The 144179-nt window shown below is 45.0% G+C and overlaps 1 protein-coding gene across 2 annotated transcripts; it reads right to left on the bottom strand.

Annotated features, from left to right (window-relative positions):
* Positions 1–41933: 41933 nt before the first annotated feature.
* On the bottom strand, positions 41934–139891 carry LOC144134811 (cystatin-2-like). Of its 2 annotated transcripts, none has more exons than XM_077667645.1 (4): positions 139820–139891; positions 107290–107538; positions 104153–104260; positions 41934–42074 (listed from the first exon to the last, which is right to left on the bottom strand). In XM_077667645.1, exons 2-4 carry the CDS (start codon positions 107530–107532, stop codon positions 41976–41978), a joined length of 450 nt encoding a protein of 149 aa, XP_077523771.1. In that variant the 5' UTR covers positions 107533–107538; positions 139820–139891; the 3' UTR covers positions 41934–41975. The 2 variants fall into 2 exon arrangements, with proteins under 2 accessions (XP_077523771.1, XP_077523769.1); XM_077667643.1 differs by lacking the exon at positions 41934–42074 and adding an exon at positions 102543–102661.
* Positions 139892–144179: the final 4288 nt, after the last annotated feature.

Genomic DNA, 144179 nt, shown 5'->3' with positions numbered 1-144179 from the left:
CTGGTGCAGCTGAATACGGGGCATTTTAAAGCCCTTATTAGGATACTATGAGTAAAATGTTTTAGTGGTTTCTTCTATTTGCACCTAGCTTATTGGTTAAAGTGATTACTGTACTTATTCTTACACGATCAATAACAGAAATGAAAAAATACAGTTTTTTTATGCATTGCTTGCTTTCAGCAGCACTGGGCTTCCTTCATGTGTTTGTCGTAACAAGGTACTTGCCCGTCGTTGTTCCAAGACTAGTGAGGGCCTAATTTCGGCACTCTTGATGAGTGGGCTCCCACAGAACTCCCACGCTCATCCTTCGATCACGTTATATTCCACACTCGCTCTTGTACAGGGCATTCAGTCACCGCAGACGCATTCGAGGGTGTCGCTGATGAAAACTTAGGATACGGGCGAACAAAAATACATCGGGAACTAAATGAACGCTCAACCGTCACCATACGCGAAATACTAGAGCACCCTTTACGACATTGACAGGTAATCTGCTCGGGTTCCGTCGGCGGATTTTTTGGTTTTCTCTGCAGTGCGGTTCTAACCCCGCGCCCACACACACACGTATATATTCCAGATGAGGCTCGCAACTAATTTTAAAAAATTGAGTTTTTGAGCTATAGAGAAGGTTTTTCGGCATAGTCCTAAGAGTATTGGCGGACGTCAGTAAGCAGGCAATTCATGCTACCTAGATGAGTCCTGGGAATTACCCTAAATTATGAGACGTCGATGGCCGCACCATGTACCATGGTCAGCACGCTTAACACGAACGCTCGATTGTGCGTCCGGCGCTGATATTACAGCCCCTGAGAGCTGGACGCTGAGTCTAATACCATGCTGCATGATTTGTTTGCGGCGGTTGGGGCAAGCTCGTGCCCTGCTTCCACCCTAGTATTGTCTCAGATCCAGCGGCTGACGCCCAGTAGCGCTAATGTCTGTGGAAGCCACGCGCTCGAGCGTTCATGTTAGGCGCGTTGATTCTGGTACACGATGAAACTCGAGGCCATGAATCAGGTACCTGGTGACTGAGGCAATATGACTAAGCAGTCATGAAAGGTTACACTACGAATCTCCTCTTTCCTAGCGCTGCAGACACGGATCAGCGCCACCACATGGCCTCCAGCTATCCGTATTGGCGTTCCGGGTTAAGGTGTCAGAACATTTCTGAGGGGAGTTGCAAGAGCACGAGGATGTTGTTGCGGGCTAGTTGGTTAACATTGCTTAAAATCAGTTGCAAGACCACGGCTCATAGAGAAAGCGGCGCCGGTATCAACGAAAGCAGTCACACAGTGGTTGATAACGACGACTGGCATTTCAACGGAAACCAGTTTATTTCGCCGAAGTGCTACGTCGAGAGGGCAGCTCTGGTCGTCTGAAGGGGGTTGGATTAGGGCTGGCAATCGGGTGGAGGTATCGGCGTGTGGGGGTGGCCTGAGCGGGCTGATTAAAGCATACCTCCTTCCATTTTAAAGCCAGTAAATGTCCCCCCCACACACGGAGAACTCGGTACCGAGTTTTCCCAGCCCGGAGTAGAGAGCTGCCTGATGAAGGACGGACGACGTGGAGAAAAAAACCGCTGTGGGGACGGCATGTGTTAATACGAAGCTCGTCAACTGTTATATTTTTCAAAAAACGTACTGAAATCGTTTTACGAAATTTGCAATAATTTTCAGAATTCATCTAAGGAAAACTAATATATTAGTAATACCTTTCCTGCGACAGAATTGACTTTGAGGACACGGAAACGAAACCACGTGCCACCGATGGGATCCAAACTGACGACCTCCGCATTTCGCGTGCGGTGCACTAGCAACTAAAATACTATGGTGGCTGTCCAGCCTTCCATTTTCGGGGTATTTTTGTTACGTGTAACCTTGTCGTTATAGAGCGCACAGTGCCATCATCAACCATAGCCGCGGACGAGGAACGTTCTGGAATTCCACAAGCGCTGCGTGGAACGCGATAAAACTGTGCGAGGCATCCGATCTTAGACCTTCACCAGTGCTGAGGCCAGAACATCTGAATGATGGAAGGAAGCGAAGGGGAAGCACAAGCGCCCTCATCAGGTCTTATATGTAGTGCACGGCTCATGAAATAAATTATTAATCGGAGGTATAAATTGAAGAAAGGAAAATGTATGTGGTTGCTTTGAAAGCGGATAACTCGGCTTGCCTTTTCCTGTGCCTGGCTAGAAATGTGACATCTTTATTAGAAGCTTGATTATGGGAGAGCTAACAAGGCCGTATGTTTCGCAGCACGCGGTAAATATATTGCACGTGATTTTCAATCTCCTTTGCAGTACAACTGTCCTTGCAAGCAGGTCTCGGATCTGCAAGGACTACAGCAGACAGCGCATTTATTTTCCAGTTTAACTTAATGTATCGAGGTTTAACGTCCCAAAGCGACTCACGCTCTGAGAAACGTCGTAGTAAAGGGCCACGGAAATTTAGACCACCAAGCACTGACATCATGCACTGACATCCAACAGCACACGGGCCTCTAGAATTTCGCCTCCATCGAAATTCGACCGCCGTGGGCAGGATTGAACCCGCGTCTTTCGGGTCAGCAGCAAAGCGCCATAATCACTGAACCACCGCGGCAGCTACCAATCACTTTCCAGGAGTGTTGTTAAGGCCCATGCATTTTATGGAAGCGTACCTTTAAGTAAGAGTTCTATCCGCAATAGTATTCTTTGTGATTTTTATATTTGTGAGAGTGCGACTGCGCCTGTCGCTGTCGCTGACAAACGAAGCTAGACTCATAAAAGAGCCAGAGAGAATAATATCATGCCCAGAAATTCTGCACAAACGCATTTTTGAACGGGAAACCATTTATAATACAATTTTTGAATGATGTAAGATTTCACTATAGCTATCAGTATATCCGCAGATCACCCGCCGGCGGCCTTGTATTATTTTTCTATTCACGTTTTTTGCTATCGTCAATAGCGTTCCCACTTAGTTTTCTATGGCAGTCTTAACTCTTCCATGCGATCTATAGAAACTTTTTTAAAAGATCGATTTTGCTCCATATGAGAAAAATGAACCATTACCTAAAATATTTCCATAACAGTGTCTTTAAATTTTTGAATTTATAAAATTTTTGAACGCAAAAGCTGGAGAAGTACCTCTCTGGCACAAGGAAATATATGCTTCTCACCAGAGGCTGTTGCTAAGACGGGAATTTTTCAATAAGCTATTCTGTCGTCACGTATTTATGTGAGGAGTCAGGAATAAAGTTTTATTTCTCGAAATTTGGAGGAGTAAATCTCATGCTGCTTCGATCATCTTCAGCTTACAGCAGCAATCCTGCAGATCTGTTGGTGCTAGTTAAAAACGTAATGTAAGTATTAGAACGCCACCACGGCGAAACCAGGTGGACAGAGCACCTAGACGTAAGGTCTGTCATAACGCGCAGTATAAACTAGTTTCTTTCAGCATACATGAACTCTGCGCCGTAAGTTGAAGAGGGATCTTCTTTTTTATAATGCAGGGGTGCTGTAGACGAGATGCTGGGCGCACGTTTCCTAAGCGTACTCTGTTTCTTCAACACACAGGGATCCTGAATGGAGTCAACTTTTTGTTTTTATATGCTGCTAAATGCGTAGATCTTGAGAACCTCTTCGCTAGTGTGGTTTATTTAAAGATAGTTTTTTATCAACAGTGTGTGACTAAAGGCGCTCTCAACGCAAGTGCACCTAGTCAGACCGCACCCCTCCACTTTCATTCAGAAGCACAAATTTTAGAGCCGGATTGAAATAGATAACTGGAGCCTAACAACAAATCAAGGTTCCCGTTATGAAATGAAAGTGTGTATTGAAAAATTGAGAATTGGTTTTTGAGGAAAGGAAAGGCGCATAATCTGTCTCACATCCATGTGGACACCTGAACCGTGCCATAAGGAAAGCAATAAATGAGCGGATTTTTCCCCAGCTTTTTTTTTAGTAACACCTGTTTTTTAGTAACACCATCGTCCAAAACAGTGCGCTTTTTTGACTTAAGCTTTGAATGGCGGCCTGATGTGTAGTAGTTTAGATTGCCATCTCTAAGTCACTTGCTACTGTGGTCAAGAAAGACGAAGAGAAAGGTTACACCATACTATGTTATTTCGCCAACTTTGGGGTTTGGATCTGCACCAAACCCTGGGCAATCCCCCACCGTGGGTATGTGGCATTATATTTTAGGCAACAACAACAACTCCTGCCACGAACAGACTAACGCTTACCTGATGATCTGCAGTTGAAAGCTCGTTCCAAAGCAGATGCAACGGTTTGCCTACATACTGTTGTTAACAAAGATTTTATAGATAATAATGGACGCGCTGCAACGGCTAACTGTATTTCGCATTCGCTTCTAGGTTGAATGTGACGTAATTGTCGTCGACTGGAGGAATGCGGCTGCATTTCCGTACTACGGAGCAGCGGCCTGCAACAGCCCAATGGCTGGCGCAGAGCTCTCGGTGTTACTTGGATCAATGTACAGCGAATCATACCTGATGCCGGAACATGTACACGTCATTGGCTTCAGTCTCGGCGCACACGCAGCAGGGTTTTGCGGCCGTCACTTTCAGAATATAACTGGGAAAAAATTCGGACGAACCACAGGTATTGCCCTAACTGTGCTGTAATTTAGTGTTTGAGTTTTACTGTAGAAGCACTATGTGTGCCATTAAAGAGAATTCCTGGCATGTGTTCCCCTTTGAAAAGAGAGTAAAGCCTTCGGTCCCTGCGGCGAGCTGAGTGAGAAAACCACACTCCGACGAGAGGCAGGAACCAAATCTGCTTCTGCATAGACAGAGGCGTAAAGCGCCTTCGTAATTTATCAGTGGTTGTAAGGAATCTCGCGGCAGCGATACCTCGAAGCGAGCGGTGATATCAAAGAGAGGGAAAGGGTCGCCGAAAGAGATTACGTGTCATCGTCTGAGCCAACGCTCTGCGCAAAGTAACACGAAATGTGAGGGATGCAACAAATATAACAGCATAAAAATTGTTAGCAAGGAGTAAATGCAAGTCAATGTAAGGAGAAATAACTGGCAGAAATTTGAGACAGTGTAACCCGGCGGAACATGAAACTAATAACTGGGAAATAATAATCGTGAAAACAGATTTTACCGCACGAGACTATTAGCGTCTGCCAATTCTTGAAGGTTTCATATTGCAAAAGTTATAAAGAGGAATGATTTCCGCTGATAAAGATGATGGTATCGCCTCCAGGGTTATAGCCTGCAGCAGTTCATGAGCCCCATAACATAGAGGGTGACAGTTATTGAATGACGGTTATTAAGGAACAGAATACGAAGGATTTAAGTGTCTACGCAACTACATCCAATCATGAGGATGACATTGTTTAAAGGGTTCATGAAAAGCGGTGTTAAAAAAACAAACATGTGTTAAAATTTATTCGCGCCGAAGTGAATATTAAGAAATGAGTGGCAAGATTGCGGTTGTGCACTTTTGGTTGAAATAACCAATATCATGTGTTTTTTTCTGTATTTACTATTGAACACGTCGCCGTGGTGGCTGACTGGTTATGGCGCTCGGCTGCTGGCCCGAAAGACGCGGCTTCGATCCCGGCCACGGTGGTTGAATTTCGATGGAGGCGAAATTCTAGAGGCCCGTGTGCTGTGCGATGTCAGTGCACGTTAAAGAACCCCAGGTGGTCGAAATTCCCGGAGCCGTTCAGTACGGCGGCTCTCATAGCCTGAGTCGCTTTGGGACGTTAAACCCCCATTAACCAACACACTATTGAGCACGCAGCACGTATGTATAGTTTGAATAGTTCCACGTTGCATATGTCCGAACACTAACTTGGAGCGCAGTGTGTGGGCTTCTCTACTGAGACGACAAACCTCTAGTGATTCTAATATCCAGCCAGAGCCAGAATAAAACTAGCTGCTTCATAGGACGCACTAGCCAGGACTCTTCTATTGCGTCCCATCATTGCCACATCGGTCCAGCTCTCAGTGATCGCTTGTCACAAATGTCTCGCTGGTTCATTGCCTACTCCTCACTCATAGATCCGTTGCTGCTAATGGTGCAGTTATCAAAACTATATGTCAGGTTGTTTTAAATTGCTTAGGTACCCCCCCCCCCCCAACTATTGTTGATAAAGCCAACCCCATATAGGGCGCTTGGCACTATACGATTGATGTTGGTTCGAAGCCACTTCGTAATATCGAAGCGAATGGGCGCAGTAAATGTAAAGGCTTTACTTTTCTCCTTTTCAGCTTAACTGGCACGATTGTATTTGTCTTGCCTTGACTTACGCCTCCGGAACAATCCAATGGCGAATATGTCTTCTTCCAGTGACATTGCCCCAACCGCCTAGACGGGACCAGTCTCCTCAGTGCAATGATCGGTTTAAGCCTGCTCTGGTCTCGTCAGCAACGGGAGCAGTACACGCGAAGTTGCGAGATGTTTCTTGGTTTGTTTTACCGCATCACAGGCACGTAACCTGTCTTAAATAGTTATGGCGACGACATCCACCGTATGGATCTGATAACACGTGAAGCTAAAAGAGGTTTTGCTGGAGTTTAATGCATAATAATATTTTATAGCGAATGACTAGGGTCGCGCATGTTTGATCAACGTTCCTGACAATGTGATAGACAACGCTGCGAGTCAACCTAGAGTGAATGTGAGTGCCAGGCATTCCGCTTGAACCTGGTAGCGGTGCATGGCCCAGCCAAATGTACCAGTTAATTCTATCTCTTAAGAGCTGATACTGCAGAAGCTTGGACAAGTTGGTGTGACATTGTTTTTCAGCAGCGCAGGGGACAAGGGACGAGAGAAAGTGCACAGACACGGCACTGAGCTCAATACTGTTTCTTATTGAGGCGATTTCCACTACTTAAATACAGTGGCAACCAATCTAAAATGAAAAGACAGACACACAAAACAAATTGGCGACAATGACAATTCCTGAGCACAGGCCTAGAGTGGCACAAGACCAGCTGCACGCCGCCGCGGTGGCTGAGTGGTAATGGCGCTCGGCTCCTGGCCCGAAAGACGCGGGTTCGATCCCGGCCGCGGCGGTCGAATTTCGATGGAGATGAAATTCTAGAGGCCCGAGTACTGTGCGATGTAAGTGCACGTTAAAAATCCCACGTGGTCGAAATTCTCGGAGCCCTTCACTACGGCGTCTCTCATAGCCTGAGTCGCTTTGGCACGTTAAACCCCCAAAACTTAACCAAACAAGGCCAGCTGAGCACGTTTTTCTTTTCTCATGAAGGAAACGTAGTTCTTTATCATACAGAGCTATTGAGGCAACGCTTACGCATTCATATTTGAATCTATGGAGTTCATGGGCTTCAAAGATATCACGAGTGATTTTTGTTCTATTATCTGCAGCACTCGGCACTGACTGAAAACAGGGTAACACGGCGCTTTGTTGTTCTTTATTCTTTCCTCTGTGCAGTCTCTGCAATGAATGCCAATGTGACGGGATGCGGTGCCGCTCGCGTTGTTGTGTTCCCGCAGCCGGTAGTTGAGGCAACGACCAGTATGTCCCGTGTAGAGCTTGCCACACGAAAGCGGGAACCTGTACACAACATTGCAGCTACATGGTACACAACCTTTTCGGTGTTTCTTATCGCAGCCTACCATCCTTTCATTGCTGCTGTTTACAATATGGCACAGTTTGTAGAGCTTATCGGGTGCGGAAAAAACAACGTTTACATCATCACATGCGCCCACCCTTTTCAGATTATGAGAAATGCGGTGTAGATAAGGAATAACCACACACTTTCTTTTTCCTTCATTGAGCCTTTCAGTGGAATCTCTGCGTCCTGAATTAATGATTTCTCTTAACAGGTTCCCTGATACAGCAATCAGAAGGTCGGAAGGGTATTCTGCTGCTTGTAAGCGTACCAACTGATTTTGATAGCTGTCTTGCATCACATGATGGCATGATTTTTCTAGGGCATTCCTTAACCACAACTTCGCGATGCCGCGCTTTACAAGCTCTGAATGTGCAGAAGCGAAAGGCGTGAGGTGCTTCTGGCATCGTGGCTTGTAACGCCAGCACGCATGGCTATTGTTGATGAACATTGCAATATCTAAAAAAACGTAACTTTACTTCAGAATGCGTTTCATGCGTCAAAACAGGTGGGTCCAGACAGGTGTGAAAATTTGATAAAACTTTCGAGACCGTGTCCTCTGCGTCAGTATCTGCTCATGTCATCAAAACTAAAAAATCATCTGCAAACCTCAAAACACGAGCAACCCTTTCGTCTAGTTGACTGTCGAGAAGCAGGACCCCTTGCTTTTATCTGTACACTTGGCTAGGGTTTTTAAATTATTTGTGCACACATTTTCCGTGCTCCGGCCTTCACTTTTCATAGTGCGACACCGCTTCTCTTCCGGAAAGTTGAACTGATAGCATTTTCTCCTTTTAATAAGTAGAACTCTTTTGGCATCACTTCAAAACTTCCTTCTTTATGTCTTTGAGACGGAGTGGACCTTTCGAGAAAGTTTAAACCTACCATGTGTAGAATTCCGATCAAATTCACCGTTTCCTTTTTAAAGAACGACTCGCTGACCATTTTACAGGATGATAAAAAGGAAGGAATTGCAGTGATGCCAAAAGAGCTCTACTTATCGAAAGCAGAAAATGCAATCAGTTCAACTTTCCGGAAGAGAAGCGGTGTCGCACTAAGAAATGTGAAGCATTTCTCATAATCTGAAAAGAGTGGGCGCGCCTGGCGATGTAAACGTTGTTTTTTCTGCTCCCGATAAGCTCTCCAAACTCTTCCATATTGTAAACAGCAGAAATGCAAGGATGGTAGGCTGTGATAAGAAGCACCAAAAACGTTTTGTACCATGCAGCAACAATGTTGTGTACAGGTTTCCGCTTTCATGTGGTAAGCAGTACACGGGACAAACTGGTCGTTGCCTCAACAAACGGCTGCGGGAACACAACAACGTGAGTGGCACCGCATGCCGTCACCTTGGCATTCATTGCAGAGACTGGACAGAGGAAAGAAAAAAGAACAAGAAAGCGGTGTGCTATCGTGTTTTCAGTCAGTGCCGAGTGCTGTCAGATAATAGAACAAAAATCCCTTGTAAAATTATTGAAGTCCATGAAATCTATAGATTCAAAGATGAATGCGTAAGCGTTTACTCAATAGCTCTCTCTTATAATGAACTACGTTTCCTTGATGAGATTAGAAAAAGTGCGCAGCTGGTCGTGTGCCACTGTAGACCTGTGCTCAGGAATTGTCATTATCGCCAATCTGTTTTGTGTATCTGCCTTTTCATTTGATATCGGTTGCCACTGTAATTAAGTAGTGAAAATCGCCTCAATAAAAAACAGTTTTAAATTCAGCGCCGTGTCTGTGCACCTGTCTCGTCTTTTTTCCCCTGCGCTGCTGAAAAACTAGCTTAAGAGCTGTTCCGCTCTTTTTTGTTTGTATACTTTAGCCAAATTGCCTCCTGCTTTCGCAACTTTTTATTATTTTCCTCAAACCTGCGTCTGTTATAGCCATTGCTGATACTGCTAGGCATCGCTCTTTTTATTGTAATAGGAATATGATGGCTCAGCGTTTATGGCGCTCGGCAGCTGACACGAAAGACCCGTGTACGATCCCGGCCGCGGCGGTCGATTTTCGATGGAGGCGGAATACTTGATGCCCGTGTACAGTGCAATGTCAGTGCACGTTAAATAACCCTAGTTTGTCGATATTATCCGCGGCTCTTCACTAGGGTGTCCCTCATAGGTGTAGTGGCTTCGGGACAATAAACCCTATAAACCAAACCAAACCAAATAAAACCATAGAACGGTTGAAAGTTGGAGCCTCAGGAAGTAGATCTCTTCCATTACCGCTCTTTTGTCTCGGGTAACACTATACAAAGTTTCTCAGAGAAGTTCCCATTATTTTTTACCGACGTTTTATTGATCAAGAGGTGCTTTTTGGGGCATAGTAATAACCGGATTCGCAAACGTCAAAAAACAGGAAAATCGTGCTAACTCGTACAGGGATTAACAAAATTCTAGTAGCCAACTTTTAACTGGTAGATTCAGGTGCCTGACTGGAAATAGACTTTTGTAGGTGACCGTTACTTATACCCATGTGAGTTTTTAGAATTCTGTAAACACGTTTATCGTCTCCGCCGTGGCTGAAGAGATCTCGGTCGTTCCTGGCGCAATTCAAAACACGTGTCCATCGTGGAATGCAAAGCGATGTCCGTTAAATGACGTCATACCGTGCCGCAAGCCTGCCCTGCCCACGATAAAGCAGTGAAGTGAAGAGGAGTGGGTATCATCACAGCGTAGTAGGGGCAGCGAACGTAGCGTGGCACATGCGGCACGGAGTCATGCAATTTGATGGACGTCGCTTTGTGCTCCCCGCAGATGCGCGGTTTCCGAAATGGTGCGAGAAATTCTAACTGGTATGGCTACCTCTATCTGTAGGGGTACAAACCTTTATTGGAATTAAGGACCAATTGACACTATTTAATTTCCTGCTTTCTGTCATTTCCAAACACTGGCATTATTCTGCTGCCAACAATCATCTCTTGTTCTGAAAAAAAAACTAACTTAAAAAAAATTAGTTGCCGGCATCTCTTAAACACTTTGTATGGCGAAAAACAAGGCACAGTTAAGAATGATCCAGTAGGCACATGACGGGAATAAAGAGCAACATTGACATCCTGGGGTAGTTCTTCGAAAACGGTAACATTAGCGTTAAAGAAAAAGTTCGTTCAGCCGTTGTGAATAAAAATAAGAGACACGCTTAACACAACACGCTTACCACAACAGAAGGCGAGTGATGAACGCTAGCTATTTCGTGGTATGATGAAAGAAATAACGACACAGTGCACGACGAGTTTCGCGATAGCGTCGGTGGTGCATGGTTCATGGTCCACCATTAAATGACGCAAGTGCGCAATATTTCTCTTTTTTTCTGTGTTTAGAAACGATCTGTGGTGTTCATTTCTTGAACCCAAATTTTCCGCTTTCTTCCTGGTCAGAAGAACGCGCGCACATCGGCGTAGTAGCTTTTACGTTCTGTCCTTCTGGACGCTATTAGCCGTGTTGTGGTTGTTTGGAGCATGAAGACTGCGTATGCAAGCCTGTCTCTGAATGATGCCTACTGCGTTCGTTTGGTTTTGAGAGTTTAGTCCCATCCGAAGACGTCGACAACGCATTGCTTGTACTTCATGACGTCGGATTCAAATCAATAACCGTGCAGAAAAAACACGGTTAATGATGTGAAATCGATGTCCTGAAGAGTTAACTTGTTAATATCAGGGCGTTTTCCTTAAAAGGGTTGTGAGCGGTTTTGCGGCGTGAGGTTGCAATCGAGGGCTCCGCCTGACGCAAAGATGGCAGCCCGGTATGCGAGGCGCGCACTTCAGGCATGTTCTGGTCACGCCACACCAGAAAGATTTGGAAAATACGGGGAGGATAAATAGCGCAAGGTCAGCAGGATGGCAGAGACCACTACACAAAACCAGCGAAAGATGCTACACACTTAAGAATGTGAGGGCTGTAAAATGCATAATCGGCGCTGACAACTTGCGCGCTCGTCAAGCTTTTGTTAGAATTCAGTCTAGGAAGTTCTAGCGTAATTTTCTACCAGCTCAGAGCTTCCAAAAATGACATCAATTAAATGTATTCCTCAAGGTACACGACTGCTATTGAAAGCGACAGTAGGAATTAGCATGCTGTTTTGACTGTGAACAAACAATGAGGAAAAAAATGAAACCTGTCAACATTTCCTTTGGCTAAGATTAGTCTCTACGCATACGCCAGCTTTCAGGAAATGGCTCTGTTATAGTTGCTTCTGGCAACTTTGTCTATTGCCTCGGTCCTTTTGTCACATAAAATATGCGAAACAATTACTTATTTTATAACGAAGTGATGAATACTGTGGAATAAAGACACTGATGACCACAGTGAAAAAATACTTTTCGCAGCCGATGCTCGCAGTGAGAAATAAAGTGGCCGCAGTGGCAGTAACAGTGAGAGCGCACACTTCAATTGTGCAAATAAGAAAGAATGGCTAGCCGTGGGTGAATCGAATTAAGGGTAGCAAGGTTAGTACGCGTGTTTCATTAAGGCTGGTCATATCAGCTTTCGCAGCGGTCATGCGCAGCGCATGAGCAATCTTTAAGATACAGCTTAGTTTTGTCCAAAATACTCATTGGAAAGAATGTAAACAAAAATAAACGAACTATCAGTTAAACTTGTCATTTTTTCAGTCAGTAGTACCAATCCTGTCTTAAAGAAGTGGTGCGTCCGTATGCTGGGGTAATTAATACCCGTAGGAAAGTAAAAGTAGAAGAATGAAAGATTATGTCGACAGTTCAGTCACTAACAAAAGAAAACAAAAATGCTCCAACTATACGCCTCCTTTTCCAGGTCTTTAACCCGCAGGACTTCTTTTTGAGAACACAAATGTGTCATTATCAAAGGAAGATGCTAATTTTATGGATGTCATCCACACCAATGGAGGCGATATCACTGACTTAAAACTTGGGATGTTGAATGCAACTGGGCATGCTGACTTTTACCCCAATGGCGGTGAACATCAACCGGGATGCCCTGGGGGTAAATATTTTTCTTCATTTTTCTGCCGTTTCCGATCGCGTTTCGACAATAGTTGGTATCCAGACCCATTTCACATTGAGGCATTCGCTGTTTTTCTATGAAGGGTACTCTGTATATCGAAACATTTGAATGCACTTAATGATTGCAATCACTGTTTGCAGTGCAGCTATGATTTCATGGTTACCACTCTTTCTCGCTTATAATAACAGGGTGGAAGGATGAGCTGGTACAATGAAAGGAGGATATGTGACAAAGACCGAAAGGAATGTTGCAAACACCGTCAGCGGCAGTGACACTGCGCGCTTGGAGTAATGGAGTGGAGAACACTATAGGGCTATCGCCCGTTCATTAGGCTGAGCGTCGATGTTTCTGTTGGCGTAGGCAGTCGGCGTAACCGGGAGAGCTATGACAACAGGAGAGTAGCAAGAACACTGACGGCAAAGAAGTGTGCACGCTCTCTATTATCTTGCTTAGGCAGTTCGGGTCAGGCAGTACTATCAGGGTAATAAGCGGTGCAGTTGCCTCAAGTTTGTTTGCCGCGGTTGCTAAATTCTACGGTCTAAAATAGGCTCAGCTTCACCGGCGCCGGCATCAAGTGGAGCGCACCGTCGGCGCCAAAACGAAGTGACGTAGATTGGAGGATGCAGAAGTACTCATTATCGCAGCAGAAGCGCAGCGCCACCGCCGGGCGTACCAAGGAGTGCGCGCCGCAGAATCGGAAGCTCAGTGCCGCCGTTGCCGCTAGAACACATGCTTCCGCACCGCGGGAGCATAATATGATCGCAGCCATCGAAGAGAGCCAGCCTTTCGGGCGGCCAATAAAGGGGGTGAATGCCACCACTGATAACTCCCAGCTTGTCGTGCAGCTGAGGGCACAACCAACAAAAATGCAAGGCTTGGAAAGAGCGCCGCTGGAACAAAGAGTTTACAGCTGTAGTTAAGAGACAATCCGTTTGTGCGTGTGTGTCTCTCTCAAAATATTTACTTCAATCAATCGCGATATTAAGAAGCTCGAGAACTGCGTGGACGATTCAGATTACGAGCATCGTAACCGCATCAGGAGTTCTTTCGATCCTTTCACATCTCTTCCTCTCACGTCCCTTCTGGCTGCAGATCACAAGGAAAGTGCTTGATGGCGGCCGATCAAGTGTATTAACTGCCGCATAGTAAAGAACTCCTCAGAGCATCTATATCTTTTTTTTTTTGCTGGTACTAAAAACACCACTGGAAACCTTCAGCATAGTCGTATGAACAACATGGAGACCTACCTGTCCCAAATAACTTTGACTGGAATAAGCAGTGTCAAACTATTAGCTTAGCCGTTAGCGAATAAATTTGCTTTTCCGCAGCCTAACCCATCAAATTTCCTAAACTATCTGAAGTGTTAATTTATTACTATCTTTAATTGGTCCCATCCAAAGCAAAGTTTATTAAAAACTGGTGCTGTGCGTGTTTTCAGAGAAAATAGCTTCAAGAGCACGCTATGCGGGGGCAGAACTCTGTAGGGTGGAGTTCTATGCTGCGTAAGATATTAATAAAGAGTGTACTGTTCGCTCCAAAACTCCGCCTTTGCTTATTTCGTTCTGCAATTTCCACAAGGTACACATGGAAAAGATTTAATGCGCACTGGAGTAAGCAGAACCTGAATTAGGTTCTGGCGAGCATCAAACGCTGCCAGCGTCGCTAAGGAAAGTGAAAGGCCAGAAATGCGCTTAATCTTTGCAATGTATGCAGCAAACTGCTTCCGGCGCGCAAGAGCGGCTACTTGCACTGGCATTTCCGACGAGGAACAAGCAATCTTCGATCTGACCTACAATGATGCCTGAAAAGACATGCTCACTTGGTGAAAATCTTGCCTTTAGGATCTCCTATCAACAGAGACGAAACAACAGAGCAAGCATAATGAAAGTGAACAAAAAATGATTTCCTAAGAGGGCAGGGAATGTACAAGGAATATACCGAGAAGCTACATGCGATGTCTGACTGTAGAACGGTCGAGTCTGCGGCGGGCCAGGGAACAAAACAGCGCCCCATTCAGTCTCGATACTGTCTCAGCCGAATCGGCTGCCAAATATCGCGTGGGGTCCATGAGCCAACTGCACGTGATATTAGTAAAAGATTTTGTAGTGTGAGAATTCTGAAGCCGTGTCTCATTTTGCGAGCGGAATGGTGCTAAGTAGGACACTGTAAACTTTGCAATATCATAAAATTATACTGCGTCCCTTTTAGGCTGGCCTCTTCAGATTTGATTGCCACGTTTCTTTGACGACAGCCAATTATTTTCATAAAATTGTTTTATTATGTTTTTGAATAAAAATGATGAATATCTAAAATATGTGTTTGGTTTTTCAGTAGTGCCCACTTAATATACAATTAGGGTGCCTTTAACATCGATGCAATTTGAAGCGATTTCAATATTTTTTTTCCTTCCTGATAAATGTCGCCTTGTTTTTTAGGTGTTAGGTGTGCGGCAATGCATTCCAGCACAAATATGTTTTAAAGTATGGCTTTTGCGTGGCTGCAGGTCTTGGGCTTTCTCCTTGAAAAACTCGTTTCGCATGCCATAAACAGTAATCACCCGTTCTTGCGGGCTTCCCGCGTGAAGAAATTTTCAATCTTGTATTAGGCCGCCCAAAGCATTTTGTCAACTAATTCGCCAAGTTGAGTTGGTATTTCTTCAATTCATGGCCGTACAGAGTGTTTCTTTCTTAGTAATCTAGATGCCGTAATCGCTGTGTCAACCAGAGCGTCGCCCCTGGCGACAAACCGAATGTCGGTTTCTTTCTCTAGTTTTTGTTGTTTCAAAACGTTTTGCATGATATTTTGAAAAACAATTGACTGTGCCGGAAAGAGGAGCTCCCAGAAACACGATGCAATTAAGAGCTCATAAAATTTTAAAACTCGCGGAGGTTACCTTTCGATAGCTCCGCTGTAGAGCTAAAGCATATATGCCAAAGGAAAACGTTAACGCAGAATTGAGATTACCCCAAGGAGATATGAAACTATAACATTAGGAGGGAGGAAGAAAGCATCATGGAATGAAAAATGTACAGATTTACTAAAATCCGACCTGGAATTGAGTGGCTGAGAACTTCGACGGGAAGTGAAATTTGGAGTTCTGCTAAGTGGTTGTTAAGCAACGGAACACATTAAGCACAAAGGGAAGTTGCTACGAGCTTGAAAAACTTGACAACCCAATTTTTACATGCACAGGCATTGTTTTCCCAAAATTAATGTTTGCTCCTAAAACATCTCATTTGTTCTTTGTCACTGATCTTCGGAAGCACAAAAATGCACTGAAATATTGCTATCTGTGCTCATATTAGCATTCGAACTGCTATCTTGGGGCTAAAAACAAATTGCTGAGAGAAACCCGAGGATTCTGCTCATTATTGGAGGCCTCCCTCGTTGACTGCATTACATATTGTGACGAAGACGACCAGGCTGGCAGTGGTGCGGTACGGAGCGTTCGCGCTAGGCCAACGGCCATTAAATCATATCCTTGCCATCGTTCATAGCACCTCATTCTTCGGCTCGTTGCCACGTGACATTTGGTATGAGGTGGGGAGTATCATCCCCATCCTGGTCCTGGAGCTTCGGCGTCCTCCATCAGCCGTGGTCGTCGGCCCTTAGTTCTTGGCCTGCGTCGCCAAGCCGAGCCCTAGCCTTTCAGGCCTGAACCGACCTCACCGCTCCCGTCGCCCCGTTCCACGCCCCGATCACCTGACACGACGAACTGGGCGGCGGCAATGGCCGCAACATCCGACTCCAACGACCCGAGACGCCGCACAGCTGCGAGGACCCAGCCTCATTCTTCAGCTCATTCTTTGGCTGGTCGCTACTTAACACTATTACTCATGCGTCTGTCGTGCGATCGGCTACCAAAGCTATACCTGGTTGGAAGGTTTTCGATCAAATCATTGGTCCTAAGGGTATTTTGAGGACTAGGTCTCGCAACACGAAGGCCGACTGCAGTTTAGGCTTGCCTGGTATTATCCATATGTGATGGCTCTAAGGAAGAAGGACCAAGGGCGAGTTTGGCTTGTCAGAAACCTATGGTGGTGTGGTTTTAGAAAATACCACTCAGAACCGCTACAAGGGCGAACACAAAAGTGCTCCTGAAAGAGACCACAGAAAGAGCCACTCGATGCTCTAGGTCTAGGTAGTTGTACCAAGATTTTCACTCCCATGAGTGAAAGAAAATTAGGTATCTGTGTGAACAGTGAGAAGAGCTCATCATTTTTTGCAACATTTAACTATATTTGCGACGTCCTTCTAAAGAGGTGGATAATCAGAATCTTATCATTGAAAGGAGAGTTATCATAACGATCGCCAGATTGTCAGCGATTATAGACACCGCATTTAAGTGAGTCAATAACGTCTATGAAAAAGAGAGGTTTCGGAAGAGTGCTTTGCAGATTGAGCAGAAACAAAGGAGGTCAAAAGTTCTCGCTTGCGTGAAAAATACTCAGCGGGTTAGTTTAAAAATATTTTATGCAGTGCAGTTTAGTTGCATTATGTTTTTTAAGAACACAGAAGCCCCTTTTATATGTAAATATTCGGCTTCAATACTTTTTTTTGTGTGTGCGACCGCAAAATTTTTTCGCATGTAAGGACATACCCTATTATGCCATGTACTAAAGGTTTCTTGCGCAAGATATTGACGTATGAGCGCTAACTAGGCGCTAAATATGCATGACAGTATACGATGTGCACGCTAAATACACAGACAAAATGCTTTTTCTCAAATTTTCAGGTTTTTCTCAGATATCTTGCAGCCACAACAGAGCTTGGTGGCTCTTCACTTCATCTTTGGAAAACCGAAATTGTTCGTTCAAATCAATACCGTGCAGCGCTGGGTGGTACTCCTTCAAGGAGTGTTTAAAGAGCCCCAGCTTAATATCTGTGGAATGGGCTTCTACAGTTACCGTGATAAACCAAATGGAACCCATTACCTCGAAACCAGTTCCAGTTCGCCATACTGTATTTTTTACGGTGAGTGATGTCAGCATCTTTACCCATTGTGATGGCACGGCACTTAAGGTGTTCGTCTTTTGTGGCATCGGCCAAGGCTCGCATTCTGTTACTGCGATTGTATTAGTGCGAAGGCATTATTCTGCCCGTTCTCAGTCCGGTAAAACTGTCTAATGCCGATGTAGGTTCACATAGATAAAAGAGAGAAAAGGAAACACATCAATATCCACGATGGGAGGCCGCTGTGCAAGACCACTAGGCTATCACTGCGGCCGGACACACCTCGTATTAAATTGCACGAATCTCTCGCGATGGTCATTGCAGAGCGTCGTCTTCATCAACTTCCATCTGCTCCGTCCGGTGGCACTCCCCACGCATTGCCAACTTCTAAGCAGCACAAATCTTTGCTTTAGGACTGATTTGAATCTAGTAAATATTCTCTGTAGTATTTTTTATATCGACGAAAACCAATATTTCATTGTATTGGATCTTTTCATGAACTATTGGTAGTATTAGTGAAGAAAGAAAGTATTGCTCTGCTGCCCCAGGTGTTGAGAACGTTCCCAGGTAACGGAAGAGTGCTAAGAGAGTAGTGGGAGGTATATTTAGTGCAAAAGCTTGACTATAGCTCGCTTCACTGCAATTGTGGATTGGCTTATAGACACACTTGTCAAAAAAACTGATCAGCCATGCGTGTCACATCGCCTAAGGTCCACGAATTCACTGTGCTGACAAGGACCGTACCCTGGAAGGTTTGGTGACATATAGAACGTAGATATTATACAGCGCACACGCGAGAAGGATCTGTGACAGACGTCTTACAGGTTCCGAAACTAGATATACTGTAATCAGCTCGGCAATCGCGGAGCCAGACCTCCCTGCCCTTGTTATTGACCTCTGTAGACACTGAACTCTGCAGACCTCTGTAGGGATTAGCCACAGTAGATGCTACGTGTCATGAAACATCACGCCGGCAGTCGTGAGGAAAAGATGGACATTAAGCGTTAATGTGGAATAGGAAGTTGTTAGAAAAAAGCAACAGAATAATTGAAGAATAAAAAACGAATTTCTGACGAACGACGAAAGAACCTTAACAAAATTTTTAGGCGTGCAATAATTTTGGAAGCCTTTCTGTTGCAATAATGTAGCCGTAGAGGAAGCCACAAACCCTAATTAACGGGGATTACTTGGCGCTGGTAGCGAACGAAAGCAGTGGGAGAGACAAAAGGGCCCTAACCTCTAAACAGGGCCTCCAGGTAAGGCGTTGAGGGAAGTACAAACTGCCGGCAAGAGAGTGGAAAATGTTGCATTTATTCAACTTCCCCGCAAAGGCACCAAAATGTTGTCGTTTTGAACCCGCATGTGCACAAATACAAATTTCTGAAGGGGTATTCAGCGCCCCAAAAGCGTCATCGGCTACTCAAGCAGCCTCTTTGGACATGACTGTACATACGAGGGACACGTTCTGTGCTGAAAATGTACAGTATTGAGCAAGTAATCACACAAGCTGGCTGAGATACGTTGGAACTGCAGGAAGCAGGACATATCGAACACAATGAAATGAGAGGCGGGATTTAGAAAAGGGGCAGGAACCGCCCACAATGTGAAGAATCAGCCACCTCATATGAACAGGTACCAAAATGGCCAGGTAGCCAGGCAAAACTGATTTCACTCACAGTGCCTGGAACAATGCAAGGGTTTCAGTGAAGTTTCGGGAGGTAATGAAACAAAGAACCTGAAAGGATGGTAAACGTTTAATATAATGCTTAGAATTGCGTATAGAGCCTAACCCAGAGCCAAACTCTTCAAACAATATAACCATATAAGAAGGAACACGAAAGAAATAGCTCCAAGCCATATCCCACCATAGGTACATCCCAATTGCCGATTTCTTGCTTTTCCCGGAGGCAGAAGTAGACAGAACAGTGTGATAGAGAAAGTCCTTCTGGGAATCACAAAAAAGATGGCTTAGAATATTAGTGGACATACGTTTCGCACTGGAGTTGAAAATATGGTTGTGTTCGCAATCCCCGGCAATGTACGTGTCGCCAAAACATTACCAGGAGCTCAGATTGACTTGAAGCTCGGCTAACACGTTCTCCGTGAACTTAATTTGCAGGAGCTGTTATCATTGCCATTGATTAGAGAAAAGAAAAAGGGGGGCTGTGGAAACCACTATGTGAACATTGGCGCCAGGGGCCGGTTTAGAGGACCCGAGAAACTTCTGTCATGAGAAGTTGCAGAACTTGAGAAGAGCGATACGTGCTTCCAGGTAAAGCATAGCATTTGAAATTGGTATTGAGGGACCGAGGCAGAGACATGGGACACGTCTTTTCAATAAACCGAACAGTTCAAACTTGTGGTTATGTAGTGCTAAAAACCATGAGAACCCAACCAAACTCAAGTGTTGACTTCACATAGATCTTACCGAGGAACAGTAACGTCTCGGTACCCATGGCGAACTTTTATTGCGAAAGCGTTATATGTCCCATTAATAAAAAATACGGCGCACATCGTCATACATGGCACGACGACTTGACCATGCTCTCGCATGACGTCAGCAATGAACCATAAGGACGTGAATCCTAGAGCAATAAAGAAAAAATTAAAATTTATACCCAATTTTCTGTGAATGGAACCAAGCACCTTGAAAGAGTGAGGCGGGCATGTAACCAACAGACAGCGAAACTGCTTATTTTTCTTCTAACATAACATTTTTTGCAGTGAAGTTATGTTCTTTTGACAAGAACTATTTAAAACCTTTGAAGAAACGCCACGAAAAACATCTCAAAAAGGAAGAAAACTACGTTACTCTTGGGGAATAAAGGTGAAGCTAGTGTGTGCGTTTCCTGACCCTTTGTGCTAATAAGTTGACGTGTCGTTATGAAAGAAAAAATCTGTAATGAACCTCGCTCACGATGACCCGATGCTTTAACATTTAAGATTCCTAAGAAATCTGAAGTGCCTTTCGTATTTTGTTCACTGCGTACTCGTGTCAACTGTCCCACAGCGCGTTCTCTTTTAAACACATTAAGCACTCAAGCGCTAGTCCAAACGCGGGTGATATGTAATGTCTAGATAATTCAGCGTCTCCACCTGCGCAATTTGGCCGGAATATTAGGCTTGGTAGCTGTACAAAGGGCTGTCCCGTGGATTTACAAGCACACCGCATTTGCTCAACTTCAGGGGTAGATTATTCTAATCGAATCGGTCTTCGACGGCATTCAAGAGCAGCGGTGAAAGAACAGATCATTGGAGCACACCTCTGGATTGAACACAGGCAATACTTAAAAAAGTTTCACGTGTTCAGAGGATAAATCTGCCCTTTAAAACTTCACAAACGGAGGCGTAAACCTTGTACATCGGATGTAGCTGGTCAAGTTTGTTAAGAATGACCTTATGGTCAACGTTGTTGCATGCCTTAGGGACATAAAGTGTCAGCAAGGCTAAAACTTACCTCTTGCGCATTGAGAGTCGGATTCGGCGCTCTACATGTAGAAGCGTGGCGCAGCTTATTTGGTGCAACCGCGAGGACAGTCGGCGTGACGGGTCTTGTCAAACGGCTCGAATATTTCCGTCATCTTCCTCCTTGGGTATAGCGGGACCGCGCCAATATTGCGCCAGTAGCAAAAATGTTCCGATTCTGCAAGTCATCCCCCCTCCCCCTTATACTAGGAGGTAGCGTGACGAGCTACATGCTAATTTCCAGCAGTTTCGAAAATTTTATAGCTGCAGAACAAATGCGCTATGGTACCAACAAGCCCCAGTTGTCGCCATGTTAACGAAGATTTTAACTGAGGCTTAATGTCAGGACCTACAGTGTCGCGTTTAAAAGGCTCCTCCCATTGCTCAGTGCATCGAGTTACTATGCGTTGCAATGGAAACCTGCCTACGTCGCTAAGACCAACCACGTAGGCAACTGTACTAGTAGGTAAACTTGGATAATATATGAGGCGCTCAGAATTGCAGGTGCTCAGTTTGCGCCAGCTGTTGTGTAATGGCTTTATAAAAGCGTTTAGACATAGTCGCCATGCTTAGAACATGCACCAAAAACAGCCGCGCATAAGCGACTACGGTGGATGCAGTATCACGCAGATACTGAAGAAACGGCTTGGGCTTGACGCTGGTCTACTGAGCAGGAGGACCTGGCTTCGAACCCGACCGTGGCGGCCGCGTTTCGATTGAGGAGAAACGCAAAAGGCGCCCCTGTGCTGTGAGATGTCAGTGCAGGTTAAAGATCCCCAGATGCTCGAAATTATACCGGAGACCTCCATTATGACACCCCTTTCTTCCTTTATTCTTTCATTCCTTCTTTTTATCCCTTCCCGTACGGCGTGGTTGGGGTGTGCACCGAGATAAGTGCGACACCTTTCCTCAAAAAACAAATTTTCAATTTTCAACTTCAAGCTAAGACATCGGAGAGCCTATTAAACGCGACACTGCATTTGCCAAGTGCTGTCATTCCTTGCGCTAGGATAATGGGCCTTTTGCGTACGATCCATTACAGAACTACAATGCTCTCTACGTAATCTTGGGCGCATAAAATAAGTGCTCTTGAACTATTGGATATGAGCTGCATAGCGTCCCGGAAAAGGCATATTGAGAGGTTTAAGTTCATCATATTTTTCTTCGTATAGATCCTGCAAAACAAGCGTCCATGGTGACACTGCTATGAACTGAAAGCTCTCCGCTTTCTATTATGGAAGCTGTACTCGTGCTTCAACGCTGCAGAAACCTGAAATACAGTTAAGTAGTGTGCACCAGAGGTAACAACAGGATTAAAAATTCTGGCTTGTACTGTCTACAGTAGTGTTCTGGCAATGGTGACACCACGGCCAGTGCAGTGCGCCGGGTATTTGCCATTAATACTATGGACACTTATATTTTTTCCTGACTGACTTTTGTTGTGCTCGACGTAGGGCTACCACTTCTACTCTCTAGGTATGCGCTCATTTTACTCCGTTCGCCTGCGTAGGTGAACCTCTGCGCCTCCGCGGAAGAGCGCCGTCCTCTATCACTATGAATCCCTGAAGCAGTTAGCAAAGTAGTCGTGGTCGTCAGGTCGTCAATGGAGTGACCAGGGTGAATTATTCAGGCGAAATTATCAATGTTTTATTATTTACTATCGGTAGGAAAGCTTGGAACTTCGCTGTGGTCTCAGTATAAGGCGAGTTTCTTTTCGTGTTGTATTATACGTTGGACAAGCGAAAAGGCGTCATTTAAGAGATATCCACTGCCAATAAGTGGGATATTTTCAAGAAATTGTGTCATAATTTTCTTCATTCACTAGAGCCTTCATATAATAAAATGTTTCTAACACAGTAGAAGACAGACACGGAGAAAAGTTTCACATCTATTTTAAGAAGAAAGTACTGCCCTATCTAAGCTTAGCACTTGCAACTGGTTCTAAAAGTAAAAACTTCGGTGTTGTCGCACATTGGTTGACTAATTGTATTCTCAGCTGCCATTTGCGTTGAACACAGTAGATTGTTATTTCGGTAAAAACAGTGTCGGTAAAAACAGTGTGTACGTGCCTGCGCCGCCATATTGTTTTACACAGAAATTACGCGTCATGACACGTGTAGAGGGAGGAAGTAAACTCCGGCATCAATCATGAGCCAAGTGTTTTTGAAGTCTATCGACTTCAAACACACTTGGAACGGCTGTAATAAGTCAGCAATACAAACTTTAGACAGAAATATTGGCCATGAAGTTCTAATTGTAGTTTCTATATGTAAACGCATCCACTCTCCGCATTCAATGTCTACTCAGTTTAAAGTTATTGTTACAGCCGCACATTTTAGCTGTTTGTGTTAGACACTCTGTTACGTTGACTCTTCTAAGGAAGCACACTAATTCAACGTCTCTTTTTTTCCTGAACTGCAGAGTCACCAAGTGACACAACAACGAATGTCAACCACGAGGTTACGACCAGACCCCAACGCTGAGATTATCTTCACAGACTCGCATATGGTTTTCCGTTCTCTGTCACATGTTTACCATGTATAATAAAAGTCCTAAAACATCTCGACAGGAAAACGATGCGAAAGAATATATTTGTTTTTCAATTTTTTTTTCAGTGCAAATGCAACATGTGAAAGTGAACTTTAAATCAATAAAGGAAGATGCAGTACGTACAGGCTAAGAAATGATATTTTGATCGGGCACCTTCTTCAAACTTGTTTACTGGCGCACGAAAACTTTTTCCATATGTGGTAAGAGCTAAATTCTAGGTGGCACCAAATAAGCCCTTTCAAGGCAGTCTGAAATCATGAATAGAGAAAATAACTTCTCACAGCTGCAGGCCATTTTGCTAAATCATTTGTCGGCTTCTTTAGTGTTACCATATGAAAAGTCAATGCCGAATTTTGACTTTGAATACCTTAACTTCCAATAGGAGCCCAATATAGGATTTAAAAATTCGGCGAACGCTTAAGCTCTACCGTAAGGGCATGACGCAACAAATTCTATAGGTTCCTTAAGCGGGCTGGGTTCCTCTTTGCGCATATTTTCGCAGACCTTGGCATTTTTGCTTAGTTTCTTTTACGTAGTATTTTTACTTTAATTTTTGATTCTTTGTTACCACAAGACACAAAAGTCTCCATTTGAGCGAGTCGAATGAACATCCTTCAGTGGTAGAGGGGTAGCGTGCTGGGCCCGCGAACAGAGGAAAGTTGTCCTAGCAGCGGCTTCTACGATCTTCTTTTCCGCGCATGTGATTTTCTTTCTTCACAGGCACTACGTAATGAAGATGGAATGACGTCATGACCTTGTGCACTGATGGGGAAACCTGTGGCTAGGTCGCACTTATAATGTTTGATTTTTGTGGGTGCTCGAATCACTCTCGCGAGGATTAGGTTGTGAAACCATGACTTTATCGGCGAACTGTGATTACTCGATACATTGCCAACACTAATAGACCTGCTATCACGCCGGATTTTCCGCTGGACGGGACTTTAACTCTATCCGATTAAAAGAGCTTGACAACTGTATATTTGGCTAGTATGTGCACAAATCTTTAGCACGGGCAACATGCTCTACTCTCTTTCTTGAGGGGACCACTATCGCTATATAATGTTGACCACCTAACACGGCACATAAAGTTTTCTCGCTAGCACAAAGATGCTGATTACGTTGTAAGATTTTGTCCTCAGCCCCGACACTTTTTAAAGTTCATCTCTACAAATCGCTCTACAAATCAATTTTCTTTGTTTGTTCTAGCGTTACTTGGTATATGTATCTGTTTGAACGCATTTAATGTTCCGGGCTTTGAATTATGTATAGTATTATGTATTATGTATGCGTCATGTATTTTGTATTATGTATTATGTATGAGTTGCCTCGTTTTGCAACAAATGTATTTAAATGTGTGTACCACTCCCCTGAATGCTGCCCTGTAGGCCATGAGGGTATTTGAAATAAATAAATAAATACACACATTGAAACAATAACTTGTTGCAATTGTTCCAAATTATTGGTCTTGGGAACTACAACGTTTTATTTCAACTGCAGTGCCTTACGTTGAAAGACAATATTGCATTTGTGCATAAATAGCAACTGCCGTGATGACCTAACAACCTGTGCTGCGAGTGCTGCTTTTACATAACACCCAGAGTGCACACCAATTTCAGTAGACTTTCCTTCTTGGAGAATGAATACCACAGCTTTTGAAGACCAACACCTTTCATTCCGGTGCGCCATCAAAAGCAGACGCTGACGCGTTGCGCCATATCCAGAGGAACTCGTTCCTAAAATTTTTATCACCATACCCTTCCAAAGAGCGCCAAGACGTGTCGCCAGCTCCAGACGAAATCCTTCCCAAACCTTCACCAGAAGCCTGTCTTGCCTTCACATGCCCTTTGCACTACATGGCATACAATAGCGGTCAACCGATTCTAAGCCATCCCAGGTGGGAGCGCCTCCCACCCAAACAACCGCCAATATTCTAGCTCACCATCTCTTGCACCATCTCTTACACCATCTCCACCTCTTATCTGTGCGTTTTGCAACGGCTTAACGCCTTTCTAGCTTTTATGTATTATAACCACCGGAGTTTCTTATATTAGCTGGCTGGATAAACGACGTTGGTTTCCCTAGGCAAAGCCATTAGAGGCATTTTAGTTTCTCTGCCTTATACAAAAAACCCCCCTAAAGTTGTCTACAGGCTGACGCCTTTTTGTAAAGTTCAAAATCAGCTGTTGTATGCATTTTCCAGACCAAACATGAGACACCCACCATTAGGAAGAAAAAACCTTGCTGATTGTCACTTCTAATGAGTCTTGTTATTTTAACTTAAGCATAAAAGAATATGCCAACACGTCGATAGGAAATATGTTATTCAGACACCCTGTAGCTTTTATGTTTCCTGCTACGCTCAAGGGACAGGTCGCAAACCCTACTTTGGTTAGCTGTTCTGGTACGGCTAAGGCATCCACAATGTGCTTCGTGGATCGCTGCTTCGGTGATCTGATGCGTCACTAGAGAAATAATCTTTGCATTCCTTCAAAGTGAAATGTAGCACACAATGCGAAGGAAATTTTCATCAGGATTTCCTCCCCGGCATTCTTCAACATCAATCTCAAAAAATATATCTCAATTATTAGTAAACCTGTGTATTCTAAGGAAAAAGGCCAAAAATAAGCACACTGAATATTCGGAATCACAATATTTACACAATTACTCTAAGCACCTTCTTTTACAACAGTCCATAATTTTTTTCTCATAGGTACGAAACACCCTATTTACGGAATCAAAATGAAAGACGATTATGATCTACACAGAAATAAAATTTTTTATATAAAATAGAGCGCTTTAACTGTTCTCAAGCCAAGTAATATCGGCATGCTTTCTCTATCTTGCTAATTCTTAGTGGACTCACTGGATCAACTCCACATGTGGGGATGCTTTCTTATATACTTTAACACTTACTGTGCAAGAGATGAATGCGCACGCACACACGCACGAAAACATACACAAACACACACACAGACACACACACACACGCATATATATATATATATATATATATATATATATATATATATATATATATATATATATATATATATATATATATATATATATATATATATATATATATATATATATATATATATATATATATATATATATATATATATATATATATATATATATATACTTATGAAGGGAGCTAACAGTCACCGAAACCAAGGTGCATAGGGGAATGTTTTTCTTTTTTTTATGTGTTGTGGTTATCAGTGGGATTTTATAGTACTTAGATTAATAAATCGCTTAAAGAAAATTACTTATAAAGCAGCAGAAAAAACAACCATGCCGCTGGTGGGATCCGAACCACGACCGGTTGTTATATATATATATATATACTTATGAAGGAAGCCAACAGTCACCGAAACCAAGGGGCATAGGGGAATCTTTTTAATCTTTTTTTATTTGTAGTGCCGGTGGACGCGATATTCGGAGGTCGTGGGTTCGGATCCCACCGGCGGCATGGTTGTTTTTTCTGCTGCTTTAAAAGTAATTTTCTTTACACCGTTTGATTGGCACTACAAATAAAAAAAAAGATTAAAACATTCCCCTATGCCCCTTGGTTTCGGTGACTTGGCTTCCTTCATAAGTTTGTCTAACGGGCCCCTCATTTACTTTACCTTGTCTGCTATATATATATATATATATATATATATTGCAACGAAGGCTCGCGACAGTTGACAGTTGCATTGGTACAACATGAGAAGCACAGAAGAGAAGAATACACAAGATGCCTGACTCGCCCACAGGCACACTTTGCCCTCGACGTGTGCTATCCCATGGGCACGTGGCGATATATATATATATATATATATATATATATATATATATATATATATATATATATATATATATATATATATATATATATGTGTGTGCGTGTGTGTGTGTGTGTGTGTGTGTGTGTGTGTGTGTGCGTGCGTGCGCGCGTGCGTGCATGCGTGCGTGTGCGCGCGTGCGTGCATGCGCGCGTGTGTGCGTGCGTGCGCGTGCGTGTGTGTGTGTGTGTGCGCGTGCGTGTGCGTGCGTGCGTGCGTGTGTGTGTGTGTGTGTGTGTGTGTGTGTGTGTGTGTGTGTGTGTGTGTGTGTGTGTGTGTGTGTGTGTGTGTGTGTGTGTGTGTGTGTGTGTGTGTGTGTGTGTGTGTGTGTGTGTGTGTGTGTGTGTGTGTGTGTGTGTGTGTGTGTGTGTGTGTGTGTGTGTGTGTGTGTGTGTAATCTGTGATTGTTGATGCGAATTCTGAGCGGTTTAACTGTTTGACCCACATATTCAGCTTTGCAGGTGCCACATTCTAGGCGGTAGACAATATTAGCGCTGTCGCATGAGAAGTTACCTTTGATCTGAAATGAGAAGGATGACGCTGTGTTTTAACAATAGTAGTTGTCACCATCGGACAGAGTTTGCACGTAGGTTTATTGCATGGCGCGAATCCTCTGGAGCTACAGTGTCCGACTGTAGTCGATGTTATCTTATCACGGATGTTTCTTGGACGCCTATACACAACACGTGGGCGGAGCAGTGATAACTTCTTTCATCCTTTCACTCTGTAGAAGGATGTTGTGATGTTTCTTAAGAACAGCGTTAGCATTGGACACTGATGCCGAACGTGTAAGAACCAGATTGACTTGATTGGCCGGCCGCGGCTGCTTTTTGCTTTTTATGAGTCCGCGCCGGTCATGCTCTGAAGCTTTCTTGAGTGAATCGTCTATGAGTGACAATGGGTGCCTCTGCCGGGCTAAGTCCATGCGGAGTTGCTCGCATTTAGATTCAGTCACCTTCCTTAGAGAAACTCCTACGGAAACTTAGGGACTGACTGTAAGCGATAGAGGTTTTAGAATTGCGAGTATGACTAGTATGGCGGTGTAAGTACTGGTGTCGGCCAGTGGGTTTTCTGTAGACTGTTGGCTCAACTTTGTTTTCCGTGATGGTCTACTGGGAATCAAGAAAATTCACTGTCGAGGCTGAATGCGATCAGCAAAATAAAATGTTCGGATGAGCGCTGTTAAAGTCGGAAAAAAACTGAGTGAATTTTTCCTCACCATGTGTCGACGTCATAAATATGTCATCGATAAATCTTCTGTAAAATATTGGTTTTTATGTAGGAATTAAGTCTCAAGTACAGCCATCAATATATTAGCGTACTTTGGTTCAATTTTTGTTCTCATTGACGTTCTGCTCATTTGCACGTAGTGCTGGCCATTAAACTCAAAGTTGTTTAGCTCAGGTATCAGCTTTAACAGCTCTGCAAGTGTGCTGCCGTCGACGTGTTTGAATTATAAGCGCTCACAAGCATAGACGACTGATTTGATGTCATCAGCATGCGGTATGTTGGTGTACAGTGAAGCGACGTCCTGGGCCACTAGTAGGGGATCATCTCGAATGAATAGGTCGAGAATTTTGCTAAAAAATTAGGTGGTGTCCTTACACAGAAAGGATATAAGGAAGCGATATCTCTGATGAGGCTGCCGACAAAGCTCGAGATGTTTTCAGTAACGGTTTCGATTCCAGAGACAGTTGGCCTCAGTTGACAAAAGGAGCTAAATGCAAGCTCAAGATAAGCGGCTCATAGCCCATACGTGCATATCAGGCGCCGAAATTCCACGAGTATAAGTATTCACGCTGGGCTCTGTACATACCCCCACTTACATTCAATAAATTTTCACAGTGCGCGTATAAGTATTCACGCTGGGCTCTGTACATACCCCCACTTACATTCAATAAATTTTCACAGTGCGCCTGCAACTGTCCTTTTCAGAAAAATTTATCATACTCCTTATATTAAAGAGAGGTTGTTAAAAAGACCATCGTATATTTCAGCACGCATTGATCACCGCCACAAAGCTTGGATCCCTCCTTGTCGCACAAGATGTTTTCACGATTCATTCATACCCAGAACTTGTGTCAGCTGGAATCACCTTCCCCAAGATATTGCTGAAGTTACTGATACTGTTGCCTTTCTTACCGCTGTTACTAATTTCATGTCTCTGTCTATATCTATGTTTTATTTTATTAGCTGCTGTTTTCTTTTGTGGTTTGTTTTGTGTAATGCTGCCTTTTGCTAGTGCTGTTATTGATAATAAACCAGTGTGTGCTGTAACTATATTCAAATTTTTTTAGCTGCTGTTTTGTTTTTTGTACTTGTATGTTATTCCCACTCCCCTCTGTAACGCCTAACGGCCCTGAGCGTAAATAAATGAAATAAAAGAAATGAAACTGAAACATCAAATGATGAGGTTTTAGAAATCCCAGAAGCCGAGTAAATCAAATGTGTGAACCTTGGAGGTAGAGGACGCGGAGCTGTTTATGCATTTCTACTGGATTTACAATTGCCCAATAAATATACGACTGCGCTCTGGTTATACCTCACCGCGAAGAGTAGAGAAGTGCTCCACACGATGGGAGTTACCTATCACGGTTGCTGAATTCCGACCCACAATCTCCTGTTTTAACGAAGAAAGCCAGCCGAGCTTCTCCGAACTTCTGTGGCACTGTGTCATGAACCCTGAGCATAATTGCTGGTTCCATCCGGGGTTGCGCCATCGATTTTACTGACAGAAAAAAACAATGGCTGTGATTTACCTGTCAGCTTCAAACACTCGCATCCTTCCAGCCTGTAGAATTCAGAGAACTAAGGCTCATCTTTTACTGAGCAACCGGTGCTGCAAGCCCCCCCCCCCCTCCTCTTTCTCCCTGCATATGGCTTGACTTTTGTGTCTCAAGCATAGGCGCGAGGAGAACCGCCAAAGCGCAGGGGAGGGTATTGCGAAAGCGAGGGCTTGTTGAAGACAAAAGAGCAATATGACTAGTACGCGTGTGCATGTAATTACGAGGATTGAGGGCGAATGAAGACAATTTGGATTTAATGCGATTTTTAAGCAATTATCTCGAGGTGCAAAAATCTGATGAAATCAAATTTTGCCCGAAAACAAAACAACCTATATACATTTTGTTCAACCAGAGCCCTGGTCTGGTCATCCCGATGTCTATTATTCGCATTCGATTCAAACCTTATTCTTTGCATGCCATAGGTGCAGCAGTCGGGTGGCGCAAGATAAAAGGAATGATGCTAATGTTTACTTCTGGCTTATTTTCTTACCGCAAGCATTAAAATATATACTTTCCTGAACCAGGAAAATGAAGGACACTAGAGGGAAACATGCACACAGAGCACATCACACTAAGGTTTTGAATAGATCATTGAAAAAATGCCTTCAGGCCACAATATCTCTTTTTTAGCCGCACAATGGAGCCCTCACGGCTACCGCACTGAAAAAAAAACGTGAAGATGAGGATTGTCAGCATCTTACAGGTATTGATAGCTTGTCGATAGCTCTTTTTCATCAATGCTGAAAACAAAATATAAATGCAACCTCAGGATATATCACCAGGGATATACATTTAGCATAGTGGCTTACACTTGTAAAAAGTGCAAGCCACAGTGGAGGTCGGGGTTACACTTTCTGCTTTGGGTCTAGGCAATTATGTGACGATAGGCGTACTGATCCACGCTGTGTCCTTGAAAGATTTCCAGTAGCGCGCTTCATTACGTCTGTGGATGTGGCGCTCTATTCAGGACGCTGTGAAAGGTTGGCTGCCACGCTTACATTCGCTGAGAACTTTGTCACAGAGGACTCTTTATCGGAGAGGTTTTATCCTACCTACTTGGAATCACGGGCAGTTGTGCAGATCACATGCACAGGAACGCCTAGTATCTTTTAGGTGTTTGCACACGTAAATTTTTGAAAAATACCCTCTAAGCACGGGCTCGGGCTCGGGATGCGCCAGTTGCCACAGCATCTAGTCAACAATTTTGATGTGTTTTGTGTTTGTTGCCGGCCAAGATATCTATTTTCAGTTGGAAAAAGGCGTTTGTAAGGCGAGAGATAATATGGCGTATTGTAATAAAACCCGAGATAGGTTAACACTAACTTCTTAGAGTTTGCATGTTTTATTACATCTATCGCGATCGATTTACAAAACAGCGTATAAAAATCAAAGCTGCTTTTTCTTCCCGCAATTAATTATTCAGACGCTTATTACTTCCCTTTTGTGAAATAATTTTTCTGTAGCTGCAAAAGATGGGGCCATAAGCATAAAAGGATGTTCGTAAGGGCTTACGGTGCGCAGTTCAACGGTAAACATTTGCCCTGTGCAGGGGAATAAAAAAGGTGGAGGTCTTGTCTACATTTTAGGCGCCGCCCTAAAAGGGTGGGTTCCAGACATTTTGCTTTTATATAGCTCTTACAGCCGTCTCACATCTATTTAGACACATAAATGTCACCAGGTGTCACCAGGCGGCGCCTTGAGGACAAAGAAGTGAGACGCGCGTGCTCATTGCAGCTGGGACACTGCTTGATTTCTTGTGGCCTGTGCCTCGCGTTTTCATTCTGCAACCCATGTGAAGTGCGCTGGGTAAATCGCTCTGGAAAATGTCGCACACCTCTCCGAACACCGAGGGCCCCAGACCTCTCCCTTGTCGACACGCCAGTGCACCGGGTCAGCAGGCAATATTTTGGACTGCGGAGCAACAGACTGCTTTCACAGAGCTGCGGCAACGGCTGCACACTACCCCTGTGCTTGCTCACTTCGACGAGGAGGCTGCTACCGAGATACACACCGACGCTAGCAACAATGGGCTTGGTGCCGTCTTCGTTCAACATCAAGAAGGCGTGGAACGCGTGATCGCGTATGCGAGTCGCACACTCTCGCGCACCGAAATCAACTGCTCCACCTCGGAAAAGGAGTGCCTCGCTGTCGTCGGGGCCGCGATGAAATTTCGGCCTTATATCTATGGTCGTCATTTTAAAGTGGTAACCGACCACCAATCCTTGTGCTGGCTTGCAGATCTCCGGGACCCATCAGGCCGCCGAGCACGATGGAGCCTTCGCCTTCAAGAATTTGATTACACAATTGCCTATACGTCCGGACGTAAACACGAGGACGCCTACACGCTCTCACGCGCACCCGTCGAGCAAGCTGATGATAGCGCAGAGGATGACAGTCGTTTCTTAGGTGTGATAGCAGTTCGGACTTAGTGGCAAAGCAGCGTGCTGACGCTGACCTGCGGTCTGTCATGGATCACCTGGAGGGCCACGCTTCCAACGTACCTCGACACTTTTCCCGCCACTTGTCCACTTTTTGCATTCGCAATGGCGTACTGTTCAAGAAAAACTCCAGCAACGGTGACCGGCCCTACCTTCTGGTCGTGCCGTCAGACCTCCGCGACGACATCCTTTCGGCGTGTCATGATGAGCCTACCCCTGGCCACTTGAGAGTTGCACGCGCGCACGCTCGAGTGCGCCAGGGGTATTATTGGCCTAAACTTCCAAAGGCTATCCACCGCTACATCAGAGGTTGCCGTCAGTGCCAGCGTCGTAAGTCACCACCGCTCAAGCTCACAGGTTTGCTCCAACCAATTGCGCCACTTCGCACACGTTTTGACCAAGTCGGCATTGGTCATCTGGGCTCATTCCCTGTGTCGTCTTCTGGCAATACGTGGATTATAGTTGCGACTGATTATTTGACGTGCTATGCGGAAAGCCAGGCGGTGCCGCGTAGTACAACCTCTGAAACCGCGCGCTTCTTCATACGCCGCATTGTTTTACGACATGGCGCCCCGTCCTCCATCATCACCGATAGGGGCACCGCGTTTACAGCGTAGCTCATGCACGATGTGTTCCAGCTGAGTCACGCGAACCACCACAAGACTACTGCATACCACCCGCAGTCAAATGGGCTCATGGAGCGCCTCAACAAAACCTTAGCGGATATGCTCGCAATGTACGTCGACGTACAGCACAAGACTTGGGACGAGATCCTCTCATATGTGACGTTTTCCTACAACACGGCGATTCAGGAAACGACTCGATCTACGCCGTTTCACCTCGTCTACGGGCGTAATGTCCAAACGATGCTCGACGCCATGCTTCCGTGCCCCCCTGACGACCAGGCGCTCACGCCAGACGCCGAGGAATTTGCCCGGCACGCAGAGGAAGCCCGCCAACTGGCCCGTATGCACATCCGCCGGCAGCAGGCAACGGATGCAGAACGCAACAACCAACGACATCGCCACGTCGAGTACCACCCCGACGACAAAGTGTGGGTATGGACCCCGGTACGTCGCCTCAGCCTGTCGGAGAAGCTCCTGAGCCGCTACTTTGAACCCTACACAGTGCTGCGCCGCACCACAGATGTAATGTATGAAGTCCTCCCCGATGGCACTCGGCCCAGTTCGAGCCGTCGACCGCAGCCTGAGGTCGTGCACTTACTGCGTTTGAAGCCGTACTTTATGCAGTAAGGGGCACCTCGTTCGCTCCAAGTGCGCCCATGTTTTTACTTCCTTTTTTTGGATGGGGAGGGGGAATAATGCCGCCAGGTGTCCCCGGACGGCGCCTCGATGACAAAGAAGTGAGACGCGCGTGCTCTTTGCAGCTGTGATACTGCTTGATTCCTTGCGGCCTGTGCCTCGCCTTTTGATTCTGCAACCCATTTGTGATAATATATAAAAAGGCATAATCTTCGATGCATTGGGTAAAATTTCGGAATTAACTTTATTTTGAATACAACTTTATCGGCTAGAAGCAATTTTTCAATTACAGTGAATTTTTAGAAATATCAGTCATTGCTCATATTTCGGGCGTTGCCTCCTCTTCGAGTGTTTTTATAGCAGACCATTGCTGATAGCGAAACATGTAGATGGTACAGAAACAGGGCGGCAAGCCGATGAATACAGGGCGACATCATGACATGGAAAATTTTGTTATGGCAGCTAGCCCGGTGCGAGCACTCCTTCCCGCGCCGCTTCCAGCTTCGTTGTGCACTGTTACATAACTACTCTGAGCAACAGGGTGACCGTCCGGGTGAATGGCTGAAAACCTGAGTGATGAGTTGACAGTGGGTATGACCAGGAAAGGGAAAGAAGGCAATACACGCTTGCCACAGCGAATAATTAGGAGGTCAGATGAAATCGGGTCCACAGAGCTTGATAGCAAGCATTCGCCACGTGCCGAAGGCCAAGGCCCATCGATTCGCAGGATAGCATCTGCAGAAAGTAGCGTCTGGTGTGCTGCCCCGTGGCTTCAGAGCGGCAGTGATTTGCCAAGAGTAACGACGAAACTTGAGAATGCTGGTTGATATGCCGTACTACATTCCAAGAGAAGGCAAGCGTAAGAGGGGGTGGCAGAAAATTAGGTGGGTGTATGATATTAAAGAGTTTGCGAGGATATGGTGGCTGTAGCTGGCACAGGATCAGGGTAACTGGAGAGTCATAGAAGAAGCCGTTGCCCTGCAGACAGCGTAGCCAGGCTGATGATAATGTTGATGATTGTCCTGTTGTAGGGCATCAAAAGACAAGGACAGTGAGCAAGGACACACGCAGCGCGAACGCTACCGCTGTGTGTGTTCTCATTGTCCGTCTCTAGCTGTCTAATGAGCATGAACATGCAAATTGAAGCGAGGTATTCTGGTCTTCTCGTTGTGGTGGTGCTGGTGGGGCTGGTGACGGTAGGGAGTGGTGTGAAAGAGGGGGAATGGCTGGTCAGGTCGGATAAGATCAGGCTAGGGTGAGCCAGGAAGCGAGACTCAGGGGCACTCAGCCGATGACCAAGGTGAGCAGTAGGCGGCGATGGTCCGCGGCTGGGTTGAATAGACAGTTCGCACCGCCGCTGAATTGTGCCGTGGTGGGTAGATGACGCAAAGTTACGATGAAATACGGCTTAATGGCAGTGGGCCTAACCCGAGCGCCCTATCTCTCGCCGATGTAAGACGAAAAGGGCAAAAAAAACACACGGACGCAACAAACACACGAATGTGCTTTTCGTCTTACAATGCATTACCAACTAGCCCGCACCCACACCTTGCCTCGCCCACGCCCGCGTCGTCATCGTTTCGTCCGTAACTCTCTTACTGAGCCAGTGAACAGTAAGACTAATTTGCATGTTGTCGAGACCGGGAGCTTACATGCGAAAAAACTGAAGCCGGACAAATTTGTTAAGAACTAGCAATTATTTGCGCCTTAGAATTCCGATCGCCCGGTAGGCTGCCCTAAGTATCCCCACTTCCAATTCCTAAAATTGTTTACGTAGGTATAGTGACTTGATTTCAGAGTTTAGGCTCCAAAGAATATACCCGAGCTATCGCAGAATCTGTTGGCGGCGAAACAATTAGAGGCGATTCACTTCAACATGGTGTTCTTTTATTGCATTGTGACACAAGTATCATCTGGTACAGTGCCGTTTCAGAAAGAAATTGCACAGGAATCATTTATAGTATGAGGAGCGAAGTTAATTTTTATCTTCATTGTCCGCTGCGAGCCATCCTATAAATACAGTGATGCATTACAACTAATGCAGCGAGAGCATAATTATTTCTGGAGCATTACGCACACACCAATTAGCCTAGAACAAAAAAATGCTTTGCTTCGGAAACATTGCCTTCATGAGCAACGTTTTCCATGTAGCTTTTAGAAGGTCATTGAACTCAGTGAATGCGACATTGTTTCTGCTGGTGCAAATATATTATATCCACGCAATCCTATGTAAATTTAAAGACAAATAAGTCAAGGGAATTAAAACATTGAAATAAATCATTTAGGAATTTTTAGCGATACTTAAAATAAAAAAATTTAGAGGAGCACTTATATTCCGCCTTAAGAACCTAACGTGACAGTGCCGTACCGTTAAGGCGGTATTCACCATTTCCTACTTTACATTAACAGATCATTTGGAAGCGCCGTACCACAGCAAGCACAGCGCTGCAGCTATTAAGCGTTGCGCCAATGCCCTGCAATGGCAAGTGCTGTGTCCGGTGGGGTTTGTGAGACTCATGTTGCTGTTCCCATCCAGCCTGTCGCGATGAAACAATCATAAAACTGCAACTTGCTGCGGTGGGTCATTTGCTCGCACTCCGCTGGGCAGGTTTTTAAAACGTCATATGGTCATGTGACAAATATGACGCACTTAGGATCTTTGTTTGGTGATTTTTTGAGGATTTATTGCTGGCGGCGAACGATGTCCACGAAGACGCCGGCTTTTCTGCGACACGGGGCCCTTAACGCTATTGTGTCAAAGTTTAGTTAAAAGAGGACTGACTGAAAGCGTGCAGCGATATCAACCTTATGCTTAGATTCCTATAAACAAAGACGGTAGCAATATAATGACGATACTTTCCGAGTGCGCAAAGTATGCCCTAAATTTGTTTGTAAAACGCTCAAAAAAGTGAGTGAGATGAGCTGCAGAAAACAAAAAGGTAAACAATCTGCCACACCTGAAGATGAACTCAAGCAAGACCACTAGCGCTGGATGGTCGGAATGGATAATCATGTCTCTTTGGCTCTCGGTACAAACAAGCTATAAAAGCGATTAACATAAAGCCTGAGGAAACGAATCAGTGCCAATGAATACCAGCTTTCGGTAGCAAGCAACATGTTGCATGCGCCAGCCTTGCTAATATTTAGAGTCCATATGAGACAGAGATCTGAGCGTAGGGCTGAGCCGTAAATATTCTCTCTTCCAATACCTTGCAGTATGCTTGTTCGCTTAAAAGGACTTCGTTGTAGGCCAGATGGTGGGACATCGGGAGGAGTAAAACCGCAAAACAGGGCTGGACTGAGGCATGCGACAAGACCGCCCTGTGTTGTCACCTGCCTCAGTCCCGTCCTGTATTGCGGTTTTGCTGCTCGTGGTGCTTGTTCGCGCCTACTGGGACGGCAGGCTGCCGGAACGGGACACATTTTCATGCCTCACCTAAATGCTGAGGTAAATTGACCTCCGCAATACAGGCCACAGGCCGCGACTATTTGAACGATTCATCTCAGCTTCATCAAAGGTGGGGTTACCCGCTAAGAAAATTACTAATTTATCTTCATATGAAAGTACACTGAACTCGTTATATATATATAAACTCTCGAGAGGGCACTGCAAAGCAGACTGGTACCATAGATCGCATGTAAGTAAAATAGAAACAGCTGTTGCGATAATGGACGCCCTTCTTTATTAAAACAAAAGATTGAGACATTTAATGAAAGGCTATAATTAACAGTCAAGACTGTAGAGCAGTTATTGTAGAAAACGAGCATCACTTTGAAGACAGCGGAGACAACACTGACACGCTCTGGATAAGGCGAAGATCAATTACAAGTATCCCTACTTGTTCCTAATCTAAGGAAGGCGACGGGCTACGCGCGAGCCGCGTGGCCATCGCCTCGTGCACGCTCCTGGCTGGACTAGCTAACCTCGGACTGCTGCTGGCCCTGCTCCCGTTAAGAAGCTTCTTGGAATAAACCCCACCTTACGCTAAGTATTTCTGCAAGACTGTAAGATGTCACGGCAATGCGTCGATCTCTTTGACACTAACCGTAGTGAAGCCACTTGCCTGTTGAGGTCCAATGAGCGTCGCAATTCGAACTGTCGCCGGTTTGCCAACACTTTTGCAAACATTTTATAGCCTGCATCCAATATCGTAATCGGTCTACAGTCTTCTACGTACTTATACTTTTCATTCACAGTAATTAATGACATCGATAAAACGTTACTTGTGTAAACTAGTGAGCCCGAACTGCGGCCCAAGAAGGGTGAAACGCCATCTGAAAGCCTCTTGAAAAGATGCCACGCAAAGGTCTCCATAAAAATGCAGATGTTGATGGAATTCCTGAAACAGACTCTCAGCACAAGCAGATGTTGGCCTCTATGGTGTGCTGCATTCTGAGAAAAAAAAACACTGTCACCGAAAAGAACTTTTGAAGCTCTAAATGGCAAGAAACACTCAATACAGATGTGGCCAAGAGCAGCTGCATTCGAACGTAAATTATTTGCGTCGACTCGGACATTCCACTTATATTCTGAAGGCTATGCTACAACACTTTTCACCTTAATATGGTCGTAGCCCGCCTTTCTGCGCAAGGACGCAATGAGTTTGAATCGACTGCTGGCAACAGTTTTCGAGATTTATCGCCTATAAAAGCATCTCTTGCTGGCGCACAACCGCCACCTTACTAGACAGAGGCAGAGAGTTATTTGTTACTGAGAGAACTAGTTGGATGGGGTAATCCCCAATTGTCTCTCTAATTCTGTAAAGATGAAGGGCACTATATTGTCGAGCATATTTTCGAAAATTACCTTCAGACGGGAGACAAAATACTCTGTATCTACAGTTTCTGTTGCGAGGGACGTAGCGGTGAAGAAAAGCGCACTTAATTTCTCTTATTCTGACAAGATTAAATTTATGCTTGTAATCAAACCCCCATTGTAATAAAGTGTATTTAATTGTGAACCAAATGACAGCGCTCGTCATACTAGGCCTGGTGAGCCCGTTTCTAAGAGTGGAAAGAGAAATTATTGCTCCACGAAGCATGAGCAGCCCTGTACTGTTCTGTGCCAAGCTTTTGAAGCTGGAACTTTGAGCCACGGATTTCCATACAGTACGAACCAGAAGCCTTGTTTCATGGTAATGATGGTTATAAAAGCTCTTCAGTAACTGCTACTCTTCTGCCTTTATGAAAAAGGGTCATATAGAATTTTTTTTCCAGCGACAATACTTCAGACTTGTGGCTTGAACACCTGCTTCAACGAGGAAGGCAGCGTTGAGACAGCACGCAGAAATGGCGAGGACAGGAAGGGTGCCAGAAGCGGCCATCCTCGCTTCTTCTACGTGCTGTCTCCACTCTACTTTCTTCGTTTAAAGCGCTCGTCTTACCAACGCTTGTGAACTTGACTATCTCCAAAGTTACTTCGAAAGGCATGCTGCTACAAGAAACAAGAAGCAACATTAAGGATGGTTTAAAATCCTGATCGTCAATGTGCGCAGCACGGAGCTCCCATTAATCCAGGTTGAACTTAAGACAAATGCTTCCACGAATAAACGCAAGACCTAAGCTGTGATCAGTGAAACGAACTGGCTTCATTCTACTCGTAAACGGGAAAGAAGCGCCAAAGAATAGTATATTCAGCCACGGCGGACACGTTAATTTTCAGCGGTACCTTATCCAGGACGAGTATGTCGGTCCAAAGGGCCCTGAGTCTACTATACCTGCCTTGGCAGTCTCGCGCGATAGCACTGCACAGCCTTTAGCAGCAGTTTAATTCGGATCAGTACGATCAGTTGGATTACGAACGGAGTTAAAGCCCTCTATCAAACAAAATGACCTTAAGGGTAAACAGGAGCAGACAGGTGTTCAAAGTCAACTTCTAGCTTTGCCCGATCACTGAAAGCATAAATTTTCATGCACTCTACAAGCCACAAGGTAAGGAAAGGGGCCATGGCGATTGAATCATGTTGCATATGCATACATAAAAAGCTATAACAAACGCGAGGCCGTGTGTTAGGTTATATATCAAAGTGATTATTTTGAGCTTAAGTCCCGGAAAATATTTTCCAACAATGTGGCAAGTGTGTAAGGAAAGGCGGAAGGAAACGCTCGTCTGTAAGTTTCGTGAGCAGTGTTAGAAGCACCAAACATCCAGATTTGTGAAACACACTCACTGTTTGTTATCAGTTCAAAAAATAATAAAAAGTGGACAGGAGAGAAAGCGGACTCGAAAAGGCATGCTTCACGAAGAAAAGGCTGCTCTAATGCCCTTCTGAAAAACGGTGAAAGCAAGGCACAATTTTTGAATATATTATTGCAGCCAGTCTTAATATGGCTGCGAGCCGCTCGAGGGTACCGCTGCTATCACCGGCTGTACCGACAGCATCGGACAAATAAGCAGCACACGACAGTGATGGACAATATGATCCACATTGCAGCACCCAAGACACAGGGTTGGCTTTCATAGAACAAACGCGATATTAAAATCTATAGACGGGTAAAAGACGACGAGCATCACCAGCAATAATATTGTCACCCAGCATCAACATAATAACCCGTTTTGCCCGCATCTCCACTATTTCAGTGGCCCTCCATTTGGAAACGACAATTGCAACCACCTTTCCACATTATGGTGGGGCGCCAACTTTCAGACGTCCTCCAGACATCCAGTAAGCCAGACGAGGTTCATCCTGTCTATGTTCACATGTTGGGCAGTTGCGATGCAATAGCAGTTTTTGTTAATTTGATTTAATGCCGACTTGCTTGTTAGAATCCAAACTTATGAAATCTAAAGCTGTCTGGCGTAACTAAAGGTACGCCGGTCAGTGATTGAGTGCAGAACGTCTCAAAAATCCTGAATACATTAGAGACGTCTTATGTAAGAAATGAATCTTTGTTTGTAAAAAACGCAGATTTCAAGACTAGCTTCCCCGATGGCCGACCGGTAAGGAGGGTGAAGTATTCCTGCTCGCTGACGCCGTAGGAGTACATTGACCCCAGCCCCAGTGAGCGCTTGCGAAGAGCATCAAAAAAGCAATTGTTCGGAACGCCGTCGTCATCCATCGCCGCAACCTCACTCCTCGTGTTTATTTTGCAGACCATGAAACAGTGTTTTGGATTCCCCCCCCCCCTCTCCCCGTCTTCATCGTCTTTGATCTGTTTATTCTGTGCCGCGCATGCTCGTGAAGACCGTGCAGGCGTCGTCTACAACCGTTATAGTTGCGGGCAGCATCAAGCCTGTGTGCTTGCGGGGCGCTCGTAAATGCACCAGTGAACCATATGGTCTCAGGGATGAACGCGGGAGCGCCAGGTACGCGGCGCCGTGAAAAACGTGGAACAGTACAACAAAGATTTGTGGCGTAGAAGCGACCTGTGTATTAGTCTAGAGTGTGTTGAGTTGCATAATCGCATACAAATACTTCATTATTTCTAGGAACGGAGCCGCTCGGAACAAATTTGATATGCGTGAAGGAGCAGGGGTAAGCTATTCTGATGGCACGTCGGTAGTACTGCATTCGCCGGTTATAGTGCATGGTATATTTAGAGAATAATGCACGAGAACGGAAGCAGGCGTTTTCGAAAAGACGAGTTACATGCTCCTGAGAGCTATGTAGGCCGCTGCGTATGCTGATTTCATCGCAGGGCCAAAAAAGTGATGTTCATTTGTTTTGAGTGTTTTTTTATGGTGATCTCCACGTCTGTGCTGCAGACCACTACTCAATAAATTAGATAAACGTTCGGTAAAGTGCGCTTTTGTGTTCTAGGTGCTTGCAAATAGTATAAAATGATAGTTTTCATTGTGACCATCATATCGTCGCTGCGTTGCAAGTTTATTTACATGCCTTAGTTTAATATACACCGACAAAGACTATAATCTGTCCGCTTTGTTGTATCTTTCGCACTTTAGGCTGCAACTATGCGTTTAAAAAACGACCACTCCTATTATGGAGGATACGCGTCTCTCGGTCCAACTTTCTTCTTCCACTGAGAAACAGGTTTATTACTTTTGTGAGAAGCGAACGCTGTTCAACATTTGGAATTCTTTTCATAGCAATTTGTAAGGAGCTTTATTCACCATTCTGGTATATAAAAACAATTCTTGCCATCAATTGTAGTCATCATCTTATGCTACACTGCCTTGGGGCATGCACTTGCGTAAAATTAAACGCTTTTGAGCATAATTGCGAGTGGTGAAGATAACGACTATGCAATCCTCAGTGCCCTGAAAAAAAAAAGAATGGTTCAGTAGGATAAGCGCAAAGTTTTGTTTGGGTAACAAAGCATCTTTCTGCTTATATTTCAAAACAAATACGTAAGATGAATTTACAGCTAAGTGGTGGCGAGAATTTATATCACCAACTGTTTCTTTTGCTCCAAGATTAAACCGTCTGCAAAACAACGTTGCCATGAAAGGTGTGAGCCAGGAAAGATTCTCCAGAGTATCGATGTCTTGCGTGATTTTTACGCTTGCTTCTAGATAGACAGTTTATTTTCCTTAGTGGTTTGATAATGTTGTGCAATAGTTAAAAGGGAATGAAGTAATTCGCAGACTGCCATGAAACAGCAATCATGTTTATCTAGTTGGTTGTTGGTGTTTTGCTCTCGTCACACTCCTGGAGATAGTGTAGGTTCAGACATTCTCCTTAATGAGACAAACGCCCTTGTGGGTGTGATACCGCGAAAAATTATTGCACATCTTAGGTGTTGTTTTGGAAAGCGATTGTTGCGTTTTCAATTACGGAACACCTTAGCCTTGCTATGCTTCTTTCTCTGGCATCACGGTCTTGTCATTTTGTGCGCCATTACCGCATTACTGGCATATATGTTTTTGATTCATGGTATAGATGATTTGGTTCCGCTTTTTCCCCACAGTTATAAATGAACGGTGAATTTAAATGTGAGTAATTTCCTCACCTTTTATGCATTGTTTAGCTGCTGTAGTTGGGCGCTGTTCATTTATGCACATATTTAATAAATAGTTGTTGTTGTTGTTGTTGTTTATTGTGTTTAAGACAGTACAGAAGTAGTGCCAAGGGGCAGAGGCAAAAGGCGATAGCAATGAACGCCTGACTGGGCCAATGTCCCTACAAAAACTTGCAGCACAAACAGCACACACATAGAAATGAAAATAAGGCAAACTTGCACATGAACAGAGGCAATCTGTCGATTACAGAGGAAATTAGTAAAAAACAAGATTGAAGCCATTACTAAGTAGTCAAATTATACAGTTGTGTAGCCTAAGCACAAAATAAATTGACAGAATGCATCTTTAGTAAAACAGCGCGAACAACGTAGGACAAGATGAAGGAGGACACAGGACGGGCGCTGACTCTCAACTAAAGTTTATTAGGCAACACCTGGTGTTTATAAAGAAAAAACACATAGACAACGTACATGACATGTCACACTAAAAGCGATAAAACAAGAGGCAGAGATGCATACGACGCTCAAATGCCACCAAGAAAGGCTATCTCTTTGTCACAAAGAATGTCTGATGTTTTGCTGACACAACTGGCCTCTTGACTGATATAAAAGGCTTCCATTAATTCCCGCGTGGTCTGTTCACTGTGCGTATAAAGCACTTCGTGCTACGCCAGATGGCCGTGCATTTTTTCTTTTTCTTTTTCATTACCTCACACTTTTTGCAGTGCCTGACCAAGTAAGAAAGTTCCTTGACATTTTCCAGATTATTTTTGTGCTCCTGTAACCTTTTATTTAGGCATCGTCCTGTCTGCCCAATGTACTGGGCTCCGCAGGAGAGTGGAATTTTGTACACAACTCCTTTGCGACAAGCGACGAGCTTGTTCCTGTGCTCGGTGCCACAACCGTTCCTTTTTCTCGACCGTTCCTTCTCCCTTTGGATCGCCGGACACAACTGTTTTAGTTTGTTGGGAGCTTATATTGCTAGATTAACCTTATATCTATTTGCCACATTTTTTAGCCCATGGGTGATACGATGTAGATAAGGAAGAATAGCAACTTTTTTCTTTTTTTTCTTGTTGGTTGTTACGTGTATGCTGAGTGTCCTGCTGTTTCACCCACTTGAGCAAACGAGAGCAGGCGTCGCTTACCGTAAAACTTGGGTACCCGGCAAGCCTAATTCTGGATAGCTGAGATTGGAAACTGTCGCTGAGAGAATGGTGACAGGATTTTGTCAAGGAATTACGGAGGCAGGAACTAATGATACCATTTTTTACAATTTTGGAATGACCTGAGTGGGAACTAAGGAGCGGTTTAGTAGATCTGGGGTTATACTTCCAGCAGACATGATCGGGACTGAATCGCAGGCTCACACACACACACGAATTTCACGTGCGTGTACCCACCGCGATGCGAGTGCCAGCCAGTGTGTGTGTGTGTGGACGTCACCCATAAAACTCATTGTATTATGCGATCATCAACCTTCATTCGCTCTTTCTCTTTCTTCTCTTTCCCCTTTCCCGAGTGTGGAGCAGCAGGCTAGGGTCATGCCAACACCGGCAGACCTCTGCTCCTTTGCTCTCATTAAAAAATTTTATTTCTCTCTTTTTCATTATATTAACTACCCTGCTGCTGCCTATCCAGTATGCGGAACGCACTCTACGTTACGGACGCCAAGCCACGCCTAGTTGCCCAATGCGCAACAGCTTTTTCTCTCTAACCAGGTTCATCAGTTTTTAAACCACAGCAAATTTTTTTCTTAGGCAGTTATTGTGACTCCATATACAGGTGTTATTTCACTGGCTTTGCACGCCTACGCGTGTCAAATGCAGTACACAAAACTTAAACACAAAACGGCTTTCTTGTGGTGCATATTTTGTAGCTGAACAGACAGCGTAGTTTTCGCAAAATTAAGTCGACAGCTCCGCAAAGATTCAATGTTCATTATCAGCTCAGACACGTGCGTTATAAGTTGAAACACGCAGTTCAACCGTTCGGATAGATCGTACCCACAGGGTGTCAATGCAAGTTTTATTCAACATTCTACTGATCGACATGGCAAATGCTAATCAAGGGTGCGCATTTAGCATTATTGTGTGTGTTAATCTGATCTGTTATGCCATTCATACACCTTTTCGTTGAAGGGTAATTCCAAAAGTCTTAAGAAAATTATGAGTTCGTGGCCACATTTTTCTTGAAGCCTCTTCGTTACACTTAAAAAGATCTCTTTCGAAATCGCAGGCGGTAAAATTTCAAAGCACGAAACTGAAAACCAAACTTTGAAAGCTGGGTGACGGTGGTGCCTCCTGTTACAAAACGACGACATGGCCAAAACAATTGAAATTCCTGTTTCAAGCGCGCTCAATGGAGATTGGATCTGTGAATTTTTGCACCAATATTTTGATATTGTAGAGTAAACGCTTGGAAAGCTTGCTATAAAATTTGGAAAGGAGCAATTTTGAAACGCCGCTAATTCAATTACATCTACGCATTACCAAAGAGACCGAAAGAATTAGTTTAGGAAGTCTAAGCACGCTATAATGAAAGAATGGGCGAATTGATGATTCGAGTAAAAGAGATAAACCTATGGCGCTACGACGGAACCAATGGTGAGAGAGGGCAACGGCTTTAACGAAGGGTTCCAAATTTTCAAGAAGGACCTCCTAGATATTATCTCCATAGTTACTCTGACTGTAACTACACGCATACATATCCTCGTTACAAATAAAGGTCAGCAAAAAAAATTAATAAAATTAATTATCCGGTAAACATTCATAAATTCAATCTCCTTTGCATTCAAATTCTCTCGTTCATCAACTGTTGCTTAAGTACATGACTCACAATTGAATATTGCAAAACGCTGACAGGATGTATAGTGGAAATAATAATAATAATAATTGGTTTTGGGGGGGAAAGGAAATGGCGCAGTATCTGTCTCATATATCGTTGGACACCTGAACCACGCCGTAAGGGAAGGGTAAAGGAGGGAGTGAAAGAAGAAAGGAAGAGAGAGGTGCCGTAGTGGAGGGCTCCGGAATAATTTCGACCACCCGGGGGTCTTTAACGTGCACTGACATCGCACAGCACACGGGCGCCTTAGCGTTTTTCCTCCATAAAAACGCAGCCGCCGCGGTCGGGTTCGAATCCGGGAACTCCGGATCAGTAGTCGAGCGCCCTAACCACTGAGCCACCGCGGCGGGGATGTATAGTGGAAGGAACGCATTTTTAGTGAGTAAACGAATAAGTGGACAGCTAGGTACCTAAACAAAAAAATAATACAGTGCCAATTATCCGCCTCCTCTCTTCAGGTCTTGATCCCGCAGGGCTTCTTTTTGAAAACCCAAATGTATCATTATCATCTGACGACGCTGAATTTGTGGACGTCATTCACACGAATGAAGGGCTAATGGCTGAGCTGAGATTTGGGGGAAAAAATCCAATGGGACACGTTGACTTCTACCCCAACGGCGGTATACATCAGCCCGGATGCACTGAAGGTAACTACATTTTTTCTCTTTTTTAAGTTCCCATCCGCGTTTTTGTGCTATTTCAAGACAAAATTTATTGCATGCAAGGGTATTTTCTCTTTTTCCTTCACTGACGTCTCTTTAGTTTCGCATGTATTGAACACTGGGTATTGAGTAGAAGCCTTTAAAGCAAGGCTGTTGAGGATTTTGCTCAAATTCAAAGGAATCCAGGCAATTTAAAAATGTTTAGGTGCAGCCAGGTTGAAGCGCGTAATCAGCACTGTAGGCTCTACAGAAGACACGCAACAGTGAACCCTCGTTTCTAGGCGAAGGATAAAGTGTAGTACGCACTGCCTGAGTGCTCATATACGGGAAAATATTATCTTCACATAACTCTGCTGAAATGGAAGTTCTCCACGGCTAGTCTATAACCATGTATGTGTATGGAGCAGTTTATTCAGGCTGGAACTCAGCTGTACAACTGAAACATGCGGGCCAGTGCGCAAAGGTACATGGTCCATCGGAGCCCGTTCATGACCTATGAAAGACATATCAAAAGGCAGTAGCAAGAGGCAGAAAGAAAACAATATTTAAATCACGCGATGTTGCTAAAAACCTAACTGAAACGAAGGAGAGCAGATGAGTTCCGGTGAACGCATCAGCGAACACCTACCAATGCATCTTAATATTTCCCAGAGCAACGCCGACGTAACCCTGGCCATCTATGAAGGAGGTTATCAAATGAAGATAGGATTTGTTTTCGTTTGCAATTCTGCTGTAGCATGGTACTGAAGCTTAAAATGTGAAGGCCTTGATCGCCCAGTGAGCCTGAGCTCTCTGATAATAATAGTACGCACAGTTCGACTCAAGTGAGTAATTGATGTAGAGGTTTGAGAATACAATGATCGTATTGATACCGGCGAATGGCTACTGTATGTAAACGAGCCGGAGGGCCTATAATTAGCACATCAAGCATTGTATTTATTTTAATATAAAATATCCCGTTCTTAAATCGGTAGTTTTATTCTGCACTCGTCAGTGAATGTAGTGGGGCGAGTTTGCATCTCAAAATGGAATATCCTGTTTTTTTTAATAATACCCAAGATTACTTGTGCTAATAGCGCATCTGTTTCTTAAATACTTCACTATTTTCTGAAACATTCATCCGCGCTGTGACACTAGTCTGCCTGTCGGGAGCTTTGCGTTGTCTTGCATCTGTCAGTGCAGTGAAGGTCACTGGTGACAAGCGCCATTCCGTTACAAAGGCTTTTGACACACACGCAGAATTGAAAGTCGATGCATGGAAAGCAGTTTTTAGCGAATAGTTTTTCTGTAAGCGCGGCCTTCAGATGTGGCAGTGAACCGCATAACTGCACGCTAATAACACTCCATGCTTGACTGAAGCACCTGTGGGATAGAACCGAACAACCATGTCAGTGCAACGGCGGATTTATTCCAGCCCACTACTTACATGCGAATTTCATTTGAGAACTGTATTTCTGAAAGACGCTTTTTCGTTAGTGCTTATTCTCCACGCCATGCTCGCAGTACAGTTATCAAGGGGAGCTTCCCGTAGTTAGCAGACCACACGGACGCCTTCCACACCTCTCTTCTCAGTCTGAAGAAGGGAGTCGCACTGTATTAAAAAAACACGTAAAATAATGCTCACCGTGTTTGTTTTTGCTTCCATTGACGCGTGCTTAATCACTAACAAATTAGGAGCTTTTACGCCAAACAGTGAAACAACGATAAGTGGTGTTTCCGCAGAGGTGGAGATACGGGTTAATTCATTCAATTTGTAGACCCAGAGCAACAGGTCAAAAGTACGCTATTAAAAAAAGTGTCTGAAAGGTTTGCTCTAGTAAGTTGTGATTACAGGGACTTTTTGAGGATAAGGCGAACACGCTGATGCGGCGGCCACCGTCGCGTAGAGACACTTACTATAGGGACACTAAGTGTGCCTTCCGCGTTGTTTGCTGCATAATGGCGCCTGAAAAGGTAGTAAACATTGATCGTCCCGTGGAAGTCGTCTGCTCTTGAGTAAGATTTTACCGCTGAATCTGTTTGCGCGTACTTTTGTTTTCAGTTTCAACTGAACTTTTGTTACAACTCGAATTTAGATTTGAGGTTACTTTAAGCATGCAAGAGGGCGTACACAATTTATTGCAATGAATACTCACTGTCACGCTTTTGTAGATATGATTTAATTAATGCAATGTTAACAAGCGAGTGAAGTGCGAAGTCAGCGGGAAGGCCGTTGTACTCGATGCCTGTTCTTAGAAAAAAGTTGTGGTCCGGTAACTACCCGTGATTATTCGACTTTCCGTGGCAAGGCATAATGAGTTACTTGAAATAGGCAGTCTACGCAACTGACTCCGCGATTCTGAGCTGGCTTGTTAGGATTTAGCATTCAAATTTTAGACCCTTTTGCCGCTTAAGCAATTCTAGAGCTAAATTTGACTTCTCTGGTTTCCATCCAATAAAACGCCCTATTTGAGTTTAAAAAATACGCGTAACGTTGTGGGTAGGTGTATTCTATTTTAAACTTCGGCGCTATCACAAATTGTAAGCCATTACAGAACAAGTTTTGGAGTATACTGCATCGATGGCAGCCTAGGTAGGGTATGGCGTTGCTAATGATTGTTTATTATTGAAGGAGATCATTTAGGTCACTTTCTAAATGAACAGCTAAATGTTTCAAACAATGGGCGGAAGAGAGAGTTGCACCGCATAGTAGGTAGTTGTGTGAAGAGTGGCACAGCAGCCATTGCAATATAATCATGCGTGGTTGGCTATTATTTCTGGTAGGAACACACATTTAGCGCCATTCCTATTTTTTGTGTCGTTTTTTAAAAGTAGCTTGTCAGTAGCCTTTATAATAAACTGTCGTGTAGAAGACAAATCGCCAGAATGTCGATTTATTGATGCTCGCGTGTGTAAGTATTTGTTTCTCAGAAACGTTTATTAGAGAGGGCGCGTTATTACGCGGGGTAAATTTTTCAGAACCTTCAAGCCATAAAGAATGTGCAGAAAATAGGGAATTAAAATAAACACCTCAACCGGCATTACCCGCATTTAAGTAAACCGAATGCTCTGCCAAGGGTGGTTATCGTGGTCGAATTTTGCCTTCAAGCCGCTCACATAACTCGTGTAATCGACCAAGCAGCCGCACGAAGAGATCATAACTATAGTTCGCTCTAACGCTATTCGAAGCTGGAAGCTCGAGCCCAACCGCATTAAGCCTCTGCAATCCCTAATATTGCGGATCTCAAAACGAAAATGTATGTGACGAGCGCGGATTCTACTAGTTTTTGGATTCCTCGCTAAACATGCTTATTCGTGTTGGCCCCGTAGGGTTTGGTGAGGTGACATTCGATGGATGGCATTTTATAGTTATTTGTTGTTCTTTTGGCGTTGCAGAAAGGTGCCTCCTAGCATTTATTATCTACAACAGCGGGCAGCTCGCCAAGAGAATGGGGTGCGTTCTTTACCGGGGGAACGACTGCAGTTTTTGGCAGCCAAACTATGGGATGCACTCATTATGCGAGAGCTACAATTTACGGGTAAATGCGGTATATGAGAAATGAAGATGTGCAAAAACTGCGCCTACTGGTGCAGCTAAAAGAACTCTTGGAAAAATTTAAGAGCTCTTCCACGTGCATATACTGCAGATGATGAGATTAAAAAAATTTTATTGTTTGATGTGTAACATCTGAACATTTAGTAGTGACGAGAGATTAATCTCGGCAAAGTATTCTTTTAGCTTTAAACTTTAGAAACAATACAGGAACGGGAATTGTGATCTTTAAGACATAATTAATATCCTTGAAGCAAACTTCACATGGTCATCTCAAGACTGGCTTTTCCTAAAATCAACCCTGTTAGGAAGGAATACGTGGCAGACGCTAAGAGGTTGATAGGCAACGTTTTATTCCATGATCCTGGAACGCACACCTTTAAAGAGATTTGATGAAACGTTTTTCTGGAAGCTTTGTTGTGGAGTGGAGCCAGGGGAACGTAAAAGGCCGAGCTAGATAACCGAGACCGGTGGACACGGGTACCTAATTTTTTATATAATTAGCGCTTTTCAGAGCAGCTCCACTAGTACCATAAATTCGTGATTATTATGCGAATTTCAATCAATCAGTTATCGCTGTGGTTATTTGGGGTGTTAGCGTTACATCAGCTTTGTAAGTCTGAAGTCATATGGCCAAGAAAAGAGATTAGTATCAGTATAATGGGTGACCACTGATATGAAGTCAACGTTTTGGGCAATAGTTTGCATCATTGCTACATTTCACCACAACAATTATATCATATATCTTCAGAATTACAAATATCATTGTTGCAACAATAACTATATCAGAGGCTTTTGCGTGCATCGTGGAATCTCAACAGTTGGTGTTAGGTGCGCCGAAAGTATAATTGTTGAAATCTTAGGAATGTTTAAACCAAAACTGAAATACAGCTGAGCGTAAAACTTAATTCTGATTTTATTCTGGACGGAAGTCCATTTCACGCTGCTTTCCGTGTTTAATACTGCTCTTTCGTACCTTCTCAGAAAAGGTGTCCATAGTGCACTTGGCTTGAGCATAAAATTACACGGTAATGCATAGTGAGACGCCACAGGTTTCATACGAACTCCCCTGCATTTGTGAACAAGGTACGAAAACGGTGCTTGGGCACAATCCACTACGGTAGGTAATGCAAAGCAGGATGTTTCATAAGAAATAAAACTTTTTTTCGAAAAGAATAGCACATACTGACGAGGAACGTGGACGTGAAATGACACTTATTCTGGGCGCACTGTTTCTTAAGATGCAACAAATGTTCTATATGTAGTTGTGTTGAAATCTGGGTCAGTTGGTACATGTTCAGGAGGAAAACCAGTCAGAAGACGGGACACAGCGTCGTGTGTGTGCCTCGTCTCTTCGCTGTGTCCCGTCTTTTGACTGGTTTTACTCCTGAAATTCTATATGTACACGGTCGTCTAATTCCACCTTAAATGCGGCGCTTTTCCGCCGGTGCTCCGCGCAGCGCCTCTCGCGGTCGCCTAGGGAACTATTGCAGAGGCTTAGTGAGAGCTATAGGCGGGTGCTCCGGGTTATAGCTGCGCCGATTACAGCTGTTACAGGCCGAGGCAAGCACAGGGACGCGCTGTAGAAGACAATGCCGGAACACACTTCTGCGGCTCTCACCTCGCCGGCGCATTATTTGTCCAGGCAACCGCGAGAAGTGCTCTCCTGAGGGCCGAGGGCACTTAACCATGTTCCAGCTCCAAGTGAACGATCGTATAAGTATAATAACGCTTTCTTCCGCGCGTGGCTAAATTTGTGGAAAGGCGGCGGAGAGTTCGGATGAAGAAAACAAAAAACGTACGTAACCATAGAAACTTCACGAAAATCTCGATAAAGGGGAAGGAGGGGGTGATAAAGTGGGAAGTAAAGTCAAAAGGCTTATATCACGCCCATACCCACCTCCTCCTTCATATAGCAGTAGACGGCATGATTCCAACGTTGGAAAACGAAATATAGATACTGAAAAAAGCATTTACTGCGGCTCGTGGGTCCGTTGAGAATTAAGTATTGCATTGCCAACTCTACTTTTTAGACTTAGGATTCTTGAAATGTGAACGCTTTTACTTTTCTGGCATGTCGACATGTAATTAGCACTAAACCACGGAGAACAAATAGGAGAAGCTTCATTTCATTCGTTTTTTCCTAATGTTGACGCTTTGTGTTACCAGTTGACCTTTTACTGCTGAAAATGACGGTCGCATTCTGTCATTTCACGCAGGATGCACGCCATTTTCAATAACATCTTTTATTTTTGCGGATCTCAGGATTCCGTGGCCACAATAAAAAAAAATATTAGTTTTGCTTATCTCGAATAAACTAATCAAATAAATTTTATTGTGTTAGATATGTACCCATGAGAGCTATATAGCCACCGATCAAAACTCTAGAAAGCACCTTTCTAGAGAACGACGTGCATGGGAGATCGCATATTAAGGTACTTTCCACAAACGTTTCAGCTCTTTCAGACCTATCCTGCAGTCACAACAGAGCTTGGTCGTACTTCATTGAGTCTGTGAAAAACAAAACTTGTCCATTCAAGTCAATAGCCTGTCATGGTGGGTGGAACTGGTACGATGAGTGTTTAAGAAATGCTAGCTCTATATCTGCGAAGATGGCATTCTACAGTGACAGTGCTGACGCAAAAGGAACCTATTACCTGAGGACGCATTCCGAATCACCATTGTGCATATTTCACGGTGAGTGATGCCAACATTGTTAGCCGATGTGGTAGCAGAGTATTTACAGCCTTCGGCTTCTCGGCGCTCGTTCATGGACCAAACCCATGCTACTGCTTCTGTGCTACACCGTGAAAGAACAGCCTATCAATTATTTTGTACTCGATATGAATCATTTGACCACGCCTTATAACAAAGTGCTCATTCTGACACGTACAGTTCTATCTACCAATTTCTGCAAGAGTAAAATTTGGTGTCTTCCTACGTTTGGCAGGCTTGAATGCAGCCGCCCTGTTTTATATGTAGGCCTTCATACTTAAATGGCAGAACAGTAACAAAGCACGAGAAAAAGTTCACCGCCTTTATCACTTTCTAATGCTCAATTTGAGCGTACATCTTTGTTTTCATTTTTCGCGCTTCTTCAAAGGTGAAAGTGCAGCACCTGCTGACAGACGGCATTAAAAGTCCTTCATTATTTGAGGCACGAAGCTTGCAAAACACGTTAAAATGGGTAAGCGTTTAACACGCTGCACTTTTGAGATAACCAGACTTTATACGTGCCTGGACATATCTGATTTCTTTGGTCCAGCAGCTGCCTATTACGTGCAGAGCGCTGCATTTATACTGAACTTCATGTTAAAACGTACGGGAAGATCAGGTGCCTGATGCCACCATTATGCGAAAGAAGTTTGATTTGCCCTCGATGATTAGATAATGGACTCTAATAACGGGCTTCATACACAAGAAACACATGAAATGTGCTGGCTCCGCTGTCTCTACGAACCAATATAGGACGGTCCCCTATTTGCCCAAACACCACCGGCATTGCTGCTTTCGACTTCGGTGTTCCATTCACCACCTCATTTTCCAGCGGTGTTTGCTATCCTCTTAGCTGTGCAACTTCAGGTGGTGTGACAAGTTACACCCGAGAGTCGACAACGCATGCAGCTCGGTCCTGCGTTCTGTATCGGCACTCGTCCACAGTATGTCCTCTCCTCTTACAACCATGACAGGCAACCTGTGTCTTTTGGGCAACGCTACTAGTCCAACAGTCAACTGCACGGTGTCTCACCTTGCCACAGAGGAAACAAACCTTACTGGCGTCTTAGATGCACCGCCATAGGTTCTTGGTTTTGTCGCACCTGCCTCTAGGACCTTTTGAGTTTCCTGCTTTGCCTTACTCATATTTCTCAACCCTTGAGCCTCGAGGAATTGGTCTCCAGTGTCCGCAAACTCTTTCAATTATCACAGCTTTCTTTCAGGAATAGCGCTAGCTTTGGACTGCGACATGCTAACAACTGCTCTGTCACCAGCTTGTCACTCACCCCTTCACCACTCTTTTCTGTGTTTGACTTACCAAGCCACCTGTCGAAATAGTTGGTCAGCCTGCAAGAAAACTGCTTAGCGGTTTCAGAATCCTCAGGTTTTACGGTGCGAACAAAACTTTTTTTGCGAATAAAACTAACACAAACGCAAAGGCTACCAATACACACCACCCGGGAACACCCATTCTACTAGCGTTCGGCGTTCGTGCTCGCGGTTCGGTGCTGATGAAGCGTTGCGTGGGCCCCCGTCAATGGCATCCAGGTAGCCGGAGTCGAGGTGGAGTTCGAAGTGCTCAGGCTGGCGTAGCTGGCGGCGTCCTTGGCAGCGTTGTACGAGCTCCTTGTCAAAGTGCCCGTGGTGCCAGCGGCGTCCTTGGCAGCGTCGTACGAGCTCCCTGTCAAAGTGCCCGAGGTGATGCTGCTGGGGATGTTGGCGTTGTGGACACCACCCGGATGGGTGGAAACAGCGCTGGAGGCACCCTTGACCGTAGCAGGTGGTTTCGTCAGCCGTTGACGCCCCGGAATGGGCTCGGGAACGGCAGGAAGTCCACGTTGCGATGCCGTAGAACTGGAGATCACAGGAGCAGTAGCCGGCGTTGCTCTATTCCATCCGAGGTGTTCCTGACCCGCTGGAACCGCCGCTTCTGCGCACCCCCCCCCCCCCCCCTTGCCACGCTATCCCTCATGCTTTTATAACCTTGGCATTGGTACACGTCATCCTTGACGTCGTTGTCTTCGTATTCTCATCTCCGCCAACCAGCTCTTCCCATCTCACCGAATACTTCATCTTTATTCTGGGTTAGTGCACGTCACGCTTATCGTGTTCCTCATCGTCTTCTCCAAACTTCTTTAGTTCATACTTCTACTTCGAACTTCCTATCACATGTGACAGGCGAATACCTATATAATCTGCGATTCGCTGATGACGTTGCCTTGCTGAGTCACTCAGGCGATGAACTGCAAATCATGATCAATGAGCAAAAAAGGCAGAGCAATACCGTGGGTCTTAAAGTTAACATGCAGAAAACCAAAGTAATGCTCAACAGTCTAGCAAGAGAACAGCAGTTCACAACTGGCAGTGACTGCTGGAAGTGGTAAAGGAATACGTCTACATAGGGCAGGTAGTAACAGCTGATCCGGATAATCGAGGGAAAAAACTAGAAGAATAAGAATGGGGAGGAATGCATACGGCAGGTTCTCTCAGATTATGAATAGCAGCTTACCAATATACCTAAAGAGAAAAGTGTAAAAGAACTGTATTTTACCGGCACTCACCTACTGGACAAAAACGTGGAGGCTAACAAAAATGGTTCATCTAAGTTAAGAACAACGCAGCGAGCCACGGAAAGAAAAATGATATATGTAACATTAAGAGGCCTGAAGCGGCCTCACAGAGTGGATGTGGGAGCAAACGTGTGTTAATGACATCCTATTCGAAATCAAGAGGAAGAAATGGGCTTGGGTGGGGCATGTACTGCGAAGGCAATATAACCGCTGGTCCTTAAGGGTAATGGAGCGCATTCGATGAGAAGCATGCGTAGCAGGAGGCGGCGGATGGTTAGGAGGTGCGATGAGATTAGGAAGTTTGCAGGCATAGGGTGGGCGCAGCTGGCAAAGGAGAGCGTTAATTGGACAGACATGAGCGAGGCCTTTGCCCTAGAGTTGGTGTAGTCAGGCTGAAGAAGATGATGATGAATAAAGTTTTGTTCGTCGTTTCGAATGAATCTGTTTGGAGTGGAAGGGGACGGGAGGCTTATATCTGCAGTTCAACCTAGGCGGACTGAAAATGCGTTTCTTTAAGCGCATTGAGAAATGTACTACCAAGAAGATTAACCGGTTTTGACGACGACGGTATTAGAGGACACAGGCGCAGGTTTCTCAAATAGGTCATGCATTTCCCGTATATATCTATTTACAGATAAAAGTTTGCCAGCACTGCGTGTTTAAGTGGGAGATCTCTCTGAAGTGGATAAGCGGGTGTACTGTCGTCAGCAAATGGGGTATGGACCTGCATCCGGGGGCAGAGCTCGGGAAGGCTGCATCAAAACATCATCTAGCGACAGCCAAAGGAGTCAAGGCAGCTCAAGTGGACCCATCTTATCTGCAGGCATGTCAGTTGGCTCCTTGCAGTGTTAGGCGCTACTGTTCGGTGAAATGCAGAGAACCACACAAATGGAAACCACAGACGTGGCGTTTTGTTCAGCGACTTATCATGACATGAACGACTATTACGCTAGCGACATCGCAGCGCAGGTAGTGCCGGTCATGCGTTGGTTACTTTTCCATACCTTGACCATGAAGAAAAAACAAAATATAAAAAGCGCCACCTCATGTCTTTTATCGCGCCGGAGCATCATGGCGAGAAGGAGTGCGACCCATCGAGCCGATCTAGCTGACATGCTTGTCGATAAAATGGGGCACCGCAACGATTGTCTCAATCCCAGAGAGCTGCTGCTGAATGGCATTGCTATGCAGTTTTCTCAAGAACCGCCACCGGCTGCGTGTTGTACACCAATTTCGCACGACTGTACATATTTTTAGGCGTAGCTGGCGATGGGACACGCAGTTCAAGATGCGTAGTGCGAACTTCGGCCTTAAACTTACCAGCATGTTCACCACGAGAAGTGTGAAAATAATGCATATTTCCACGCGGAAGCTGGAAGTCGTTAGACATCCCAGAGGTCCCGGCCAAGGAAGAATTTTCTTTGACTGCAAAGTTTCTGAGAAAGCTGTGTAGCTTTCCTTTGTACCAGCATGGCTGCGCGTGGGTGGATGCTTATGAATAATGACTCGCTTATTAAAAATCTGCTTCAGTTGGGTGGATTCCCAAAAAACATTCTCTAAAAGTTAGCGGCACTGATCATTTCGATATCTAAAATTACTGCATGCGCAAAAGCCCCAGAGACCATAGCAGAGGCACGACCTCATGGCATCCATGCGGTAACGGTTTGCCTTTTAGAATACTATGTGTCAGTAAAAATATATTCTATTTTATACTCCCCCTTCACATTTTGGAGACCGAAGAGAGAGATGAAGTGGGAGAAGAAAAGGAATAAGGCCGCCTTAAAGTGCACAGAGAAATCCCCCTATCCTCTTTTAACGGAAACGAGAAAGAGGCAATGGGAGAGAAGAGTGAGAGGGTAAAAGGTGAGAGCGGTGGTTGGCTGGAGAGTTTCCAGAACATAACCAGGCTTTAAAAAATCACAAATAATGAGAGTGTCGCAAACTTCGGCGCACATTCGTACCCGCGCTGCCCGGAAGTAATCCTGCCAGTGTGCGCAGTAGAGAATTCTAGAACAGTTGAGAAACCTCGGAGAGCGTCTAACCTTGTCTGTTACTCTCCTCTCCACTTCACTCGGTGGCGCGGCGGCCAACGAAATATATGCGCGCCGTCCAGCAATCCAGAAGTTAAGAGTTAATGCTACTCACTGCCGAAGAAGAGGGCGTAGCCTTGAGAGTGCTGAGTGATCCCCTCTCCACTTCGCACGCGCGCCGGAGGCGGATCGGTAGAAATAACTCTATATTAAACAACGCGGAAAAGACCAGGAGAGAACAAACACAACACGGATGCTCATGCTGTTTTACTTGTTCCGTCCTCGTCTTTTTCACTCTGTTTAATACAGATAACAACCAACTCGCCCAGCTTTTTTAATTCTAAAGAAGTTGAAAGAGAGAATAAACATTTTTTTTAAAAAAAAAGAGACCGTAGCGGACTGTGGGTGGGGTGCTCAGTACAAGACTACAATGGCTTCCGCCGGCGCTTTGGCGATGGCGACTAGCGCCTTGTGGTCTTCCACGGTGCCGCTCGCCAGCATCACCTCGTACTGCTCCGAAGTCGCATTGTACGGCTTTAAGTGTTTCGGTTCACCTGAGCATGTCCATGTAATATGCGTGAATGTGAGACTTTTGCCGCACTAAGGACATGTATCTGCGTATAATGTTGGGTGAATGCGGTCAAGGTGGTGGGTCTAGAGTGGGGAAAGTAAGTGTTTGGAAGCGTTGTAGGTGGTAGGCTTCCTCCAGGGAAAGTTCCCTATGTGGCGAGGGGTAGAGACGCCTATTTTTGCGGAGGGTCTCTAGGCGGGTTGAAAAATGAGTTAAAGGGGGGATAGAGAGTAGAATCAATGTGCCCCGCTCGGTTGGTGAAATCTCGAGCTAAGGCATCTGCCCTAATATTGCCGTCAAGACCTGCATGTCCTGTGACCCAGGTGTTGACGAGATCATAGTGGAAATGGCCGCCAAGTACGCGGAGCCGTGCGCGGGACACGTCAACTCGTATAGGCTCACAGGTGGCTTGGGAGGCTGTAAAAAGGTGGGTGTCGTGGTGCTGGGTGTCGCTCATTTTGATGGTTATGGCTATGGCAATGGCTTCTGCGGCCGCCGAATCTTGTGGCGTTAAGGACACTCCAAGATAAGCGGTATTGGCGCGGTTGACGGCAGCGCAAGAATATCTGTGCAGCCGTGCATAGCAAGCCACATCCACATACATCGCAGAGGTGTCTAGGCCGTAGTGCCTACGGAGACTGCGAAGACGGGCCTGGCGACGCGTGGCCTGTGACTCGTGGTTCATAGGGCGAGGGATAGGGTCCATGTAAAGGCGTGAGCGGACAGCATTTGGAAGAACTCTGCTCAGGGCCATGATCCTGGTGGCTTGCGGGTTGCCTTACCTTGAAAGGATGGCCCTATCCGCCAAAGTGGGGAGGACACGAGTCTGTTGGGAGTTCAGAACAGGCTCCTGGATTTTTGCAAACATGTTGTCAGTCCCGAGAACATGCAGTCTAGTGGTAAATGTACACATGGGAAGGCCCAGGGATGTTTTAAAAAGGGTACGGATATGGATATCGATCCTACTCTCGGTGGTGCGATCAATATTGTGGTATGGGAGACCATAGTAGATTCGACTCATGCCCAGGGGCGTGACGGCCGGCGCATGCCCTTGCGATGTCCAGCGATACATCGTACCATACGTGCGATATTGAGCACAGACGTGCGTAGAGTGGCAGTGGTGTGGGTGGGCTTGCCGTCAGGCTGTACCCAGAGGCCAAGCACTCGGAGGAGTGATTTTTCTTCTATATGTGGTTGTCTATTTCGAGCATTATTGGTGGGGGGAACGATAGCGGGGACCATGAATACGGATAATTTCCGATTTGTCCGCTGCACATTGCATACCACTGGTCTGAATAAAATGCTCGCCCACACTGATGGCTGTTTGTAGGGCTTGCTCTTTGGCGGCGAGGGATCTTCGCGTTGACCTGATGGTGATGTCATCCGCATAGATGGTATATCCGATGTCGGAGGGTGCAGAGAGCTTGTGGACCAGAGAGGCCAGGGCTATATTGAATAGCAGTGGTGATAGGACAGCATCTTGTAGAGTGCCCGTGCCAGATGTTTGGAAGGGAGACGATCTTGTATACCCGATGCCTATCGTGGATGTGCGGGCAGTGAGGAAGGTGGAGATAAAGTGGAACATGCGAGATTCACGGTGTATGTGATTTAGACCTCCTTGTATTGCAGAATGGGAAATGTTGTCAAAGGCGCCCATAATTTACGTGTTAGAACAAGGTGCTCTCCGCCTGGCGGTATCTCCATGAGGAGTTCGCGTTTGAAAAGAAAGGCGCCTTGTGTACAAAGACTGTCGAAAGCCGAGCATAAGTGGGAGAAAGAAGTTATGGTCTTCAATATAGTTTTGCAGGTGTGTTTGGATGATTCGTTCGTATAGCTTGCCAAGCAGTAGGTGAGCGATATGGGCCAGAGAGCCGAAATGGAGGGTGGCTTTTTGGTTTTGGGGATGAGTATATCATCTGCGTGTTTCCACTCAGGGGGTATTTCGCCTTGTGTTCACAGTTCATCATTGATGTACTGGGTAAGCGCTTAAAGGGAATTATTGGAGATGTTGCGTAGCATTGGGTTAGTGGTTTTGTCAGCACCTGGGATACTAGAGCGGCTACAAGCGCGGGCAGCTGTGAAGACCTCTTCAGAAGTTACTGGCGAGTCGAGTTCCGGGTTGGTGTGGCCGGTGTAAGGGTCGATGACGTAAGTGGCTGCCGAGCGCCAAAATATTTGGAGTGGAGGATGTCCAGAAGCTCTCGGCCAGTGCCGGTGAATTGATCGCCTACTGCTTGCAAGGTTCTATTGGTAGACGCCTTCGTTGTTTCAGGATGTAGAGGGCTGCGCAGTATGATGCATGTTTTTGAAGTACTCAGGGTTCCACGGAGGGAGCCTCAAAATTGATGACAGTTTTGGCTGGAGAGTTGCGTTTCGTAGTCCGGAGCTTGTAAAATAAGCCGCTATGCGCTTTTTGAGGGTGCGATCATGTCGTTGTCGGCGCATCTCTTCAGAAGGCCATGACGGGCCTCTCAGAGGTGGAGGAGATGGTGGTCGGCTGCGGGAATATCAATGGTCTTTTGAAGGATTTGGGTGTGCGATTGATAGGCATCACAGAGAGACTGGGTCCATGCCGCGATCTCAGTAATAGAGCTGGAACACAGAGCCGCGGCTCTGAGGCTTCCCAATTGGTGATCTTGATGATACCCAGGGGCATCCGGTGCTGTGGGGACAGTATGCGCATTGAGAGTATGTAATGGGCGCTTCCTAGGGTTTCCCCTAGGTAGGGCGGGGGAGTAGGTAGGGCAGAAGACATTCTTAGTGAAAGTGAGATCCGGAGAGGTGTCATGGGAGACACTATTACCTAGCCTTGTCGGGACTGCGAGGCGGGTTTTTATGGTAAGTTGTGCGGCGTCTGCGGCATCCAGGAGAGCGGTTTCCTTGGCTGTATCGACTCGCTAAGCCCAGGTGGTGCGGAGAGCATTAAAGTCGCCAAGTACCACGAGACGATTACGTTAGGCTATGCGGTGGCGTGCCGAAAGCAGTGGGCCAAATGGAGCTTGTTTTTGTTGAGGGGGTCTGTACACATTGAGGATAAACGTACTTGGCTTGCGGGCTTTTCGGAGAATAATTTTGATGATTTGATGACCGATGACGGAGGAGTTGAGGGCATGGGCGGTAGCAGCTATGTTTTTCGAAACCAGGATGGCTACGCACAATGCGAGGTGAGTCTGAAGCGTGTAATAGCCTCGTATGCGGATGGGCCCTTTTCCCACTGCTTGAAAGCAAATGACGACTTGGGGGGCTGAGGCGGAGTGTATATAATGGAGAAAAGATGCTGCTTTAGGACGAAAAGAACGGGAGTTCCACTGCCAGATTTCAAGGTGGTGAGGTGGCGGTGTCGATGCGTTTTTGGGCACCATGATGGTTGTCTAGTACCGGGAAGCTGTCCCGATTCTTCGAATCACACAGACTTCCGACGGCAGACAAATGCGGAATTGTTGGGCCCCACTAGGGGAGGTCGGCAGATGGGATTCGTTTACGCGGTAGGTGACCTATGCAAGTGGCGAGAGAGGTGTACATCTCCTGCATCTTTTGCTGGATTTGTTGATGCATAGTAACAAGCTCTTGCTGGATCTGTTGCTGGAAGGCGGGCATTTGCTGCTGCATTTGTTGTTTGTATTGTGCGAGCTGCAGTGGCACGGTCTGCAAGATATCGTCCTTCATGCGTTCCAAGTATTATAAGAGGGCAGGAGTGAAGGCGTGGATGTTTAGGCGGGTTGCGTTGGTGTCAAAATGTTTGGCTGGAGCATTACTGAAGTCGGCGCGGATGGGTTATGCGACTGGTCTCCCGGAGCTTTTGTTGTGGGCTTGGTGGTTTTTTATATAGCTGTTTGTTAAGGCGTGATATTTCTGCCTTGGTGTAGAAATTTGTGTAGATAGAGTTTTTGGTGCGGAGGAGGCAACAACTGACCAGCTCACCTGCGGTATTAAGGCCACAGAAAGCTGTCTCTCAGCCCATGCCACCTTTAAATTTCGGAGAAGCGCGCTCGGACTACTCTGGGTGGACACCACTGGCCCAGCCGCGGATCAATGAGGCAGCGTGCTCCAACCTGCGGGGAGGCTCCTGCTTGATGCTCCGGTCGTCGGACTGCCACAGTGCACGGTCAACAAATTTTGATTTTTTTTGTTGATCTCTCCTTTGCTAGTGCACTGTGGGTGCAAGGCTTTTTGTTGTATTGTATACACTCTCGAGTGTTTCTTTGCACGAGTTCCACTGTATTGCAAACCGCTTTGCATGTGTTCGGTACAAGTGATTAGAAAATTCACTTTATCGTCTCTTTGCTGTGTAAAATTGAGTTTGTTTGTTAACCTTTGGTCCGACCCATTCTCTGGCTTGCGACCGAGCATAAGCGGGCAACAAACTACCCCCTCTTTTGAAACTTGGCAGCTCGTTTCTAGATGAGCTTGCCCCGCTGAATCGAAGGCATCTCTTTTGAGACCGAGACCGCTACCCCCCTTCCCCCCACAATCTGAGAGAGTCTGGAAGTGCACGCACAAAAGGGGGAAAAAGTGCCAAAGACTAAAAGCTGAACGCAAGGTATTCTAGGGAAAAACGATACAAATCGCTGTTATCTGGAATCATGTGAATTGCTAGTTCGCCCGCGTCGTATACCTCAGCTCCATTTGTCTTTCCAGTGCGCTTGAGTCCACAGTGCTGTTTTCGTGCCGGTAAGTTATGTTGTTTATGACACTACAGCCAAAATCAAGAGGAAGAAATGGGATCGGGCTGGGAACGTATTGCGAAGACAAGAGAATTGCTGGTCCTTGAAAGTAACAGAGTAGACTCTAAGAGAAGGAAAGAGTAGCTGGGCGCGGCAAATTGTTTGCTGCGCGGACGAGGTTAGGAAGTTTGTGAGGATACAGCGGGCACAGATCGCAAAGGGCAGGGTCAGTTGGAAAGGCATGAGTAGTGTTATTTCTTCTGAACGTTAGAAACTGGGACCGTTGACACCCCGGCAAGTAACGACTGAACCGCACTAATTAAAGCCAAACTGCGCGTAAGACTCGTTCGGGCGGCGGGGCCGCGCGCGCGGGAGCCTCACAAAAACGACGCTCTCTCGGTTGCTTTCACTTTCACACTGACTTTATTTACACGGGTTGAAGTTTGACACAAAACACATGGATACAAAAGGGAACAGTGGGAAGGGGAGAAAAGAAGGCATCTCGAGCGGTTGGCCTCGGGCAGTCGGGAGAAAGAGAGATAGAGAGCCACTTGTGACCTTGGTCAGACCCGGCGCGAGGGCGGGTGTCGCGTTGCCCCACGTTGCGCGTCTTCCCGTTCCGTCCGTTCGGGGCCGTCTCCTATTTTCCACATCCTCCCCCGCAATGAGCTATTTCGGCTCATTGTGCACTGCGTGACACGTCCCAACCTTGAAGTTCGAGAGGGAATAGGGCTTGCACTGGCCGACGGATCTCCCCTCTGTTTGGGAGCACAATCTTGCAAGCGCGCACATTACCGTCCCTTCCTGGGAAGGTCTCCTTGACTGTCGCCATCGGCCACATCTGGCGGGGCGTCCGTTCGTCGCCGAGCAGCACAATAGCGCCTTCCTGTATGCTTCGCTGCTGTGTAGGCCGGGTGAAATGAGCGGACCTCAGTTCTAAGAGATACTCCCGCCTGCACCGTTTCCAAAACAAATCCACAAGTGCGACGCGGTACTTCCATTTTCTTTGCAGCGTTCCACGCGTCGACTTCGCAGAAGTGGCCGCAGTCGTGGACGGCAAAGCTGTTAGCCGTCGTCCAACAAGGAAATGAGCGGGTGTTAGAGGAGCTGGCTCCCCCGCATCCGAGTGGACAAATGTGAGGGGACGGGAATTTACGACCGCCTCGACCTCTGTGAGAACTGTGTGGAGGCTGTCGAAATCCAGGCTGCTTCTGCCGAGTGTTTTGCGAAGGCACGTTTTCACGGTCCGAACCATTCTTTCCCAGAAGCCGCCCCACCAGGCCTCTCTTTCCACAATGAATCTCCAGGACATTCGGTGTTCGCTGAGATATGCCAGGACCTCTGTTCCCCTCGATGCCCGAAACATCGCTGCAATGTCTTTTGACGCTCTTTTAAAGGTCAGAGCGTTATCAGAATATATTATTTTGCACATCCCGCGTCTGGAAACAAACCTTCTGAGAGCTTCAGGAAAGAGTTGGATGTGAGGTCTCTCACGAGCTCGAGATGGACTGCTCTGGTTGTCGCGCATGTAAAGAGAGCGATGTACGCCTTGCGAGTCACTCCATTTTCACTGCAGAATAGCGGCCCCGCAAAGTCGACACCTGCGATCTGGAAGGGGTCAGCCTTGGTGACGCGTTCAGGTGGAAGAGGGGCTACGGGTTCAGCTGCGGGACGGCAACTTTGTCTCCGGCATGGAACGCAGCGCCTAATCACCGACTTTATTGCTTGTCTTCCTCTCAGCACCCAGTAGCGCTCACGGAGGTGGCATAGGGTGTCTCGCACTCCAGCATGCAGCAAGCGCATGTGCTCGCGAGCGATGAGCAATAATGCGAACCGGTGTGCGCAAGCGATTACTACAGGATGTTTTGTTTCTTCCTCTTCGGCGCTATATTGGAGTCTACCGCCAACCCTGAGTAAACCATCAGCATCGAGGTAGGGGTTGAGAGCTAGGATGGGCGATCTCTTGTCGAGTGGAGTTGACGACTGAAGTGCGCCTATTTCCTTCGAGAAGCTTGTCATTTGTGACAGTCGAAGCCAGTAGTTCTCGGCCTCCGCCAGTTCTGATGCTGTTAACTCTCCTTCTCGTTTCAGTGAGGGGTTCCGAGAGTTATGCAGAAAGCGCTGAATCCAGGCTGTTACGCGAAGGACTCTGGTCAAGGAGCTGCTGTTTTCAATATCTAGCAAAGGCTCCGATGCACTGCAGCTCACTGTATTGAGCACTTGCACGACTCTTTCCTCCTCTGCGCAAATCTTGTTATCGATCTGTGGCAGAACAGTGGGGTACACTGTTGAAGTCTTCAGCCAATCAGGTCCGGTCCACTAGGTTTTACTGTCAATCAAGCTGGATGGCATTATGCCCCTTGTCAACAAGTCCGCGGGGTTTTCCTTTCCAGGGCAATGCCTCCAGACTAAAGGGTCCGTCAGAGATTGAATCTCTTGCACTCGGTTGGCAATGAAAGGTTTCCACTTCAGAGCAGAGCTCTTTATCCAGTTCAGAGCAACAGTCGAGTCACTCCAGCAATGGACTGAAAGAGCTGTCACATTCATCTGCTGAATAAGCGTTTTGGCCAACCGAGCTCCAATTAGAGCCCCCATTAGCTCCAACCGCGGCAATGACAAGCGCTTTAACGGAGCCACCCTTGACTTCGCCATCAAAAGGGATACAGTGAAGCTCCCGTCTTCATTTTTTGTCTTCACGTAAGCTACGGCGCCGTAAGCTTTGGGGCTGGCATCACAGAAAACATGTAGCTCCGGCTCGGCATGTTCTCCCTTCAAGGCGATTTTGCGAGGCACTGAAATGCAGCGAAGCTTAGTAAGCTGCTGGCACCAACTGTTCCATTTCTCTAATACGTCTGTTGGCAGCTTCTCATCCCAGTCTGTACCGCGCTCCCAAAGGGTTTGAAACAAAATCTTCGCTGTAGTGGAGATCGGGGCGAGGAAACCGAAAGGGTCGAAAATACGCGCTGACGCTTGTAGCAAAGACCTCTTCGTATCCTGCCGCGTTCTCAAGAAATCTATTAGGGTGTTCATCTCAAACACGAAGTCGTCAGCGTGAGGCCTCCATTCGACACCGAGGATCTTTGTCGTCGTGAGCTCCGGCAAGCTGCCTCGTGCGTTATCACTTTCGAATATCATCGTTGTAAGCTCTGCCGCATTCGATCGCCACTTGCGCAGATGCATGCCGGCCTTGTTCATAATGCACTGCGATTCTTCACAGATCCGCTCCGCCTCCTCTATGGTGTCAGCGCCCGTCACTAGATCGTCCACATACAGGTCATTTTTGAGTACATTCGCAGTGCTGGGATAAATGTCTTGCATGGACCCTATATGGTGTTTGAGAGTTGCCGCAAGCAAAAAGGGACTCGATGTTGCTCCGAACGGCACTCTCGTCATACGATACGCTTTGACAGATGGCAGAGGTTCCGACTGCTTGGGCGCTCGTTCATACCACAGAAAACGCAGGGCGTCGCGGTCACTTTCGGCGAGCTGCACCTGGAGGAATGCCTTTTCTATGTCTGCCATGATAGCGATGCTGTGGGTTCGGAACCTGATTAGGATGTCTGAGAGATTTGGATTCAAATTTGGTCCCGCAAACAGAACATCATTGAGCGAGAGCTGACCTTGTGCGCTCGAGGACGCGTCGAAAACAACTCTCAGCCTGGTTGTCTCACTTGTCGGTCTGACAACGCCTCGATGCGGGAGGTAATAAATAGGTCCCTTTGGGGACTCACCATTTTCGTTGACCTCCTCGGCGTGTCCGGAAACCAGGTATTCTCGCAGCGCTTGGTCGTAAGCTTGCATGATGTCGTCACTTCTCAGCAGCTTGGCCGTTAATGACCGAAGCCTCTGCGCAGCTACCCCTTTATTGTCAGCTAAATCTGAAGCATTGTGTTTCCAGGGCAGGGCCACCTGATAACGACCATCTCTGTAAGTGACGGTTTCTTGGAAGTCTTTAAGAACTTCGTCGTCCTTGTTTGTGGCTTCTCTGTCGACTATCCCAAGGTGTTCCAGCTCCCAAAATGATTTCAGCTGTCTGGATAGGACGTCTTTGTCCTGTTGGGTGGTCACCAAGATGCGCATGACTCCGGTGGTTGTCGTCAAACACGTCGTCGCCGTTGTTTTAGAAACTATACCTTGTAATGTCCACCCAAAGATGGTCTCCACGGCAACGAGCTTGTCGCTGACACGCTTGACTTTTCCAGTGGTGACGTCCCAGTATCGGTCAGCGCCAATCAAGACACAGACGCCGGTGTTCTGTCGATGGTCGCCAGGAGCCAGATCAGCGAGCTGGAGCCCTTGGTCTGCAGCCAGGCTGGTAGCGGAGGCGTCCGGTGGTTGTAGAAAGTCCCCGGAAATCTCAGGAACCTCGAGGGCCTCGACTCGAATTATGTTGTCGTTATGCCGGCTTCGTAGCCATAACTCGACTCTGTTGCACGTTTTGATGCTTGGCTTCGTGGTCCCAAAGGTGTGAATGGCGAGACGTTCTTTGCCCACCACTCGAAGCTTAAGACGCCGGGAAACTTCTTCTTTTACGAAAGTTCGTTGGCTGCCACCGTCGAGCAGTATTCTAACCAAGGCGCGATTCTGTTTCGCTTCTGCCCAGGCTTGTGCTGTCTGCAGGAGCACGCTCGGAGTGGAGTTCGTCTGTGCCATCTGTAAAGATGACTGCACGGTAGTCTCAAGAGGTGCAGGGAAGTTTCTTGCATGAGATGGTGTCGGCCTGTTTAACTCGCAGACGCCTGTAGCGTGCCGGGCGGAGCATTTCGCGCACTTAAGCCACTTGGCTGATCGGCATTCGGTTGCCCGATGGTTCCTTTTCGCGCATTTGAAGCACCTTCTCTCTTTGGCCATGATTTCCTTCTTCATTTCTAGCGGAACGCTGACCACACAGTCCTGCGGAAGGTGATCTTCAGCACCACAAAATGAGCACTGCGACTCTCTGCCTTTTACAGCGAAGACTGCTGCGGAAGGTGTCTTTCCCTTTAGACTTGAATCCCTCGGTTTGAGAACAGTGCTCTGCGACTGGCGGCTGCTGTACTGTGCTCGTTCTCTGCTCTCCACTTCCATTCTTAAGAAATCTAGGAAATCTTGGAGTTCGTCTTGGGGACTGGCTTTAGCGGTAGCTTTCTTCCGGCAGTATTCAAGGCACAGCTGATCAGGAATGCTTTTCCTTAAGACAGTCAGCAGCAGCACGCCGTACGTACTCGATGTCACTCCCAGTGCCTCGAGGCTTCGGACTCCCGACTGGATTTCATCATAAAGGGTCCTAAGCCTTTCCGTGTCGTGGAGGTTGTGTACCGGGCGAACACCGAGCAACCGTGACATGTGTTCTTCGATTACGACGTCTTCTTTCCCGAATCTTTCCGTCAGGGTCTTGATCGCTACTGCGTAGTTTTCATTGCTTAGGGATAGCCCTTCGATAGCCGCGGCCGCCTTTCCTGTGAGGTAACTCGTCAAGTACTGGAATTTAGCGATTGCTGAAAGAACTTCATTCTTGTGAATTGTTGATTCGAACTGATTCCAAAATCTCTGCCATGATCGCAAGTCTCCGCTGAACTTGGCGATTTCCAGCTTCGGAAGTTTGGTAGTTGCTGACGGTAGCTGGCTCGTGGGGATGCCGGTGTTCACTGAAGACTGCGAATTAGGCTCGGGAAGAGCCCCCGTTACTGACGGAGTTGTCGATCTATCTTCGCTCGAGGTTTGGTTACGTAGGGCTCTTTTGATGCGTGTTTTCGTGACGCTTATTTTCTCACTGAAGACAGATACGGCTGCCAATTCGGCGTCGAGTTCTTGCAGGTCTACCCTCTTCTCGATGCTCTCATTAACTGCTTTAAGCTCTTCTGATTGCTCGACAAGGAGGTCAAATTGTTCTTCCAGCTCACCGCTCTGGACTGCAGGCTCTTGTAGGAGTGTGGTGGCTGCTGTGATGATCCTGTCGATCGCTTGTCGTAGTGCGGCTTGCTTTTTCTGGAGTCGTTCCATGGCGTTCTCGATCACTGTTAACTAAGTTTCCCGGGTTTCGGCACCAAAAATGTTATTTCTTCTGAACGTTAGAAACTGTGACCGTTGACACCCCGGCAAGTAACGACTGAACCGCACTAATTAAAGCCAAACTGCGCGTAAGACTCGTTCGGGCGGCGGGGCCGCGCGCGCGGGAGCCTCACAAAAACGACGCTCTCTCGGTTGCTTTCACTTTCACACTGACTTTATTTACATGGGTCGAAGTTTGACACAAAACACATGGATACAAAAGGGAACAGTGGGAAGGGGGGAAAAGAAGGCATCTCGAGCGGTTGGCCTCGGGCAGTCGGGAGAAAGAGAGATAGAGAGCCACTTGTGACCTTGGTCAGACCCGGCGCGAGGGCGGGTGTCGCGTTGCCCCACGTTGCGCGTCTTCCCGTTCCGTCCGTTCGGGGCCGTCTCCTATTTTCCACAAGTAGGCCTTTGCCCTGCATTGGAAAAATCAGGCTGATGATGATGAAAGTGTGCTGTTACACGGGACATTTATATTTACCACCCCTCAGTGATGCCTAACTGCTCGCCACCGTCACCGTTTTTTGTAAAAGCATAACCTGCTGGGGTGATGAAGTATTCACGTTCGCTGTTCTGGGACAACAGGGCAACGATTCTCATGCTCGTTGCACTTCACGCAGGGCTGCTCATTCAGCTGGGCGTACGCCACTTCCTATCGCACTTTGCGATTGCGGTTCAGAGTGGAGGCTGCGCATCCACAATTGCCGTATTGCGGGGATAAGAGAAGGTGGCAGGCGAGAGGACACGATCTCGCCAATCTATTCACCTCCTCCATACGTGTGGTATTTGAAGGCCTGGACTGGGAACAGTTGGGTATAAGAGTTATTGTAGAATACTCTAGTAATCCCCGGTTCACTGATGACATTGCCATGCTGTCACTCGGGATTAATTGAAGAGCATTGATCATCGACTTTGACAGGCAGAGCAGAACTGTTTTTAAGAATGATATACAGAAAATAAAAAGATTTTCCGCAATCTCGGTCGAGAGAAGCAGTTCTTGATTGGTCGCGAGGCGCTTGATATTGTAAGAGAATACGCCTACTCAGTACAGGAAGTGACTGCAGATGCGGATCTAGGAAGTCAAATAACTAGAAGAGTAAAAATCGGGTGGTTCGCATTTGGCAAGTTCTCTCAGATCATCGGTGGTAGTTTAACAATACAGACAGGTATCTAACAGCTTTGACTTACTCTATCTAAACAATGGGTCAGAAACACGGAGGCTAACGGAAAGGGTTTCGCTCAAATTGAGGACAAAACAGCGAGCTATGAATAAGAAAATCATTGGTCTAATTATAGGTTCGAATGATATGCAACGACGCAGTTGGATACTCCTGAAATGAATACACTCGCGAATATTTTTGATTTTGATCATGTACTCCATTTTCAAAATCTCGCGCATAGCTGTTGAAGGTTAAATGAAGAAAAAAATGAGCAAGAAAATTAGTTCTTAAAACTGAGAAACAAAAACAAACATAAATTTTCGCCTTGACTGTCGCACCGCCACAGCGAAGGTTGAGCTATATAGAACTCGTGGTCAATTTTCCAGTAGTTCACTGTCAGAAAGATTGTTCACAGTTTCACTCTGGTCCCCGTTTTAGGTCAGGATGTTTATAAGTTGCATTGTACCTTGATGAAGCGGAAACACGCGATACATTAGAAATAACGCATAAAGACACGGAAGATATTTATAATAATTATATGGCATTTTCCAGCAAGCCCTAGCCAATGGCCTAACATCAAACCATTGCAAACACAGTCCAAAACAGGCAAAGAAAACATTTTCCGCTTGCATTCAAGGAAAATCAATGGTTCAGGTATTTAGCAGCTGAACCAAGCCGAAACATCAGAAAAATGATTTGTAGTTGTCATTTTGTTTATGTCATTCTTCATTGCCCTTTTGTATTGAACCCTGTACATTTAGCCTGTTTGGTTAAAACACTGCCAACGTGATCAGAACGCTTTTTTGTTTCCTCAAACTGTGCGGGCTAAACAGGTGCATAGTGAGAAATTGGGTTCAAATTTGAATTTTTAGTCCATTGTCCAGATTTATTTTTAATTGTCACGCAATCGTAATAAGAATTAGTGATGATTTTAAAACAACTATTTAAGTCAGTGTAGTGCTTCAGATCTGCATTGTTTAATTAGATTCAGTTCTTACCCTAAACTGCGAATGTAATTTTACAACTCAGTTCATTCGATGTAAACAGATGATGTCTACTGAAAGTTCAGTTTTTTAAGGCTGGACCATAAGTTCAAGTTTGTTTGCGTCACTTGTAGATAAGCTGGCTCTTTTACGGAAATACGTCCCGTTTATACTGCCTCTTGCTTAATTACAGAAGAACCACGCCCAGGAATCGAGGTGGTCAACGATCAGCCTACACAGAACGGCCCACGTTGAGATGACCGTCAAAGGCCCCCCTAAAACGTCGACAGTTATCGTCAGATTTCACTCCATAATAAGCCTTGTAAACACGTGCTCGGCAAACAGGTTCTGCCAATCCCGAGACTGTTTCTCGCTTGGACCTTTAGCGTGCCTTTGTCGAATAGAAGAAACTGTCCAGTTGAGAAGACAGCGAGACCTCTCGGTTAAATGAATTAAATATTGATCTGTCGGCGTTCTGAAGTTGTTGTGCATGTACTTAATACAATATTCCGTATGTGGAATTTGATCAGCTCTAAATGGCATGAGAGAAGCCCGTCATTGGCCAGCCTAGAAGCCCGAAGAGGTGAAATACGTTGTGCTTTTTGTAAGGCGTTCTGCTGGGCCATATTTTTAGGTAATCGTTTAATGAGTGGTTTGAATTCAAGGCGTATATTTATGTGTAAATTTGCAGCTTCCCAGATGTACACTAATTCGAATTCTAATGCGACAGAGTTGAGGGTCCCGTTCAGCGGCAACGTCGACGTCGGTGGCGTGTTGAAAAAGCAGATGGCCAACTGTCACCTATTTCACTTTACGTTGTGAAGTCATCAAAACCTCCTCACCGTGGTAGGTGGCAATCTGACCTACAAATTGAGAACAAACTACCCGCTGTGGATAGTGAAATGTGAACCAATGATTGATGGAGCTTGCTCGGGAAGAGAAAACAGGGTCTGACAAGTCCCATTGTTGGATGTGCTTAAAGCATCCCCCTGCCGGGCAGTGGCGCGTCGCTTAATCGCTGCACCACGGCGCCAGGAGTGATACGAGGACTCCACGCGATCTACGAATGCAGTATATAGAAGGACAAATTCCGCAGATATGGTGTTATGAGCAGAATCTAGGCGACTGAGAAGATGTGCATGCGCTGGACGAACCTCTAAACTTGTTGCATTGTACTCTTAAGGGCGAGTTAAGAGTTATGTCACGGTTAAAGAAAGAAGTGTCCGTGTCTGCGAACTGATACGCAAGGGGGACCCGAAACCACTGAAGTGACCTATTAAGGGTCTTAAGCTTAAACCGGTCATAAGCTTAATTGCCCCCTTAAGATTAATTTTCTTACCCACTTTAAACATCTTTGGTCTATGAGAAGTTCTTTCACCTGGACAACATTATTTAGAATTATCTTCATGAATCTCTTTCTGATTCCAAATTCCAAAACTGAAAGTTTTGGAAATTGCTTCTAACATTCGTGCTACAGCTCGCAATTCGCTTTCTGCACGTCATGTTTGACTGAACTTGATTATATCCGCTAGCATGTTTGTTGCACCTAAGAGACATTGTTAGCCTTCAGAGTTACTCTAGTGTATTGACTCCTTCCGAGTGCAAGCAACAGCTACACGGCGGGCGACAACATAAGAGCTCCGGTCGGCTTTCATCATGCTTCTATAACATACCTACGACTTTCTGAATTGATTATAAAAAGAAATAAAGGACGCTGTAAGAGCTGTTAGCAGTTCGCTTTTTACGTTTTTAGAATGTGCTTAGAAAGAGCTTAGCTTTAGAATGAGCTTAGAATGAGAATTTTAGACTGAGCTTACATTGCCGACAAGTGCTTGCTCAGTGTGCATGCGGTCATGTACATGACCCACCAGTATCAAAGGGAACAGCCAGTATGCGCTAAAATATAAAATAAATTTTCTGGTTATTTTTCTACTTAGTTGAAAATTTTAAATGGATAGTATACGACCAGAGGAAAATTATAGGCAGCAAAACGTGTGCTTGTTGCACATGATTAAGAAGTAATCATTAATTTATTGCTGAAACTTTGTTCTCTTTCATATTGAAAGAGCCTATACAGTTCCTGCAAGTTGCTACTAAGCAAGCAAACACGCACGTGGCCACGCACAGCCCCTGTGAGCTTGTTCAGCACGCACATAAGTACGCACAGTCTCGGCAAGCCCTCGTTCAGCCCGCCTATGTCACACAGAGTCTCTGCGTATAGAGATGTCCACCCAGAGTCTAGTCTTGCGTCACGAATATGTCCACGCAGATGAGCCGCGCATGTCTACGAAGGCTGCGTTCAGCACTTTCATGTCTGCGCTCAACTTCTGTGAGTTCTTGTACAAAATGTATGTGATCGCACACTAATATCTGTTGTACAGATTCATACACACTTTTTCAGTAGGAAGGCTGAGGCATTAACTGAAAGATTCTGTCAAGAATTACCTACTCGAACCATATGTAGGCGACTTCCTTTGAAACCTCTTATACTGTGGGCCGCAAGGGTGCGGCGAAAATGGTGTGCGGCTTGTGTCTAGGCCACATTCCCGCAATTGCACATTTATTAAATACAGTTGGTTTATACTTTGTGCACTAATCTGTAATGCGCATTGCTTTGTAATCTTGCCACAGACTAGAGGGCTAAGTGAGACACTGCTATCAAAATCAGTTGTCTGCACTTCATAAGTATACTCGGCGCCTTACAAGGGGAATATAGAAAAAAACTCCAAAGCCTTGAACTACCGCTGCAACTGATCAGGAACCATTAAATAATGCTACAACGATAAACATATCTGCCGCTTAGTCACCTACTCGCATTGTTGAAATGCGGTTTCTTGTACAAGTTTAGGTCAGTAAACAGAGTTATGCGGCGTGCTTGGTGGAGTGATTAGTTTATTATCACAGCTAAAGAAACTACAGAGAATGTTTACTACTTTCTAATCAGTGCGCGAGCATGGGTTTTAGCTACGTGGAACAATACGAATAGCAGGCAGTGCCGCGGGACGAAGCGCTAGCGCTGGCCGAGCAGACAACGGAACAATCCCCGCCGACGGTTCCCGCCGTGCGTATGTGCCATTAAGCCCGAGGAGATCATCATCATGAATTGAGCAAACAACAGATGATTTTGCTAGGGGTTGGTAGCCATCGCATTAGTGCTCACGCATTAAAACATCCCTTGTTGACAACTTGCATTAGTTATCAGTCACATTATGAATAGTCATGCCTCGTAGTCATAGTCGTGACTCATGTCTCAGTCATTATGCAACGTAGCACGACTGCTCCTTACAAGTAACGTAAGGTTTAGAGTATGTACAAATTATACAGTCCTTACTCGTGGTCAGAGTCATCATTCATAGCGATTCTGCAGCATACCATGACTAAGCACTTTAGTGCTTGCACATTCGCACATAAGTAGTCTTAACTGCCTCTGACAAATTTTTTGGTTTCAGTGCGGGGAAGGTGGTTCAACGTGAGATCGTCTGGTTTAATCATCGAGGTCGAGTCTTGGTTTCGTCGCCGTGTCAAGTGGTCGGGGCTGGGGATAAATTGTGGGAGAGCGGCTGGGTCTGATCGGTCAAGGTCGAACTGCAGGGCGCAGTCGGTTAGCGGGAATCAGGAACTATTGTTCCACGACGCCTGCAGTTGTCATGCTTCGACGCTACACGGGCGGAATGAGGAGAACGGCCGCACATTTACAAAGATGTGACGTGGTAGCAAGCCACTCAATAGAGGGCGGCATGATGGTCAGTTGAAATATGGTTTAGTGGCTGCGCGCATAGCGCAAGTGCCCTCTCCAACTCCGCCGCCTGCTTCCTGGTGTTCTTTCCGTAAAAATATATCTTTACATATTGTTTCGGTTTTATGATCTTTAATGTACCGAAACCACGCAGGCTGTTAGAAACGTCGTAATGGCGTAATGGAGGACTACAAATAAATTCGACTACCTGGTTTTCATAAATGAAGATTGATGTTACACAGTACACGGATTTCCAGCATTTCTCCTCCACCAAATTTGAACGGCCGCGGCCGGGATCACACCCATGTCTATTCCGGTCAGCAGCCGTAGAGCTATAGCACTGAGGCACCGCCACCACCACTACTGCTATTACCACTGAGCCTTATACCTATATAGATGTATATAGTGTTAGTGCATGTATGCTGTGCAGAAGTTGGTCGGGTATTACTGAATAAAAATGGCCACACATAACAGCATTACACATAGCGCCTACCACTTTTTAGCTGGACGGTGAAAGCATACACTTACTACCTGCAATAGCAGTTTAAAAAAAGCCTTCTTAAAAAAAGGCAATTTTATATTTGTTTTAATTGTTTCCTTTTTAGACAGCGCTGTATTTACTTGACTCATCTGATCGCAAGCCTTCATCGTGGACTTGTTCGACCCAATACTTGAATCTCAATGGTTTACTTTTGTTGCTTAATCAATAGTATAATTAGCTTCCGGAAAGGTACTAATGACGTGTCTTGTGGCACCAGAGTGTTCGAAATTCCGAAACTTCATAAACTGCTGGCGTTATAAGGCGTTTATCCGGAAGTCAAATGTCTTGTTGCCTCATTTCATATGAGTAGATTGAGACGGAATGAGACAGAGTGCGGAGCGGACGTTTTCACACAAATCCTGCTCTCAAGTGACGTTTATTTGCCTTTCCATCCCCCCGAAAGAAAACTACATCAAAATAAAAATTTTCTTTGGCATGGAGTGGTATTATCCATTTTTTTATTGTTAAACTTATGTTTTTCTCAATATTACGCCATAAGCGCGCGATACAGCGGCATTCTTAATTGTATGCAGCCTCTCTTCCCCTCCACTTATAATGAGACATCCAGAATCGCTTCAGGAAACATTAGGGAATATAACCTTTCGATTTTTTCGGGGCCTGTCGTATTCGTAAAGACCTAATTTATGATTCCAACTTCACCCAGACATAAAATTGCGAAAATATCATGCTGTTCTAATGCGATCTCATATGAATGCACAGCATTGGTGGGACATGACTGCTTACAAAAGTTAAGAAATGTAAGCTCATGCTTTTAAGAAGAAAAAGTAAAACTGCGGATTATTATTCTCTCAGCACCTATTTAATTGTAATGAACATAGAGGGATCGCTGCAGAGCATCCTGATTGTCAGTTCACTTACTCCGCCCAGAAATATTGTACTTGTGTAAGAGCTGTTTCCATCGACTAATACAATATGCAACCGTGGTGAACAAGAAAGGATTAGGGTAAGCAGATTTGGATTTAGCAACCCTGCACAGTCGAATACAAGAGAACGCTTCACAATGTAAAAAACCTCCCAAAGCGATAACGAGTAATAAAGATATTGATATTGGCTACTCTAGGTGCCAAAGATAGCGGCTGTAGCGTGAACATTCTAGTGGGAACAAAATAAACACTTGTAAATGTAAAGCACCCCAGCTAGTTAGGGTAAATGTGTCGCTTTTTGAGACTAGTGGGGCGGGTAGACTTCTACTCGGGATTTGTATATCACAGGTACACTACAGAAAACTGCAAACAGCAATTACGGCATTAACTTAAAATAACATATATTTAATATGAGCTGCATGCTGCAAAATATAAACTCAGCTTACTTACAAGCACTACGGCACTGCTTACTATGAAAGGCGTCGTGATAAGAAACCGTAAAGCTGGCTTCAGTGCGGGTAATAAAAGCAAGGATGTCGCTTCAACCGGTGAGGTAGTCGGTTTTATTCTGACTTGCGTTCGCGACTTTACTTACATCATCTGTTATGCAGAAAGTGATGAATGACTTTTCTACCTTCAACAAAAACTTTGAAGGTTTTAATACAGAAACCACAATTTAAGAAATACTTCATATGTGATAACGCCCTAACAGTTGCTGATGAAATTACTGTTCTAATTTGATCTTTCTCCGCGAGGTGGTGCTACGCTAGACCGGGAAATTGACTGACTTCCACGTGTGTGGGCCATACGCAGTTACACCCACGTAAGAGCTATTTCGCAAGAGCGGAAAAATCATAGATGATTTTTGGTGGCCTTGTTCTGCATAGCTTTCCTTCTGTACAGTCACAGCTTATGACAAATTGCGGCTTCTTTCTTGTGTCCTGAGCTGTTCCTCAAGTAACAAACCCCTAGGTTTTAAACTGCCTTCAAGATGCCAAGGCGCTCTTATTATGCACATAATCAGCCTTAACTAGGCCCCAAAGCCGTATAACACCATCATATATACACATGGTAAATAGAGAACCAGGTTTCTTATATGTGATTTGGAATGATTGTCGGGTCTTTTCTCCCGATGTGTATACAACTGGCTGCAAGATAGATGTAAGAAGGCATTTACCAGCTACATTTTCGCTCCTTTGTTCGCAACGAGCCGGAGTATCCGGGTACCAACCACACCGCTACGCCGCGTTCCGATGGAGGCCACACGCAAAAGGCGCCCGCGCACTGTACAATGTCAGTGAACGTTAAATCTCCGCAGATGGTCGTTATTATTCTTGCGAGAGCATTATATCTCATATTAGAACAAAAACTGATGTCCGCCATGTATTGCACGAAATCGGAGCTTGTCAGAACGCCGGTGTACTGTCATAGCGCATATAAGCAAACATGTGTAGTCATGAATGACTAAACGTAATGCACTATGACCAATGAATGTTACGACACCTAGCCATGCACATGACACACGGCTAATAGTCATTCTGACGCACGTCATGGCTCAAGACTTTACAAGCCACGTAATGTAAGGCGTGTAGATTTCATAAAAAGTATGCAGAGTCATGACTCAACAGTCTGCGATGTACAAGACTGAGACTTTATTTCTCCAGCGTGGCACGAGCAGCCCTTTAGAGGTAGCGTAGCCATGACCTGTAGTCATCGCCGTGACGCATAACTCCGCACTTTACATCTGCAGCGGAGCATGACTCCGCTGTTTACGACTAACGATTGTAAGGCGTATACAGTTTGTCAAATTATGCATTGTCATGCCTCGTTGTCATAATCATGACTCGTGACTTATTGTCATTCTGCAATGTAGCATTAGTGACCACTTTAATGCTTTCGCATGCTCACGCGTAAGAAGTCTATGCTCACGCGTAAGAAGTCTCAAGTGTCTGGCGAATTTTTCCTGAGCCATCCACCAAGGATGGCTCTGCCCCAGAGTCTCAATGCTTATAGTGCTCGGCATCTTACCCATAAGACACGGGTTCAACTCTGGCCGCGGCAGTCGAATTTAGATGGCGGTGAAATGCTAGATGCATGCTGTGCGCTTAAACTGGCATTGTTAAGGATGTGGACGTCCTCGGAAAGGCGCGCTGCAGCGACCACAGAATGGTAAGATCACGAATTAGTTTAGAATTGAAGAATAAATGGAAGAAGCAGGTGATGAAGAAGTCCATTAACGATTTAGCGATAAGAGGGAAAATATAGGAATTCAGGATATTGCGCATGAACAGATATTCAACTTTAACTGAGGAAGACGATATTAATATGCATAAAATGAACGATAATATCACAGCTATCATTACGGAGTGCGCAGTAGACATAGGCTGTAGGACGGTTCGGCAGGATACTGGCAAGCTATCGCAGGGGACGAAAGTTCTGACTGAGAAACGCCAAAGCATGAGGGCATCTAGACCTACCGACAGAATAAAACTAGCAGAGCTATCGAAGTTGATAAATCAGTGCAAGGTAGCCGACATCAGGAGATTTAACCTGGAGAGAATCGGGCATGCTCTAAAGATTGGAGGTAGCCTAAAAGCGGTGAAGAGGCATAGGATATTACACAACAGAACTTGTTCACACAATGCATCAGGTGATAGAGAAATGCGCAGAATATAACCAGCCACTATATATAGTCATCATTAATGAGTAGAAAATATTCGTCTCAGATGTATGCGTTAAAAGACAAGGAGGACATTGTCCGTTAGGAGTATTTACTTTATTTATTTTTTATTTCAAAATACTGTCACTTCTATCTTGGGAATTTTATAGGAGAGGTCAAAACACACAAACACAGGCTCAGTGATAATATTTTTAAGAGTGAAAAGTAAAAGCAAAACATGCAATACACATGGAAATAATAAATAAAGCAATCGTGGGACAAAAGTGATGATGGCACTTGAATACAATAAATACACTGAGAGGAGCACTGTATTAAAAGATTATGAACAAGGTTATGGTCAGAGAAATGTACGCACGGAGCCCTCAGCGAGGGTTATAAATATGTTTATGGTCCGCTGGGATGTGACAGATGGATGCAAGCGGTTACAAGCTAGGACAACTTGTGGAAAAAAAACAATATTAGAAAGTACTGCTGCGACAGAAATATTCTCCAAGGGTGACTGCATGATTGTGACGTATTCCTCTTGTAGTAATTATACGAACAAAGTCTGTGGGAGAAATATTTATTGCATTATTACGCAGTAAATACAAAAACTTTATACGGTGTTTGGCACGGCTGGACAGCGTGTGAAGACCAGCCGTGTGTAAAAGATCCGTGGCTGAATGCATGCTTCAACAGCAGTTGAAGATAAAGCGCACGACTTTCCTTTCAGCAATTTCGAGTGCTTTAACGTCGTTTTTAGTGTGCGGGAACCAAGCTATGGAAGCGTATTCCAAGACCGGACGGATAAAAGTGACGTAAGCAAGAAGTTTTGTATAAGATGTAGGATGGTGAAGGGCCCTTTTAAGACAAAATATCTTGTACATTGCTTTTCTAGCTATGTTTAGAACATGCTTAGTCCGGTTTAAGTCAGAAGTGATGACTTCACCCAAGTATCGATATTCTGTTACATTACGGGTATTCATGCTATTCCGAGAGTATACATAATCAAGTTTACACTTTTTCCTTGTAATGGACATAGAGGCCGTTTATTTCGAAATTAATTGCCATCTGCCATTTATTACATTGGTCTACAATTTTTTCTAGAGCATTGTTAAATTTTTCCCGGTCATTAGAGTCTTTATTTGAATAAGAAAGTCAAAGCTTATGAATAAGATATGGATAAGATAGTTAAAACAGCTGAAGAGTTCTACACAAATCTATACAGCAGCCAATGTAATCAGGACGTTAATATAAGAGACAGAAGCGCATAGCAATGCGTTATCCCGGCACTAACGAAACAGGAAGTAAGAAAGCCTTAGGAGTAATGCAAAGAAAAAAGCAGCTGGTGAGGATAAGGTAACAGAAGATCTTTCGAAGGATGGAACGGAGATTTTGTTACAAAAATTTGCCACCCTTTATACGCAATGCCTCATGAACTTGAGCGTACCAGAAGCTTGCAAGAAGGAAAACGTTGCCTTAATTCATTCGAAAGGAGACGCCAAGGACTAGAAAAATTACAGACCGATAAGCTTACTTTCCGTTGCCTACAAGGTATTTATAAAGGCAATCGCTAATACAGTCAGGCAAACCTTAGCCTTTAAACAACCAAATGATCTGGCAGGCTTTCGTAAAGGATATTCCCAGTAGGATATTCAAAGGATATTCACAGTGGTTTCTCAGTAGATGTCAAGGATTTATACTAATCCCTGCCACATGGTGGCATTCTAAATGTAGTTAACGAAGGGATCAGTGAATACGGCACCGTTAGTTTCCAAAATGCGTGTGGCGCTAACGTGGAAACATTCCTGGACCTCCTAAAATGTTACCTGCTGTCACCCTTGGTCGCTTTTGATCGTGACATTTACGCTCAGAGAAAAGGACTGTGCATTCGTTCCTGCTTAGCCCCCGCGCTCAGCAACCTCGTTTTAGCATACCACGACAGGAACCTAGAAAGACAGCTTAGCGCTTTATGGAACACCTGGATCTCCAGGTATGCTGACGATTATCTCATCCTGTTCGACTGTCAGCCAGGGGACCATACCACTGAGCATGAGTACCTTATCTCAGACTGCTTTGAAGAAACCGTCTCTGGCTTGCCCGTGACATAACCTCCCACAGACAACTAGTTGAGATTCGTGTACCTAGTTTTGACTTTTGACCCACATCATCTATGCTGGAAGTACGCATCACGCTCTAAAAATGTACTCTACATTTCGAGTCTGCGCACTAAAAAGCAATTAAACACAGTATCGCCATCGCAGCGACAAGGGATGCGCCCAAAAACTCATGCCCTCGTCAAGTTGGTGCCAGCTTTACATCCCAAATGAAGGGGCTGGAATCGGCAGGTCTTCCCATGACCTTCCTCATGGATCTGGCAGAGGTGCTCCTGGCAGAATTCCGGAAAGGAAAATTGAAGCGCGACCATGCACAGGATCACAAAAAGAAGACTGTCACAATTCCATACGTGCATTCAGTATCGCATCGGCTAAAGAAGGGTGAAAACCGTACTGGCATCCGAGTTTTGTCTTCAGCACCAAACAAGCTGGGCAAGCTTTGCCGAAAAGTGAACCAGAAAGAAAAGAAAAAAGATGTCATGCGTCAAAAACATGAAACCCGCCTTGTTCACTGCAGGAAAGAAGTCGTTTATGAGATTCCGCTAACCTGTGGCCGCACGTACGTCGGTCAGACAGGCCGCTGCCTCAATGACCGTCAGCGTGAACACGCAAATTCCATAAGAGCTGGAACAGGTAGCAATTTGCCATTGTACTGCAAGAAATGCAAAAGCTATAAACGAAAGCTGCACGAAACGCTCGTTTTACGTAGGTTAAAAGAGAAAAGTATTAGAGAAATTTTTGAGGCATTCGTCATCGACAAAAAGGGGAGAGACCTGCGTCTGCACGCCATCGATCGCCCTTCTCCAGAAGGAACTGTCTTAACTGAAATCTTGAGTTCGCTTACCCAGATTAGTGTCCGACCTTTTCTGGTTTCTTTTTTGTTTTGCATCCAGCTAAATCACTTAGTGTTTTATCTTTACTTCCTCGAACGCAATTTATTGCATGTGCAAATAAACCGTTTTCAGTTGGTAATGCCAGAGCTTGTGTTTGTCTTTCTTTTGTCGTCCATGCGTTTTTCTGCGCTGCATATTTTTCTCTTCTTTGATGAACCAACAGGCCCAAATTACCACTCTTCATCAGTTAGTTTCTCAGCTCAGTACCATCCGCAGTCATATTGCTCCTCCTGGCCCCATCGTCAGGTGCGAACTTGGCATCCGATGCTTTCATCCGCTGTGACTCTTGTGGAAGACGGCGCGAACTCTTGCTCGAGGGGACAGAACACGTCTCGCTGAAAGTCAAAAGGCATTCTGGGTGTATTCCCGCTGTTTTGTGTTCCTCAGCTGCTGGCGCAGCCCTGCTGGCAGCCGTGTTCAGCGTCTGCTCCTGGGGCTGGGTCTACGGCATCCCACGTCTGACAGCAACAGCAACAACAAAATCAAGAGCGGATTAGCATTGCTAAACATGAAGCATTGTGCGAAAGCAGGTTTTGACACGAGGAGACTAAAGCCACGTACCTGAAAGTACGATCGAAACGCGTTTCTTTCCCGTGGGCTGGAACCCCAGTCGAGGCAATATTTATTTTAGTTCTCCAGGTTGGTACAAGGTGATTCTAATTCGAAGTTTCGTTCATTTCCCTTATTGCCCGCATCATACGACTAATATAGACTTAATACAGACTTAGAGAAAGCGCAAGAAATCTGTTATCAAAGCTCCTTTGTCGCCATCATATCAACGCAAAAAAAGGGAAACAGTAAACAAACTCACAAGCAGAAAGAGTGTAACGACACACCTAGAAGAGTTTGAGCTAAATGGAAATCTGATAGCAGGACACTGCTTGGCTAACATGATGAATGAGTATTTCATACAATCAGGGAGGGCAGATAACTCAACAGCAAGCGGCAGACAATCGACATGACACATTAGTCCCATACCGAATTCGCTTGTTTTCCACCATGTTTCACCGGAAGGCACTGAACATTCGCTTACTAAAATAAAAAGTGATGTGGCCGCTGGATATGATGAAATCAAGACCGAACCTATTAAGTATGTGCCTCAGTTGCTAAAAAATGTTCTGGCAAATATTATTAACTTAGTGTTCGACGCTGGTATCTTTCCCGACCAATTAAAAATAGCAAGGTTGTGCCAATGTACAAGGAGACAGAAACGCCCTTACAAATTGCCGACCAATATAAGTATTACCTGTTTTAACGAATGTTTTTGAGTGGGCTATTAATGACTGTGTAAAAAATTTCTAAGAAAAATATAGTATTATATCCTGCTCCCAGTTCGGATTTCAAAAATATAAATCCACTGAACAAGCACTACTTCACATAAAGGAGGAAATCATACATGGTATTGAAAATAAGGTTTATACATTAGGATTTTTTCTTGACCGGCGAAAAGCATTTGACTCGGTTAGTCACAGCATACTATTTTATATGCTGGAATGCTATGGAATACGTGCCACCTCACTGAAATTAATAAAAGATTATCTTGACACACGCTTCCAATATACGAGTGTGAATAATTACTCCTCTACTTGGTTGAGCGTAACAACTGGAGTACCGCAAGGATCACTGTTAGGGCCTACGCTCTGTTTGTTATACATCAACGACATTACTGCAATTGCCAACACTCCCGATATTGTTGTGTTTGCGGATCACACCAACGTATTTTTTTTTCTGCACTGAAGAAACGCGAAATTGATGAAATGGCTAATCGCTATCTACACTATCTTTCTGAAAGGCTCAAAAGAAAATTGTCTGCAATTAATTGCCACTAAAAATAATTTTATAATATTTTGTCATCCAAATAAATGTGACTAACATGTAATGTTAATTATGTGCAAAACAACGAACACTAAGCAAACGTCCGAGCAGAAATTTCTAGGAGCTTGGTTCCAGGAAACTCTTACATGGACATGCCATGTAGAGCACTTGGACACCGATATAGCCCGATCGATCGAATGCATTAGAAAAATCTCGACAACGATACCTTTCTGCTTAAAAAAAAATCTCTTTATTACACTTCAATTTATTCAAAGCTTTCCTACTGTTCGCTAGTTTGGGGCACCACTACCCAAGATAACTATGATAAGTTTATGGTATGACAAAACGAATGCTACGTATTTTTGAAAATTATGTAGGATACATCTGCGATTGAACACTAGGCACCTATTTGCAAAGCATGCATGACCATGGCCAACCAAACATACTTGTATAAAATAATTCAACACATACACGCCACACATATATACAAAGATCTCGGCGTGACAGTTGATCACCAGTAAGGTATCAGACATCACACAAGAAGGCTTCCGAAGGTTAGAACCAATTACGGTAAACAGTCATTGACCTACCAAGCAATCAATATTCTAGAAAAACATGAAGGCATTATAAACTGGACAAATATCCCTGCTAAATTAAAAAAAAGAATGTATAGAATTTTTCTTGTGACCACCGCATGCGTTCTGTAGACTGTTTTCATTATAATTTGAGCATTTTCTTTCTGATTTACTGTTTTTGTTTCTATGCGCAGTGTGTACTGCTGCATCAGTGGTCACTGAATGCCTCTACCGCGTCATAATTCGTATGAAGTTTGTCTGGGGAAGTTTGTCAACTGTGTATATTAGTAGAATTGCTTGTTTTTATTTCAGGTATATGCTGTTATTTTTGCTGGATGTCGAATGGAAAGCCTGAATTTCTATGCCGAGTGCACCTTTTTGCTACGCTGTACGAAAAAAACGGGGGCAGAAACCTCGTCAGGCTGTATCCGCCATTAGTCTGTCTCCGCAGGACACGCGCTGAAAATGAAATGTTTTTTATTTTTCATTTGATTTCACTTTAGAGGCTTCACCATACACCGATTTGCCAGGTTAGGAGGTCAATTGTGATTTCGCTCTAAAATTTAAAGGGGGCGAACTGCTTCCAACCGGTCTTTAAGAGCGCTACCGAGCGCTGTTGGTTATACTTTCTCAATTTCCATCGGTTCGTCTTCGTCGTCGCAATAAATACATTCTAACGTCGTAACTGTGCGGAGCATATATTTGACTGAAGGAAAGTAGAGGCGATATTCAGTGCTGAGATATTCCGAAGAATTGTCCGTCTCGGACACAACAGCACTATAGTGGTCCCTGCCCATGCCATGTCAGTGGCCAGTTCATTGAGTGGAGTCATGGGCTTCAGCCGGGTTCTATGGTGGCTTCCTTTGCAGGAAGCCGATTTTAGTTCTTTGCTGATAGCTCGTTTAGGAGAAAATTGTGTCGTGATATAAGACTGGTCAAATTCCTCTTGCGAAGAGTTCCTTCTCTTCATTTGTAAATCAATGTATTATATCTTACCACGTCTAAACGTCTCATACGTCGAAAGTATAAAAAATTATAATGCCTACCATTTTAGTGATATTTACTTTTAAACCTTGAATTCCTGTCGTCGATTGGATTCCTGGTCCGTTTCTTCTTTCATCTAACGCTTTACCTCAAGCACGTATCTATTCTATTGCTACTTCTTTTCCTAGGCAAACAATATCCTGGCTTGCAGTGACTATGTAGCTCAACATATTCTGTAACAGTGTGTACCATATTAGCAATGCGCATTAGATGTTAGCCACTGCCTTCAAAGATTCGAAAAGCACCCTCACGCAATTCGGTTATGACGGGGATGTTATTATACCTCTCTGTGTAACCTGACTCATTGTGACAATATTGCCCTTAGCAGAGCCCTGCGAGAAGCCATCCTATTTCCTGCTTTGTTTGAACTTACCCTTATTCTAGCACTGTTAGAATTGCCTTTGTAAATAGCTTATATGCGCATGACTGGAACTGGTTCGCAATTTTGAAATGTTCTACAACTCCTCTATTGTGTATTAGAAAAAATTTTGGGATTTTGCAAATTCTCTGCACGTTAGGGGCACCGAAGCTTTTGGTACAAGGTGACATTTTACCAGCCGAAAATCTCTTGAGCACTTTGAAAGACTCTTACTGCACGTCCTGCAGCTTTTCCAATCTGCATGTAAAAACGTTCCCTACTTCACCAACCGCGGTACTTTAATCTCTATGGCACGCTGCTGATTCGAATTCCGCGGGATCGAACCTGGGTTATGATAGCTGCATTCGTCGAATGCTTAATGCAAAACGGACCATGTTCTTGGAATTTTAAATGCATATAACCAGTCTTACCTGCTCGGAATCAGGTTGAAGCCCTACAGAGTTTCACGCAGCACCCGTTTACAACACGGGGATGCTAAACAAACAGAAAAGATTCTTGCATGCCATTCACTACTTCCTCGTTCATTTCCCGCGCGGAACCTATTTCCTTGATTCAGTGGCTTGGTTCATTGGCCATGTCATTTTTCTGGCTGTCACGAAAACCTTATTACTCCACAATTCAGTATGCGAGCCATCTTCATATTGTAGCACGACGAAATACATACTACTAGGAACGAAAGACATCAGCGCCAAAATAAAAGAAAATCTTTTTGAGAACACATGTTATAAAGCAGCTGAAAAAAGCGCCTGAAATCAGCAACAACAAAAGCCATGTTGCACCAAAGAATAACTTATTTTGCTATTTACTTTCTCTTCTTTGTCTCTTTCAGCGCAATTCAGAGCTCAGCCGGGTGATATCGTGGCTTTCTTTACAGAAAACTGATTTTAGTTCTTTGAAAATAGCTCGTTCTGGATTTTGTCGTTAAGACAGGACAAATTCCTCTTGCGAAGAGTCCCTTCTCTAGATTTGTAAATCAATGTATTCTTATATCTTACCTCGTCGAAACGTCTTATACGTCGAAAGTATAAAAACTATAATGCCTACATTTTAGTGATATTTCAAGAGGCGACATGTGGAGTCATGACTCATCCGGCTCACAAAGGCGGCGATGAATAGGACTCCAAGAACGCGCCCCTCCGCATACGTTGGTGGACTGCGCCTCATGGTAACAAAGGGGGAGCGAAGGCAGCAACCCGCTGGTGCTGCTGGCACACTTAACTCACCCCTGAAGAAGGGACCGAGTTAGTCCCGAAACGTGGGTAAAGTTAAAAATATTGATTGGCGTCAGTTTTCTCTCAACTGTCTCAAGAACCCAACCAGACGGACTTCCGTCGAAGATGTTTTTGGTCTAATCAGAGTTAGCTGCATGCGGTTCATTTTTTACTGCGTACAATTGATTTAAATTTTAGATTTGGTGTGGTACTTGTATCTGGCGTGCAATTTACTGTGATTAGTAAATAATTATAAGACGACCTGCGATATTCTTGAGGTAACACAGCGTACAATGTAAAATTAAACTTTGTGATTGAAAAGAAATGCTTCTTCCGTGGATGCCTATTTGAGCGATAGATAGCATGAACGGTGTCTCTTCGTTTATATCTACGCCTCTTTCAAACGCTTTCTGAACCCCTTACTTCAGAGTACAGTCCAGTTGTCCAATGTGTTAAGTAATCCAACTGCGCCTTCCATTCCGTATGACCACATATTACAGTGCGCCGTCGCACACTGTCAGTGAGATCGGGCGAACGCGGACGCCGTTTTGCTGAGCTATGCTATGAATCATGTGTTAGGAGTCAAATGTGCCCGCACAGACTTGGTCATGCTTTCGGGCAGCGGGATTGCGGAGAGTGTTCCGAAACATGCTGCATGTATCAACCACTGCATCTGAACAGGCTCTCGCGTTATGCCCATGTGCGGCATCCTACAAGCGTGTAGAAGTGTTTGGTTGCGTCTTCCGGTGGAGCGTCTCACCCGATCGCGATAAATGTTTGAGGGCCACGCGCAGGCTGCGTGCTAGGTTGGTCATGGGATCGCGGCCCACCTGAAGACGTCAAAAGTAGCACTAGCTCTGAGTATTTTTATCATTTATGGTTTATGGGGGGTTTAACGTCCCAAAGCGACTGAGGCTATGACGGGACGCCGTAGTGTGAGGCTTGGAGTATGTGGCAGCTCACTTTTGGTCTACTTTCTTAATAAAGGCCATACTGAAAATGCGCCCAACTGCCACCCGATATTAGTGCATTGTAAAGATACTTTGTTGGTCGAAATAATTTCGAACTTTTCTACGGCTGCGCTGCTTTTTTGTTGATTATTTCACTCACTTCCACATTCCTTGTGAATGACCTGCCAACAGCGCCGAAAGACAGTATCTCTGCCGTGCACTGGAGCATTTAGACCTGCGCCCACTGAAGGAAACGAAGATTCTCGGCAACGGGCCGCGGCGGTCGTCGGCAGTGAATACCTCCAAGGCACTGCTCCGCGTTTTGAGGACTTCTGGCCTGCACGATAAGCTGTAACTTTACTGAACGCTGTGACTGCATAGTGACTTTAATTTCCTGCAACTGACTTTTCTCCTTCATCTTTTTCTCCCCTCACCCGTTTCCCCGCGTGCAGGGCAGCAAACCGGCTATTCTTCCGGTTAACCTCCCTGCCTTTCCTCCTCCTCCTTCACTCACTTCAGCTTTTCCTCAAGGCGCGGGGATGCTGTGCACCTAGATGCGAGGAGATGGAGGATACAACTTCATTGACTCCGAAAACTGGGCCAGGGCGGCGCGGGGCGGGGGGGGGGGGGGGGGGTGTCGGGCTGGGGAAGAAGAAGACGGTGAGCCCTCAGGCCGGTCTAGTTGGCCGAAATACCTTGGGCTTCGGAGACCCTCAGGGTCCAGCGGACGATCTTGGTTGGATCTTCTGGCCGTGAGCAGAGCAGAGCATCCTCCAATCGCTCCTGTCATTCAGCCCCCTGAAAAGGGGGAGTATGGTTGCTGGGGCAGTTACAATATATGATTAAAATCTGCTAGCGGGCTCGAGCAAAGGCGACAATGGGGTGAAGCCTCACCTGGAAGAATTAGAGAATTAAGTTAACGGGACTGCATATTGCTCATTCGTAATCGATGCCAAACAACTTGCTCGGCCTGGGAAGGCGATTTATGAGGAGGAGAGTAGCTGAGACAGGAATTGCGGTAGTGTAAAGTAATTTTGCGGTAGGTGAGTAGGCATTTACGCGCGCTGCGAAAGGGAGGTAGACCATTCACTTCCCGGTTGTCGAGTGTTCGGGCGTGTGCGTGGGCGGCTGTATACCCGTGGTGTCCACAGTGCGCTGGAAGCCATAGGATTATGATTAAGCGTTCTGGATCGAGGTGGGATGAAGTGGAGGATTCGGTAAGCGGGTGCGTGGATTCGGCGCATACTGGGCCGGTGCAGTTACACTGGGGAACTCTAACTGCGCCCCTTTGATTCTGAAAACCATTTTTTAAATTTTCCGTGGCCGTTGCGTGATGAGGGCACACATAGCTTTTCCAACGTCTTATAGAGTTTTATTCAGCAGTTTATTCAAGTCTCTTACCCACTCATTCGGTTGTAGACTTTTTTACACCTTTTGGTGTTAAAATGCGATGATTGGGTTCTTTTAATTAATATCGCATCGCTTTTGGATGCGATAGTTAAGTTGCCATTTTTTCAGACAGTGTAGCTTTTTGTGTGCCAGCTGCTAAATGGCGTCGAAATGAGACACCGTAAATGGAAAAGCGCCACCAAACACAACAGGCCGACTATTTTTAGGGGCACTGACGATGTCAGTGATAATAAAGAAGTAAAAATTGAATGCGTCAGGATTTAAAAAACCTGCTCTCAACACAATTTAAAAACGAGTAACTGTACATGCCGTTGTGTTTACCTGGTTGTGAATGTGATTAATTATTATAGAAGCTAGATAACCGGGAGATAGCAAGGCTCCATATCTGAAAGTGAATGCTAAATACTTCTATCATTGGATGTAGGCCTGAGAACTGCAATGATCACATTCTGCGTGTTACCGTTTGCGCTTTTTACACCAATGCACTTCAAATTGCCCAACATTCTTTCTCATAAGTGTAGTCTGTGAACAATAACGCCTCTCAGTGTCTCAAAAGGAACCAAAGTAATCAGGCTGAACCTTTCCTTAGTTTACATATTAAGGGCGTGCCACCCCTGTAGCCTGCTCTTCTTTGCCAGGAAAAACTCCGCTGTGTATAGTTTCCTGCTATGCACTAATTTTTGTCTGCCAATCAACACACTGCGTGGCTTTCACAGAAGTGGAACATACTTAACGGTACAACTCCCCTGATGCAGTTATTGCTGTAATATCGTGATCTTATCAGCTCATAACATCAAAATAATTATAAGTTGATGTATGCTCAATACAGAAGATCTTATGTATTTTCCACCTAAAATAATATAATCGTAACCGTAAATATAATCGTAATATAATCGTAACCAATTACATTTTATAAAGATGTAATCACCTTCCACGGTGCCAGCTTATACAGAAGTTGTGGAAAACTGCACTTGTCCTGTCATTAAATGAACATCCCTGCTGATACGCTCTCCTCTGCTCAATGTAATAATGATGAAAAATTTAGGAAAAATAAATTCTTCTGGGAAGTTTCTTGAATGCTGCTAAGTATTAAAAAGAGCCATATTCATTTCGGTCTTAACTCCATGATTCAATTCCTCTATTTATCGACCAAAGGTTATAAATTTCCAATATTTTGTAGCTTAGTGAGAATTGCCCCGTGATTACAGTGTTACCACACGTTCTTTACAAGTTGCAATATACTTTCGCCAAGTGACACAAATGATATGAAAGTCGTACACGGGAAGGCTACAGAGGCTTTCAGCTTATGTCTTAATTTCCATCATCACGTGCAAACGCTAAACTTCGCAAGCGCATGAGAAAACACACGAGGAGTTGTTTTGCGCTTGTTTTAATAAAAAACAACGCCCCGCAGATACTTATGACTTGGAATGAGCCTAAAGAACATTTGAATGCTCCCAGAAAAATATCCCCCTCCACTTATACAAAGCACCCTTCATGGCGATGGCCAAATGGTTGAGCATCCGCCTCGCATGCGGGAGGTGCGGGGTTCGATCACCAGGGCCGCCGGGTACCCACTGGTTATACAATGTGCACAAGCTTCCCCTGGCCTGGTGCTCAGCTTATTCAGGGCGAAATGCTTGGGAAATGGGTCTTTGACCCCACCTTGAGAAGTCAAAAAATACTTTGTGCCATGGCACTCTTTGACCATAGATGCCCATGCGCCATAAAAATCCATAATCATCTAAAACGTGTCTGCAGCGCAATGGCTATTCATCCACACTTTAAATGTGTCAACTTGCGCAATATAAAAAATTGGGATGCAAACAAATTGGAGATACTGTGTGCCAAATTTATTTTCTTTCTTCCGTTATTAGTAAAATAATGTGCCATTTACATAAGATGCATCACTCAGGAGGATGGAAATGCCTCAGTGCTACATGCTTTAGGTATAATCACAGCTTACCCTGAATTATAATTACAGTTTTATAAAGTGAACGATTTCGACCTGATCATTTGTCACACGTTTCCTCTTCAAGTTTTGTTACTAGAGTAAAGTTTCCTATTTGTACTCGCCGCATGCTGCTACATTAATTCTTCACGGGGAACACATGGCTTGTTTGTCTCCTCTTCAATTACTGAGAGGTCGCATCCAAAAAGACAGCACATCAGCGTTAAGGTGTAACCCAGAGCACCCTGAGCGCCATGTTGAGGTGACCGTTATGAAGTGTATAAAATTTAATGAATATTTCTTACGTGCTGCTATCTTTAATAAAATATGGCGAACATAGTTTCACCAGATGATGTGCAAAGAGAAATTGCTCCTTGAGTGCAATTGCATCGTGTATATGTCAAGTTTAAAAGAGGAAACAAATCAGTCCTGTGAGGAAAACTGGTGCCTTCCCATTGTAAGGGACTTATGTTCTTGGTTGAGACATTGAGAGTTGTGCACCGGAGGTAAAAGAAACATTTCATTTATCCAAACCAATCCTCTGCAAACGGCATGAAAGAAGCGCACCATAATGCGAGTTCGAATGAAGTAAATACCGAACGGTTGTTATTGGCAATGGTCAGAATTTTTATCAGGGAACATAAGGTTCATCATTAGATGGGCTGTCATCACGGCTGTGATCATAGCTGAATTTATCATTCTTGATATAAACGCTTATGAAATTTCAGAATGTTCTTGGATGCCGTAAACAGTTAGTGTAAGAGAAACTCCTGTACAAGGGCGCCTCCAATGAAATTTGAGAGCCACGGCGAGGATCGAACCGGCGTCTTTCGGGTCAGCAGTCGAGCGCTAACCACTGAACCAATGCGGCGGCAGGTCGGCTATTTGTTTATTTCTCTTAAATCACGAGCATTTAAAATTCAAAGCAAACACCACACGACTTACCTGTTGTGCAGGTGTCGCCGTTTCTGGCAAGAAGTCGCTGCTCCTCACTGGTTTCGCGCATGTGCGCTATCGGCTTCTCAGGTTCACGACGAAATGCTCGACTGGGTAGCGCAGCGTAGCTCTCGCTACAATAATCCAATGGAACCGGAAGATTAAAAGTTATTGGTAACGTGCAGTATACTGTTCTAAAGAATGCGACTTTAATACAGGGGTGCCAAATTTCTTTGTAGGTGTACCTTAAACGTTTTGTAATGAAGTAAGCGAAGAAAAGAAACCAGTGTTTCAAAATTAAGTTGATGGTTCTATATTTACTGATCACTGTGCCAATTGGCGGTATTTCAATAAAAACTTTTACACCGCTTTTTTCTAACTCTGGTATTGATCCACCCATTGACACAGTATTTTACCCATTCGATGTGAATTTACTTCATTCTCTGGCGTAGTCATATTTTAGTAAATTTAAAAACTAATTCATAGTGGGACCTTGACAACCTTTATAACGTGTTTCTGAAGCAATGTACGGAACTCATTAAAAAATATTTTGGTATTACTTGTCTTACCTCATTACATCAAAGAAATTTACCGAATTACTGCAGAACACGTTGAATTTTGCCAGAACACAAGAAAGGCGGCCCAGCTTTATCATAAAATTGCCGTTCAGTATCTCTTAGAACATCTTGTCTTAAGCTAATCGAGCGCATTATTGCAAATAAAGTCATGAATTTTCGCATTAGCACTCAGTCCTCTCTAATTTTCAGCACGGGTTCTATTCATAGAAGGCTAGGCAACATTGGCGCCATTATTAAAAGTAATTTGTTCACTCTTTTCATGGCTTGATAAAAATGGTCTGATTGATGTAATATATCTAGATTTCAGCAAAACTTCTGATACCGTTTGACATGACAAACTAATTTTAAAATTCAGATGCAATGATCTTAAACTTCTGAAACTATGAATAGCCAACTATTGAGCCAATCTTTGTCAATTTGTAGCAGTTAATGAGCGAAAATCAGGCTGTCTTCCTGTCGGCTGTTGGTTTGAAGCTTAGAAAAGTGTAAGACACTGTTGTGAAAATATGCAAGGCAATGGGCTACTTATCTGAAATATTGCAAAATGTTTATTTTGAAGTGTTTCCATCGGTCGCATCGAACAGTTCAGACTGCCATAGAAAACCATTTGGTGACGCTTTTGACGATATCAAAAACACGAGTAGAAAATGAAGCACAAGACTGCCGTCAGGTCAGGTGATGTGCAGATATATTGGTTGTTATATTGAAATTTTACATTGTATGAAAACATTACGATCGTAAGCGCCTTCCCTCTCAAAAATGCTTTTGTCCAGATTTGCTATTGCTATGTATGGTGTTGATCATCTTTCAAATGTCACACTTTGACATACTTACTTTGTGCCATCGCAAACACCAAACTTGGCGACACTATTCCTCCTAGAATACTAGGACGGAACACCAGGTATCGATCAGGCCCTTTTCTGAAAATACGCACCCGCAATGCATGCAGAAAGATGGAACTTTAAAACATTTTCATCTCAAATACTTGTAAAGGGCACATGAATATGGCCAAATTCCTCGATGAGGCTGATCTAACCGATTTGATTGTGGAATTCGAAGAGTGCAGAAGTGAGTAGGGATCAAAAATTACACTGAGATTCTGCCATGTTTAGTTCATGGCAACAAACATGCAGGAGCATCACCGCTTTTATCAACCATTAAAAATCCACATCATGAAGGGGCGCAAAGGCAGAAAGCGCAAAATTGCTAAGAACCTAGATAATGCAAATATGCCTGTGAAAGCACGAGCACTGCCATCCTACCCGAGTACTGATTTGATAGGAAGCATTTGCGGAGAAGCACATTTTCTCCTTTGTTGCGCAATTTATAGATCACCTAAAACCCTGCAGTATTTTATCTGCACATCAATCAGCGTTACACGTGCCACTAACGCACCAAAAGATGCATAGTTCTCTGCAGAGTCGACACCAAGATTTCCAAGTGCGCAATCAGCTACATTTCAACTGACTTTAGTAACTTATGAGCTTTCACAGCATATTTTGAATTGTGACCTAAAAAGCAACATCCATAACACTCCCTCGAAAGAGACATTAAAATGCAAAAACAACTACCACTGTATTTTCTCCTCCAAATGTGGCTACAAGGCTGCCTTCCCTATATTCGTTTCTCGCAAGGTACTGATACTAGGTATAGAAGAATTGTTATCGTTGGCAGATTACCATATTTCGCTAGTTGATTCGTGCAATATTTTCCAGCGAAATTCATGCACCGCGTTAATGCAATTATAGTTCGAATTTTCTTTCATCCTGGAAGCGATCGGAGTCCTGGTATTGTACTGCGTAAATGAAGCACGTTGTTCCTGTCATCCTACAATCAAAGACCTCGCCCAACTTCTATATATATGTAGGTTATAATCAAGCGGGTAGAGCAGTTATTCACGAAAACACTTATCTCCTTGAAGACAACAGAAGCAACGTTCGCGCGTTCAAAATCTGACGATGGTCAGTGAGAAACATTGTCAGTTGCTCCCAAAAATACCTGTAAGATTACAAGCTGCTCAGGCATTGTGTTGGTTTCTTCTAATGTAACGGCTCCTGAGGCCACTGTCTGGTGGGGCTCAATGAGAGTCGGCAGTGCAAAGTGCAGCTGATTTGGCAAAAGTTTTCCCAAAAGTATATAGTCTGCATTCGATGGCATTCGATGGATATAGACCTCCACGTACTGAAATTTTTCATTGTTAGCACTTCTTGATATCGATAAAACGTCAGGTTTGAGAACGGGTGAGGGCAACCTCCGACATGCAGCCTGATTTAAGATGAAAGCTCAAGAGGGGCTTAAATGTCTTTATAAATCCCCTGAAAGGCTCTCACGGACAGGCGTCCTTAAAAGTATACCTTGTCAATGGCATACAGAGCACAACATAGATCTGCGGGTTCCCGCGTATTGCTTACGAAGAGAATACTATGACAGAAAAGAGAGCGGTCATGCTCTCTGAAAGCTCTAAAAGGTTATCAGGATTTTGGTCTTGGCTAGTTAGTTCACTAAAGTAATAGGTTAATCCAGCTCGAAGGAAAGAGGACCAGAGAAAACACACAATGCACGACCGGCGTTGACTACCAACTCTTTATTGTTTTATAAGCCAGCATGATACATAGTAGTGATACTGGAACACGTGATACGGTAGGCCAATCAACAGCTGCAAAGCCCGCCTTTAATCGCTCGACGATATTTAGTTTAGTTTAGTTTATGGAGTTTTGACGTCCCAAAGCAACTCAGGCTATGAGGGACGCCATAGTGAAGGGCTGAGGAATAATTTCGACCACCTGCGGTTCTTTAACGTGCACTGACATCGCACAGTACACGGGCCTCTAGAATTTCGCCTCAATCGAAACTCGACCGCCGCGGCCGGGATCGAATGCGCGTCTTTCGGGTCAGCAGCCGAGCACCATAGCCACTGAGCCACCGGGGCAGCGACAATATTTATAAAGCTATCAGCCAATAGTAGACGGAAAATAACTGTGACCCACGTGCCCATAGACCATACAGCAGAGCTGAGTTGAAAACTACCAAAGCACGTGAGCTCAACTTGAAACTGTTGAGAAGAAGTTGCAACAACAATGAAAAAAAAACGATGAGTAAACGGTGACGGCATGGAAAATTTGACGAAAAAAAATGTCTTAGAGCTGGATAAGAAACTCTGACGAAAAAGAAACCACGATAAAGTTCAAACCTTGCATGTGCATCTACCTTTAACATCAACGACGCTAAGCGCGATGACCGAATAGGAACCTAAAAGAACCAAACGTGAAGGTAACAATTATGATACGCTGCAAAAAGGGTGCGAAAGTAGAGTTAGCTGGAGACAAGTAAAATTATTAAGTAATTAAAAAACTTTAGCCGCGAAAAGAAGTGTCAATAAAAAAAAATTGTTCTCCCAACATCCATGAAAGACCACCGCAAAAACAATGAAAACGATTAAAGTTCAAAAGGTGCAGACGGTTGAAATGCAAAAGTCGAGCGACGCCGAAGAAAGACTTCGCTTTCTCTTGTAGAAAGATTGACGGGATGCTTGTGCATGCATTCTTTGAGTGTTAAAGGAAAGAACTTAGAATGACATACTTTTTATCATCGGATCTTCGCTGTCTCCAAAATTTTTTTTATCTCAGATCAGAGACCGTCATTCTGTTAGCATTGATTGCAATGGTCGGGTGCAATGGTCGTCATCATCCCCCATCGCGACCAATTTTTTCCTTCTCTTCCTCTTCCCCAGCGCAGAGTAGTAGCAGGCCAGATATTTATTTTTCCGGCCAACTTCTCTTTCTTTCACATCAACAAACGCTCCGTCTCTCCATCGTTGTATTTTAAATGTTATGAATTCTGTTTGTATTTTATTTGTTAGCTCTTAGGCGATAGATTCTCTTTAGCGTATTATGATGCCTTTGGGGTCCCAGGTTGTAGGTATGTACGGCTTTTTTCCTGTGGTAATTGTTGGCCGGCGGTCGACCATTTTTCTTTTAGCGTACTGACGACACCTTTGCCATCTACCATGTTCGTTACTTTCACTCTTTACTGCTTTTAGGCTTCATTTTGGTCGCAACCCTTGGCATTGCTGAGGTTTAATGCACATGATTAACCATCGTGCGGTTTCGTGTGCCCTAAGGGTTGCCTACCAACCTCTAAAACTGCAATTATTTTGTAATCTTTAACATGGGGCCTTAATTTGCTTTCTCCTTTTAGATTGCTGTTGCAGTTTTGCTGTTATCATTCATGACTTTTTTTTCTCAGTTCGAAGTCGAGCTCACAAGCTTTGGTTCTATTTTACTTCGGCTATCCTTTGTGATCAATGAGCAGATCCATCACAGTTATTTTTCTTTTTCTTCTCGAGATTGCTTGATAACGATCGTCTAACTTTTGACCAACCATGTCACGCGGTGAAAAGTAACTGGTGCGTTTTCTGCTGTTTTAAGAAATATGAAGTGTCGGTAGTCAACGCCCGTCCTGTGTTGAGTGCTCTATTATTCAGTTGAAGGTAAAGCGGCAAGGAACAAAACGCAGATATCGTTGTTGCAAGCCAATTTCGAACGAAAAAATTCGTGCGTAAAAAACGATTCTTTGCGGCGACCATGATGTGTACGCTATATAGCCATTCCTTTCACAAAGGCGCGAGTCCGCCCTCCTGGATAAGGACGTCATTAGCATCAAATGACTGGCGGAAAGGTTTTTTAAGGCAATATTCTCGCCAATAAATGCAACTATGCCTACCGTACAAGTGTCACCATAGCCAAAAAGAGCAACGCAGTCAATTATAACAGTTAGCAATAATTAAATACGTTGCCTTCAGTGGCTTATTTATTCTCACAAGGCATAGGACGCCTTCGGGAGGGGGCCTCACATGGTAGTCGAAACGCTCTACATCATCAGTTACCATCGCGTGGGACGCAGCGGCAAACAGAAACGTAAACTATTTCTCGAATTATTACATGTTGAAATTCCTGCTGTGACCAAGCCGCTACCCAACAAAGTGGTGGTATTTGCTTGGGATCCACATGAAGGCGCCCGTTAGACAAGGCTTGGAGAGTCCGTTGCTCATAGTGGAAGAAGCAATTGTTGCGTGTCCAAACACGGGCACCCGTCTAGTGTTCCGCGTCGAACGTTTGAAGCCAGAACTTGACTCCAAAGATTTCCTTCGAGAACGAGCCAGGAGCTTTATATTATGGTAATGAAGGCTGGAAATGCTCTTCTGCAACTGGTTCTATTCGGCGCGTATAAAGCAGGTTGTTATGTGATTGATTTCAGTGGCAATACTCTGTGCCTCGGCGTTGAAATTTCTCAAGCTACATAGAAAGGCATGTTCCTGCGAGAAGCAAGACTCGAAAGCTATATTAATGATTGCTTTAAAAGACATATCGTCAATTAGTGGAGTATTAGGCTTCGGATGATTCCATCCGGACTGAACTTAAGCTCCATACCTCCACCAATATATGCAATAGCCAAGCAGTCATCGGAGAAAGGAACTGCTCGATGTAGTGGACGTCGGTTTAGGAGAGCCCAAGTAGATCCGCTCAGCAAGGACATGAAAATTTTTATGAATACCTTATGTAGAAACCGTAGGTCGGGACTAACTGGTCACTGCCTAGTAGCACTGCATTTTCAATCATACATAACAGAAATGTAGAGCCTCTATCACTGCCTCGGTTTGGTTCAGTACGTTCAATTGGATTACGAACGCAATAAATCGTCAAAAAGGAGACTTCAAGAAGGAGACATCAAAAAGCGGACTACCCAATTGTTTAAAGAACTACCAGCTTAGCACGATCATTGAAAGCGTAAAGTTTGATATAGTGCCACGTTTTGCCAGTTCAGGAAATTCGATATTTTATTCAAAAATACAAGACAAATCACCCAAAGACCCACTGAATGAGAGAAATCAAACTTTTTATTCTCCAGAAAAGGCTACAGAGCGACTTCCGTCATCCAAGGTCAAGCGCAGAGCCCCAAAGCAGCCGGTGCTTTAGCACCTGATTTCTTTTTGCATGGAGTTCACATGCATTCAGGGCTGAGAAGTTTATTTTCTCTTCCTGCGCCTTGATGTACCAATAACGATCAGACCATTCATCAGAATCGTTAGACAAAGAGCTATCGGGAAGACTTCCTTAGAGGCACCGCCCTTCCTTGTTGAGCTCGAGCGTCGTAATGTTGTCGTTTTGGATATTTTACGGCGAGCTTTATGCCCGGCCGGGACATCATCTTTAGAACATTAAGAAAACCCAATTTTTTGTGACGCACTCCATTCACACCATACTCGCGGAAAACGGGCCACGTTTTGGGTACTCGCCAAGCTGTTAAACGCAGCGCTGAATTTCGGGCTCTTCAACGGTCAACCCGCTCACGCATTTGGCTTCCACTGAAGGATGAAGGAAATAGATCATATTCACACTATCAAACAGGCTGGAGAGAAATGCACACAATATAACGAACCCTACATGTAGCCTTCATTGATTACGAGAAATCGTTTGACTTAGCGCAAATCTGAGAAGTCATGTTGGCATTGCGGAATGATGATGTCGAAGAGCCTTATGTGAAAATTCTGGAAGATATATAACGACAACACAGCTACCATAGTCCTTCATAAGGTTATAAAATTAAAACAAGGAAGGATGTCTGGCAGGGACACATGATCTCGCGAGTGCTATTCACTGACTGTTGACAGGAGATGTTGAGAGGCATAGATAGCGAATAGCTGGGGATAAAAGTTATCGAGAACACCAAGCTAATATGCGATTGGCTGGTGATATTGTCTTGCTATGTCACTCAGGAAATGAACTGCAAAACATTATCAATGAGCTAGACAGAGCACAACGGTGGGTCTCAAGATTATCATACGGAAAACCAATGTGATGTTCAACAGCCTCGCAAGAGAACGGTTGTCCACAATTGGTTGCGAGGGGCTGGAAGTAGTAAGGGAACAGGCTTACTGAGGGTTGGTAGTGGCCGCTGATCCAGATCATGAGAGGGAAATAACTAAAAGAATAAGAATTCGATGGAGCGGATATTACAGGTTCTCTCAGATCATGAATAGCAGTTTACCAATATCCCTCAAAAGAAAATTATGCAACAGCTGTGTCTTACCGCAGCTCACCTATGGAGCAAAAACGTGGCGACTTATGTAAAGGGTTCAGCTCAAGTTAAGGACAACGCAGCGAGCTATGGAAAGAAAAATCTTAAGTGCCACATGTGCAGACCGGGAGCGGGCAGAATGGGTGTAAGATCAAAAGAGGGTCAAAGACACCCTAGTAGAAATAAAGAGGAGAAAATGGACGTGGGTGAGCATGTAACGCAAAAAGAAGATAACCGCTGGTCCGTAAGGGCAAGGGAGTGAATTCCAAGTGAAGAGAAAAGTTGCAGGGGGCGGCACAAAGTTGGGTGGGTGGATAAGATTAAGAAGTTAGCGGGGATATGGTGTCCGCGGTTGGCAAACGATAGGGTTAATTGGAGTGACGTGGGAGAGGCCTTTGCCCTGCTGTGGGCGTATAGTCAGGCTGTGGTGAAAATGAGGATAATGTACGATGCTGTGTAACTATTTCGGAGTCACCCCAACCCGCTACTCTAGAGTTCCAGTGTATTTTCAGCAATAATGCGAGGGACAGACGTTTTCTCTGCGGACGTGTCCACAGAAGACTCAGTGTCAGCACGCAGCTGCTGTTTCAATCCCGGTTGGGATGCACGCGCAACTGCAACATGTGCAGTGCGAGAAGCCGTGGCTTGATCTTTCAGTGCGGCAGCAGCAACTGCTCTGATTTGTGAGGTTCTAGTTAGGCTCCAGCCGCACCCTGTAGCTGTCTACCATTCATGAAATGCTCCTGAGGGCGTTACCCATAGATACAGGAAAGCTCCTACTTTTGTCCGCATTGCAAACTATACAGTCCTGAGTAGAGTCCGTTACCATAGTGCGCACCGAGGCAACCTAATCGCCGACTGCAGCCTGCACAGCCGCAAGGCTTGAAACCCTTTTTCTTGCCACGGTGAGTGAATCATGTCATGCAGGCTTGCATAAATGGAGTAACAAACCCTAGGAGGTGTGTTAGGTGACGTATCAGGACGGTTATTTTGAGCTTAAAGCTTGAAAATAATGGCCAACTATGCAACCAGTGTGTAAGGAAAGGTCCCAGGAAACGCTCACCTGAAAGCTTCGTAAGCAATGCTATAAGTTATCAGTTGAAATAAAATGTTATGAGTTCTAAAGAACATAATAAAAACAATACGAAAGAAAGCGGGCTCAAAAAGGCGTCCTCCACGGCGAAAATGCGGCTCCGATCAACTTCACAACGCGGAAGGGTGGCGCTGGAGCCGCTGCAGGGTGGCGCTGCTATCACTGGCTGCACCGGCATCATCGGACAAAGAAGCACCACATGACAGACATAAACTATATGATCCACCTTGTAGCCCCAAGACGCAAGGTTGCCTTTCAGGGAACAAGCCTGGAGCTAAATTCTACAGATAGTTAAAAGGATGGCGAGCATCACCTTCACGGATAATGTCAGCCCGCGTAGATGCAATAACTAGGTTCAATGTCGGCATCTGCATCATTTCAGTCTTCCTCGATTTTTTAAGAATGATTCACATCACCCTTCCACATTATTACAGGGTGCCAAGCTGCAGACGTCCTCCAGAAATCAGGGAAGCCAGGGCAGGTTCATCCTGACTATCTTCACATGTTGGTCAGTTGCGATGTAATTTCAGTTTTTTATAAGTTTGTCTTGCATTCTGGCCTGCATGTTACCATCCAATCTAGTGAAATCTGAAGATGTTTTGGTACACAGAAGTCGATGGGAAAGCGCAAAACGTCTCAAAGAACCTGAGTACAGTAGGGATGTGTTACAATGTCTTGATGTAAAAACGCAGATTTGAAGACTAGCTTCCCCCATTGGCAGACGAGGAAGGAGAGTAAAGTATTCCTTTTTGGTAGGCTGTGCGCTGAAAAGGCGTTCGCTAGAAAAAGGGGGTAGGAACGACAGGAAAGAAGCGCAAGTTTTAACTTTAATGACGACAAAATAACCAAGGCGCAATTATATATCCGCTGATATAAAGAGGCGAGCTGCATTAAGGGTTCTTTTGCCGTCAATAAAATTGAAAGTTGCGCATCTTTTCTGTCGTCTGTACCCCTTTTTTCCTGTGAAAGTATTTTTAGCGCACAGCCAATAAAAAATGAATATTTACCAACTAGCCCGTCAGAGAGCCTCATTAAAGTATTCCTGCTGCCTAAAGCCATAGAAGTATATTGACTCAAGGCTGAGTGATCGCTTTTGAAGAACATCAAAAAAAGCAATCGTTTGGAACGCCGTCGTCATCCATCGCCGCAGCCTCATACTCCGCTTTTTTTATTTTGCAGGCTCTCAAGCTGTGCTTTAGATTTCGGCATTTTCATCATCTTTATTCTGCGCATTCTGTGCCGCGTATGCTCGTGAAGACCGCGAAGGCGTCGACTAAAAACGATATAGCTGTGGCCAGCATCACGCTAGTGCGCTTGTGGGGCGCTCGTAAATGCAGCAGTGGACCTTCACGTTGCAAGGATGAACACAGGAGCACCAGGTACGGGGTGCAGTGAAGAATGTGGAAAAGTGCAATAAAGGTTTGTAGCGTAGAAGCGACGCGTGTAGGCGTTCAGAGTGTGTTGGAGTTGCATAATCGCTTGCGAATGCTTCATTATTTCTTGCAATGGAGGCGCTCGGGAAAGGCTTGATATACATGAAGAAACAGGGATACGGAATTCTGATTGCACGTCCGTAGTGCTGCATTAAAATGCGTGGGATATTTAGAAAATAATGCAGCGGATGGAAGCAGGCCCTTTTGACAAGACAAGCTACATGCCCTTGAGAGCTGTGTAAGCGGCTGCGAGTGTTTATTTTATGGCAGGGCGAAAAAAAATGATGTTCATTTGTTTTGAGTGCTTTTTATGGCGATCTCCTTCATGTTGAAGACTACTAACCAACCAATGAGATGAACGCTCGGTGATATTCTAGGCGATTGCAAAAAGTATAAATTAATAGTTTTCAATTGCCGTCATTATCTAGTCGCGGGGGTGCAAGTATGTTTACATGCCTTAGTTTAATATACACACATAAAGACAATAATCTGTCCGTTTAGTTGTATTTTTCGCGCTTTATGCTACAACAATGCGTTTAAAAATCAACCAATCCTATTACTAAGGATACGCATCTGTCGGAGTTGCTTTCTTCTTCCATTCAGAAGCAGGTTTATTAATTTCATGAAAATTATACGCTGTTAAAATTTTGGAATTCATTCGGTAGCAATTTTTAAGGAGCTTTATTGACCATTTCGGGGAAAAAAAAGCAATTCGTGCCATCAATTGCAATCAACGTCTTATGCTACACTGCCTTGAGGCATACACTTGTGTAAAATCAAACGCTTTTGAGCATAATTGCGAGTGGTGAAGATTACGACCATGCAATCCTCAGTCCCCTGAAAAAAAAAGGAATGATAAATTAGGATAGGCGCATAAATTTGTCTTGGTAAGAAAGCATTCGTTCTGCTTATAATTCAAAACAAATACTTAAGATGAATTTACTGCGCTTTGCTGACGAGAATTTATATTACCAGATGTTTGTTTTTGCTCCAAGATTGAGCATGTTTGCAAAATAATGTGGCGAGGAAAGGTGTGCGCCGGGAAACATTTTGCCAGAGTATCAAGGTCTTGCGTGGTTTTTACGCTTGCTTCTGGATAGACTGTTTACTTTGCTTAGTGGTTTCATAATGTTGGGCAATAGCTAAAAGGGAGAAAAATAATTCGTAGACTGCCATGAAACAGCAATCATGTTTATCTACAGTTTTTTGTTAAATTTTTCTCTTGTCACAAACCTGGAGATAATGTAGGTTCAGACATTCTTCTTATCGAGACAAACGCCATTGTGGGTGTGATACCGCGAAAAAAGTATTGCACATCTTAGAGGCTTTGGAAAGCGATTGTCGCACTTTCAATTATGAAACACATTAGCCTTGCTATGCTACATTCTCTAGCATCACGGTCTTGTCGTTTTTCGCGCCATGACCGCATTACTGGCATGTATGTTTTTGAGTCATGGAATAGATGCTTTGGTTCCGGTTTTTTATCGCAGTTATAAATAAACGCTGAATTTCAAACTGAGCAATTTCATTGCGCTTTATGCATTGTTTAGCCCCTGTAGTCCAGCACTGTTCTTTTATGCACATGTTTAATAAATGATGAAGAAATGATTAGGGTGTCCACTCCCACCTTGAACACGCAGCGTTACGGCTGCGCTCTTTGTATAGAGAACGCGTCTCACATTTCCACGCATCGAAGCAAAGTGGCACAGATTTAGAAGGACCCAAACCTCGTGCTTCTTGTCGTCTGACACCGTCTGCTACTTCGCTTTGATGCACAAATGCAACAGACGCACTGGCATTCCGAAGGGTGCCGCCATGGCGCTCCTGTGTTCAAGCTGTAAGTGTATAACCCTTTACCCTTCTCATTCTGAAGTGCGCACTAACTTACTGATGTATACTTGGCAGCTTTTGGAAAACTTCTTAAAAAAGAGTTTGACTGGAGGACAAAGTATCCCCGCCCGCTAATTCTCAAACCTTAGGTCTAAAGCTGGGATAACCGGCAGGAACGAGAACTAGTGTTCTCATATTCTTCTGCGTGTTGTGTCGGTTAGGTAATGTCAGTGCGACCAAGAATAGCACACTCTCAGATACTGAAACACGTGTTTAAAATCTGTTTTAGCATAGCGTTCTGAATGTGCAACTGTTTTCATTTAGGACCTTTTTTCTATCAAAAACTGTTGACGTGAATAATAAACTTCTTTTTGTCGTTTTTGCCTCATAAAGTTAAAAAAATAGCAGTGCCTCAGTACCATGAACGAAAGATGAAGTCCCTGGCTATTTGTATTCAAGCGCAGGAACGATTGATGCAGAAAACATTTTTTTCGTTACCTTTCTGGGAACGAAGCGACAATTGCCACTGCTCGGGTCCTCACCATAGTTGCAATTAGTTGGCGTTCTGACGTACGTTATTCTGTAGTTCATGCCGCCTTCCACGAGCTGATACGTGGAGAAAGAAAAGACCGTCAATATTGAGAGCAAGTAGCGAAGACGAACTAAATTCATTAATTTTTTTTTTGCGGTGATACCGGATGTCGATTGCAAGATTGGAGCCAATCGAAAGCAGGCAATTGATTTCTCAATCAAATAAAATCATGATGTAAAACTTACATGGGCGGTACTGTGTCCTAGATATGTACACACGTGTTTCACCGCCCCCTTTTCTCCAGTGAATAGCTCTAGTTATGTTTATGCTTGTCTTATATTTCTTTATTGCACTAAATGACCAAATAAGTGTCTGGCTATTGATAAAAATACAATTGTTCTTAGTGTTAGGAACTCGCGTAAACCTTAGACGTTCAATGTTTGCTGCGTCCGCGGTATGGAGAGAGAGCTTAATAAATTAGACTAGCGCGGGATTTCTTGTTGGCATTCTCGGCTGACAGATGCGAACATAAGGGTAATCCGCTCTCTGAAGGTGATTCTCAGTGGTGCGGTATTCCACGTGACAATAGTTTCGTACATCTTTCAAATGAAGAAGGAAAGAGTGTTAGCAGCGCCCATTTACACGAAAAATATTCCGGAAGACAACAGTTCAGTACTTAATTTTAACGCGATAAAGGCAGCCTCACAGACAATATGTTTCGAAAGGTGTAAAATATTTGCATGCAAATAATGCTTCTTATCACATGAGTCACCTTCATGGTGCCGGCAATACATGTGACATTTTCCTGGTCGTAAAGTGAAACATGCATATCACACTCAGGAATCAGTAACCACGCTATCAAGAAGCCAGCAGCTTAAACAAAAGGCTGCCAAGCCTGGACAAGTGCACTGAAAGAAGCGACTCGTTCCGCGCCGCGCTCTTTTGCCTCCAATAGAAGTTTTCGCTTCTCAGAGCTTGATTGAGCACAAGTGCGTTTTGGACTGAGCTGCGCATTCGCAGTAGATTCCTCCTTGAAGTACGCCACTGAGAACGCTTCGGGCACAGTCCAGTGGTAAGATGGCTTCTCTCAGAAAAGCAAATGTGAAACGTTCTTTAGGCACCATAGTTTCTAAGTCTTTTTGTCCTCCTTACTGGCGATTGCACAGAAAGCTATTTATTCCATTACTGAGCTATCTCCATATTCACCGATTATATTGCCGTCGTCCTTGAGCTTCAGAGCTAGCCTATCTAATGCGGGAAGCGCAAGCTCCTACATGCTTGTGAAATATGTACTATGTGCTGTGCGTAGCTTCGTGTACATGTAGGCTGTAACGATATGAGTGCTGTTTTACAGTCAAAGCGGTGCACGGCACATTTCCTGGCGGTGTGGCGTCGGTGCCGTTAACGTCACTGTAACACTGCACTACGCTGATTCGCGCGAAGCCTGTGATTTTAAGCACGACGTAATTGAAACGCGCCATGGAGACGTACCATGCTTAGTGGTCTGAACACAGTGACGAAACACGTGATATCAAGACCACATCGCGCGCACTCAAACCGAGAAAAGGCACAAAATACTCTGAAAAAAATACCCTGTCCTTAGAGGACAGGTGTCTAGTATTAACGGGGTACCCTATCCCGGTGGGGTATATGTCCGAGGAGTCAGGGAAGAAAATGAGCGCGCAAGGAAAAGAAATTTATAAAAAGAAATGAAACTGAAAATAGGTTATTGGCGAAAGGAAATGACGCAATATTTGTCACATATCGGCGGACACCTGAGCCGCGCCGTAAGAGAAGGGACAAAGGAGGGAGTGAAAGAAGAAAGGAAGAATGAGGTGCCGTAGTGGAGGGCTCCGGAATAATTTCGGCCACCTGGGGATCTTTAACGTGCACTGACATCGCAAAGCACAAGGGCGCCTTAGCTATTCGCCTCCATCGAAACGCAGCAGCGGCGGTCGGGTTCGGACCCGGGTACTCCGGATCAGTAGCCGAGCGCCCTAACCACTGAGCCACCGCGGCGGGTGAAAAGAAGTGCATTCTTGTAATTCAGAAAGTTTTTTCGTGCCTTTTATTTCGTTACTTTGGCAATAATGATAGCACAAGGCTTTTATAATTACGAAGCCATTTAATTTACAGGCGGTTCAATGCACACACAACGTTAGGAATTCTATTACCTGGTTCTTGTTATCACATGTAGCTTTTACATCACTGCAAACAAATTTTGGGAGCTTGCTTACGCCTTTTATTCCTACCACGCCACTAAGTCATTCACGCTGCGTTAGAAAAGAAGTTAGTACCGCCGCGGCATCACACCACAGAGTGATATAGAAGGTATCCCAGCTAAATTTAACTAAGCTTTTAAAGATGCGAATTGTCTTGCCCTGTGGAAGAAACTGAGGTTTGTTCGGAGTCGCGTGGCCTAGTTAGCAGTATTTTTCGTTCTTGAAAGTAAATAATTGTATAACTCTAATTAGATAACTTTTAATTATTGACTTGAGGAACAAACTGTCAATGTAAAAGTGTTAGATTCTCTGAAAAACCGCTAGCAACACTGTTTCCATCAAGGGTTTGATTTACATAGCTTTATTTATTGGCCTTACATAAAGCTATCACGTGACCAGTTGCAGGGACGCATCTCTGCCCCAATGTGCGCGCAAACGCTCATCGGGCAGAGCACTTCAGTAAAAATGAATTTTTTTCTCTAAGACATGTCTCGAGAAGTTTAAATAGAACCTCTGTTACGTGGATGGTCTCTTTATTGGGCTAGTTAGGGTTTCAGATCGCTGAACAAATCTACTTCACGTTTGCGCAAACGTTTTAGTCAACTGTTTTTCAAAGTGACCAACAATTTTGCCATTGACACTTTGCTCCTCAAGGCAATAATTACAGAGTTAGCTAGTTATTTTCAACTAGTTAATTAACTTTGCAGAACGAAAAATACTGGAGACTAGAGAACGCGACTCTAAACAACCTTGAGTTTGTCTCACGCGGCTAGGACAATCGGTATTTATTAAAAGGTTTGTTACATTTAGCTCAGACACATGGTATTGGTTTCATGGCAGTTGTGGTTTGCGTGCAAAGAATTGTCTAATATTCGTATTACCTGAGCAGCAGCGGAAATCATTGCAGTCAGTGTGTATTGAGTTCTACCCGGTTCCGCAGACCGGTCTTCTGCCCAGTGAGCCAGTAATGCGTAAAAAGGGTTTTTGATGTCTTCTTCCTGCCACCCTCCTATCTGCGGTCCACCACCGAACTGTGCCCAGCATGGTCTTGTGTCCCAAAGGAGCAGCACAAGCAGCAAGAAGGCCGACATCCGGAAAGTGCCGTGAGCGTTGTTTCGTTCCATGTCGCCCTGCATGAGCCCGAGTTGAAAATTAGGAAATTGACAATGCTCTAATGACAATCGTCTGCTTTCTACATCTTTATACATTCCTTACAGTGAACTCTGGAAGGTCCTTGCAGACAGAAACCGCTGAGCTTTGCACCTCGCAACTATGCCCCATTTTACTTATTACGTAGTGGCCCCAAATTGCTTAAGCATCGTTTCAAAGCCTCACGGAGCGCGTCGAAGCTTAGTCCTTTGGTGTAAATTAGCACGGCCTATTTGTAACTCCAGATTAGCATCGTCCGGTACACATGGGTCTCCTTGAATAGCTCGCACTTCTGTTCGAAGCGTCGAATTGACAGAAACAAAAAGCTGCACAGTCTGGAGGCGTGGGGCCTTTCAGGCCAGTTTCAATCCTTGGGCCTGTTGGACTATTGTGATGAAGGATTTCAAACTGCCGACAGCACTGGCTCTTACGCTAACCAGAAGGTATCCGAAACTTGATACCATAGAACACCACATAATTTCTAGCGGTGCTGAGGTATGCAGGCATGATATCCTGTGAAGCATCCCAAATAATTTATGCACGTAAATATTCTGTAAAAGGTTTGATTTTAAGAAGCCCTATTACTATCACGGCGTTCGGAAGCCTTGTGCCCTTCGGCAAGAAATGCTCTGATCCACTAACTTAGTTCACCAAGATACAGACAGTAAATAGCGCACAGCGCCGCTAAACACAAGTAGTTTTTGCTTCGTCACTAGGAATGCACTGTACGCGACGACTCGATGATGTTTCACTCCTGAATGCTTGTCTGTGCAACTGATTGGGGATTCATTGGTTTCATTTAACACTTTTAAATCAAGAGTATAAATGGTCAAAAGGCTAAGAGTATGTTCAAAATTTACTTCTCCGCTTTCCACCTCGCCACATTACACCTTAACATGGCATCTCGTCAGGCATGAAATGCTAAATCTGTGCGCCCAAAGCAGGCATTCTTGAAACAAGTACGAAGCAAATACGACACCTTCTTCAATTGAACAATTGCTTGAATATACCGATGCTGTGTGGGATCCCCACACAAAGACCGGTGTCAACAGCATTGAAAGCGTGCAAAAGGAAACACTTAGATTTATTTATAATATTTGTAGTAGACGAGCCTCGATGACTGGTCTCAAAACACGGTATGGCCTCCCATTGCTAGAATTTCGGCGCAGACTGCATCGCTTACAAACTTTGTTTAACATCGTTAATAAACAAACGCAAATGGATCCCGACATGTACATTAATTTTAATAAAACGAGAGAAACCAGATGCAAGCACAGCAAAAGAATTGTGATGCCACAGGCTAAAACTACCGCTTATCGCTTCTCGTGTTTCCCTTGAACCATAGCAGAGTGGAAAGCCCTACCGAAATAAGTCGCTTGTATGTCCTCGGTCGAATCCTATGTGCCTGCCGTGCAATGTTTGCAATGAAGCTCGTTAGGTTTAAAGTCACCAGTTTCCTCTTTTTTTTTTTGCCCTGGCGCGTTGCTTCTTTTGCTGACGTCAGTGTCCGCTTTTTGTAATTTTTTGTAAGCTGCCTTTACCGACGCAATAGTCTGTATTTTTACGCATTTTTTATCATGGTTTATTGTAAGTCGCGTTTTTGTTATTTTGATTTGCAGTGCCGACTTTGTACTCACTCGCTCCTGCCTGGACTGCAAGAGGCAGTTGGCAGTATCTAATGAATAAAAAATAAATGAATAATATTCCTCATCAGAGCCACAATTCTTTTTTCGTTGAAATATAGCAAAACACACTTATGTGGTTTTGTAAGTACCCCTAATTATTATCAACGAAATACATTTTGTGTAGGTAGTCGGCGATTTGCGCCACAGGAGTTTCGAACAAATATGATAAAAATAAATGCAGAAAAGGGGTGATAACTACTCTTTATATTACAGAGCGAAGATACAAACATTTTATCATCGTGCAATGTAAGGTGGGAGATTCAATTTTTGTAGTTTTGGTGTTCTTCTTTGAGGGCGAAGGTGGCTTTGTGTTATTTGGTAGGTAGCGTAGTACTATTGTACGAGAATTGAAGAAAAGGAAACTTGCGGCAAGTAACAAAATACCCATGCTTACTAAAGTCGCCTACAGACAATGACGGAAATACGACGTTCTACTGCCGATTTTACTGTTCCATGCTACTCTCTCGAGCATTTATGGTTAAGATGCACTTGCTTCAGTGCCCAAGTAGCACACAGTGGGGGCCCTACTGGTTCCCACATGAGCAAGTGGAGCTGGGGCAACGGCTAGAGCACCTACGTCTGCGCCCTGAGGGATATAAGTGCGTCACCTGAAATTCGACTTGCCCCTGTTGATTCTACATGAGAGCCATACCTGTTTTGCTAGGGTACGTGATGACAAATTCGTACATCTAGCGCACATCGGCCGTTTGTCGGGTACTTTAGGGCAGATGAAACGTCAATGTGGACTCTACTGAAAAATCTCGGCTAGCCCAAATTGGGCTGCCCACACGAAACCACTGTAGGTCCCCATAGACTGTGGCTGAGAAAGGGGCGTGCCCAACTGCTGCCCACATCTGTACCCTGTAGGTTATATGAGGGTAGATGCAACACAAGTGTGGGCGTTATGCTGAAATAACTTCTGCTAGATCAAATGGGGTTGACGACGCGAACCGGCTATAGGTCCCACACAAGCCGCGGAAGGGCTGGAAAACAGGTGTGCTGAACTGCTGTACAATCGGTTCCTCGTAGGGTACATGCCAGCTTATGCAACGTCAGTGTGTGCTTTATGCTGAAAAAACCTGTGCTAGCTCAAATGGGGCCTCCGAAGCGAACGCGCAATAGGTCTCACATAGGCCATGAAGGGCTGTAAAACGTGCGGTAGTGGTGTAAAACATTTATTCACGACTATTTACAGGAGGGAGTGGGGACTAGTTTTAGGAGCCAGCCTATTACAAATTCAAGGAGGGGTCCTTAGTCCAGGACCCACGTGGCTTCCGCGCCAGCTCGGGGGCTAGTTTATGCTAAAAATCCTGTTCAAGCCGAAATGCGGCTGCCCACACGAAACCACTGCGGATCCCTCATAGCCCATAGCCTAAGGTGGGGCTGAAAAAAGGGCGCGCCAAACATGCTCCCAACATTTGTTCCTTCTAAGGTGCTTGATGGCAGGTGTAACATACATGTGGGCTCTCTACAGGAACGGCTCGGGTCTCACATCATCCGTGCCGGAGCTGTTAAGAGGGCGCGCCCACCAGCTGCCCACTTCGGTTTTTTGTCGGCGTCTTTTGGGCGAGTGTTGCAGAAATGCGGGAAATCATTGTCCCAGCAGTTTTACATCTACTACTGCTGGGCTCAACCACTCAGGTGGCTCCATCGTGTTATGCATGTTCAATGCCCATACTTGTATTATGCGAATTTGTAATTTACTCTTATATATAATTTTTAATATAATTCTTAGCATTTTTACTCGATTTCTTTAAATTGCACTCTTCAAGTTGACGCACTAAACCAAACTGTGGAAAATAATCAGATCATGCTCAGGATTGACTGTGTTCCACTCGCCAAGATGCACTGGACTACCTGAGGCTCGCCAAACCTGATTATAATTCGGTATACAAACATCGACTGTCCGCGCAGCGCCCAAGAATAAGATGTGCTGCCTGCATAAATTGCAACCCGTGCTCATTATAGGCAGCCTTCATGCCCATTTCCCCTGGGTTTGCAAAAAAAAATTCGGTGGCTTCCTTACGTCAGCTGGCATTGAAAAAATTAGTGCATTATAATATCGCTTGAGGGCGCAACAGGGGCCTGCGGGATGGGTCTGTCCCTGAATAATCTACATCGGCCCCCTGTGAAGGTCTAATTGGGTTTGCCCCTTTTGAAGTCGCATCAGTCCCTTTGAAATTTCGGAGGAACGATGGAGAGCAAGTGGGCTACTGACATCACGAAACGCACGCGGAATGATGACAGCCTAACACGAGCTGCATGCATCGGCACTAAGTGGGACCTATTGGGGAGTATGTGCGGCCCACTGACGACCGTGTTGGAAACCCCACATTGGTCCCTCGTGGGCTCACATGGGTGCCCACATTGTACCTGCAGGAGGCCTCACTTCATAGCCTCCTTTGTGCTACATGGGCACACATACTCTCGAAGTTTGAGGAACGGTTATTCGGCACCGTCTACTGCTTGCTAAAGCACTACACAAAGCATGCGGGATTCCTTGCTTGTCCTTTTGCAGTGGGTTCCATTCTACGTTTGTGTGGCACTTGCTGGAAGAATATATATCAAACTACTTTCCATCTCTAACATGAGAAACTTAAGCAAAAATGATGTAATTCCCGGACTTTTCCTCACTTCCAAGGCTGCTAGCTTTCTCTTATCTCATAGGAAAGAGAAGAATCGTGGTGTGCATGCATGCAATATTGTTTTTCAAATACTTGTATACACTACTCTCCCAGTGCACGGAAGGCACATTATGGTTAAACAAATTGGCTTATGGATTTGTTCCTAGAGCATTGTGCCGCCGAAGTAGAAAATATCACAACGAAACTTTGATATTTTACTGCGCAATAGCGAAAAAAAAGAAATTGTGGCTCCAATCAACGCTGTGAAGGTGGTCGGACAGCGAAGCTGTCAACGACACCCAATTACTCATTGCGACGCCACTTGAAAATTCACAAACGTGGCTCTATAAACAGTGAAACCAGAGACAACCAGAGACATATGCCTGATTTCAAAGGAGTTATGCTGTTTGCATTCAATTTTTAGTCAGGCGTTTTCTGCTTAAGACAACGACACGAAAACGCACCGTAATCTTTACCAAAAAACACACGCGGGAAGAAGGCACGTGCTTCGCATTGTTGGCAGGCGCCGTTATCACATGTAATGCGATTTGCACTTCACACGGGGGCTTCGAATGACGTGAACCGCTTTTGAAGGAGCTGAAAACGTAATGTTTACTCGAACGCGTAGTTGCATTCTCGGCATCGCGCGTCAAAAATACTGCTTTCCTTGCGGCGTGGTTTGGGTATCCACCGCGATATACGAGGCAGGCGCTATTTTCTTTGCTTAAAGCGAATTTTGTTTTCATTTTCCTTGCCTTACGGCGTGGTTCGGGTGTGCACCGAGATATGTTTCCTTTCCTTTAATTGTTCAACGGGCAAGGCATCGCGCCAATCGGAAGATAGCGTTCCGTGGACTTGGCAACGCTGCAACGGGCTGTCGCATCCTGCACTTAAGGACGCAGCTTAAGCGTCCTCCAATTTTTGATTTTTTTCTTTTTTATTATTTTAGCCACTTATACTACCGCTGTTATCATACCATTATGCGGTTTGACCTTCACTCGAGGGCATCAAATGACGTCGACATTTGGAATCAGCTGCAAACCTAATGTTTACCGGAACTCGTCGGACGGTGTTACCATAGTTCACATGGGCCTTATAATCTATCATGAGGTTTTGATGCTTGTTTTGTGGTTTTTCTTTAGTCTGGTGTTTTTGTTGACGATGACGACGACAAGAAAATTTCTTTACCGAGTAGAGGTATACAGATTTGCTGTAAATAACACAAGCTGAGCATCTTTTTGGCTGCATAACTGGATTAAAATCAGTGTCCTCTCGCAAGAAATAGTAGCATTCAATGTATTTTCTAATAAATAATTATTTTAGGCTGAGTGCTTTTTTCTTTGCACTTACAATTTTACTCCGCAAATGTATCCTTTCGTTAACAAATCTGAGCATGCACAAGTAAGGCGTTGCTGAACCGTACTCAGATGCCTACTGAAATGGCTGTTCTCAGCGTTGTGGATGTGTTGTGTTATGCAGTTAATCTAACGCAAAAAAAAAAACACCGCAAAGGCAAGTAACTCACGGTAGTACTCCAGGCACTGCACACTGCTACCACCTGTTTCAGACTTCACACGTCATCACATAAAAAGACAAAAGAACATAGGCGATCTGACGCAAAAAAAGGAAGGAAAGAATGCTTTTGGACCTACATGGCTTATTTATGCATACTGAAAGCAATATCAAAAATAGGTGTCATGTTTTCCATAGAGTAAAGACGGCGCAATGACCATATGTGAACGAGAGGCAAATATATACTCTGCTGGTAAAACCCTGATAGCGGATAAACAGCGAAAGCGATTCATTCGTGAGGTAGAAAACTACACTTTTGCAAGAACGATACCACGCCGAGAATGATTTCAAATGACCAAACACAGGAGTCGGCTACACTATAAGCGCAGTTCAGTTAAAAAAAAGACAGGTTAAGTTTTGATTTTTGAATGTATCTTGAAGAACGCGTACTACAAAAGGGGTTGTGAAAAGTACAATAGTGTTCTGACTTCGCCGCTTTTTATTTCCTTTGGCATTTTTGCCGCACAGAGCAATCTAGTACTTCAGTGAAGAAGCTTAGAGAACTCTTAAGCTCCGGTTTAAGGGTATGACGCGATAACGTTCGCGGGCCCATTCAATGGTCTGGGGTCTCCTTTGCGAATAACTTCGGCTAGATTCTGCCTACATGCCCACACGTGCGGGATCACCCATTCTCTGCTTTTAATTCTTAGATTACGGGGAGTCCTACTTCGTCGTACAAGGGAGCAGCGATGGCGTAGAGGTAGAGCGTCCGCCTCGAGTACAAGAGACCCGAGGTTTGGATCCCGGCGCCGCGCAATTCTCCTCCGGGTTGAAAAAAAGAGACTGCGCGTCTCGATGGTATTGCATAACCAGGCCTCAGATGCGGCCTGATCTCGGTGACCAGAACCGAGAACGCACTCTTTCACCGGAACAAAATTTGGCCACTCAGGTGTAGGATTTGGTCACAGCCTTCTACTAAGAAACCAATCAATTCTCGGCCCTCAGTCCTCTGTGGCTGCGGAGCACTGACCAAGGCGGCGGTCAGACCTGTGACCCAGCGGAAGGTGGTAGGAATCTCTAGCAAAAAACAGGCCGGCATTGAAATCTGAGCCCGTGAAACACTAGAACCTTATCTAGTGAGGCTAAACTACCGGTGTTCTTGCAGGAACTAGCGGGCATTAAATGGGATGTCATAGGGCTTAGTGAAGTTAGGAGGACAGATGAGGCGTATGCTGTATTAAAGGACGGGTACATACTGTGCTATCGTGGATTAGTGGATAGACCAAAAATAGCTTAGGGATTCGTTCCAAAAAGGATATGCCTGGCAACGTAGAGGAGTTCTATGTTATTATTGAAAGGGCGGCAGCTATATTAATTAGGTTCAATAGGAGGCACAAGCTGAAGGTTGTGCACGCCTACGCGCCTACATCAAGCCATGATGACCAGATCATTCAAAGCTTCTATAAAAACGTGTTCAGACTTCTATCAAGACGTGGAATCGGCAATGAACAAAGAGAAATCACAGTACACTGCACTGAAGGACGACATTAATGCGAAGATGGACAAAAAGCAGGCTGGCGACCAGGAGGTAGGCGACTATGGTATAGGTTCTAGGAATAGCAGGGGAGAGTTATTAGTAGAGGTTGCAGATAGAAATAATTTAACGATTATGCATGCCTTCTTCTGCAAGTGAGGAAACAGGAATTGGACCTGAAAGAGACCGACTGGTGAGACTAAAAATGAAATAGACTTCCTACTATTCACTCACCCTGGCACTGTGCAGGATGTAGGCGTAGTCGGAAAAGTGCGTTGTAACGACGAAAGAATGGTTAGGTCTCGAATTAGCCTACATTTGAAGAGGAAACAGAAGAAACAGAGAAGAGAGAAAGCACAGGAATACAGGATTACGCTGCAGAACATATATTCGGCTTTATCTGAGGAAGGCGATCCTAATGTTCACAATGAATGATAATCTCACAGCAATCATTACGCAGTGCGCCGTAGAAGCAGGAGGTAGGATGGTTCGACAGGATACCGGCAAGCTATCTAAGGCGACGAAATATCTCATTAAGAAACGGCATAGCATTGAGGATGTCCATCCCAAAAGACAAAATTGAAGTAGCAGACCTACCGACGTTAATAAAAAAGCGCAAGGTAGCCCACATAAGGAACTTTAATAAGAAGAGAATCGAGAACGCTTTATTTCGCAAAGTATATTTCGGAAGTGATGATGTTCACACTATCAATCAGGTGGCAGAGAAATGCGCAGACAATAACCCACCTCAATGTATGGCTCTTTTTGATTACGAGATAGCATTCCACTCCGTGGAAACCTCAGCAGTCATGCAGGCATTACCGAATTAGGGTGTAAAAGAGCCTTATGTCCAAATACTGGAAGAAATCTTTAGAAACAGCACAGTGTCATAGCCCTCCGTAAAATCAGGAGTAAAATTCGAATATTTATGGGCGTCAGAGAGGTAGACAAGATATCGCCAATGCTATTCACCACTTGTTTACAGGAGGTATTCCGAGGCATCAATTGGCAACAGTGTGGGATAAGAGTTAATGAAGAATACCTAAGTTATCTGCGGTTCACTGATGACATTGCCTTGCTCTGTCACTCAGGAGATGAACTTAAAATCTCGATGAACGAGTTAGACAGGCAGGGCAGAATGGTGGGCCTATTAATTACATGGAGAAAAAAAAATAATGTTCAACAATCTAGGAAAGTAACAGCAGTTCACAGTTGGTAGGGGGGTGCTCGAAGTCGTAAAGAAATACGTCTACTTAGGGCGGGCAGTGACCGCTGATGCGGATCATGAGAAGGAAAAAAACAAGAAGGATAAGGATTTGGTGGAGCGCATAGGGCAAGTTCTCTTAGATCTGGATTGGCAGTTTACCAACATCTCCCTAGAGAAAAGTATACAACATCTGTATATTGCTGATACTCAGCTACGGGGCAGAAACATGGAGGCTGACGAAAAGAGTTCAGCTTAAGTTAAGGACAACGCAGCGAATCATGACAAGACAGATAATAGGTGTAACATTAAGAGACCGGAAGCAGACAAATAGGGTGAGGGAACAAGCACTGTTTAATGACATCGCAGTCGAAGTCAAGAGGAAGAAATAAGCTTGAGCAGGGCGTGTAATACGAAGGCAAAATCACCGCTGGTCTTTAAGGGTAGCGGAGTGAATTGCAAGAGAAGGCAAGCGTAGCATAAGGCGGCAGAAAGTTAGGTGGAGGGATGAGATTAAGAAGTTTGCAGGCACAATATGGTCGCAGCTGGCAGAGGACAGGATTAATTGGATAGACATGGGAGATGTCTTTGGCCTCCATTGGACGTAGTCAGGCTTCTGATGATTATGATTTAGTCGTACAACAGTTAAACGATGTGCCTGTGCTCCTGCAGGTATTTGTTTAGAATGCGCTTACCGGTGGGGCTTGCGCTTCCTACGTTGCGCCCCCCGAGTAATTTGCTGCGGTAAATTATTTACTTAACTTCCAACTGGCGCGGTGAGCAGTGGCCTCACAATTTCGAGGGACATGTTGCCAACTGCCAGGGTAGGAAGGTTATTATGTCTTCACAATGTCACATGACCTCGGTGTTTGGGGCACCACATGCATTTTACTCACAACACCGGCATTCACGGCGACGCCGGATTTGCTCAGAACAGGAGGCTTGATGCTGCCTTTTTAACGTGTGCAATGAACCCTTGGTAACTGGTTTTATAACTGATCACTACTAGCAGAAACAAATACGCGGACGTGGCGCAAAAGAACCTCAAAAATTCAATTGAACTCAGCTTTATAGCACGTACAATCGAAGTATGTGCGATGAAATGCGCACTTACAGGTACCTCGTCTGAGGTGCAACTATATCACCGTGATCACCGCACATGCTTAAAAGGCATGCACCTGAGAACGAAAGCAGGTTGTTGAGCCGACAAATAGCCAGGGTCTCCTTGCTTTGAGGCATCTATTGTGTGCCCTCTACGAGGGTCTTTTATGCACCATCCCGTTTAGGGTGTACACCAGTTACCAAACGATGGCAGAATCGCCTAGCTGACACATTATGCACTGATTACTACACTGATATCATGCGCGACGAATTGACATCTGCCTCAGTAGGATGTCTGCTTTTAGAGTGCAGTGATCGTGAGGAGTGCTGTTCAGTATAAGGAGGCACTAGAGAATGCTTAGCTGATTGTATTTTAATGTGTGTGTTTGTGGTTCGTAACGGTAAAGTTTTATCGTCTGTTGCGCTGGTCTGTCTGGCATATCATCAAAAACTTTTTGGCTTGGGAGAATGAAAAGTGGCACCACTCGGGTGTTATCATATAACCGCAATCAAAATTCCGAAACTACAACCGGCTGAGTGGTCTCAACCGCAGGTTTAAGACACAAATGCCATAACCACTGAACCATCGCTGTGATCACAAGGCGCAAACTCTTCGTCTGTCCACGGAGCGTGAGCAGCAGTCAAGCAAAATAACTGTTGCCTCTACTCGCCAAGAACGCAGCATACTGAATATCTTCACGATATCGACACTACATCATAATCTTACCTTAGCATTTTCGTCAAGCAAAAGCACGTCTTTGATGTTCGGGCGGCCGTCTAGACAAGTATTCCAGGCTTAGGCACGGCAGTATAGCCAAATCTATATTTTTAAATCATATAGAAAGTAGTGTGGCTACGTAGAAAAATGTGGACAGGTAAAGCACTCTAGCGCTCCCGTACCCACCATCAGGCTAAACATCCGCTCAATACCTTGGAATGTAATTTACGGTAAGCACACACTGCGGTGTGTGCGGCATGCAGTTCATTGTCCATAGAGAAACTTCGTTCAGGTTTCGATTCAACAACCACAAGGCTCAGATTCACGCAATGCCAAACCTACCCTTTTCTAACCACATATGTCTGCCAGAACATACATTCGAAAACATCCGGGTCGTCCTGGGCTTTAAAACAGTCGGCCAAATAGAACAAAGAAAGTCGTATTTAATGCACAAATTTTGGACATTAGCCCTTGGCATCAATGAGAACATGACCTTTTTTGCCTTCCTCATAAAGCTATCCAACTGAAAGGGGGCGAAAAGAGCTCCCGTTTGTTATTTTTATTTTATCTTGATAACCACTACCCCTCCCCCTTTTCTCCTTTTCTCCATGCTGGTTCCCCTTTGCAAGACCCCCTTCTCGGAATTGTCCGCGGTGGGACTCGCGGCGGAGGCGCTCTGTGACGAACGGCTAGTGGTAGCTCTCTGCAGAGCCTCGTTGCGGGATTGGGTTTCTGCACAGCGTCTGGACGACCGCTTTTCAACCACTGAAGCGACACGCCACAGTCGTGACGGTCACTCGTTTCTCTTGAGCATTCCTAAATGACGCGGTCTTGACAGCTTACCGTAAATTACAAAAAGAAAAAGTAGAGCTCATTGTAGTTGTCAATTTTATTCGAAAAAATTAACATTTAAGCACTTTAATAAGGCACCGATGTGCTCTAATTTTATTGGCATGTTGTCCCCTATAGGAAATGAAAGTCGGCTTCTTAAAGTACAGTTTTTTGTCAATACCAGTTTTATGCTTTTATATCGAGAAGAAATTTAAGCATCAGTGTCTTTGCAGTGTTCCAGCTTAACAAATCACGTAATTAAGATGATCTGTAGGTTATAATTTTCTCTTACAATACGCTCTGGTTGTTCTGTAGACGTCTCATTTTATCTATAAGTTTTTAATGTATAGATCCTAGGGATTTTAGGTCACGCACGTATATTGTAAAATAGGCTTAATGCTGGTCATATACAAGTTTGCAATCAATGTTAACGGATAATGTTTAAAGTTTTGTTGGAAAAAGTGGTGGAGATTGTATTATTCGCGGCAAATAAGTCACCATGAATAAACCAGTGAAGCGATTAAGTAAACATAATTTCCAGGCATTTAAAGCGGTTTGTTACTTTGAGTACAATATGATTTCCTTTATCTGAACGGAGAAACGGTCGTTTTCATCGTAAGCTACACAGATAACACTTTCAGATATCTGCCGCCGGTTGCAGCTGAGTGACACGTTTTCTAGGCCACGGTGCAAAGCAGATAAATGGCCAAGACATTTCACTGGACGGTATATAACAGTGTCTTCGGCATATTGTTAGCGTACAGAGTCGCGAAGCGAAGACGACTTGTTCTGTGGCTGGCCAGTTGACGACGACGAGAATGCTGCAGCTGGTGCTTGACTGACTTCAAAATTCGTGATTTTCTTTTTCACGCAGAGTCCTCTCAATTTATGAGCCGCTTTAGATAAACCTGGATGAAATTTTCCCTGTTTGAACCTGCACCAAACTCTGGCCAAACCCCCACAGTGCGTATGTGCCATCGTATTTCAGGCAACAACAACAACAACGACTTGGTTTTTGGTGTGTCTTATATGTGCGGCCTATCCTGCCTGCTGGTCAACTAGCCCGTTAACATTTGCTGTGAGGTGCTGGGGCCTCTTCACCGCCATCCTCGTCCCGAAGCCTGCCGTGGTCATCGGCCGTGTGTACCTGGTCCGCCCCGCCCGGCTGTGTCCCAACGCGCCAGACCTGAACCGACCTCGCCGCTCACCCCAGCTCCGTCCCCGGCCAGGACCACAAGCCACGAAGACCTGACGACGGTGCCGCTACTGATTGGCCCGTGACGCTGCCCACACGTGAGGACACCATCCCCCTGCCCCTGCCTTTCGCTGCATCCAAGGACCACGGCCGTCGGCTCCTGGCACCCTGCGGCCGGGATGCTTTGTGGACCGAGATTCATTTGCCCATCGTTTCATCGACCGTGGCGGCAAGCCCTTCACCTCCTTCTTCTGTATTCAATCCCATCGTCAATTACAGCATTTCATCTTCAGTGCCGATATTCGTGTTCGCAATCGGGACGATCCGCCGGCGGCCCCAGGTAGTGTGACGGACTAGAATACAAAGAATTGTCTTCTAGTAGTAGAATTTTTCAGTGGCGCGGGCAGGTGTGCTCGCGCCAGGCCGTTTGCCATTAAATCACTCTGTAACCATGTTGCGTCTAATCTCATTCACCAGCTTGCCGTCACTTAACAATATAATGTAATGGTGGATATAAGACCTGCTATTGAATCATTAATACATAAAATAAAAGCGGCCCAAATACAGAACCTTGAGGCATTCCTGATAATACAAGCTCTGAAAGTGATGTTTCAGAACAACTCGCTGTTTGCGCGAGTGTAAATGATCTTTTCAAAAGCCGGGAAATTTCTCCGGCATTGATAAGTTTTTAAAATGTAGATTCTGCAGGATGACATCAAACTTCTGAAACTAAACGAAAAGTGCGTCCACTTCTTTACCATGGTCCAAACTGGCTGAAGTTACACGCGCAATATCCGGTAGTTGCTTTACGCCCCTAAAAACAGGGCGAAACCCATGCTCAGCGGAGATAAAAGAGTTGTTTGCCCTAAAGATCGTCATCGGAATTGAGGGCAGGAGATGTTGGAGCGCCTTAGAGTCAACGAAATTTATAGATACTGGCGTGTAATTGCTTAGGGGTGTACGCCAACCTTCTTAAACATTGACGCCACGTTGACTGGCTTCCAATCGTCGGGCTGATTTGCATTTGAAGTAACTTTTGGAATAATATAACTAAGAAAGACGCAAACTGTCTTGCAGAGCCTTCAAAATGTTATTAGAACGATCTCAGATCCATGGCTGAACGAGGGTTAATACTGTAAAGCGCAGTTTCCACTCCTGTCTCGTTCACTGCGATGTTTTTTAATTCCGGTAATCATGCCGAGGTCTCTGAAAATGCAACGGCACAGGATTTTCTAAAAACGACAAAATTTGGGTTTACTTTGATTAGGTTGCCAGCATTTGCGATGGCTGGGATACCAATGCTGTCCTTTTGGTTGCTCTTAACAGGCCGCCGGACTACTTGAGTATTTTTTTTTATTTTCACATTAAGATTTATAGAAGTGGACTATTCGCAACCTTGGATTTGTTTATGTTTATTGTCGATTACCTTTAGCGTTGTGTGCAAGCTTGGATTGCCTTCCTTGAGGGATATCTTATAAATTCTTTTTTTTCGAATGGACGAACGTTAAGCTCCAGTAAGCCAAACTTTACGTTTTTGCCGTTAAGCAGTAGCCGCTCTATGAGGAGAAAAATCTCTGGCCAATGACAACCATTCATTAATAAATGTGGTCCACAGGCGGTCGATGCTCCTAATAAACTGTAAGGCTCAAACGTGGGAAGGAAATTTCTTAACTCATTGCAGCTAGCGTCAGAATTTCTCCGTTCATAGAAAAGGATTTTATAGGCAACAGTCTACTAAATTATATCCTTCTGCAACAAATACTGCCTGCAACTAGTTCGCAATTACTGATCCCTAGTACTGCATGACGAAAATGTTTGAAAATAAACTTCGCATACAGAAAGGCAGTTCCTTTTTAAGTTTTGAGGCAGCTACCAAGAACGTTTCCTCATTTTTGAAAGTGGTGAACGTTACAAATAGAGACCCTGTTTTCTAAACTGCCTATTATTTTCTGTGCACGCCGTGCTGGGGAGGAAACTGGAGCTCCAGAACCGCAAGTTCCTGCGCATGTGCCTCGGCCTGCCAAAGAACTCCCAGTGCACCGCAACATTGGCCGAGGCAGGAGCGTGGCCCCTCCAACTCCAAGCAGCGCGCCGCGCAGGGCACTGCATCAAATCGACCGTCTCCATCGTTCACCGGACGGCGGCTCGCTTCTGCAACGGATGCGCACGCACCTACGCGCACGAATGGGTGCGGCGCTGCAGGAATACGAGCGCCTAACAAAACCCGCCCCCCCCCCCCCCCCTTACGGCCCCTGCCCACCCTGGCCTGCTGCCTCGGAGATACAGCGAGAAATCGTCGGCATCGCGAGAAAGCGGAGCACACCGCTGTGCGCTGTGCAGCAGCTGACCAAAGCCGTCATACACGAGGAGCTTCAGGACCATCTCCTCGTGTGCACCGACGGCTCAGTGGTCCGCGACAGCTGCTCCCTCGCAGCGGCGTCTTCCATACCAGCCCTGCGGCTGCCTAGCCAGACACACACCACCTTCCTGGGCTCCTCCACCATGGCAGAGTTGATGGGGATCCAGCTGGGATTGGACCTGCTGCTCTCCATCGTCCCTCCGTCACCCAGGAGTGCTCTGCTGTGCGACTCCCGCGCCGCCCTCACCCGCCTGCAGTGCGACGGCCGTGGTACCCCACTAGTGCGCGAAATTCGCGCAAGCGTCATGTGCTTAGCGCAGCAAGGATGCGTTGGGCGCTTACAGTGGGTGCCCGACCACTGCGGCATCACCGGCAACGAGGAGGCCGACGAACTCGAGACCGCCGCACACCAGCTACCGCCACGAGATCTCACCCATGCGCTGGAGAACGTGCGTGCGGTCATTCACGAACATCTCCGACGGCGTCACCCCGAACCACGCATCGCCGGAGGTTAGCGCATCGCCAGCATCAACGGCTGCCGCGCTCTATCGCGGTCGCAACGCGCAATGATCTCCCGCGCGCGCATCAGCTGCGTGTTGCCCGGGGACCGACGGGTGCGTCAAGGACTCGCGACGGGTGAAGTGTGCGATGAATGCGGTGCAGTGGAGACACCGGAGCACCTGATCCTTCGCTGTACCGCATTCGCTGATGCTCGTCGCGATATGCTCGCGGCTTACAGAGACCTGGCCTTACTCCCGGACTCGCTCAAGACACTATTGTAGCCGCAGGGCAGTGAGCACAACCATGAGCGAACAGTTGTGAGCCTTTGTGCATTCCTCGAACAGACGGGCTTGATGTCCCGTATGTTCTGCGCCAGGTACACACTAAACACGAATCACGCGAGATGGGAGGTTTATCGGTGTCCGTCTGCTTTAAAACACCGCATCGCCAGAAGAGAACACCGGTAAAACGGTGCACATGATATCAAAAACACCGAAGCAACACCAGCTAGAACTGACGGTGTACTAACGAGGTCCGCAATCGTTCATCAGCCGTCTCTAACGGAGTGGTTGTCGCCATTCGGAACCTTCCGAACGGTGTATAAAAAAACTCCGTACGGCAACTGAGACGGAGCGAGGTCGAATTCCTGCTGCTGTTGAAAAGAACGCGCCAGTGGAACTGTGTACTTTTATCTGTTTCGCTTAGTTCCGGAACGAAGCAGCAAGTTTTGGTTTCGGTCGAGATGCAATCGACAGCAGGCGGCGCAAAGGATCAGAAGACGGCGGGGCCGTCTCGGATTGAGTCGCAGAATTGATCACGGCGGGTTGTCTGCAGCCTCTTTGGAACAGATATCGTGTGCGGCGACTTCGCGCTTGGCACTGCTGCTTTACGATGCGCGACGGGGAAACGAAAGATGGATGCTTAACCGACTTCACTGAAGTGGATATCATAAAGGACAGCTGAGCTTGCTTCTCGCTCTGGTTTGCGAATGGCGGTATGGCGTCGTTGTGAGCGAATGAGACAAGCGCTGGTTTTGCCGCGCCCTTGGCCTGCGGGAGAGAAATTTCTACCTCGAAACTGCTGCCCGGAAGGATATTTTTGAATCCCTGCCGTCTCACATCCGTCTCGCCGTCATGGTAAGTGATTTTGCGTCTTAAATATCGTTGTACGATAAAGACGTGAGCAGGCTTGTGTGGAGCGCTGAAGCATTGTGCTGCGGAATGGAGCAAAACATTAGGGCAGTTTTCTTAACGACGCGCTGCCAGTGTATGGGTTGTTTTATATGACCATGCGCCAGCGCTTGAGCACCTGCATTGTCAGTCCATCCCACTGCCTGCGTTATAAGTTCGCCTTCATTCCGCAAAGCACCGCACGAGCGCTCTGTACAAGTCTGTTTGCGTCTGCACTGAAGTACACCTTGCAAGCCGCTGTAGGTTTTCGGCATTTTTATTTTAGTGCCCTCCGAAGCATTTGTGTCATTTTAGTTTGGATATGTGCAGCATTTGTGGCCACTTTTATTTTCATGGATGTTCGCAGAATGAGGTATGCGGCATCGCTATTAACATAAAAAAAATCAGGTTGCTTTTTCTAAAATGCCATGGTTCCCCACAAAAAACATAATTTTGCTTATCGTGCGCGTCGCAGCAAATGAATGTGCTCTAAGCTTCTGAAGTACCTACTTGTATTCTGCCGTCATAGATTCGGCCGCCACATTTAGAATTCCAATCTGATTATTTGTTGCTTTCAGTCAATCGCGCAATCTCTTTGCCACTGGAACACGATTGAAAGCGAGAAAGCAACAGCTGTCAGTTCTTGCCTTATATTCTGCGGTTCGTTGCGGCATGACTTCGATGGGTGCAGTATAAACGTGCTGTCACTATTTGGAGAAAATATAACAGCTGCTTTAATTTCAAAGCATCACATACTTCATTGCCTTGCTCACCTATCATTATTGGAGTCAGTAATTCGAACGACATACATTTTATTCATAATGATTTGTTTAGTATCAAACCTGACTGGGCATTGTTCTATACAGGTTCTAATCTATGAAGAACTCCAAGGTTGCATCCGTTTAATCTACAAGCAGTACCAATCAGTTAAGAGTTAATTCGCAAAGAAATATGCCCCTGCAACACTTGTAGGTATTTTTGTGCAAATTATTGGTGTACATAGGCAGGAACTGAAATTATTGTACGAAAATAGCAGCTCAGTATTTATCTGAGCATCTGATGACTACCTTTTAGGCACCGAATTTACTCAAATTTAGGCATTGAAGTCACGGGCCTTAGCAAAGCTTAGGTTTTGTAATTTTTTAGAATGGGGATGGCACAAAGGCCTGGTTTTTCGTTATCTTGCAAAGAGGCGGGATGCAAACAGCGACAGTAAGGAGCTGCTGACCCACAAGGGATTTTCTTTAAAATTCAGGCATAGTTACTTATACAATTAAAAAAAGGTAATGGTAGGAATAAGGAGCCAGTGTAACTGCTGCAACTATGCTCAGTTCTGAAAATAGAGTACTTTCATGACTAAACCAGATAGAGGGTACTGACACGCTGCTATTTTGGAATTTGCATTGCTACTGTCTCAATTTCACGCGTGTTCACTACCACTCTTTTCAAATAACCAATATTCCAATGTTGAGACGGTTGTGGTTTCTTTATATTTGCACGAAACTATGGAGAGGCGAACACCATTATTTGCTTTTGCGACTGTTGTTCTTTCATTTTATTTACAAATGGTAATGAGGTCTGGATACGCTGCAGCTATTTTTTGTTTTCAGTTGGAAAAGAGTGTTTTGTGTTGTAGTCTTCGATGGCACCCAATCATTGTGGAGTGCTACTTCACAAGCTGTGTATAATGGCGATATACACTTTGAACAACACCATACCAGTTTGTATTTTTAAGTCTTCATTATACACACGCAACTATGATTCATGGGGAGTACTGATTGTTGCTTCCCGGGCTGTTATAGGTGTTGAAAATGTGATTCCCTAGAGAACATTTGCTTCTTCGATGCTAAGCAAAAATTTCTGTAGTCGCTATATGTATCAAATGTCACGGATAAAGCAAAAGTGGTAGCTTTCGTGTGCAGCTGTACCTTTCGAATACGCACTTTGTATCGCGCTCCCTTATTTGCAGTGGCTCACCATTGTTTCTTTAGCCTCTAGCTCGATTACAGTTAGGCTGTTGCTGCACTGGTTGCAATTAAATAGATTGAGCAGCTCAGTTGTCTTATAGCTAGAATATGGTTTTCAAATCTTTGGCAGGGAGGTCATTGCAGCATTTTGTTTAACTTTTGCATAGTTGCTGTGGCCCAGTAATTGTGATCATGGCTCTAATGTACAAATCATATGTACAGTCGCGCTTCTGTAATATGGACACTTTGGTTTCCGAGCAAAATTTCTCGCAAAGTGATTCATCCATACTAACGAATCATGAATGAAAAAGTTTTGATACAAAACTTGTCGCCAAGGTCTCCTGCACATAGTGGTGGGTAATGAAGTTGAAGCTAGACAGTGTTGACAGCTCCAAGTACATTACCCTGGTTACCATTATCTTTAAAAATCGTTCAGTGACATGTTTGAACCTCGCATTTCTTTGACTTTATTCTTTAAAATTGGGTTGAGCATGGTTTTTCAATGTAAAATTTATCACTTTGAGGAGGGCAGACCACCCCCTCATGAATTCATCTCTAGGATAGTGCAGTCATAAAGTGCATTATACAGAAATGCGACAGTATTTTTTTGCACTTCTACAAGTGTTAGAAATGTCAGTGATATTACGTTTTTAATTTTGCAGGACCAAGCAATTACAGCATGCCTCCTCACCTATCAAGGCGCAGTGTTCCTGTTCATTAACCATCACCCTGTAGTGAAAACCTCATCGCTTCTGTGGAGATTCTGCTGTTTGCAGCCTTCTGGGTGTTCCGTTTGGAAAATCTAAACAAGGCACTCTGTCTGCTGTGTCTGCTGACCTTTCTTGAGAGTGCTTTCAGATACTTAGCTTAAAATAAACCACGATTCGATGGTTTTGAGCTCATCAGTTTTTAAAAACCACTTCGTCTTTCCTTCTCAGCTGCCTCTTCTATCTGCCTGTACATGTTTTACATGTCTAGTTTTTTAGTACTGCTTTCAATACTGGTAGTAGAACACAAACTGTGCTGCTATAGCTTATCAATGTTAACATGATACAGTTGGCCAGAGCGAAGAAAAAGGAAAACAATATCAGCATGAATCTGTGAGAAAACTGATGTATAGCCTTTGTCAAAAAGTACAGAGCCAAAGGGTTTGGCTTCTAAGCCGTGTAATAAGGCCTCTGAGCATCCATGGATGTCCAACATTCACTGTGGTCAGGTCAAGATTTTCTGTACCTTCAAGAGATGTGGAATGCTAGCAATGCACAACAAGGCTCTGAAGCGAATTCCTTGGGCTCTGAACATCGACAAATTCTGCACTCGCATTATGTGGCAGCATGGAAAGATATGACAAACAGGAACAGCAACATTTCGTTGACCCTAAGAATCATCACCCCACTGGTTTCTTGTCCCTGCATGGGCTAACCATGGTTTTTATCTTTTTGCATCCAGTTCGGACAGCTTCCTGGGAGCACTCTCAGCATTTTGCAATTTTGTTTTGTTTTTAATATACTTCCCGTTCTGCTCATGACACATTTGCTAGCATTTATACATATCCTTTAATTCGAAAAAAATAATGGTAATATTGGATTTGGTGAAGAATTATGTTTTCAAGCAAATATGCACTTAGACACAGGTCTTCAGAAATTCAATTACTTATTTAATCACAAAGTTACTAGTCCTTGGTCTGATCAGTTGCCATGGAAACTTTTCTGGAATTTTTCTTCACTTCATCCTAAAGTGAAGGCGATGAATGCCTTTCTCCCGATCAAACAGAATGCATGCGTCCTTAGCGCTTTGACCTTAGCCCACGTGTTTTTGCTTTGCTTGTAGTGTGCACAGTCATGTAATACCAGGTTGACTAATTCCTTGTGTTTCAGCATTAGTTATTACTTGTTAGCTAGATTGAAAAGCATGTGTGCACGTGTTTCTGTATTCTAATTTTTTCCATATAAGGTATGAGTGCTGCATTTTATTTGTGACAGACTCCTTCAAATGGGTGCCTAACATATCGTTCGGGGCACATAAACTTTCTCTAGAGCATAGGCCTCCATATATTGTGTGTAAAGTTTTGTGTTTTTATATGTGATTGAGTGTTAAATTGAAAATATTGTATACGTTTTTTAAGGTTATGTTCATCCTATGTGTTTCTCAAGAACAAACACAAACATTAGAGGTTGTATACCTGGATATTTTACCGTAAATTTAGTGGGCTGCTTTAGGATATCTGTTTAGTATTTCTGTTACTGTAGTTTGTAATCTGCATCTTGAAGTTAGCCGCTTAGAATTAGCCACTGGGAATTGTCTGGTGCATAATATATTTTTTAGCTATTCTTATCTGACAGCACCAGTTAGCCTGAAGTGTAGCGAAGAAGTTTTCAAGTCAACACTGCATTGTCTTTCAAGATTTGCTATTGTATCGTTTTGATTTCTTTTGCGTGCTGATTTCAAGTTAGTCCCTATCTCTAATACCTGTCCAAGAATTGTGGTTTGAAATGTTGTTTATTGTCCTCCATTTAAAAAAATAAAATTGTAATCTACAGGTCTTTGTGACCTTTTCTTTACTTTACGCAGGCTCTTCAATTTCTTTTCAATTGAATAAGCTTGACATGTTAAGCAGCCTTTTAATGCTGCAGGTGTTAATATTTGAGATGTGTGTGTAGGTTATTTACTGACTTTTGTGATAATCCAGTGCTATTTGGAGCGGTGGTCTGTGTAATTCAGTATTTTCGAACATCCAATGGAATGAATAAGTCACATGCACAAGTTAAATTGCGAACAGTATTTTCAGGACGTGCTAGTAACAATGTTCTGTAAAGTGCTTAAAACTGCAGTCTCGAAAAAAAATGTCTAGCAAACTTACACAGCTACCTTGCACTAGCTATGAAGGTAAAATCCAAGAACTATATTTTTGTTCGAAAATAAAACCACGGAGCACAGGCTATATTCAATATTTTTGTGTGGTCCTTACGGCGAATCCTTCTGCTTTTATCGACATTTAGGACTTATAGACTGGATGAAAATAGTGCTCGAAAAATATTTTCAATGCGCGAGTGGAGCACGAAATTCAAAATTTTCTTTAAAAAGGTCCATTATGGACTGCAAAAATAAGTGACAGTAATGAACGGATTTTAAGGATACAATATACAAATGCATTCTTTTTAAAAATTTGTAAAGGCAGAGAGATGGCAAACATTATTTGTCCAATGTGGAGCTGCCCGCAAGTGGCTTGTGCACCATTGAGGTTCTTTAACTTCAGGGATTCGGTTTTTGATCCACAGTAAAGAGATGGTATATTTTACGAGAAGAAAAATGTGTTGCAGGAATTTGGCACGTAGATCCCTTACCACGGTCTTGTTTTCAGTTTCACTGCCTGTCGTCTCCCTGTCACGGATCTCTCCGGAGAACACTCGGACTGAAAGAATGGACTAGGCGACGGGTGTACCCACACACACGCACATTTAATACACCCTTACGTATTGGAAAAACAGCGCAAAGACGAGACACAAGAGAAGCACAAAACACACACGCACAAAGCACAAAACATGTACCAACCAGCCCGTATTTGCCCTCTTCTGGAATACACCCTACGTGACACACACACTAAAACACAAAGCTAACAAAACTAACACAACACACAAATAGCATAAATGCACACTACTACCAGTGTCTACTACTAGCGTTCTACTATTCGTGGCGTTCATGCTCACAGTTGGTTCGGTGCAGCTGCGGCGTTGTATGGATCCCGTAGGCGGCGTCGAGGCGGCGTTCGCCGAGCTTGGGCTGGCGTCGCTGGCGGTGTTCGACGTGCTCGGGCTGGCGTCGCTGGCTGCGTCGTACAAGCTCCAGGTCCAAGCGCCCTTGGAGGTGATGCTGGTCTTGTTGGCGTTGGGGGCACCACCCGGATGGGTGGCAACAGCGCTAGAGACACCCCTGGCCATAGCAGGTGGTAGCGTCCTCCGTTGGCTCCCCGGAACGGGCTCAGGCACGGCAGGAGGTCCACGATGCGGAGTCGTAGAACGCGAGCTCACCGGAGCAGTAGCCGGCGTCGCTCTCTTCCAGCCAAAGTGTCCCTGACCCGCCGGAGCCTCCGCTTCTCTGCTGTTCCCCCAGTGCCTCGCTCTCACTCGCCATTTTATAACCTCGGTGTTAGTCCACGTAAGCCTTGTCGTCGTCTTCTCTTCTCCAAAAATCATCTCTGTCCACCTCACCGAATGCTTCTCCACCAATCATCTCTCTCCACCTCAACGAATGCTTCTTCCTCTTCTTTATTCTTCGGTTAATTTGCGTCGTCTTCTTCACACCCTTTTCCTCTAAAATTTATTTTAAGCTCCTTAATATATGTGACAAGGGCCCCCTGTCTCAAGAGTTTTTCCATGAAAAACTGCTCACGTCACCCTCATCTCCAAGCCATCCAGCCAACCGGCTATATTCTGAGCGATTCTGAACCCAGCACACACCACACCGCAGAGGTACAGCACACACCAAACGCACACCAATAACACAGCACACCAAATTGCGTTTCCAGAACACTAACACACCACTGCCGCTGTCCGCACAGAGTCCTTAAAAACATGTTCATGTCCACAACATGCTCCCTTGTATGATCACATTACACGAACAATAGCAACAACGACAACAACAAGGTAAATCCCAGAGGCACATTAACACAGCAACAACATGATATATCCCAGAGACACCCAGAGCTGACCAGTTAGCTCTATCTCTATACAAGTCTAATTTGTGACATATGACCTCAATTCGGCTTGGCCCATCCCAAAACGTCTCCTCCTTGATTTGGAGTAGAGCTGTAATCCTCTGTCTGCATTCAAATTGGGCTTCTTTAGTACCTCATCCCCTCCTGCTTTTTTCTTCCTACTGAACGTGGACACCTCGGCAGCATCACCTGTCTCCTCGGTCACTACCGAACAAGTTGCCCTGGGGGCGCACCGCCGTACGGGACCTCTTTCTTCATATTTCTTCAACATACTTACATGGAAAACCCTCTTAATGTCATCTATCAATACCTCATAATCTATCCTTTTTCTTCCGCGGCACAAGGTACGGGCCCTTCCATTGCATCATTAACTTATCATGATCCATGGGTAGCAACACAAGAACCCTGTCGCCCGGATTCAGATCTCTGTGACTAGCTTTCTTTTCATAACATCCCTTGTGGCGTTCACGCGCCTTCTCCAGGCTTTGATGTGCGAGCCTACATGTTTCCTTCAATCTATCTCGCAACTCAAACACGTATGTGTAAGTTGTCTTGAGATCTGATGCAATCTCTTTAATAGCCCAAAGCTCCTTGAGTATTGCAACTGGACTTCTAATGGTTCTTCCATACAACATCTTAAAGGGCGAGAAACCAAGACTCGTTTGTGGTACTTCGCGGTAAGCGAACAAAAGAGCTGGGAGATATCTATCCTAATCAGTAGGTCTCTCCTGGCACATCTTCTTGATCATATTTTAGAGGGCGCCGTTTAACCGCTCTACAAGCCCATTACACATGGGATGGTAAGGCATCGTCAGTAACTGTCTTACTGACAAAAGGCGGTTAACCTCCTTCATTACCTCCGATGTGAAGTTCGAGCCCCGGTCACTCAAAATTTCCCTCGGGAACCCATGACGCGAAAACATTTCCACAAGACCCTCCGCCACTTGGATACTGTCGGTAGTTCTCAGTGGAATAGCGTTAGGATAACGAGTGGCCACGTCAACCAGAGTAAGCACATATCTATTGCCTTTGGCGGATACTGGAGAGATTGACCCCACAATGTCAATAGCGACTCGCTGAAACGGTAGGTCGATGGCTGGCATCATGCCCAGAGGTACAGGACCAACTCTTCCCTTTGGAATTGAGCGCTGGCACACGTCACATGAGCGAACAAAGCGCTTAACGTCACTCTGAACATCCGGCCAAAAGAACTCCTCGGTGATCCTAGAGACCGTTTTTTGAACACCCTGGTGACCGGCCATAATTGCGTCATGTCCTAAGCGTAGTACGGTCTCTCGCATATCTCTTGGTAACACCAGCTTTTGGACCCGCCTTCCTGAACTAAATATGCATTCCCTGTGCAGAAGACAACTTACCAATTGATATTCGAATGACGAACGACACTTCTTTCTTTTCACTCTTTCCCCGACTCTTTCGACGCAGGTCTTGAGGCTCGGGTCTTCTTTTTGCCTAATTGCAATTTCTCCCGGTGTTACGCTCAAACACATCGTAACAGGAGTAGAGAGCGGACGCTGCGTTGCTCGGGCTGTCGTTTGAGCTCTTGTCTCCACTGCCGACGAGAAACTGACTGCCCCCGTCTGAGTTTTTGCAGGCCTTTCCTCCTTTGGATGTTCTTCACCGTCGAGCATCCTCCACTCGGGATCGGGGTCTCCGACACTTCTTGCACCCGTAATGTTCCCAAGATGAGATCGTAAATGGGTTGGTCTACGCATTTTGCCACAACCTGTCCAGTATAATATGGCGTGGACTCTAGAATCCTTGTTTCAGGAAGGTACCTCACTGTGCTATCTACAAGAGTGACGGCCGACGCTTCCTCTGTAAGATCCTCGTCCTTCACCAGGCTTCCACGAACCAAGACTGTGTTAGCTCCGCTGTCTCTAAGCACCAAAATAGGACGGTCCCCTATTTGCCCAACCACCACTGGCATTGCTGCTTTCGACTTGGGTGTTCCACTCACTGCCTCATTTTCCAGCGGCGTTTGCTCTTCTTTCAGCTGTGGAACTTCGGGTGGCGTGACAAGTTCTACCTTTGAGTCGACAACGCATGCAGCTCCGTCCTGCGTTCTGTATCGGCACTCATCCAGAGTATGACCCCTCCTCTTACAACCTTGACACACAACCTATGTTTTCTGGGCAGCGCTACTAGTCCGACAGTCAGCTGCACAGTGTCGCGCCTTGCCGCAGAGAAAACACCTTACTGGCGCCATAGACGCACCGCCATAAGCTCTTGGTTTTGCCGCATCTGTCTCTAGGACCTTTTGGGTTTCCTTCTTTGCCTTTGCGCAAATTTCTTAGCCCTTGAGCCTCGAGGAATTTGTCTGCAGTGTCGGCGAACTCTTCTAATGAACACAACTTTCTTTCCTTCAGGAATAGCGCCAGCTTTGAGCTGCAACACGCTAAAAAGTGCTCTGTGAACAGCTTGTCACGCACACCATCAAAACTCTTTTCTGTGTTTGACATATCAAGCCACCTATCAAAATAGTTGGTCAGCCTGCAGGAAAACTGCTTAGCGGTTTCCGAATCCTCAGGTTTCGCGGTGCGAAATCTCTCACGAAAACCCTCTGCCGTAAGCCTGAATCTTTGGAGGAGTGCTTTTTCGAATTTCTCGTAATCCATAGATACAGCAGCAGGGATCCTTCCAAACACATTCAGCGCCTCTCCGACTAAACACATGCTTAATGCCGTGGCCCATTCACTGCGCTCCCAGCCTTGCCCCAAAGCTATCTGCTCGAATCGTTGCGGATATGCATCCAGATCATCACTTTTGTCGTCGAAGGGAGCCATCAGCTTCCTTGGACAAATTCTGTCCGATCTAGGAGATTCTCTGCCCGCTAAGGAACGTTGATCACTGTCCATGATCTCCTCACATACTCCCGCAACATGTGCCTGTTTCCACAAAAGAAACTCCTTCTCGCGTTATATCCTCCTAGCCTCTCGCTCTTCTGCCTCGCGAGCTGTTTTACCCTCGCGCTCCTCTGCTTCGCGAGCGTATGCGCGTGCTTGCGCCCTTTCCTCTCCCTGCCTATCTGCCTCCTCTTTCTGCTGGTCGGAGAGACGCATCGCCTCTTCCTTGCTTAACCCAAGCTTGAGCGCCAATCTAACGTTTTTGCCAAATCCATACTTTCTGCCACCGAGAGATCGGAAAAATCCGAGACAAAGCAAAAAAGAAATAGGAAATTTATCCTGGCACACGTTCGCCAGTTATCTTTGTCACGAATCTCTCCGGAGAACACTCGGACTGAAAGAATGGACTAGGCGACGGGTGTACCCACACAAACGCTCATTTAATACACCCTACGTGACACACACACTAGAACACAAAGCTAACAAAACTAACACAACACACAAAGACTATGAATTCACACTACTACCAGCGTCTACTACTAGCGTTCTACTATTCGTGGTCGGCGTTCATGCTTACGGTTGGTTCGGTGCAGCTGCGGCGTTGTATGGATCCCGTAGGCGGAATCGAGGCGGCGTTAGCCGTGCTTGGGCTGGCGTCGCTGGCGGTGTTCGACGTGCACGGGCTGGCGTCGCTGGCTGCGTCGTACAAGCTCCAGGTCCAAGCGCCCTTGGAGGTGATGCTGGTCTTTTTGGCGTTGGGGGCACCACCCGGATGGTTGGCAACAGCGCTGGAGACACCCCTGGCCGTAGCAGGTGGTAGCGTCCTCCGTTGACTCCCCGGAACGGGCTCAGGCACGGCAGGAGGTCCACGATGCGGAGTCGTAGAACGCGAGCTCACCGGAGCAGTAGCTGGCGTCGCTCTCTTCCAGCCTTCCAGCCAAAGTGTCCCTGACCCGCCGGAGCCTCCGCTTCTCTGCTGTTCCCCCCAGTGCCTCGCTCTCACTCGCCCTTTTATAGCCTCGGTGTTAGTCCACGTAAGCCTTGTCGTCGTCTTCTCTTCTCCGCCAATCATCTCTGTCCACTTCACCCGAATGCTTCTCCACCAATCATCTCTCTCCACCTCAACGAATGCTTCTTCTTCCTCTTCTTTATTCTTCGGTTAATTTGCGTCGTCTTCTTCACACCCTTTTCCTTTAAAATTTAATTTAGGCTCCTTAATATATGTGACACTCCCCAACTCTGCTTTTCTTGCCCCCATTGCGAACCACCCCGTCAAGGTACTTTCGGCTAGCGCCGGAGCCATGGTATGTGTATTTTTCACAGAAGTTCCGTATACACAGCGGAGTCAGATTAAAGACGTTTCCTTGCCGCCGCCGCTGGTTTCGTTTTGTTTCCGCGATGTACAGCAGTACGCTGCCACGTGACTGCGACGTCGTGTGTATGCATGGCGCCACGATCGTGCAACGCAGGCATCCAGGAAGAGGTGAAGACAGCGGTCCGATGCACTTTGTATCCAGCGTTCTTGCCCTGTTCCTTACAGTACTACTTCGTAATGGCATGGACGGAACGGGGCTGGTTGTTATATCTCAACACTGAAGTTCGATTGGGCTTTGTTCATGATTACAAAGCGCATTCGAACCTGATTATTGTGATTAACGAACTAGCACCGTTCCGCCTATATAGTTAGCAGTTCTAGTAGCCATGTAAAAAAGAGCAAAACTTCAATATAGAAAAAGGAAGGGCTGTCATCAACTCCTCCTCCTAGATGCCGGTGTTGCGAAATCTTGGCGCCTGCATAAACACGACACCGCAGCCACCGCTCAGCGTATCGCCGCGGTTGAAACCTCCCATTAATAACCGAAAGTGCATCGTATTTTTTGGCGTAAAAATCTACACCAAATATACTCCCATTGTCAACCGCAAGTGCTTCGTATTTTTTGGTGTAAAAATCTACACCCAGTCTGCTCCCTTTGCCAACCGCAACACCTCCGTATTTTTGGTGTTGAAATCTACCCCAAATCTAACGGTGTATATCGAACCCCGATTTGGGAGGACGCTAGAGGACAAGCCAAAAACACCCATCTGGGTTGATTTGGGTTTAGTGTGTAGTGATGCGCCGTGGACGGGCGCTCCCCTTGCACTACCTCGGACGCTTAACAGCTGGGCGCTCCACCCCAGCTGTTGTGTGCAAGTGTTGTGCGCGTGTTTTAATTTTTATTTTATTTTCCTCATTGACTGTACACGCGCACGACCAGGACAAGTTTATTCTGACCCGGTATATAGTGTAAATATGACCCCTCCCTATGTCCTTTCTTGCTGTCCCCTCACTTCTTTCATATCTCTTCTTCATACTGCCTTCTATCCTTTATTTCTGCTGCCCCTGCTCAGGTGCTGCTGACACAGTGATGGCAGATGCCGGAGTAAGCAAAAATTTTTTACTTTCTTTTTATTATATTTTTATGATTAAATACTTACTACTGCTTAATTTCTGCGTTGTATATTTGCTCGCAAAGTGAAATTACGTTAGATTCGAAATTCGAATTTTTCAGGCAACAGCACCGAGGGCAACTGCGTTTTAAAACTCTATTAACTGACAACCATATAACTGGCGGTCGGCTATACGTTTATGAATAAGTAAGAAGACTAGGAATAATAACTAAATCTTCAGTAGTCAAATTAATATACGCGCCTTCCAGTGCACGTCTGGGCTGCAGTCTGACGCGCTACGCCGCTGACAATGCTATGTCGAAAAAAAGCTCTCTTCTAACTCAAACAGCCTACTTTTGAAAATTGCTGAACATCTTAGGTGAAACCCTTTTATAGACCTCCTTCACCCCGCGACGCCACGAAGATGTGGTGGCACTGGTGTCAGCAGCGACTTTCGCATGGTAGGCAAAGCAGGTTCCGCCTGCCCGTGCCTACCGCAGCGGCCACAGCTACCGGCGACTTCATCATGCCTGTGCACTGCAGAAACAGCATGTATTGACCAGCTGCGTCACTGATGGATCCGCGTAGTAGCATAGAAAGAAATTTAAATTAGCCTCGATAGGTTTCTCGCACGTAAATACCACATTAGGAAACTGGCTAACGTGCAATAGGCCACAGTACTAAAAAGTCCGGAGTCTGGGAGTCGATCGGCACTTCCACTCAATGCACTTATTAGCATGCAAGTTACTGCGTTCATTAACCTGAACATCATGATAGTAGGATGATAATTGCGCAAGGAAACAAAAGCACATATGTAGTTGCACAAGTATTTATCACCTTGAGCCGGTGTGCACGGGGCGCCGGCAGGTTCACTTGCCCTCAAAGAATGCGTTCTTTTGTTCATAGCACAAAATGTTTTAATGGCGCATTTTATGCATTTAATATCTACTTGAAACTGTTTCTTCATATGACCGATGGAATTGTTTGATTCGGGTAGAAAGAAGTCTGGTAAGTTGTGTCAATCTTGCGCGGTCGCGTTGGCGTGCTTAGAATAGCGTACCTTAAGTGTGCTAAACGCCACCTGCTTTTTCATTTTATCATGCATGAGTCAAGTTTCATGAGGTAGTACATTATCGCGAAGCTTGTTTAGAAAGAAGCAGCCGCAGGCGTGCTACTAACAGACACGTGGTGGCATTGAGAGGGGACGCAGCAATGAAAAGTTTTCCTTATTTATGCATCCGATATGTAACTAAATTTGGTGCAGACATGAAATTGCTACGCTAGTTTAATAATTAGTTTTGGGGGAAAGGAAATGGCGCAGTATCTGTCTCATATATCGTTGGACACCTGAACAGTTTCAGTAATGCCTTTTATTTTTAGCTACACCTGGTGCCGTTCTGAATAATTATAATTAACACCCTCGTCAAGTCACCCCAACGTCTTAAATAATTGAATAGAAAGTGAGCAAATTTTTTTATGCCAGCATGTACACAAAGCCCTGTTCTGTATGATGACGCGAATAGTTCTTCCTTTAGATGATCAGTACTTATGCATGCATAGTTACATGAAAACGTTTCTTACAAAAATAGCTAACATGGTACTGCTCATGTAAGAACAAAAATCGACAGATTTATTACTCTCCTGAGTGTCTCAGAAATAGTTTGCGACAAGTAGAATCATTTCATTTTCATGCGTTACGGAATTACGTAGGTGTGAGTGATGCCAGTCGCCGAAAATTTGAGAGTTCAGGAAACGAACCTTAAAGTTTAATCCCTCGCTTATGATCTCCTAGTTTTCGCTTTATTAAAAAAAATGCGGTGCTAAGATAAAAAAAATTACCTCACAATTTTCGACGACCATATATTTAAAAGGCGCAATTTATAAGTTTGCACTGAATATTTTGCTGTAATTTTTCGTCACGAAACAAGACTCCAAGGCTAGGAAAGAAAGTAATTCCAGAAATAAAACATTTTCACCAAATCGACCAGTTTAACAAGGGGAGACTTCGGCCTGGCTGGTGCGTGATCATGCGCCTAAAAAGAGCGAGATCGGGGACACGACGCTGTCCATACTTTTCACAGAGCGCGACACGTACGTATGTCAGCGTTGTGAGCGCACGTCTGTTATACCGAAACAACGCCAGCACTTCCCCTCACTACTGTCCCGAAGTAGAATTATTCTGGCTAGAGCAGACTGTCCAAATCTTGCTATTTTATTCAATGCCTAGCGTATAAATCAACGGCCGAAACGCTTTCTGTTTTCTGATAACCATATATACAATACACAATGGCGAACTATTTCTCTGAATACGCTGCAAGTGGCAGACGTGAGCTCGTGTACTTAGAGAAATTACTCAGTTGGAAGCATCAACCACTGCTGTGATTCGCAGAAACTGGAAACGCGCCTACAAGCCTTGAAAACCCGCGCTCAAAACCTCTCCGCGACGCCACTCCCTGGCCTTTTGCCTACCGCGAGCCCGTTAGCCACTGCAGCGCCACCTCGTTTGTTTGCAAACATGCAGGAGGTCTATAGGTACTAATACTGACGAAGGCTTAAAAACATACGAATGGGTTCCTGGTTTCGTTAGGTTTTTTACGGCTTTAAAAAAAGCAAATCGACTGAGACTGAGGGCAGGGCTCCGGTTAGGATTGATCATCTGGGGTTCTTCAACTGCACTGACATCGTACATTATATGCGTCTTCAGCATTTCACCCCCATCGAAATGCGGCCGCAGAGGCCGTGATCGAACCTCGTCTTTCGGGTCAGCAGACGAGCGCCACAACTAAGCCGCCGCGGTGGCTGTAACAATGCTTTACTGATGTTTCGAATCGTCCCTTATTGCAACGTCACGTAATCCTTGTTATGCTTTTAAGTTTGCGTCATCATGATTTTCAAACATACAGAAATATACTCATTCATATCACAAAAAAAAATCGGATGCTGATAACAACTATTAGCATGCCTAGTGCGCTCGGACAAGCTGCCGTACCGCTCGAAATCTGTGGAGCCTTGCTCTGAATAAAAGTTTCATAAATCGTTGTCCAATACTTAGAAAGCCAGGTCTCGCGTCAATAAGAAGGTGCTCCAATTAAGCGCATTAAAAGCTCCTCGGAAGACGAAAACAGAGTTTCTTGCGGCTAGTTATTGTCCCGCATGTGTTCCGCACCTATTCCGAAACGTGACTTGATGATTAACAAGGCTTTGCAAGTATGGCATATAATTAGCACTGCGATGAACAAGGTTTCCACACTTGTCATGAAGATACGCCTTCAATGAAAATGGTGGACTGCGACAGTAGACGTATCTGCTGAGTTCCACGCCGTTTTAGCTATAAGTGAACTGATGTCAGCTTATCCGTCGAAGCTCCAGTTCAGCTCCTTTCTTAGCACAGTTATGTTTGCAATCATCGGCTTACATCGACGGCTTACTCTAGAGGCTTATGTCTCAAGTGCTGCTCACATTTTAAACCCTCGGTGAAATACCTTGGCTGCTGAAGCGCAACTACATACCTTGTTGCTGGCAATAGCTGCCTACGAAGAGGTGGCCAGTATACTTTCAAAAACGCACATTTGGCGCCGGCTGCATGAACGATACTTAACTCAAAAAGTTAACTGTAAAACATTGCGCTTTGCAGGTTATAAAAGACACCGGCTTTCTTAGAGCTTTTCCACAAATTGTATAACAAAATTTATTCCGAACTATAATGAGGATGAAGTGCAGCGTCTCTGTTGATTGCTTGCGGGGGTAATATGAGTTAACTAAGGTTATCCCTTTGTTTTAGACAATTAAAATGCCAGAAAAATCGCACCAATGTTACGGTTGTGCATTAAGACCTCCACGGTTTAGACGGTGCTTACCCAGCAGACTCAAGCAAGGGCACCGTCGGTTGGTTGGTAGTGGCCGCTCTGGTTCCAAATCACAAATTTCCTGGTTTTAATCCCTCCTGGAGAGAAAAAGTGGCAAATAGTTTTCTTAAGGTCTGTTATGAGAGAACGCTAAGGCGTCTTTTCGTTGCGTGGAATTCAAGCTCAGACTGCTCTTTTCGCACCCTGTAGACTTTTGTGACCCTAAATCCTCCTGACGGCCCATGATTCAGTGAATGCTTTACTTTGCGTCGGTCAGACTCTGAATGTGAGATGTTTACGTGTATCAGAATGCAGGTGGCCTGAAAAAGACGGCCGGAGAAAGGAGCTTTGGACTCGGCGTGGTTCTTATACGATTCGTGGTTAGCTCCACAACTGCTTGACATATGCGGGAAGGACGCCTGAGGAGGGGAAAAAAATTCTCGTTTGAGCTACATGAACTGTCACGCGTGACATCCTGGATCTCAACGACCATATGCCCGCTATATGAGCAAGCAGAGATGAATGCATTGTTCTGTTGTGAAGCCCGGGAGATGCAGGGAGTTTTGCTTTTTCTTTGTGAATGTTATAGGGCACATCAATGAAATAAAACTTTATTTTTTGCACCTCCATGTTTTGTTTGCTGAAAATTCATTACAGCAAAATGTATCTGAACATATTAATTCAAATTTTTCATTCCAAGTGCAATCCTCATTAAAATTTGCAAGTCATCCCCAAACGGCAGTTTCCTAACGACTGGCAGTCAAACTATAAAGCTAATGCAACTGTTCTCATATGAATAAGTAGAAAGAGCTGGCGTTGAGGACCACGTATTTTTTTAAAAAAAATATGAAGCGTCGAAGTGCCAGCATTTTTCTACTGAGCGCAAGAAAGGCTTGTATAAAATAGTTTGAGCAATGAGGGCATGGAAAAGCCACGTTGCTTATTTAATCATTTTTCCCGCTAGTATGTTTGCTTCTCCGCAGACGCTCTCAGTGACCCCGCCATGGTGGTGAAAGCCCTGTCTATCTTCTCCTTGATTGCAATAAAACTTTTTGTTGTCAGGCTTCGTGGCCGTGACAGTGCAATAGTCAGGCGAGGCATCAAAGGCGCCTGAAAGCCGTAGCGGCTACAGTGCACTGTAGGTTTGTCGGGTAGCCTGTGCAGCTCTTCAGTTATACGCTAACACAGTGTGGAAAATATATAGTGGCTGCTCAGTATATAGTTAGTACATCAGCTGCTTAGTACGTCAGTTAGTACATCAGTTAGTATTGCTTGATAGAACTCTGCCATGACGTGAAATTTTTATGCTAATGTATTCACAGTCACGGGAATACTTACGACGCCCTCTTCCAGAGCCAAAATATTCCGAATATTGAACTGTAGTTTTGGGAGTCACTGCATTCGAACTCACTCGTTTATTGTTGAAGACATTGCTGCATAATACGAGCCAAAAATTTGCACTAAAAGGTGCCTTTTCAAGGGAAACGCGCACATAAATAAAATAAACCTGATTCAAATGGGTCAATTTTATGACGATAGTATGGCTGATAGTTGACATTTCCAATTGCCAAACAAGACCGCAATAAATCAAGTTTACACTGTGTTCATAAGTAACTACGACATTTATACACCAGTGCAAAAATACGGCAGTTTATTGTGATGTATTCCTTCTCGGTACTTTTCCAAATTTTCTTCCCTGAATTCATGTGTTTTTATGTTTTCAAAGGTTCCATTTTAATGAAAGATTCTAGGCGGAGGAGTCCACTTTTGAACTCGTGTGCCAATTTCGGTAAAAATTTAAGGAATGGTTTAGATTCATGTCATTAGACTATATTGTTGATTTTATTAGCATAGTACAAAGAGAGAAAGAAACATAACTATGATATAGGACAGTTAGGTTGGACACTTTAGGAAAACCATCATTTAAATAATAATGACGATACACTGACTCTTTCTGCTTGGCTACCTTCTGGACGGTTTTTTGTGCAGGATAAGGTCAGTGGCATGATTTAGTGTCATTGCTCTAAAATGTCATCAATTTACAAACCAAATTTATTTTCTGTGTTGTCACAAAATTTAAGACAGCTGATAATCTTTTCTTTTACAAAAAATTTAGCGATCTAAAACGTACATCTTGCTCCTGACAAAATTTTACTATAGACACCGCGCTGAACAGAGCTTTTCACGTTCCAGTTTGGAAATGAAAGTTCTTCTAACGGTTTTGTTTTCCCAAAACGTGCGAACTGAAGAAAGTGTGTTCCAAAGTTTCAGTATATACTTTTTATTTAATGGCCAAAAATGCTGAATAGGTTAGGCCGTCCTTTTCTAAAGCCGCTGTGATCTGTTGGAACTGATTCCAGTTTTTTCTCTTTCCTTATGATTTAGTAGTGTCGAGCATCCTTGTCTGCGCTCTTGAAATGACTTCCTTGTCTGCTTGATTGGTTGAAAAGATAAACAAGTAACCAGTGTCGAATACAACCGATACCAGGTCTGGCTTAGCGAAACTGAGTGGCGCAAAAGCAGCGTTGGAGGGTAACGTGCTGTGTTTACGCTGATCCGAGCTTCTGTGTCGATTTTCCAGCCAATTCGCTCATGTCAGGACCAAAATATGCTTTGCTTTTGAAGCGAAAAGCTTCACTATGCAGGCTTTCAGAGCTGCCAGCGGGGCCGGAAGTGTGTCCTTGAATGTAGCGAGAGGTCACACTATGAAACTATGAGCATAACTGGTGGTAGTCAGGTTCGACACATGACGTCAGCTACAGCAGCAACACGAGCGGCTGTTACACCAACTGTCTCGACTTCGACCTATGACCTTGACCTTTGTTCAAGCGGGAAAGCGCCTGCCGGCATCGCATGCGCAGGTCATAAAAGTGGGTTATGCGTAAAACGTGGTGCAATTTAATGCGTTCAGCGGAACGCTAGGTGCGATCGATTAGACACCTGCCGTGGAGAGCGGCAGATGTGCGCTCCGTCACCGCGTTGCGATCGATTAGACACCTGCCGTGGAGAGCAGCAGATGTGCGCTCCGTCACCGCGTTGCGGAGAGGAGGAAAGGAGGCATCCCAGGTATGCTGCCTATTACCTTGCGCAGGGCATCAAAGTGAGTTCTGCGTAAAACACCGGTGCACTTTATTGCGTTTAGGATAATGCTAGGTGTGTTCGATGCGACAGCTGCCGTTAAGACCGCCAGTCGCTCGAACACAAACGTAGCCAGGAAAATGCAGCTTTTCGCTTTTGGTGAGGGTTAACCAGAGCTACAGCACCAGTAAGTTATAGTTTTTATTTAGTGGTATGGTGTACTCTCGGTAGAGGGACTTCCATTAGTAAAATAGGCAGAAAAGAAATATTCCATTATTGAAATTCATTCCGCCTATAATATCTTGCCCTCTATAAGGCAGCGTCTTGAAAAACATCGGTCATAGGCGCCTTTGACGAAGAACGCGCACTACCACCTTGTTAGAAGAAATAATTTTATCTTAATTTTCGAAAATAACAACCAAAATTGGTGTGAAGCTTCCATATTAAATAACGAATGAGTAACCACAGCAAATTAAAAACCCTTAATTGGCGAAAATTGTGACTTCAGCTCCGCATATTTGGATCCTGCCATCGAAAAGGAGCAACCCTGCAAGAAAATTCCTGTTAGCAGAATACTACTATGAGCAGAAATCTAGAGACGATCACGCCCTCACTTGATAATACCAATTCACAGTAGACGTTGAAAGGTTAAGGATCTAAGCATTATTATCCGAAAAGGTTGTAAAGGCCACATGAATATAATAAAATTTCTCGTTGAGGCTATATCAACGAATTGTAATGTGGTATTGGAAGCGTGCAGAATGCAAGTGGAATACTAATTAAAAAATTGCACTCATATACGAGGTAAAAACACTAATTGAAGCTCAATGTGGGCCTGTATCGTAAGCCTAAAAGGCATACAAGAGACATGAAGATTCAAGGAACGTGCAACATCCGCCACATTCATTTACTGACAAAAACCACGTACAAACAACACAGGTAACAGCGTACCCGTTCAAAGAGCGCGTTACGAGTGGGCTCTAAGGCAGATAGTGCGAGCGAAATTGTTACTACCGTAGAGTTACAAATATGCCTGCGAAAGCACGTCCACTGCCGGCTTCTGCTAGTACCGACTGTGTAATAAGCATTGGTGGGGAACTACTTCCTTCCCAGCGTTGCTACAGATCTTGATTACTTAATGCACATCCATATTTCACCTGCACAATCAGCGGTATACGTGCCCTTTTGAGCACCGAAAAATGCATAGTTTGCTCAGCCAACGCTAAAATTTGAAAATGGTCAATGAGCTACATATCTACAGACATATAATGAGACAATGCTCAGAATGAATAGG

The sequence above is a fragment of the Amblyomma americanum genome, chromosome 5 (genome assembly GCF_052857255.1).
Source record: "Amblyomma americanum isolate KBUSLIRL-KWMA chromosome 5, ASM5285725v1, whole genome shotgun sequence".
Classification (NCBI taxonomy): Eukaryota; Metazoa; Arthropoda; class Arachnida; order Ixodida; family Ixodidae; genus Amblyomma; species Amblyomma americanum.
The sequence above is the reverse complement of the archived record's forward strand: the minus strand, read 5'-3'. Positions and strand labels throughout refer to the sequence as shown.

Bases quoted from the DNA above. Each gene is read 5' to 3' on its own strand.
- LOC144134811 (XM_077667645.1), bottom strand. From the start codon at position 107,532: ATGGAACGAAACAACGCTCACGGCACTTTCCGGATGTCGGCCTTCTTG. The intron at 104,261-107,289 runs GTAATACGAATA...TCCACGTATCAG, and splicing joins TGATTTCCGCTGCTGCTCAG to CTCGTGGAAGGCGGCATGAA. The intron at 42,075-104,152 runs GTAACGAAAAAA...TTTTTTTTTCAG, and splicing joins GTCGCTTCGTTCCCAGAAAG to GGCACTGAGGATTGCATAGT.